Consider the following 144,179-nt stretch of genomic DNA (forward strand, 5'->3'; position numbering starts at 1 on the left):
CAAAATACGCCCTCATTTGCCGAGACGATAGTTTAGCATAGCCTTCAGCTACGTCATTTGCTACGACCTAGCAAGGCGCCATACGACCTAGCAAGGCACCATTATCAGTTACTACTGATATTGAATCATGTAACGTCAAGACCGACGTTCACCATTAACGGATTAAAGTTTCCACCAGCTACGTCCGTTTTTCTAAATTCTAATTTCCTTGTCCTGTTCCAGACCTCACGCCAGCCTGCGTGAGCTAAAACGCGTGCCTTTCGGCCTCCTTCTAGTAACACGGTGTTGGCTCTCCTGCCAACCAAAACACTTTAAACTCTTACTTGCATAATATTACAGGTATTTTGAGAGAATATTGACTGGAAAATTTTTTTTAATGTTGTAATCATTCGCAGTAACAACCTAACCTAACCATTTTTCTAATCAAGGAAAATAGTCTCTTATGAACTCGCTTTCCAACTGGGTGGTTACTTTTTAGTAACACAATCACTAAATCCAAAGGTAAAACCGCTCAATATATTTAAAATAACAAATTATAGGTGTAAATAAGCCACAGATAACAGAACGACAGGGCCATACCAAAATCCAAAACCTGTCGGTACACTTGTCGTAAACTCGGTGGGAGGACCGTTGGGGGACAGGTCTCAAAAGCTTACTGAGTGAGATATTTGGATAAAGAACTAAAAATGACGTCACTACCGAGACTAACCTACTGCACCGATCGGTATGAACGGTATAGAACAAGGCCCCTGATCTCCACAACTGTTTCACCTGGTTTTCAGGAGCATCTTGGTTTACGATGTTAGATCTTAATCAGGTTTATTACCAGATACCCTTTACGGAGGAATCGAAACATCTCACTGTGTTCGCCACAGATTAGAATCTGAGTTCAACCGAGTTCCGTTTGGATTGTCAACAGGTGCAGCAGCTTTACCCAGTTTATTCGATAAAATTTTACGTGATTTAAAGTTTGCGTCTTCAATTATTTGGAAGATGTGGTCATATTTAGTGCCTCCTTTGAAGAGCATTTAGAGCACATCCGGGTGGTACTATCCAGGCCTAGGGATGCAGGGCTGACTGTGAAACCCTCAAAGACAACCGTGGCTAAGTGCCAAGTGTCATTTTTGGCGGCCAGCTTCGGTGGTCTCGCGGTTCTAGGCGCGCAGTCCGGAACCGCGCGACTGCTACGGTCGCAGGTTCGAATCCTGCCTCGGTCATGGATGTGTGTGATGTCCTTAGGTTAGTTAGGTTTAAGTAGTTCTAAGTTCTAGGGGACTGATGACCACAGCTGTTAAGTCCCATAGTGCTCAGAGCCATTTTTTTCATTTTTGGCTCACTCCTTCTCCAGGGACAGAACTACCATTGATCAGAAACGCATTAAGTCGTTGACGAATTTTCCGCAGCCACTAAATAAGAGGGAGGTTGCCTGATTTGTAGGAACGGCTAATTGTTTCCTCAGATTTGTCCCAAACTTCGCGCACTTGCAGCTCTGTTAAATTTGTTATGAAGAAATAATGCGAAATTCGTTTGGGCTGAAATTCTGCAGGCAACCTTTGAAGGAATTAAAACTGCGATTGCCAACCCACCCGTTTTAGCAGTACCTGACTGTAAGAAAAGATGTGTGGTCCAGACTGAAGCTAGCTAAAAAGGTGTGGCCGCAGTTCTTTTACAGGAAGATCAAGATATCAGGCGTCCGTTAGCACTTGCTTCCCGACGTCTGGAGGGGCCAGAGTTCAATTATTCGGTTTGAGTTCGAAGCATTAGCTATGTTATTTGCCCTGAAAAAGTTTCGGTTCTGTCTCGAACATCGTTAATTTGACCTTGAGATGGATAATCAGGCCCTTACTTGAGTCCTAGCTCGTCCTAGGAAGACAGGGCGTATTGCGACTGAAATTAAGATGTTACTTGCTTTGAAAAAGCCTTATCATTGTCATATTGGCTCCTCATCTGTTTAACCTCAAAGCACAGGTGCACATCTTAACCCCATACCTCTCGACATACAGCTTTCAAATTAAAAGTTATGTCATCTGTTTTGAGTAATTGAATGACTCTTGTCATCAATAGTGTTTATATAGTTTTCATGTGTTGCAGAAGGGCACTTAATAAGAGATACTGCATCGAGCAGTAACAGGCGGGCTGCAGGTCTGGTATTATTGTAATATGATTTGCTGTTTTGATTTCTCTTGCAAAAACTTATTTATTTTACAAATTTGTTCATTTTGTAAAAAAACAGTATTTATTGTTACCTATTGTTGAATTAATAGGTCGTGTGAAAAGAAAACTATACTGGTAGGTCCTCCCTTCCACGTTTTCCTTAATTCCAGTGAGTACCACATCTCACCCACCTTCTTCTTCCATGTGACAATTTTGCTGCCATAAGGATATGCAACATCTCATGAACGCTGATTTTCGTCGTGATGTTCTCAGTGAGAAAATATCCAAAGTATGTGAATGCTCAGACTATTGTGAGAGCCTTTAACTCGATCACCGAATAATTTCTTTTGCCTTTGCTTAACAATCAACTGGCAAACGTAATCATCTGCTGAATGACTTGCTCATCTCACTCTTCTTGGAACAGATGCACCTCGAGCCCAGCCCACTAGCTGTCAGAAATGATGCAGAAATCTTTATTTAAATCTGGGTGTGCAAGAATGGGCGCCTCTAAAACCAACATAACTGAGCTGCTTGAACTCTAGTTGAACTTTGTCACTCCATTCCCACACAGTATTCTTTCCTGTGGGGCGATGCAATTGTGATGTCTTCACTTCATTCATATAAAATCGTTTATAGTAGTTCACCACACGGAGATTTGCACATATCTGGTGCTTCATCCTTGGAACAAGATATTCACTTATTGGAGCTAACTTACTGGGTTCCAGTCCAAATCCTAATGAGCTGCTAATGTGTCCTAGAAGTTTTGCCTTGGAGTACCCAAAGTTCGACTGCGACAAATATATTGAAACATCTTTTATTCTAAAGACCTCAAGCGATTGCTGTAGCATTTCACTATGGACGTCCCACGGTTTTTTTTCCAAATAAGTACATTGTCAAAATCGATAGTGATCTTTCCCTTAACATCTGCAAGAATAACCTTGTTCAGCGCCGTAGCTAAAGCTGCACATGATGTGTTGCTCTCAATTTAAAGAACTCTTAACAGTGGCTGGCCAGAGTGGCCAAGCAGTTCTAGGTACTACAGTCTGGTACCGCGCGACCTCTACGGTCGCAGGTTCGAATCCTGCCTCAGGCATAGATGTGTGATGTCCTTAGGTTAGTTAGATGTAAGTAGTTCTAAGTTCTAGGGGACTGATGACCTCAGAATGTAAGTCCCAGAGTGCTCAGAGCCATTTGAACCATTCTTAACAGTGACTGAAGCACAGAGACTGTATACTTCCAGCACTCGGGGTGAAGTTGAATTTGCCAGTAGTTGTCCCTGAGGTCCACTGAAGACAGCATTTTCATGGTATGAAAACTTTGTAGCAGCTTTTCAGTGGTCTCATTTTGTTTCATCTCTATCTCAATCATGTTTTTTATTTTCCACATAATCATAACCAAGTGAACCGACCTCCTTTGCTATACAGTGGATAGTACGTTATATGGGGATGTCACTGGTTTGATGACTCCTTGTTTCAGCATAGACTGGATTTCAACCTCAGCCACTTATCGACTGCAGAATGGGGAATGTATGGCCAGTGAACTTATGTCCTGAGACCCAGAATTGGTACAGGAAGTTAGAAACAGGACCCACTCTTTCAGAAAACACACTTTGAAAACACAGGATGTCCTCACTTGTTTGGTCTGCACAGCAGTTATCATGGCTCATATTTCCTTGTCTGATATGTCAATCTTAAAGTTGTCTATTACCATCTATCACAATCTATAAACCCAATAGTGTCCATCTCTACAGTTCTCATGACGCCAGAGGATCATCAAATCGTAATTCCTTCATGGTGCCTTCGAGTTAGACCCTTACTCAGACTGATAATTGTTGAACAACGACTAAGGAAATCTAGGCCAAGGATCAAATCCACTGTCAATGATTGAACAATTATAAAATTTGTCCTGAATTCCTGAGACTGCCATATGAATGGAATTTCAGGTAGGCTATTAACAATACTTTTCTCCTTAACTGCACCTCTAATCCCTGTGTTCTGTAATATCAACACAGGACAATAACTACTATTTACACACTCATCGAAAACCTTTTCTCCAGTGGTGGATGCATCACTGCCTGTGAAGAATCCCTCGAAAAGTCTTTTCCCAAATCTACACACATAAAAAAGGATAACTGCTATCAATTACTCATCCTTTTCTTCAAATAGGTTTCCTTAATGTCACAAAGTATACATAAAACCGTATAGCAGTCTCTCACTAGGACTGACACCCCTTTCTACTGAAGTCTCTAGTCATCTACTAGCGTACTCTGGTTCCCCATTTCTCAGAACATCATGTGTGGGGCCTACATCTCAAACCATGGACCCACTCTCTCTACAACTTCCTCTACTCGTGCTGGAGTAAAGTGGTCAAAGTGTATTGGTCATTGTACCGATTTCACAGTGGTCTAAAGTCTCATCACCCATTACAGCTTCTTTGCCCATCATTCCATCTAGAATAATAGGGCTGCGGACCACGTTGTGTCACATTTATATGGTGGGAATCGCTGTATCGATTGTTAATATGGGGCATGGTGGATACGGTACATTGCTCTGTTCATACCCCAAACCCTACAGAAGAGCCTGAAAACCACGAATATCATACATATTGTTGTGTGAAATCATAAATTCTTCCTTAGACGATGTGGCAGTTTTGTCAAACAAATCTGAATAACTCAGGAGATATTGGTTACTCCGTACCATGTCCTTAAAATAAAGGATCAGATTCTAATGTCACCAATCACTGTGGGCTTCCGATATCAAAATGCTCAGTTTGACCTGATCCTACATACTCTTTGATCAACAGTGGACAGGAAGGTTCCTCAAAGTTCTGCATGTATCTTGCAGTCCTGCATAAGAATGTGCTTCTATGATGCTGCATCTCTGCATAAATATGCACTTACGGAATTCATCCTTAAGAATGGACTCCAAGATAGGGGAAATTGTCAAACTTTGCAACGAACATAATGGGGGTTCAAACTGTTCATTCGGTCAGGAAATGAACTGTGTTCTTGAACTGTGAGGAGGTGCGTATGATTTTCTTCATTTTCGAATTCACTGACAGAATCGTTCGGAATATCCCTATTAACTGACACTTGATCCCGAATCCTTGTCAGTCTCTCTTTAAATAGCCAGAGTTTATTTGATTCACGGCATCTCCGTCTTTTCGCATCTGAATCATCTGAATGGGCATTTTACCGCAGTTCCTACAATTGTTTATTAAGTATAGTTACCTTGTACAATTCATCTAATATTTTGCGAAGTCTTTTGTTGATCTCTATTTGGTTTCCCTTAAATTGCAGCAAATACTGTACCTCCTCTGTCTACGCTATTCTGGCCGGTCATGTCCTGTTTGTACCAGCATCCTCATGCGCTGATTATTGCTGTACTGTGCCCGTGAGTACTTCTACTTGACTGGACACAGTATCACTTTGATGAATTAAGATTTTTTCGTGTTGAGCGACTTGCTGATAAACTTCTCGCAGCATCTCTGTTTGCTTTTTATTGATCAAGATCACTATCTGCAGCACAAAATACTGATCAACCATCTCCTTTTCAGATTGTGATTCACTGTTACTTTCTAGAATAGGAAGTCACTGTCTGAAGTCTTCGACGAATTTCGCTTAATTTTCCGTTGCCTCTTCGCAATACTTGTTAATATTACACTCCTGGAAATTGAAATAAGAACACCGTGAATTCATTGTCCCAGGAAGGGGAAACTTTATTGACACATTCCTGGGGTCAGACACATCACATGATCACACTGACAGAACCACAGGCACATAGACACAGGCAACAGAGCATGCACAATGTCGGCGCTAGTACAGTGTATATCCACCTTTCGCAGCAATGCAGGCTGCTATTCTCCCATGGAGACGATCGTAGAGATGCTGGATGTAGTCCTGTGGAACGGCTTGCCATGCCATTTCCACCTGGCGCCTGAGTTGGACCAGCGTTCGGGCTGGACGTGCAGACCGCGTGAGACGACGCTTCATCCAGTCCCAAACATGGTCAATGGGGGACAGATCCGGAGATCTTGCTGGCCAGGGTAGTTGACTTACACCTTCTAGAGCACGTTGGGTGGTACGGGATACATGCGGACGTGCATTGTCCTGTTGGAACAGCAAGTTCCCTTGCCGGTCTAGGAATGGTAGAACGATGGGTTCGATGACGGTTTGGATGTACCGTGCACTATTCAGTGTCCCCTCGACGATCACCAGTGGTGTACGGCCAGTGTAGGAGATCGCTCCCCACACCATGATGCCGGGTGTTGGCCCTGTGTGCCTCGGTCGTATGCAGTCCTGATTGTGGCGCTCACCTGCACGGCGCCAAACACGCATACGACCATCATTGGCACCAAGGCAGAAGCGACTCTCATCGCTGAAGACGACACGTCTCCATTCGTCCCTCCATTCACGCCTGTCGCGACACCACTGGAGGCGGGCTGCACGATGTTGGGGCGTGAGCGGAAGACGGCCTAACGGTGTGCGGGACCGTAGCCCAGCTTCATGGAGACGGTTGCGAATGGTCCTCGCCGATTCCCCAGGAGCAACAGTGTCCCTAATTTGCTGGGAAGTGGCGGTGCGGTCCCCTACGGCACTGCGTAGGATCCTACGGTCTTGGCGTGCATCCGTGCGTCGCTGCGGTCCGGTCCCAGGTCGACGGGCACGTGCACCTTCCGCCGACCACTGGCGACAACATCGATGTACTGTGGAGACCTCACGCCCCACGTGTTGAGCAATTCGGCGGTACGTCCACCCGGCCTCCCACAAGCCCACTATACGCCCTCGCTCAAAGTCCGTCAACTGCACATACGGTTCACGTCCACACTGTCGCGGCATGCTACCAGTGTTAAAGACTGCGATGGAGCTCCGTATGCCACGGCAAACTGGCTGACACTGACGGCGGCGGTGCACAAATGCTGCGCAGCTAGCGCCAGTCGACGGCCAACACCGCGGTTCCTGGTGTGTCCGCTGTGCCGTGCGTGTGATCATTGCTTGTACAGCCCTCTCGCAGTGTCCGGAGCAAGTATGGTGGGTCTGACACACCGGTGTCAATGTGTTCTTTTTTCCATTTCCAGGAGTGTATTTTCGCCTTCAACTTTTATTTGCCACAGCGTAGCTTGTAAGCTACTAAAGTCAATGTCAGGGAGGAACTTTTGTTATGCGTCCGAGCGTCCTACACAACGGGTGTTCTGTGACTTGCGTGCTACCTCCCGGATTCCCAGCCCTCACATCCCGTGTTTGGTAGCAGCCACTTCGCCACCGGCGACTAGCGGACTCTGCGAGCTAGCGATCTCGCCTTCTGCATTCCATCAACTTTCACCTGTTATGGCTTCCTGCAAAATCTCGTTTTCAACTGAGCCCGAACAAGCAGAGCTTCTAGCTCACTAGTGCGTTGACACGCTCGTCGCGAAATGAACCCGGACAACACTATGGAATCGTAATTGCCTTAAACAAGTCTGTCTTTGTCTAACCTCCTTCAGATATGCACATACGCTAGAGACAACAAAACAGGATACGAGAATAAAATCAGAAACCAAAATTAAGCAACCACAAACAGCGCCATATGTAAAACAACGCTTTTTTTTACGAAGAGAGCTCAGGAAACAGGCAAGCTAGAATTACCTTGTGAAAGCTAAGGAGAAAAAATTAGTTAAAAACATAAATGCGTTTCACTATCTGAAAATGTGATCAGAAGCGCCACGTAGAAGTATAATCTACAGGGTTATTACAAATGATTGAAGCGATTTCACAGCCCTACAATAACTTTATTATTTGAGATATTTTCAAAATGCTTTGCACACACATACAAAAACTCAAAAAGTTCTTTTAGGCATTCACAAATGTTCGATATGTGCCCCTTTAGTGATTTGGCAGACATCAAGCCGATAATCAAGTTCCTCCCACACTCGGCGCAGCATGTCCCCATCAATGAGTTCGAAAGCACCGTTGATGCGAGCTCGCAGTTCTGGAACGTTTCTTGGTAGAGGAGGTTTAAACACTGAATCTTTCACATAACCCAACATAAAGAAATCGCATGGGGTTAAGTCGGGAGAGCGTGGAGGCCATGACATGAATTGCTGATCATGATCTCCACCACGACCGATCCATCTGTTTTCCAATCTCCTGTTTAAGAAATGCCGAACATCATGATGGAAGTGCGGTGGAGCACCATCCTGTTGAAAGATGAAGTCGGCGCTGTCGGTCTCCAGTTGTGGCATGAGCCAATTTTCCGCGGGCTACGCGTGAAACTTGCTCGCACGCGTTCAACCGTTTCTTCGCTCACTGTAGGCCGACCCGTTGATTTCCCCTTACAAAGGCATCCAGAACCTTTAAACTGCGCATACCATCGCCGAATGGAGCTAGCAGTTGGTGGATCTTTGTTGAACTTCGTCCTGAAGTGTCGTTGCACTGTTATGACTGACTGATGTGAGTGCATTTCAAGCACGACATACGCTTTCTCGGCCCCTGTCGCCATTTTGTCTCACTGCGCTCTCGAGCGCTCTGGCGGCAGAAACCTGAAGTGCGGCTTCAGCCGAACAAAACCTTATGAGTTTTTCTACGTATCTGTAGTGTGTCGTGACCATATGTCAATGAATGGAGCTACAGTGAATTTATGAAATCGCTTCAATAATTTGTAATAGCCCTGTATATATGACCCCGGCTGTATTTTTCTGTGTTATGGTATGGAGCGATCTGCTGGTAAACTGGGGATCTTTGTGTCCATCAAAAATATACAAAAATGAGACGTGAACAATACATTTAATTACTATCCCCTATTGTATTTTCATCACACCTACTGATGAAGTTATCATACCCCATAAGAGCATTGGCCACACTGTGGTTAACTAAAACAGAAGGAATTTCTGCTCTGAAATCAAGTAAAACAATTTCTTTACTCCGGCACAACGGAAACAAGCAGCACAATTTGGCCTTATAAAGAGGAACCCATGGTTGAGGCGTACCTCATTGCCTGATGTATCTGAGAATGACCTGAGAGGCTTGAAGTAAAAGATTGAATTTTAACACGTGTGTTTACGACAGTTAATTCTGAAATGGAAGCTAAATTGCACAACAAATAACGGTCCTGAATTCTGCTGCCAGTTACGTAGTAGACTTGACAATAGCGTAGCAGACAAAGTGTTTACCTTGGGGGGGGGGGGGGGGGAGGGGGGAGTGCCTCTATGGGAACAAGGAAAAAGCCTTTTTAGGTGATCAATCAATAAATTACAGAACTGAGCACTTCTGAAGGTAAAGAAGAAGAGAGAAATTTGATACTATTCATTCACATAAATTCCAGGTGCAGATAAACTTAAAACTTCTTTAACCGATTTGTACCGGACGGTGGTAGGAAAAAATGGAGCCTAATTACTGTCATTGAAACACAAAAACAAACACTCTGCGTAACGTGAAACAGACAGTGTAAAAAATTTAGTTTACGACAGCAAAGGCTTTGACAATTTGGAAAGAGTTTGATACAAAAAATTGTCACTACTAACCACCTCTGATCATGCACTAACGGTATGCCAGTTCCATGACGTATCACGATCAATGTCTCGTGGTAAAGTTGCATAGTGTGTCCCCGCCAGCCAACAGCATCTCCAACATCTCCAGCCTGAAGCTCGTCTCATTCCACCTACGTGCTTACGTGCCCGACGTCACGTACACCATGACAGGAAAGGGGAGGGGCTGGTTTCCTCTGCCACCAGTGCTCCCTTTTAACGATCAACACGGGGTTTCCCGACGTACAAGTCAGATGGAAGGAGATCAGCAGCCGTATTATTCGAGACGGAACAACGGGCGAAGAAACGATACTGGATGCAAAGACTTCACCTCACTGTGAAATCGGTACAATGGTCCTCCACCTGCTACTGTCCAATCCAACGGTTCAGCCGCCTGTTGCCAAGCTTGCAAAACACGTCTTATCCCACATCCAAACTGACAAAATGGATTTAATGCAAGACAAGGAGTGTTCATGAAATAGTTTACTTATCAGGAAAGGAAAGTTATGATTAAACTGAAACAAGCACCCCACGTATCACTGCTCATAGGCATTACTCCTCCGAATAGAAAATGATGAAGGTGGCATACGGAAATGAAAACTACTGTACCTAAGTGATAGGCTATACACTAATGGAATATGGACTCAAATAAACAGATGTCTTTCACTGTGCTCATTTAGACATACTAAATCCAAAATACACTACTGGCCATTAAAATTGCTACACCAAGAAGAAATGCAGGCGATAAACGGGTATTCATTGGACAAATATATTATACTAGAACTGACATGTGATTACATTTTCACGCAATTTTGGTGCATAGATCCTGAGAAATCAGTACCCAGAACGACCACCTCTGGCCTTAATAACGGCCTTGCTACGCCTGGGCATTGAGTCAAACAGAGCTTGGATGGCGTGTACAGGTACAGCTTCCCATGCAGCTTCAACACGATACCACATTTCATCAAGAGTAGTGACTGGCGTATTGTGACGAGCCAGTTGCTCAGCCACCATTGAAAGACGTTTTAAATTCGTGAGAGGTCTGAAGAATGTGCTGGCCAGGGCAGCAGTCGAACATTTTCTGTATCCAGAAACGCCCGTACAGAACCTGCAACATGCCGTCGTGCATTATCCTGCTGAAATGTAGGGTTTCACAGGGATAGAATGAAGGGCAGAGCCACGGGTCGTGAAAAATCTGAAATGTCACGTCCAGTGTTGAAAGTGCCGTCAATGCGAGCAAGAGGTGACCGAGACATTTAAGCAATGGCACCCCAAACTATCACGCCGGGAGGAATGCCAGTATGACGATCATGAATACACGCTTCCAATGTGCGTTCACCGCGATGTCGACAAACACGGATGCGACCATCATGATGCTCTAAAGAGAAGCTGGATTCATCTGAAAAAATGACGTTTTTCCATTCGTGCACCCAGGTTCGTCGTTGAGTATACCATCGCAGGCGTCTGTGATGCAGCGTCAAAGGTAACCGCAGCCATGGTCGCCGAGCTGATAGTCCATGCTGCTGCAAACGTCGTCGTCGAAATGTTCGTGCTGACGGTTGTTGTCTTGCAAACGTCCCCATCTGCTGACTCAGTGATCGAGACGTGGCTGCACGATCCGTTAGAGCAGTCATTTCGACTGCTAGTGATACGAGGCCGTTGGGATCCAGCACGGCGTTCCGTATTATCCTCCTGAACCCACCGATTCCATCTTCTGCTAACAGTCATTGGATCTCGACCAACGCGAGCAGCAATGTCGCGATACGATAAACGGCAATTGCGATAGGCTACAATCCGAACTTTATCAAAGTCGGAAACGTGATGGTACGCATTTCTCCTCCTTACACGAGGCATCACAACAACGTTTCACCAGGCAACGCCGGTCAACTGCTGTTTGTGTATGAGAAATCGGTTAGAAACTTTCCCCTTGTCAGCACGTTGTAGGTGTCACCACCGGCACCAACCTTGTGTGAATTCTCTGAAAAGCTTATCATTTGCATATCAGAGCATCTTCTCCCTGTCGGTTAAATTTTGCATCTGTAGCACGTCATCTTCGTGCTGTAGAAATTTCAATGGCCAGTAGTGTATTTAAAGTTCTAAATTCACTGTTCCTCGCGTGCTAAACCAGGAGTGGTCCACATCATATAACCCTTCGAACAGGAAATGCTTCGTTTAATGTCTTTAGTAAGATGGTAGAATTGTTGTGAAATACACTGAAGATCCAAAGAAACTGGTATAGCCGTGCGTATTCAATTACAGAGGTATGCATACAGGCAGAATACGGCGCTGCGGTCGGTAAGGATTATATAAGACACCAAGGGTCTGGTGCGGTTGTTAGATCGGTTACTGCTGCTGCAATGGCAGATTATCAAGTGACTTTGAACGTGGTGTTACAGTCAGCGCATGGGCGATGGGACACAGCATCTCCGAGGTAGCGATGAAGTGGGAATTTCCACGTACGACCATTTCACAAATGTACCTTGAACATCAGGAATACGGTAAAAAAATCTCCGACATCGCTGCGTCCGGAAAAGGGTCCTGCAACAACGAGACCGATGACGACTGAAGAGAATCGTTCAACGTGATAGGAGTGCAACTCTTCCGTAAATTGCCCCAGATGACAATGCTGGGCCATCAACAAGTGTCAGCGTGCGAACCACTTAATGAAACATCATCGCTATGGGCTTATGGAGGAGCAGGCCCACTCGTATACCCTTGATGACTGCACGACACAGAGCTTTACGCCACGCCTGGGCCATCTCCACATACATTGGACAGTTGATGACTGGAAACTGGCCGGACGAGTCTCGTTTCAAGTTGTATCGAGAGGATGGACGTGTACGGGTATGGAGACAACCTCACGAATCAACTGATCCTGCATGTCAGCAGGGGACCGTTAAAGTTGGTGGAGGCTCTGTAATGGTGTGGGGCGTGTGCAGTTGGAGTGATGTGGGACCTCTGATACGTCTAGATAAGAGTCTGACAGGTAACACGTACGTAAGCATCCTGTCTGATCACCTGCTTCCATTTGTCCATTGTGCATTCCGACGGACTTGGGCAATTCCAGCAGGACAGTGAGACACCCCACACGTCCAGAATTGTTACAGAGTGGCTCCAGGAACACTATACTGAGTTTAAATACTTCCGCTGTCCACCAAATTCCCCAGAGATGAACATTATGGACCATGTCTAGGATGCCTTGCAACGTGCTGTTTAGAAGAAATCTCCACCCTCTCGCAGTTTTACGATTTTATGGACAGCCCTGCAGCATTCATGGTGTCAATTCCCACCAGCATTACGACAGACATTAGTCGAGACCATGCCACGTGGTGTTGCGGCATTTCTGCGTGCTCGCAGGGGCCCTACACGATATTAGGCAGCTGTACCAGTTTATTTAGCTCTTCAGTGTTGTTGTTGTTGTTGTTCATATCTGGTTGATGCTGAAGTTCTTGTACACCAGCTTGTTTACGACTGACAGTGCTGGTAGCTAACTTCAAATTGGCAGAGTGTAACTTTTTGAAACAAAAACTCCGACGCAGCGTAATAGATAACTTTTTTATTTCTTCCTTGCATCACTGAACTACCCTTTAACAAATCTTCACACAATCCCTTGAGTCCTATCCTGAAATATTGACGGCTGCTGCCTACTCTCAAAGTCGCAGCCGCAGTAATGTAAATAACATGATGACTCTACTTGGTACTTACAATAACTTTGTGATAAGTGTTTTATATGGTTCACAACAGAGATATATTGGTACCAAATTATGTTAGTGTAACATCACGTTCACAAACATATTTTCCGTGATTAGTTTGAAGTGTTAAATATTATGGAGAGTAATATTAACAGGCATTATTAACAGTTAATATTACAATAGTACCTAACAATCTCGGATTGCCCGGGTATTTGTTTTGCCAATGTTATATTAGAAACGAAAACAAAAAATGAATTGTGTTAGTAGTGTAATATTGAAAATAATTTCACTATCATCTGCGTGTGGAAACCTCTGAAACTATGAAAAAGTCGAGCGAAGAAATATGTATTACGTACAATAATGTTCAGCTGCTTCGTGTATCTATAATGTGATTTTGTAAAGGTCTGTATAGCAAAAGCTGTTCAAGGTTGTTTAGACGGTCACTGTTGCACTGTTTTCAGCTACAGCCGTCTGCGCTTAACACTTTAAAGCTATCAAGCGCTGCCAGGGATCAGGGGTTTCATTAAGGTGACTCGACTGTAGGAGTGTCTTAATAGTAAAAAATAAATATATTAAAACTTCATGCATGATGCGGTGTTCTTCATGCCTATCATTATGAAGTCATATCTCTTGAAATTTTAGTACCATGGAATAATTCTTTAGGTGCCTTTAGCGGCATATGTGGATACGTTCTGCTTAATTTATTGCGCACAGAGATAACAGCACTGGAGTGATAAACTTAAACGTTATGCATGATGCGGCAGTTTCTCACACATCTAATTGTTTGCGACGTCCTATCTCCTAAGCTATGATAGGTTTACACTTTTTTAGCCCTATGGCGATTGTTGTTGACTTGCACCAATTCTTTTTCAATTTGTGCCTTGGTTTAAGAGGAGATACGGAATGTACGCATGTACACACATACATATTTCCATTTTTGCAACATGTGTGAATGTGTATTTTCACTATAGTTAAATTGATATCCGTCTTGTTAACAATGGAAGTGATATTATCAATAAAACTAATTATTCTCTACATAATGAACTAGAGCATCTTGTATTTGAAACCAGATAGTAATATATCTTTACTTCAAGAATGATTGTTTATCTAATTTTATAAAATCTGAACAAAAATTGCAATAAGTAGTTTTATACTGTCCCAAATGTCGTTAACTCAGGATCAGAGGCAGTGGCAAGGGGGGGGGGGCAGGGGGGATGGAGCTATTGGGCTATAGCCCCCGCCCAATGGAGTAGCATATTACACTGGATAACATGACTTCAGAAATCAGCGAATATATTACTCCAACAGATTCAATCACTTTTTTATAATTATGTGGCAATATAGGCTGAATTGTATTTCAAACATATTTTAACAAAAGAATAAGAGCGGCACATAGCCTACTATCAAAACCAATAAATATCATTTAACTTAAAACGAGCGTCTTATTATTTATTAACACACATTCTTTACCGTGAAATCCAAAACAGTTACCAAAAGCTACCTCCTTTTGGAAAGCGATACTCCATTCCCCCAAAACCTCTCCCCCTCCCATTAGCCCCCTCCCCCCCTGACCGACTTCTAGAAATGCCCTTGTCCGGGATCGCTCGCGCCTATTGTCGCGCTATAACTCCCCTATTAGATTTTTTCTAACAAAGATATGTCTTTACGTTTTTAGCTGTAGGTTCCATACAGCTATACAATTAGCAAGTAAATTACGTCTTTATTATTACTAAAACATCATAATTACATATAAACATTAAATGAAATATATATCTTGCTTTAGTTTCAAAAATGCAATATACAGTGGTTACACACAGTTTGTCAGTACATCACAACACTTCTCCTAACAGCACTTCGAAACAATGATTTTGCTGTATGTTCCTTACAAATGGAACTGGTACTGGAACAAAGATGGCGGCGATGCTGTGTGCATCTGTTCTTTATTTTAGGGTAGTAATGACACTTGTTTTTTCTCTTGATCCACTTGCTTCTAGTTCTTGGTTTGTGTATTTTGAAATGCAGCCAATTGCACTGTCCGGAAATGTTTTCGAATGTTTTCCTCCCTCTTTACACCTGGAAACTGTCACAACATTTGATGAGCAGTTTTTGATGGAGGGGCTTTATGTTTGAACCATTTTGTTTTCTCATCCCTATCTTGATACATATCACGATTTGCAGACGTTGGGGCCAGATTTTATTATTCCATCAACGAGCAGACGCAGCTTTAGAATCACTGTCAGACAGCTCTGTTGCCATGTCAGTCTCTTCATGTTCGAACTGTGCATCGGTATCTTAAGACAGGGTTTCTATATGGATTGCTTTTGAATACATTGTGGGAGTGAACAGTGATCAATGTGTTACAAATATTTACTGTCAGAAACAGTCTTGATCACTATTTATTATGTTGAACGGTTTCGAGCACTACTGTGGTCATCTTCGGACCAATGAGTAAGAACAGCCTTCTGGTGGTAAATCACTACTCAAGTAGTGATTTACCACCAGAAAGAGGTTCTTACTCATTGGTCTGAAAATGACCATAGTAGTGGTCGAAACCAGTCACCGTAATAAATAGTGATCAAGACTGTTTTTGATAGTAAATATTTCTGTATGGATGTTCTCCTCCAGCAGTTCCTCTAGCCACATCAGTACCTGACATGACACCTATCATGTAAAATTTTATGTATTTCCACGTCTGACGGAGCAAGTCGTGTCCTCTGTGTAAGCAGCTGCTTCATTCTATAAAACCAAATAAGTATACATACTTTTTCAAAAACACGTTATATGTGCAGAATACGTCCCGGAGCAAAAATTAACCCAATGTCACCTCCTTAGCACAGGCTAAAAGAGAAGCAAGAGGGTGTTTCACTAATGTACAGGGCATTGTTACGAGGGAATTCCCGTGTGAGAAATAGTGTAACAATGCGCACCACTTCAACCATAGACACCAATAGCAGGCTTTACTTGCAATTAGATCGGCGGAAGCCATATGAAGGTAGGGACAACAAAGAAAGAGAAGCAAGAGGGTGTTTCACTAATGTACAGGGCATTGTTACGAGAGAATTCCCGTGTGAGAAATAGTATAACAATGCGCACCACTTCAAACAAAGCCACTAATAGCAGGCTTTACTTGCAATTAGATCGGCGGAAGCCACGTGGACTAAAGGTAGAGACAACAAAGAAAGAATTCCTAGATCTGCACCATAAGTTGACAATCAAAAGATGACCGCAAACACACGAAGTATGTCGTGACGTTTAGTAATGAGAATTATCATATACCACAATACGTGAATCTCGGTATGTTAAATAAACAGATGTAGAGAGAGGTGTAGCTCCTGACAAGCTCGTATAGAGCCGCCGTCATGTGCGTCGGGAGAGCTCGCGGTTATCCGGTGCGGGCGGCATGACGTGAACACGGCCCCGCCCTTCCTCAGCACTTTGCTCGCCCCGCCCTTGCCGTCCCTTCGCTGGCCCGCGCCCACACCGGCCGCGGGACTTTTCTGGGCGTCGCATCATCCACTCCAGCTGGCCCTTTGGCAGCGATCCGCGGCCCCGGGTCCCTCAACGCATCGGGCGCCCCTCCGCCCGCCCCCGCCTGGATTCCACCCGCGGCAGGCGGCGCCGCTCCACTCGCCCACCTGCCCCACTCGTCCACGTGTGGCCAGTCGCGAGGTGCTCGTGTTGCAGCCCCTCAGCGACGTCCCCCGCCGAAAGCCTCGATTCTATCGTTTATTTACTTCGTCCTGGCCGCATGATACACTGTTTGCCATCGATTCTCACCACTTCGAGCACCCCAGTCACTTCGCGACGATTGACGCCCACGCAGCAGTTGACCAGCTGAAGCTTAAATTATTGGACACTAGTTGAGTATCCGACGTTGCCCAGGTGTCTATTTCAATTCTGTTAGCAAATCTCCTCCTTGCCCCTTCCCTGTGTCCATATCCTTATCTCTTCTCTGCGTGTCCTGCTTGTCCACCCTCGCACTTTCTCCTCCTGTCCGTCTCTGTGTCCATCTGCTGTTCCCACCTCTCTCTATCTGCTACTCACCTCTCTGTAACCATCTGCTCCTGTCCTCTCTATCTGTTCCTTCGCTCTTTCTCTTACACCCCTCATAGTCCACGCCTCCCCACTCCTACCTCCTCCTCACTCCTATCTCCTCTGCCCTCTCGCTCTGCACATCTCCTCCTCCCACCCTCTCTCTCTCCATTTTCTCTTTCTCTGTTTATTTCCTCCACTCCATATACCTACCCATCTCCTCCTCCACCCCCTCTCCCCCCTGCGGGTCTGAGGTAAGAATAGGCCCAAAGTATTCCTGCCTGTCGTAAGAGGCGACAAAAAGGAGTTTCAACCATATTGGCCATCAATGTATGGTCCCCATTGGGGTTTGACCTCCATTTTTCAAAATTCTACAGAAGTACAAGCCTTTTGGGAAAGGACACCTTACGTGGCGTATCACCGGTCCTCAGTGCACTAAGACCTTGGCACTCATCATCAAAACAGCGTCGTAACTGCACCCACTGTTCATCAACTTGAGCCTAAACACCTGATGGGTTGCACAAGTTACGCACATAGTGCGTCCCCATCAGCACCTACGATCATGATGGACTTCCCATGGCATCCGAAATCCAGCGCAGTAGCCAGCCCATTGTAGTGGGGTCGTCATGTACCCTCTAGGTTGTAGCCCCCTGACAACACAGGGATGGTACTGCTGATACCCTCCCCACGTCAGCCAAGGAGTACATGCCCGTCTACCTGGGGCATCAGGACTCCCAGCAACGGTCATTCTGCCAGGTGGCCCTTGCTGAGGCTGGGTGGCGCCCATGGGGAGTTTTGTGTTGGCAGAAGAGCCAAAACCGTGTTGCTAGAGGAGGCCGAAATGCACGTGTTAAGCTCACGCAGGCTGGCGTGAGGTCTGGAACAGTTAAAGGAGTTGAGTCTAATAAATAAAGTACGAAGCTCTTGGAATAACTTTAATCCATAATTGGTGTACATCGCTCTTGACTGTACAGGTTTTACCATCTCAATATTAACTGGTAATGGCGCCTTGCTAGGTCGTAGCAGTTGACGTAGCTGAAGGCTATGCTAACTATCGTCTCGGCAAATGAGAGTGTATTTGTCAGTGTAGCATCGCTAGCAAAGTCGGCTGTACAACTGGGGCGAGTGCTAGGAAGTGTCTCTAGACCTGCCGTGTGGCGGCGCTCGGTCTGCAATCACTGACAGTGGCGACACGCGGGTCCCACGTATACTAACGGACCGCGGCCGATTTAAAGGCTACCACCTAGCAAGTGTGGTGTCTGGCGGTGACACCACATTCCTCCCCCGCCAATCGGCGTACGGTTGTATTATAAGGCTTCCGCCCGCCGTGGGGAGGACCCCATGTTGACGTATGCGACGAGGTGGGGAGCCTAACAACAGGCGAGGCTGTGCCACCCGCACCCGGCCATTCGGTCCGAGGGGAGCTAGGAAACTCTTGGAAACCTAGTCCAGGGTGCACGCCAACATGCGGTGTATGCGCCCATAGATAGTCAGGAGGGGCCGAAGGGTCGACCTCCATCGAGTCGGAGCACCCCACTGGCGAAGACGACTGATGGTCCGGAGCGGGCAACAGTTCCATGGCGGTGGACAACTGGTCACGGGAAGCGATCGACGGCGCGTGATTCAGGGAGGCGCCCGGCGGTTGCAGCGACGCGTCCACCGCGGGCGTCGCCGGCGGGAGAACAGGCGGCGGCGGCGGCGGCGCGTCGCCATGGGGCAAAATGAAAGGCAGCGTCGGTAACACCTGGGGCTGAGGCGAGCCAGTAGATGGGTCCCCAGGGCGCTGACCGGACGGCACCGTCGCTGAAAGCAGACGGGGAGCGGCAGATCCCGTGCGACGACAGAGGCGCAGCTGATTGAGATGCCGACGCACCTCACCAGAGGCCCCCAAAACCAGATACATCGCGCGGCCGAGGCAGCGAAGAATGGGCTCCGCGAGCCAACGCCGTGAACCACGATAGGTGCGAAAGTATACAACGTCGCCTGGGGCAAAAGCAGGTGTCTGCCGCTGCACAGGAACCTGATGCGGCGGATGTAGCAAAGACATCAAGGTGCGATGAGGGCGACCATGAAGCAACTCAGCCGGTGAGCGACCATCGCGGGGCTGAGAGCGATACGAGGACAAAAAGAGCAATAACGCGTCCTCCCGAGAATGCGACTCTTTCAACTTCAACATCTGTGACTTGAAAATCCGGACCAAACGTTCAGCGGCACCATCTGACTGTGGCGAAAACGGCGCGGACGTCATATGTTGAATACCATTGGCCTTTCAGAATGACTGAAATTCTGCGGACATGAATTGTGGGCCATTGTCGGAAACAATAGTCTGTGGTAGACCTTCAACGCAAAAGATAGCGGATAATGCTTGGATGGTGGCAGATGACGTCGTGGAAGACATCCGGACAACAAAAGGAAACTTACTGAAGGAATCGACCAGAACCAACCACCGAGCATTCCAGAAGGCGCCAGCAAAATCGATGTGTAAGCATTGCCAAGGGGAAGTGGCTTTTGGCCATGCAAAGAATTTCCGCGGTGGTGCGGATTGTTGTTCGGCACACGCCACGCAAGAAGAGCACATATTCGTAATCGCAGCATCGATTCCGAACCAAGTACAGTCGTGACGAGCAAGTTGTTTCGTGCGCACTATACCCTAATGTCCTTGGTGGAGAAGGTTTAAGACAGAGGACTGTAACGAACGTGGGACCACGACCCTGGACTGATCATTATCAGAACGCAACAGCAAAACACCACGTCGAACAAAAAGTCTCTCCTTGTGAGCAAAAAATCGGCGAACCAACGGATCCTCGATCCGTGACTTGGACAAGGGCCATTGCGTAGCAACAGAACGCAGAACGGTAGCAAGGACAGGGTCAGCTGCTGTGGCTGTAGCTACACGACGAAAATCAATCGGAAACGATTCGACCACGTCATCGGTTTCCGAGTCAATGAACATGCAAGCAAGTTCGGAAGAATCGAATGCTCTGTCCTCAGCAACAGGCAAACGGGACAACGCATCAGCGTTTCCGTGCTTAGCAGTGGACCGATACATGATATCGTAACGGTACTGCGAGAGGAAAATAAACCAGCGAATGAATTTCTGCGCTGTACGTGGAGGTACAGGCTTGGACGGATGAAAAAGCGATTTCAAAGGTTTGTGGTCCGTGATGATGGTAAAGTGACGACCATATAAGAAATCATGAAACTTTGTAACACCAAATACGAGAGCCAAAGCTTCTTTCTCGATCTGTGAATAATTTCTTTGCGCAGACGAGAGCAATTTGGACGCAAAGGAAATAGGGCGATCATGCGAACCATCTTTGTGTGCAAGCACAGCACCGATCCCGAAATCCGATGCATCCACCATCAACAAAAGGGGTTTCTGGGGATCGAATGGCGTAAGGCAAGTAGTGGAAAGCAACGCCGATTTCAACTGGCGAAAGGCGCGTTCGCATTCCGTCGTCCAGGCGAACGGAACACCTTTACGGCGTAAGCGATGAAGCGGAGCTGAAATGGAAGAGGCGTGCGGCACATATTTATTGTAATAATTGATTTTTCCCAGCACACTCTGCAGCTGCTTCAAATTCTGCGGCGAAGGCAAGTCTTGTATGGCACGGAGGTGCTCTGGACTGGGATGCATGCCGTGGGCATTGAGTACATGTCCCAGATATGGCCAATCACGAGCAAAAAACACACATTTGTCCTTTCGCAAGCGAAGACCATTTTGTCGCAAGACCTGAAATAATGTTCTGAGGTTGGCTAACTGTTGTTCCGTCTTTCCGGAGATCACAATATCGTCCAGATAGTTTGCTGCAGTAGGGACCGACGCACAAACAGTTTGTAAATATTGCTGAAACAATGCAGGGGCGGATGCACACCCGAATGGCAGTCTTTTGAATCGGTACAATCCAAGATGCTTGTTAACCACCAAGACGCGCTGGGATTCTTCGTCCACCGGTATTCGCAAGTACGCATCTGCTAGGTCCAACTTCGAAAAATATTTACCCAGGCACAGTTTGTCAAAAAGATCTTCTGGGCGGGGTAAAGGAAAAGTTGCAGTCACTAGTTGTGGATTCACTGTTGCCTTGAAGTCCACATAAAGTCTCAATTTTCCGGAAGGTTTTTGCAAAATGACTAAGGGTGATGCCCAGAGAGAAGCCTGCACACGTTCAATTACACCTTGTGTTTCCAAATCGTGTAACGTGTTTGCGACCTCATCACGCAATGCGTGGAGAACATTGCGCACTCTGAAGAATTTCGGTTGCGCGTTGACTTTCAGTTCCAAGTGTGCTTTATAGTTCTTAGCGCAACCAAGGCCCGGTGCAAAAATGTCTGCAAATTCTTCACATAGACGAGAAACACTGGCTGAAGGCACAGTCTGGGTCACTGATAGGACCTGATTGACTATAGACAAGTTAAACTACTGAAATAAATCTAAACCAAACAAGTTCACTGCAGAAGAAGAACGAAGGATGTAAAATGACACAAGGTTTGTTTGTCCCTTGTATGTTGCAAGAAGGCTGCACTGTCCTAACACAGGGGTATGCTGTCCTGAATAACGAGTTAGCTTAACATTTGCGGCACACAATGGAGGTTTGCCCAGTTGTATGTACGTGTAATGATTGATTAGTGAAACTGCAGCTCCGGTATCGAGCTGGAATGGTATCACGTTTTCGTCAAAGTCCAAATCTACAAAAAGTTTATTGTCCTGCTGACGACAAGAGCGACTGTCTCGTGCAACGTGAACTGTTTCTGGGACAGAAGCACTTGCGACTTGACGGGATTTCCGTCGATGTCGACGCACACTTTTTGTGGGACGAACATAGTCACTGTCAGAGAGAGAAGCGCTGGGCAGAGTAGCATTAACTACATGAATTTCCATGGTTCACGAGCCCGAGTATTCTTGGTTCGATTCCGGCGCGAAGCAAAGGGCCTGGAACGGTTGTGAGTGTCCAATCGGAGCTTTTTCTGGCAAACACTTTGAACATGGCCTTTTTTATTACAGAAAAAGCAAATAGCTTGGCGTGACGGGCAATTCTCACGCGAATGTCTAGTTGCACACCGCGGGCATGATTTTAGGACTGCATTTGCTTGCTTACGTGGCACACGTGGCTGTGCGGACGGGCGCGAGGGCTGTTTACTGTTCCGTGCAGCTCGCCCGGCGGGCCGGTTAACGTGACACACAGGTGGCGAAGTTTCAAATGATTCCTGAGCAAAGTTAAGTGTGTCTTGCCTATCCAATATGTCCATCACTTGTTGAAGGGAGGGATTGACTAGTTTCAAAATCTGTTCCCATATACGAACATCAGAAACGTTCTGTGCAATTGCATCACGCACCACAGTATCTGAATAAGGGAGGCCACATTCACACTCAAAAGCACAATCCCTTATAAGGCCTTGCAAAGTTGCAACCCACTCCTGTCTGACCGGCCATACGTTTTGTACGAAAGAAGGTATACCTTTTTGCAACTACATTGACTGTTTCTTTGAAATATGCATCTAATGCAGAAAAAAATTTCGTCGTAGGACAGAGTTGCTACGTCACGTCAGGGAAACAATTTCACTATCACACGGTATGTTGACACGCCTACACAAGAAAGCAAAAAATGCTGCCGCTCAATACCTTGAATTCTGTAGGCGGCTAGATGGAATCCAAATTGGCGTGACCACTCCGTCCAGCTTTCCAGTGTCGCATCAAAAGGACGAAAAGGTGGTGCAACTGCTTGTTGTGGCTGCGGTAGCGGTGGAGCGGCGGCGGCCGCATCGTGTTGCATTGCACGTTGAACCTGGACGAGCTGTCCAAGGGCATGCAATAAGGCCTGCGTCTGCTGATTCTGCAAGCGATAAAATTCGGACAGTACATCTAGAGATTGTGGCGAAGCCATGACACAAGTAAATGAGAGCAAACGCAAGACAAACATCCCATCCTCGTCGCCATGTTTTGTGTTGGCAGAAGAGCCAACACTGTGTTGCTAGAGGAGGCCGAAATGCATGCGTTAAGCTCATGCAGGCTGGCGTGAGGTCTGGAACAGTTAAAGGAGTTGAGTCTAATAAACAAAGTACGAAGCTCTTGGAATACTTAACTTTAATCCATAATTGGTGTACATCGCTCTTGACTGTACAGGTTTTACCATCTCAATATTAACTGGTAATGGCGCCTTGCTAGGTCATAGCAATTGACATAGCTGAAGGCTATGCTAACTATCGTCTCGGCAAATGAGAGCGTATTTGTCAGTGTAGCATCGCTAGCAAAGTCGGCTGTACAACTGGGGCGAGTGCTAGGAAGTGTCTCTAGACCTGCCGTGTAACAGCGCTCGGTCTGCAATCAGTGACTGTGGCGACACGCGGGTCCGACGTATACTAACGGACCACGGCCGATTTAAAGGCTACCACCTAGCAAGTGTGGTGTCTCGCGGTGACACCACAGGGAGAGCCCCTGGTCAGAGTGGGTGGTATCGGGGCAGATCTTTCGCAGATGAAATGTCAACATGCATCAGGTCGCTCTGCGGCTGTGTCTTCCAAGAGGAAAGGTTCTGTCTCTGTCTCTGTCTCTGTTTCTGGTACTTCTGCCTTTTCCCCCTTGGCCACTACCTGCGAGGAAGGACAGGCCTGCCAGCTTGGGGCGAAATACTTCCCTCACTGTTCTCGGACCGATGGGGGGATGTTCGCCACCTCCAAGCCCATGTTATTTGTACAGCATATCGAGGATATCTTCGGAGAAATCGAGGCTCCTAGTAAAATGCGTTCAGGGTCCATTCTCATAAAGACCACCTCCACTGCACAGTCGGTGGCGCTCCAGGCATGCGACCGACTAGGGGACATCCCAGTGTCCATTGTCCCACAACTGGCGCTCAATAGGATGCAGGGGATTATTTTCTATTGGGAACTCATGCTGCAATCTGATGAGGAGCTCAGGGCCAACCTGGAGTGCCGTGGCGTGCATTTCATCTGGCGAGTCCAGCGCGGCCCCAAAGACTGTCGCATCGATATTGGGGCCTTTATCCCAGCCTTTAAGGGGGATGATCTCCCAGAGAAGGTATAGGTGCTGTGCTACCGGTGCACCGTGCGACCTTATGTCCCGCCTCCTATGCGATGCTTTCGATGTTTGCGCTTGGGGCACATGTCGTCACGGTGTGAAGCTGAGTCCCTTTGTGGCGATTGTGGGCGTCCTCTGTGTGAGGGACATACATTCACCCCACCAACTCGGTGCATCAATTTTCCTGGCCTCCACTCGCCTAGATCTTTCGACTGCCCCGCATATCAGAAGGAGAAGAAGATACAAGAATTGAAAACCTTGGACCGTCTGTCTTATTCTGAGGCCAGGAAGAAATACAACTGCCTCCATCCTGTGATGTTGACAACGTCATTTGCTTAAATCCTGTCCATTCCTTCCACAGTATCCTCACACCTATCCTGTCCCTCCTCACCCCATCCGGGGTCTATGCCTCCACCTCCCAAATCCCTCCCTTCCTAATCCTCCGCCCTCGCGGCCCCTGCCGCCTCTGCCCCAGGGGCCACCCTTCCTCCTCCTCCTCCTCCTCCTCCGCCACCTGAGAAGCGATCCTCTTCTCAGGCGTCCATCAGGGAAACGTTACAGACCCCGTCTTCTGAGGTCCGGCGTTCAAAAAAGGACTCAGAGCGAGAGGACTTTCTTCGGGTCCAGCCCCCACAGCCCACTCTCCCTGTGACTCATCAGTCTTCCAAGAAGGCCTCAAAGTCTTTATCCACCTCTACACCCTGGCGCGTCTCGTCTGATGCTCCATCCGACAGTCACTACTTCTGGCCGTCCTCAGTTTCGCCGTGATGCTCTGCTGCCAGGCGCTAAGCTGGCCTGTCGTCGGCAGACGATGCTGCCTCTCCTGCGCAACCCAGGAATGTGGCCGCAGCTGGCGACGACTCCATGGAACAGGATAAGTCTCCCAATGGTTGTAGCGATGTTCCCTCGAAACCTGGCCCTCCGCGGCCGTCGAGGTGACCAGCTCTTCACCCGTTTCGTTCCTCCTTTCTCTGATTCGTAATGGCTCTGTTATATTGGAACATAAGAGGTATTCGATCTAATCGGGAGGAATTACAACTGCTCCTCTGCCTGCACTGTCCGCTCGTTATTGGTCTCCAGGAAACGAAGTTATGTCCAACTGACCATCTTGCTTTTACCCACAATACCTCTGAGCGATCTGACCTAACCCCTGTGGACGGAATTACAGCTCATGGTGGGGTCATGTTGCTCGTTCGAGACGATGTCTATTACCATCCCATCCCATTGACCACCCCACTCCAAGCAATAGCTGTCCGTATTACTCTTTTTGCCTTTACTTTTTCTGTTTGTACTGTCTACACTCCATCGTCATCCGCAGTCAGTCAAGCTGACATGATGCACCTCATTGCTCAGCTTCCTCCGCTGTTTTTATTGTTTGGCGACTTCAATGCCCATCATCCCCTTTGGGGTTCTCCTGCATCCTGTCAGAGAGGCTCCCTCTTGGTGGATGTTCTCAACCATCTTGTCTGCCTCAATAATGGCGCCCCGACTTTCCTCCGAGTGGTATGTCCTTTCTGACACCTATTCGAGCGACCATTTCCCCTGTGTCGTTCGTCTCCTGCACCACACCCCATCCCACGTCCCTCGAGCTGCGAGCTGGAACATACCGAAAGCTGACTGGGGACTTTACTCCTCCCTGGCGACCTTTCCAGACCAAGATTTTCTCAGCTGTGACAGTCAGGTCGAATACCTCACGGCTGTTATGATCAATGCTGCCGAATGTTCCATTCCTCGTACTACCTCTTCTTCACGTTGCGTTTCAGTCCCCTGGTGGAATGAGGCTTGCAAAGACGCTATCCGTGCTCGACGACGTGCTTTACGCACCTTTTGCCGCCATCCTACGCTGGCGAATTGTATTGATTACAAACGACTCCGAGCACAATGTCGTCATCAAAGACAGCAAAAAAGCTTGTTAGGCCTCTTTCACAAGCTCCTTTAACAGTTTTACTCTGTCGTCTGGGGTGGCCTGCGCTGGCTGTCGGGCATTAAGGCCCACTCCTCGATACCTGGCCTGACTTCAGGTAATGACCCTGTGGATGTCTCCGACGCCTTCGGCAGCTTTTTCGCGGAGGTCTCAAGCTCCGTCCATTACCACCCTGCCTTTCTTCCCAGAAAAGAGGCAAAAGAGGCTCGGCGACCTTCCTTCCACTCGTTGAATCTGGAAGATTATAATGCCCCCTTTACCATGCAGGAACTCGAACGTGCACTTGCACTGTCCCGGTCCTCTGCTCCGGGCTCAGATGCCATTCACGTTCAGATGCTGACACACCTTTCTCCGGGAGGCAAATCCTTTCTTCTTCGTACCTATAATCGCGTCTGGACCGAAGGTCAGGTCCCCATGCGTTGGCGTGAGGCTGTCGTTGTTCCCATACCCAAACCCAGGAAGCATAGACACCGTCCTTGTAGTTACTGTCCCATTTCTTTTACAAGCTGTGTCTGTAAGGTGATGGAGTGCATGGTTAACGCTCAGTTGGGTTGGATTCTTGAATCTCGATGGCTACTTACCAACGTTCAATGCCACCGCTACCTGCTATCCGGTGACCCCGCCCCGCATTGCCCTTGTGGTCTTGCATTGACAGTGCACCATGTTTTATTGTCGTGTCCCCGTTTTAATCAATCTCGTGTTGTCCTGTCTCTGCCATCTACTTTACAAGAAATTTTAGCTGATGACGCTCGAGCAGCTGCTCGTGTTCTTCGTTTTATTACTTTGACGGACTTGTCCAAAGACATCTAACTCTTTTAATTATTTTATCTGCGTCTTTGTAAGAACTTTCTAGTGTCCCCCCCCCTCCCCTTGAGTTTTACCACATTATATGTGCACTTACATTTGTGACTGGGCGCTAATGACCTCAGTAGTTGAGCGCCCTAAAACCCCACAAAAAAAATCCACCGTCTCTCAGTCCAGCCCCTCCTCGTTCCTCGCTCCTCGCTCCTCCCTGTGATCATCTCCTCCTCTTCCCTTTCTCTGCCCATTCACCTCTCCTTCCCCCACATTGTGTGCATGTCCTCCTCCCTTAAATCTGTGTCCTTGTTCTCCTTCCCCCACTGTCTATCCATCTGTTCATCTCCCCTTTTCACACCACGCTATCGTTCATGGCCCAATGGGAGTTTGCTACTTCTTACCCTCATAGTATTTCTTCTCAGATAGTAGGCTGCCTACCGAATTCAGTGGAAAACGAACCAGTTATTTAGGGGAAGCATACTAGCCCTCGCCTTTGACATAGTACGCGCATGTCACATGCATTTCACATACATTTTTACATATTTCACACAGATTTGTACAAATATTTCACCAGTATCTGCAGTGATTTTTGATCTGCAGGTTGGATTGCACACAGCTCAATCTCTATAATGTCATATCTGCTGAAATGTGTGGCGTACAATGAGATAATTTTGCATGTACATTCAGTGGTACATGTGACTACTGCCTGCAAATATATCATGAATACAATTAGTAGTTAAAAATAATAAATTAAAACGTCATGCCGGATGAAGTTTTACTGCATGAACACCAAAAATGTAGTAACCGATTAACTGTTTTCCTTTCCTCAGTTTGTGGGAGTTTTCAGCAAGAAAAGTTTCGTAAGCGTTTGAAATTATGTGCAAAGTTTGTTGCATGACACTAAGTGCTTTAATTTTCAAATACTGCATGCATGAAGTCTGCGAATTCGTGCGTCGTGAATAACCCTAATTTTTACTCATCCACGCCCCTTAGATAGGTATGTGGTTCTTTCTTACCCCCATATCTATTCTCTTCTGACATTAAGTTATATGTGAGAATTTTGTTGAGATCGGTCCAGTGCTTTAGGAAAGGATGAACTTACACGTATGTTGTTGTTGTTGTGGTCTTCATTCCTGAGACTGGTTTGATGCAGCTCTCCATGCTACTCTATCCTGTGCAAGCTTCTTCATCTCCCAGTACCTACTGCAACCTACATCCTTCTGAATCTGCTTAGTGTATTGATCTCTTGGTCTCCCTCTACGATTTTTACCCTCCACGCTGCCCTCCAATGCTAAATTTGTGATCCCTTGATGCCTCAGAACATGTCCTACCAACCGATCCCTTCTTCTAGTCAAGTTGTGCCACAAACTTCTCTTCTCCTCAATCCTATTCAATACCTCCTCATTAGTTACGTGATCTACCCACCTTATCTTCAGCATTCCTCTGTAGCACCACATTTCGAAAGCTTCTATTCTCTTCTTGTTCAAACTAGTTATCGTCCATGTCTCACTTCCATACATGGCTACACTCCATACAAATACTTTCAGAAACGACTTCCTGACACCTAAATCTATATTCGATGTTAACAAATTTCTCTTCTTGAGAAACGCTTTCCTTGCCATTGCCAGTCTACATTTTATATCCTCTCTACTTCGACCATCATCGGTTATTTTACTCCCTAAATAGCAAAACTCCTTTACTCCTTTAAGTGTCTCATTTCCTAATCTAATTCCCTCAGCATCACCCGACTTAATTCGACTACATTCCATTATCCTCGTTTTGCTTTTGTTGATGTTCATCTTATATCCTCCTTTCAAGACACTGTCCATTCCGTTCAACTGCTCTTCCAAGTCCTTTACTGTCTCTGACAGAATTACAATGTCATCGGCAAACCTCAAAGTTTTTACTTCTTCTCCATGAATTTTAATACCTACTCCGAATTTTTCTTTTGTTTCCTTTACTGCTTGCTCAATATACAGATTGAATAACATCGGGGAGAGGCTACAACCCTGTCTCACTCCTTTCCCAACCACTGCTTCCCTTTCATGCCCCTCGACTCTTATAACTGCCATCTGGTTTCTGTACAAATTGTAAATAGCCTTTCGCTCCCTGTATTTTACCCCTGCCACCTTCAGAATTTGAAAGAGAGTATTCCAGCCAATATTGTAAAAAGCTTTCTCTAAGTCTACAAATGCTAGAAACGTAGGTTTGCCTTTTCTTAATCTTTCTTCCAAGATAAGTCGTAAGGTCAGTATTGCCTCACGTGTTCCAACATTTCTACGGAATCCAAACTGATCTTCCCCGAGGTCGGCTTCTACCAGTTTTTCCATTCGTCTGTAAAGAATTCGCGTTAGTATTTTGCAGCTGTGACTTATTAAACTGATAGTTCGGTAACTTTCACATCTGTCAACACCTGCTTTCTTTGGGATTGGAATTATTATATTCTTCTTAAAGTCTGAGGGTATTTCGCCTGTCTCATACATCGTGCTCACCAGATGGTAGAGTTTTGTCATGACCGGCTCTCCTAAGGCCATCAGTAGTTCTAATGGAATGTTGTCTACTCCCGGGGCCTTGTTTTGACTCAGGTCTTTCAGTGCTCTGTCAAACTCTTCACGCAGTATCTTATCTCCCATTTCATCTTCATCTACATCCTCTTCCATTTCCATAATATTGTCCTCAAGTACATCGCCCTTGTATAAACCCTCTATATACTCCTTCCACCTTTCTGCTTTCCCTTCTTTGCTTAGAACTGGGTTGCCATCTGAGCTCTTGATATTCATACAAGTGGTTCTTTTCTCTCCAAAGGTCTCTTTAATTTTCCTGTAGGCAGTATCTATCTTACCCCTAGTGAGACAAGCCTCTACATCCTTACATTTGTCCTCTAGCCATCCCTGCTTACCCATTTTGCACTTCCTGTCGATTTCATTTTTGAGACGTTTGTATTCTTTTTTGCCTGCTTCATTTACTGCATTTTTATATTTTCTCCTTTCATCAATTAAATTCAATATTTCTTCTGTTACCCAAGGATTTCTATTAGCCTGCGTCTTTTTACCTACTTGATCGTCTGCTGCCTTCACCACTTCATCCCTCAGAGCTACCCATTCTTCTTCTAATGTATTTCTTTCCCCCATTCCTGTCAATTGTTCCCTAATGCTCTCCCTGAAACTCTCTACAACCTCTGGTTCTTTCAGTTTATCCAGGTCCCATCTCCTTAAATTCCCACCTTTTTGCAGTTTCTTCAGTTTCAATCTGCAGTTCATAACCAATAGATTGTGGTCAGAATCTACATCTGCCCCAGGAAATGTCTTACAATTTAAAACCTGGTTCTTAAATCTCTGTCTTACCATTATATAATCTATCTGAAACCTGTCAGTATCTCCAGGCTTCTTCCATGTATACAGCCTCCTTTCATGATTCTTGAACCAAGTGTTAGCTATGATTAAGTTATGCTCTGTGCAAAATTCTACAAGGCGGCTTCCTGTTTCATTCCTTCCCCCCAATCCATATTCACCTACTATGTTTCCTTCTCTCCCTTTTCCTACTGACGAATTCCAGTCACCCATCACTATTAAATTTTCGTCTCCCTTCACTACCTGAATAATTTCTTTTATCTCGTCATACATTTCATCTATTTCTTCATCATCTGCAGAGCTAGTTGGCATATAAACTTGTACTACTGTAGTAGGCATGGGCTTTGTGTCTATCTTGGCCACAATAATGCGTTCACTATGCTGTTTGTAGTAGCTAACGCGCACTCCTATTTTTTTATTCATTATTAAACCTACTCCTGCATTACCCCTATTTGATTTTGTATTTATAACCCTGTAATCACCTGACCAAAAGTCTTGTTCCTCCTGCCACCGAACTTCACTAATTCCCACTATATCTAACTTTAACCTATCCATCTCCCTTTTTAAATTTTCTAACCTACCTGCCCGATTAAGTGATCTGACATTGCACGCTCCGATCCGTAGAACGCCAGTTTTCTTTCTCCTGATAACGACGTCCTCTTGAGTAGTCCCCGCCCGGAGATCCGAATGGGGGACTATTTTACCTGCGGAATATTTTACCCAAGAGGACGCCATCATCATTTAATCATACAGTAGAGCTGCATGTCCTCAGGAAAAATTACGGCTGTAGTTTTCCCTTGCTTTCAGCCGTTCGCAGTACCAGCACAGCAAGGCCGTATTGGTTAATGTTACAAGGCCAGATCAGTCAATCATCCAGACTGTTGCCCCTGCAACTACTGAAAAGGCTGCTGCCCCTCTTCAGGAACCACATGTTTGTCTGGCCTCTCAACAGATACCCCTCCGTTGTGGTTGCACCTACGGTACGGCCATCTGTATCGCTGAGGCACGCAAGCCTCCCCACCAACGGCAAGGTCCATGGTTCTCTAAGAGCACTTGCCCGCGAAAGGCAAAGGTCCCGAGTTCGAGTCTCGGTCGGGCACACAGTTTTAATCTGCCAGGAAGTTTCATATCAGCGCACACTCCGCTGCAGAGTGGAAATCTCATTCTGTCTCACCTATACCTCGTCGGTTATACAATATGTCCACCAGTCCCCGAGCGGAAATCACAGACATGCATTTAGGACAATTTTGTCGTATGGCAGACCTAACTAGCGGTTCTCAGCCACTTGCACCACTTGTGTTGGGTAAGGGCAAAAGAAAAAATCTTTGCTGCTGACAGCAATATCATCTGCACTGAGAAAACTAGAGAACAACAGAAAGAAAATAGATAAAATAAAGGAAACAAATGCCATCAATTTCAGTTTTAAATAGGGGAAAAACTTCACTGTTAAATGAAATGTAGATGATAGTCTGCGGAGTGCGTAACAAAACAAAATTTCTAGAAATGAACATTGATTCAATAGGAATGGTGTAAATACACAAAGATACTTGCGAAGACAATTTCATCAGCGAGCTACACCCTTAGATTCTTGTCGTCAGCATGTAACAGCCACTGTCTTTTGCATAACTACTCATAAACATACTCGATTCCTAATTATAGAGTAGCAGTGTGGTTCTTACCCCCACAGCAATCTTCTCCAGACGGTAAGTGATATGTGCACCAAGTTTGTTGAGATCGGTCCAGTGATTTAGAAGACGTACAAAATTCACACACACACACACACACACACACACACACACACACACACACATATATATATATATTGCAATTTCTCCAATTAGTGCACTTTTTAGTTATAGTTTTTCCTTTTCTATAGATACTCCGTATATTTTTCGGCTTAAAAAGCGTAGTGCTTAGTTGTTGCAAGCGTATCTGAAATTATACACTGTACTCGTATATACAGCGTGAAGAAAAATTCGAGTACTCGGACTTCGCAGTACGATTCCTCATGTACTAGCAATACAAAAATGCCAGTCATAAAGTTTAGTCCTGCGCATATTTCCGGTAGTAAATGGACGTTAAAGACTGGAAATCTGACAACATGGTAATCAAATATACGGTATCTACCTCTGTCAGCGTGTAGCGGTAGCGCTCTACAGTTGATGCAGTGGACTGCGTTCTGGGTTAGCAGGCAGTAGATCGAAGTTTCGATTATGAGTCGAGGATACTTTCTTTTATTTACACAATTTAGTCTTCGTGTTACGTCATCTGGCGTCTTAATCGACATACAGCGATTTCAGTGGGTCTCCTACAAAACATTGGCAGTTACATACTAGGAACACAGAAATGGAATTTCAATGGTTTTCACTGATCAGTTTCTGAAGAAGCCTCACGCACGCGAATTGTTTCCCACCACTGCATCTACTACATTCCAAATCCGTTTTCTGTGTACCCTTCACAAATTACCCCATCGATTAGTTCGAACTATTCTTGGTTGATTGATTATTTGATTTAGGTGAGTGGATCTACCATTAAGGTCAGCGGTCCCGTCGGATGAAGGAAGGATGGGGAAGGAAATCAGCCGTGTCCTTTCAAAGGAACCATCCCGACATTTGCCTGAAGCTATTTAGGGAAATCACCGAAAAATTAAGTCATGATAGCCAGACGCGGGTTTGAACCGTCTTCCTGCCGAATGCGAGTCCAGTGTGCTAACCACAACGCCACCACGCTCGCTAACTATTTTTCGTCCCACGTTCAGGTCCATTACATTTAGTTATGGTCTTACGTCACCGGTAGGGCTAGCAACATGCTTTGCAAATAAATTCCAAACTCGCTTACCGTTAGTCTGTATCATCCAGCATGGAACCACTAATGACGCCTGTCTACACTGAATCTGTGGAAACATCACATCCATTACCACGAGGGAAACAGTGTAATTCGAAAACAAAGTTTTCGCAATTAGCAGTGTCGGGATGAATCATGCACAACAAAAGCTGTAAAAGAGGTGATGCGCGTTGCATGGAACAGTCCGCTGGAATCAGTAACATGTTTAAATTATATGCGCTGTTCGCCAGACAGGGAGTAGTTGCTAGCGGAGTAACGCACTCACGACACACTCCACGTACATTCGTGCAAATACCGTATTTTTTTCTTCTGTTATTTTAATACAGTGTGGCAGACGAACGGCATACAGAAACGATGAACATGTGAATGCTTTTGGTTCCTGGCGTATCTGGTAACAGGGTTGGTGTCGCCGCTCGTGAATACGCTGCTAGATCTCGTGGTCGACGCCATCCAGATAAAAATGTGTTTCTGCGTCTGGAGCTTCCCCTTCAGGAGACATAGATCGTCCATGGACTCTCCATACTCCGCGGATTTTACAAAACATGATTTCGTAAAAAATTTAACACTAGTTAATAATAATAAAGATAATAATAATTAAATATCTCAACAATTTCACATAAAACTTTCACACTACTTTTTCTCTGGAGAGTTACTCCAAAAGCTCTTCAATGTATAATGCTAACACCTTATTTTGTTTCTGAGCTACTGAAATATTGAAAATGATAAGCTTGACATGCAGCCTTGGATTCTGGATGCTTATATTTTATAAAAAAAATTATTGTTAGTGAATGGATGTGAGTTGAAATGCCAGTCAGTTCTTTTGACTGTGGAGAGCAGCTTTGCCTCGATCAGCTTAGTAATGACCAAATTCCTACACATGTGACTATACTGTATCACACCAGAAGACTATGTTCATACTAACAACCTTACAATATTCAATATTACTTAAACTGTAGCTATAACTATACCTTAATGTTAGTTTCTGCCCGCCGCTGTGGCCGAGCTGTTGTAGGCGCTTCAGTCCAGAACCGCGCTGCTGCTTCGGTCGCAGGTTCGAATCCTGCCACGGGCGTGATGTCCTTAGGTTAGTTAGGTTTAAGCAGTTCTAAGTCTAGGGAACCGATGGCCTCAGACGTTAATTCCCATAGTGCTTAGAGCCGTTTGAACCATTCTGTTAGTTGCTTTGGTACTTCAATATAGAAACTTCAGTGGACTGGAAAATAAATAACTTGAGTCCTTCAATAGGCGTGGGCAAGTATGTGGATTCAATTTAGGACATTTTGATAGTGGCTTTGAACAAGAATCTCCGATAGTAATACACTGAGGTGACAAAAGTCATGCGATACCTCCTGATATCGTGTTGAACCTCCTTCTGAAGGGCATATTGCAGAAATTCACGTCACTGGAAGACTCCGCCAGAAAAATTGCGCTCTGCTGCCTCTATAGCCGTCCATAATTGACAAATTGTTTGTCCGTGCCGAATTTTGTGCATGAATTGACGTCCTGGTTAAGTTCCATAAATGTTTGATGGGATTCATGACGTGCGATCAGAGTGACCAAATTATTCGTTTGAACTGTCGAGAATGTTCTTCAAATAAATCGCGAAGAATTGGAGCCCAGTGAATGGCGCATTCAGAATGAAATTTTCACTCTAGAGAGGAGTGTACGCTGATGTGAAACTTCCTGGCAGATTAAAACTGCGTGCTGCACCGAGACTCGAACGTGGGACCTTTATCTTTCACGGGCATGTGCTCTACAAACTGAGCTACTCAGCCACGACTCACGACCCGTCCTCATAGCTTTACTTCTGCCAGTACCTCGTCTCCTACCTTCCAAACTTTACAGAAGCTCTCCTGCGAACCTTGCAGAACATGGCGCATTGTCATCTACTCAAAATTCCATCGTTGTTCAGGAACATGAAGCACGTGAATGGCTGGAATTGGTCTCCAAGTAGCCGAACATAACCGTTTCCAGTCACTGATCGGTTCAACTGGGCCAGAGAACCCAGTCAATTTCATGTAAATACAGCCCATACTATCATGAAGCCACCACCAACTTGCGCAGACCCTATTGGCAACTAGGGCCCCTGGCATCGTTAGGTCTGCACCTCCCTTGAACCCTACTGTCAGCACTCACTAAATGAAAGCAAGACTCATCCAATCAGACCACAGTTTTCCTGTCGTCTAAGGTCCAACCTGCTGTAGCCTTCTCCACCAGACATCACGGCGCCTAGAGAATCAGCAACCAAACTGATAGCCTGCAGCCGCGGGTTGCCCGCTTCGCAGGCACACCGAAGCACTACACAACCGACAGGAAATATTGATGAATGACCACAACAACAACAACAACAAACACACAGTAAAGACACCAGCGGCCAAAAGGGGCCACTACCGGCCCACATAAACATAAGGAAGAGGTCACTGCAGATCCTGGAACTATTTTCACACGTCAAACCACGTTATGGAAAATAGTTCCGAGGTACCCATCCGCCGAAGCGCTGTAAAGGCCGGCGCTCGGCCGCACATCGGCAGTTAATCGACCGCCAGCATACGTGGATAGCTGCCGCCCCGGCAGCCCGGCTTGGGTCTTCTCGCTGATCTCTGGATTAGGTTTGGTATATCGGAGAAGTCTCTGGCGGAGACTAGTAGGAAATTATTTCAGTTGTTTTCTATATTATTCTTGTATGTAGTTGCGATTCGAAGACGGATCACTGTTTTGTGTTGGTGTTATATTTGGAGAATTTGTTTTGGTTAATTGAACAGTGATGTGTTGGCAAATGTGCCAACACCTTGTAGATAGAGGAGGCCGAAATGCACGCTATAATCTAACGCAGACGGGCGTGAGGTCTGGAACAGGATACGTAATGAATGCTATAAAGAAAAGTACGTAGCTGCTGATATACTTAACTTTTAATCCATCATTTGTATACAGCGTTCTTGATGATACAAGTGAGACTCTCTCCAGAAATGGTTAATGGCGCCTTGCTAGGTCGTAGCCATGGACTTAGCTGAAGGCTATTCTAACTATCTCTCGGCAAATGAGAGAAAGGCTTCGTCAGTGTAGTCGCTAGCAAAGTCGTCGTACAACTGGGCGAGTGCTAGTACGTCTCTCAAGACCTCCCGTGTGGTGGCGCTCGGTCTGCGATTACTGACAGTGGCGACACGTGGGTCCGACATGTACTAATGGACCGCGGCCGATTTAAGGCTACCACCTAGCAAGTGTGGTGTCTGGCGGTGACACCACAAACAGTCCAATAAATTGTTTTTCGGACTGTGATCGTTAGTTTCTTCTGCTTACGCAGACATATCACAACCGGTATGCTCACGATCCAAGGAGATGGCGCCACAGGGGAAGTCGTGCTGCTAGCAACGGCACACGTGTCGGTCGTTTGCTGCCATAGGCTATTAGCGCCGAATTTCGCCGCACTGCTCTAACGCACACGTTCGTTGTACGTCAAAAATTGATCTCTGCGGTTATTTCACGCAGTGTCGCTTGTCTGTCAGCATTGACAACTCTACGAAAATTCCGTTGCTTTCGGTCGTTAAGCGACGGCCATCGGCCACTGCGTTGTCTGTGGTGAGAAGTAATGAATGAAATTTGGCATTCTCGATAAACTCTTGACACCTTGGATCTCGGAACATTGAATTCCTTGATTATTTTCGAAATGTAATTTCACCTGCGTCTACCTTAAACTACCATTCTGAGTTCAAAATCTGTGAATTCCCGTCGTGAGGCCATAATCACGTCGGAAGTCCTTTCACATGAATCACCTAGTACAAATGACAGCTCCGCCATTGCACTGCCTCTTTATACTTTGTTACGCTGTACTACCTCCATTTGTATGTGTGGATATCGCTATCTTATTACTCTTTTCACCCCAATGTGAATTCAGCAGGGGTCGAGCCAGCACCCTACAGCATTTGTGTCTGAGTATTATACGGTGTGATTCAGCTGAGATCTATACCTCAGGTATTTTCTGAACCGCTTAAAGTGTCATAATTCTGTTTTGACAATGGGTGGTTTCCTTCATAGCTATATTAATCGAGCCATATCGACGGCAGCTTCACTATTTGTAATTTATGCTATTAGTACCTTAGCCAAGAATCACAGGTGAACTAGGAAAAGGTTGGATGATACGGGCAAATCTCAGATAAACTACATCATGGTCTGACAGAGACTCCGAAATCAGATACTGGATTGTAAGTCGTACCCAGGAGCAGATATAGACTCGGAGCACTGATCACAATGTAGTAGTAATGAAGAGTAGGCTGAAGTTTAAGAGATTAGTTAGGAAGAATCAATACGCAAAGAAGTGGTATACGGAAATACTAAGGAATGACGAGATACGCTTGAACTTTTCTAAGGTTGTAGACACAGCAATGAAGAATAACTCAGTAGGCAGTACAGTTGAAGAGGAATGGACATCTCTAAAAAGGCACTCACCGAAGCTGGAACAAAAAACATAGGCACAAAGAAAGTAACTGCGAAGAAACCATGGGTAAGAGAAGAAATACTTCAGTATATCAAAGAAAGAAGGAAGTACAAAGAAGTCCATGGAAATTCAGGAATACAGAAATAAGAGTCGCTGAAGAATGAAATAAATAGGAAGTGCAAGGAAGCTAAGACGAAATGCCTGCATTAAAAACGTCGAAAATCAAAAAAGAAATGATTGTCGGAAGGACCGAGTCAGCATATAGGAAAGTCAAAACAATCTTTTGTGGCATTAAAGACAAGGGTAGTAAAATTAAGAGTGTAACCGGAATTCCACTGTTAAATGTAGAGGAGGGAGTGGATAGGTGGAAAGAGGACACTGAAGCCCTCCATGAGGTGGGAGATATGTCTGATGTCATACAAGAGGAAACAGATGTCAATTAAGAAGAGATAGGGGATCCAGTGTGGGATTTTTGAGAGCTTTGGAGGACTTAAGATCAAATAAAGCAAGAAGGGATAGATAACATTCCATCACAATTTCTAAAATCATTGGGGGAAGTGGCATTAAAACGACTATTCACGTTGGTGTGTAGAAATGTATAAATCTGGCGACATACCATCTGCCTTTCGGAGAAATATCATCCATACAATATCGAAGACTGCAAGAACTGACAAGTGCGAGAATTACTGCACAGTCAGATTAACAGATCAGGCATCCAAGTTGCTGACAAGAACAATATACGGAACAAGGGAAAAGAAAATTGAGGATATGTTAGATGACGATCAGTTTGGCTTTAGGGAAGGTAAAGGCACCGGACAGGCAATTCTTACGTTGTGGTTGACAGTGGAAGCACGTCTAAAGAAAAATCAAGACGCTTTAGTAGGATTTGACGACCTGGCAAAAGCGTTCGACAGTGTAAAATGCTGCAAGATGGTCAAAATTCTGAGGAAAATAGGGGTAAGCTGCTCCATCCCGATCCCCTTCATGTCCGTTCGCTCCTAGGACACACAACGACCAGGAGACACTGGTTCGGACCAATCATGCAGAGGGAACACCGGTCCATTGGCCACCCGACATCTTTTCACAAGGAAGGAACCTACTAAAGTCCCACAAGATGATCAATTAAATGGGCCCAGAAGTGATTGGAAGACCAACTAGACATCGCCCAATGAGACGACCGACTGAACGACCAACCAACGGTCGTTCCTGCTCGAATCTCCTTCCGTCGACAGTTCATGTGTGCCGCCAGTGGTAGGCGAGTAATGTCTGTCCGGACCTCACTGACGCTCCGTCCCAACTGAAACCCGACACATGACGAGCCGGAAATACTAGCGGCCGCTTCAAACAGAATACGACAGTGATCTTACCGATATGGGCTGCTGCTGCCACTCACGGGTAGGCAAGCCAGCAACTTAGTGACGCCAGTATATCGAATAAGAAACGTAGCGACAGTTCCGTAAATACAAGCTGCCAAGCAAGAAACAGCATGAACACGAGCCGCGCGTGGCTCAACGAGTGTACCATGGATATCAGGAATCCAGTAAAACATCAACTCTCCGACATCGCTGCGGCCAGAAAAAGATACTGCAAGAACGGGACCAACGATGACTCATGAGAATTGTTCAGTGTGACAGAGGTGCAACCCTCCCGCAAAACGCTGCAGATTTCAATGCTGGGCCATTAACAAGTGTTAGCTTGCCAACCATTCAACGAAATATCATCGATATGGGCTTTCGGAGCCGAATGCCTGCTCGTGTACCATTCATCATTGCATGACACAAAGTTGTACTCCTCAGCTGGGCCTGTCAACACCGACATTGGCATGTTGATTACTGGTAACAAGTTGCCTGGTTGGACGAGTCTCATTTCAAATTCTATGGAGTGGATGGACGTGTACGTGTATGGAGACACCCTCATGAATACATGGACACTGCAAGTCAGCAGGGACTGTTCAAGATGGTGGAGGCTCTGTACTGGAATGAACTGTGTGCTGTTGGAGTGATATGGGACCTCCGGTACGTCTGGACAGGACTCTGATAGGTGACACGTACGTAAGCATCCTGTCTGATCACCTGCATCCATTCATGTCCATTGTGCGTTCCGACGGATTTTAGCAATTCCAGCAGGACAATGCGACACCACACACGTTTAGAATTGCTACAGAGTGGCTCCAAGAACACTCTTCTGGGTTTAAACACATCCGATGCCCACCAGACTCCCAACACATGAACATTATTGAGCACATAATGTGCTGTTAGAAGAGGTCTCCACCCCCTCGTACTCTTACGGATTTATGGACAGCCATGGACGATTCATGGAGTCATTTCCCTCCAAAACTACTTCAGACATTAGTTGAGTCCATCCCATCTCTTGCTGCGGCACTTCTGCGTGCTCGCGGGGCCCTACACGATATTAGGCATGTGTACCTGTTTCTTTGCTTCTTCAGTGTGGATATTATATTGGTACATAGTACGGAGATGAGAAAAGATGAAAGGTGAAGATGTTAGCGCGCCCCTAATACACAGGGGTGAACCAGCCAAGCATGCAACGACGGCGGCCAGCGAACTTTTACGAACAAGTCGGCCTGATATGTGTTGTTGGATATGTTGTGTTAGACGTGGGAAAATGAACTCCCATGTAGTTTACGAATAGGGTTATTGACAAGAACATGAAGTTCTATGCTCCTTCTTTGGAGCTTTATTATACCAACACAAGAAATACACTCCTGGAAATTGAAATAAGAACACCGTGAACTCATTGTACCAGGAAGGGGAAACTTTATTGACACATTCCTGGGGTCAGATACGTCACATGATCACACTGACAGAACCACAGGCACATAGACGCAGGCAACAGAGCATGCACAATGTCGGCACTAGTACAGTGTATATCCACCTTTCGCAGCAATGCAGGCTGCTATTCTCCCATGGAGACGATCGTAGAGATGCTGGATGTAGTCCTGTGGAACGGCTTGCCATGCCATTTCCACCTGGCGCCTCAGTTGGACCAGCGTTCGTGCTGGACGTGCAGACCGCGTGAGACGACGCTTCATCCAGTCCCAAACATGCTCAATGGGGGACAGATCCGGAGATCTTGCTGGCCAGGGTAGTTGACTTACACCTTCTAGAGCACGTTGGGTGGCACGGGATACATGCGGACGTGCATTGTCCTGTTGGAACAGCAAGTTCCCTTGCCGGTCTAGGAATGGTAGAACGATGGGTTCGATGACGGTTTGGATGTACCGTGCACTATTCAGTGTCCCCTCGACGATCACCAGTGGTGTACGGCCAGTGTAGGAGATCGCTCCCCACACCATGATGCCGGGTGTTGGCCCTGTGTGCCTCGGTCATATGCAGTCCTGATTGTGGCGCTCACCTGCACGGCGCCAAACACGCATACGACCATCATTGGCACCAAGGCAGAAGCGACTCTCATCGCTGAAGACGACACGTCTCCATTCGTCCCTCCATTCACGCCTGTCGCGACACCACTGGAGGCGGGCTGCACGATGTTGGGGCGTGAGCGGAAGACGGCCTAACGGTGTGCGGGACCGTAGCCCAGCTTCATGGAGACGGTTGCGAATGGTCCTCGCCGATACCCCAGGAGCAACAGTGTCCCTAATTTGCTGGGAAGTGGCGGTGCGGTCCCCTACGGCACTGCGTAGGATCCTACGGTCTTGGCGTGCATCCGTCCGTCGCTGCGGTCCGGTCCCAGGTCGACGGGCACGTGCACCTTCCGCCGACCACTGGCGACAACATCGATGTACTGTGGAGACCTCACGCCCCACGTGTTGAGCAATTCGGCGGTACGTCCACCCGGCCTCCCGCATGCCCACTATACGCCCTTGCTCAAAGTCCGTCAACTGCACATACGGTTCACGTCCACGCTGTCGCGGCATGCTACCAGTGTTAAAGGCTGCGATGGAGCTCCGTATGCCACGGCAAACTGGCTGACACTGACGGCGGCGGTGCATAAATGCTGCGCAGCTAGCGCCATTCGACGGCCAACACCGCGGCTCCTGGTGTGTCCGCTGTGCCGTGCGTGTGATCATTGCTTGTACAGCCCTCTCGCAGTGTCCGGAGCAAGTATGGTGGGTCTGACACACCGGTGTCAATGTGTTCTTTTTTCCATTTCCAGGAGTGTAGTTCTCAATCAGGTCTCTGTCTTGAAGTGGATGAAACCTAGTAAATCCGATACCCTGTCGTCCATTGAATTTCTGAGGTCACAGTTAATGACTGACACGGTGCCCTGATAGCCTCTGACTGCACGTACACTACAACGCACCATAATGCTTAAGTCCTGGATGTCCACTGTAGCAGAGGATATGCCTCGGCGTCGCTTGACAAAGACTGCTGACAGGCCGACATGGCACCGGAGGCGAAAGTCCGAGTTTGGCAGACTGGCTTGCATTTGAGAGCAGATGACTGATGTTTCCTAACAGATGGAATGCGGCAGCGATCGGTGGAAAGCCCAGAGAACTAGTCCGTTGGGAGCTCGATGTGGACTGCCTTCCGTTCTTGTGCGCCGGTATAAATATTGTGGGCCCACGGTACACAGAGATGAAGCAATGCCCACGGTAGCAGCGCCACGGTCTTGTATGTGCGCTCAGCTGTCGGCGAGCCCGGCGCCTCTCGGTGCAGCTGCCAAAGGTTCTGTGGGAGAAAAACAAGCCTGTTGGTATACTAACACGCCAAGAAAGTACTTGTCGGTAATGGGCTTGCAGGCGTGTAAGCTGGTCGCAATGGATGACGCACGATACTTGGCCACACGCAGAACGTAGACATGCGACTGATTACGGCCATGGAGGTAAGAATAGAGGGAGACGCCGTGACGTCACAGCTGTGAAGCTATGTGAAGCCGAGGGTAGCCATCTCAATCCGACCAAAACATTGCTGCTGTAAGCTTGTGTGCATAGGGTTGTCGCTCGCTTTTGGAAGGATTTTGCGCTATTATGGTGACTTGTGTGGTGTTCGGATGTACGAACCGTTCTGATTGTGATGCGAAATCGAAGGGAATAACATTTCGTGTGTAAGTTTTCTCGTTAAGTGTGATTTTACAACTTCATTGTGAATGAACGTGTGCTACATCGATACTTGTACTGTAGCGTGTTTTTTCTCCTGTATCATTTTAGATTTCCTAAAAATGAAAGTCGGAAAGCTCTGTGGGAGAATGCCGTGAGGAGGAAGAATTGCCGTGCGTCTAAATGGAGCGCTATATGTTCTCAGCATTTCCGAGAAGAGGACATAGACCGAACTTCCCTTTCAACAGTAAGGCTCCGAGAAAATGCTGTACCATCAGCTTTCCCTACGCACCCAAAACATTTGCAAAAGGTATGTTAATTCAAAGAATTACATTCTTAGTTTTCAAGTTCACGTTTCAGTATAATACGTACGTATCGTCGATAATCGAAGTGTTGAGTAACTCACTTTGTCTTCATCATGTACCAAATTAAAAGCTAACACTACATTAACTGGCGTAAAGTATAGGCCTAAACAGGACACTGTGTAGATTTGCCATTCTATGTACCGTATTTCAGTATATATTGGTGGTAATGAACAGTGTTTCCCAGTAGTGTAACGTATCTGAAATGTCCCAGTACGTATTACAAACAAGATGTATTTATGGGGCTTTGGAGAGAGGGTATAGCTAACTTAGTTTTCAGTTTCTATTATTTAGTTTGTGATACACGTTTGTTACTGAATTAACAAAATTGTATCGTTTACATTGAAGGCTACCTATTCGTAATATTACATTAAAAACTATTTTTAATCAGAAGAAATGCGGAATTTCGACTTTACGAGATTTTATTTAAACAAAAACTTTGAAACAAGCAATCTGATGACGCTACATGCGTATATGGTGCAATTAGCGACTGTAATACACGCAGCGCTATAGCACACTGGCACTGTTTTGGTCAGAGTGTCATGGAAGCGAGACACGCCCCCATGGCTTCAAAACGTAGTACGGCTGGGATACGTAGCGCCATCTCCCCTTATTCTTACCTCCATGATTACGCCCTTGTAGGCGCATAGCCACAGAGACAGAAGAAAGTGCTCCGCTGATATTACGTGTCAACCCGTTTGGTTTCGTAGGACTATTATTCAACATGGAGAAAAGTAACTTGATGAGAAGTTCGAAGTGACGTGTGAAACGTAGAATCGAACGAAATTTGGCTGATAAGCATCGGTAGAAAATTCACCGTTACCGAGCTGCGACCATAAAACAACTGCCAGTCAGCGGTCGAGCGCACGGGAGTTTAACCGCAAAGCAATGCATCTGCGTGTTTGTAGCAGTGCGGCTCCTTCCACACAGAATGCTGCTCTGCTACGCTTGTTGCATCCGCCGCGTCCCACCGCACATGTTGCCAAGCGCTGCACCGCGTCGGAGTCACCATGACCAGGTGCACAAGCAACAGACTGGCCGACATTCGCACCGCTTAGCGAGCAGCGGAGTGCAGTGCTATGGGTGCGAGATGTGGATATGCTGAACATTTTGCAAACAGGAAGTTACCAGCAGTTATCACTTCTGGGGCCGGGAACCATAGTTTGAGGAAAACGGGCACCTTTTCAACCAAAAAGACGCGTACACAATGGAGGAGAAGAGTCGAAACAATGCCTTCCACCAGCATTACCGCATCAGCTCTCGTACTTTGTCACTCATCGACCTGTTTCGAACGTCACAAAGGAAAACGGTTTGCATCCTTACCGTGCGCAAAAGTGCACGTTGAAAGTAGATTATCCAAGGCGAGGATATATTTGTGTCTGGATATTAAGACAGAGCCACCGTCATTTCAATGTTAACTTTTCGTGCTTGATCCTGTTCACGGACGTGGATTTTTTTACTAGAGAAATAGTTAAAATATTCAAATGTGTGTGAAATCTTATGGGACTTAACTGCTAAGGTCATCAGTCCCTAAGCTTACACACTACTTAACCTAAATTATCCTAAGGACAAACACACACACCCATGCCCGAAGGAAGACTCGAACTTCCGCCGGGACCAGCCGCACAGTCCATGACTGCAGCGCCCTAGACCGCTCGGCTAATCCCGCGCGGCAGAGAAATAGTATTTAACATCCACAAAGTCACCAGTTAGCGCACGAAAATCTCCATTGAATGCAAGAACGTAGTCACCATGAAAGATTTTTCGGCGAATGCGTGGCTAACAACTGTCGGCAATAATTTCCATTTTTCCTACGGAATTTAATGGACACAACTGAAGCCACGGATTTCAGCAACCTTACTCCTGTAAAAAATCAAGTAGTTCCAATGGATATCTTTCAAACTATTTGTTTTTTTATCCTGATTTTATGTGTGCAGTCAGTCAAATTCACTGAATGGTTTAAGTGTGAAAGATGTTAAAAACCTACTTTTTGTGCTGCTTTGTGTTCCAGGTTTGCAACATCACAATAATAGAGCCTATGTTAACAAGACAGAAATGATATTTATTTTGACTTAAACATTTTTACAATAGTGTGTACACTTGTACTTTTAATCTAAGTCCCCGGCATCTTTCTGAATAAACATGTTTCTGCTTTCTCGTTAGATATTTCTGCATCAGTTCTTCAAAGTACCGCTGATGATAGGTAACAACAGATGCTACATATTTCTCAGTTCCTTTGCTCAGGCTATGTTATAGGTATGTCATTTTCAGAAGCACATTTAAACAACAGATGATTAAGAATCGGTTTCTATCGGAAGTAAAATCTGTCGGTGACATGACCTCTCGTTTATGGCAACCAAAGTTCCTATATGTCATCAGTTTCCATTTCCCTTGATTATTTGCGAGACAAACAGGTTCTCTCAAACGCTAGACGAAAGTTTTGTAATCTTTAACCATGGACGGCTCAAAATCAACAACGCATATATTACCAGCACTTTACTGGATTAACTTAACCCACTGACTTGGGTGTAAAGACTATGTTGCTTCCTTTCCCTTACAGCTATACGGACAAAATCACTGTCAAAAAACAGTGGTTGGCTATACTTAGCTAAAACAGTCCAAAATGTCACTCGCCAACAAAGAATGTAAATATTTCACGACAGTGTTGTTGTGATTATCAGCTGTACACTAACCCGCGAAAATGTATAACTTTCTCATTGTTCCACTGACTTGGTTTTCCAGAATGAAGTGCAATAATTAGACAGTTTCATTAGGCTCTCTTCTGCCACTGAGTTCAGTGTAGGGGTACGTAAATGCTTGGTCATCTCATATGCGATGAAAACCTACAGCCACACATGCCTTGGATAAACCATTTTCATCGCTATCTTGTGGAGAAATGGTACGTTTAACACATAATCAACAACTACACATCTGAAGAGTCGTACTCTGTCATACAAGATTCTGCAACTCCCTCATGTCCTAACAGAATTTCATGGCTTTAGATTTGTGAAGCTGAATATCCCTCTTTAAGGTCTCTCTGGCGCGACCATCGTTCGCAGTATGTTGGAAATTTTCGAGAGAGTGTGTCGATTATTATTTCGACCTTGTCTTCTTTGTAGTTGGGGACAGTAATTTCAAGTATTTGCTATAAAAATGTGATATGAGAACAAAGGAGTGTTCAAAATTGAATTTCACCTTTTGCACCATTGTAATTCACACTTATTGTTCTACTGTACTTGTTACGATAAAAGTTATTCATACTATTGCACATTAGCTAAAATTTAGACAAGTGTCATTTAGATTTTATTATTAATAACACTATATTACATAGTGCCCCACGTCGACTATCTTCCTCCACTGCTGCTTCAGCAGAACAGCTTATAATCTTAACAAATTAAGAGCTTTATGAAACCTTTAGCTTCGTTAGTTTAACAGTAAAGCTTTACCCTGTAAACATCACAGAAAGTACAAGTTTAAGGCAACCAGCCACGCACAGGATCTTACAATGTTCGCCTAGCTTTCTCACCTCAGCTGAAATCAGTGTGTTAAGGTAACTTAGCATCCGTGATCTTCAGCACTCCAAGTACTAGCTGGGGCAGGTTGGTTTAAATGGTGAAACTTCCGAATTCTCATCACTTATTGACTGACTTTTACAACTGCGACTCCAGAACGTGAATATTTCCGATGCGAGTTTATTTGTAACATTTTGTTCGATTTAGGTCCTCTTATTTTGTCGTCATGTTGTTTTATCGATTATGTAGTGGTTTTACTAGAAACAAGACCGAAATGTTGGTCTAATGTGCCATTTGCGATCCGTTGTGGGAAAGAGGCTGCGTAGACAAAACGAAAGACATCTTCCGACTGGTCATCTTACTACTTTCCAGCTTAGTTATGTGAGTTCATGCATCAGCTTTTGATGTTATATGCTGACTCTACAGAGTGTAACGGGTAGAAATCCATACAATTTTATAAGTGGCTCCTTTACATGTTGTGTTTTTTTCTCTGTGTAGAACAGTCTTCCCACAGCCGGCCGGTGTGGCCGAGCGGTTCTAGGCGCTTCAGTCTGGAACCGGGCGACCGCTACGGTCGCAGGTTCGAATTCTGCCTTGGCCATGGGTGTGTGTGATGTCCTTGGGTTAGTTAGGTTTAAGTAGTTCTAAGTTATAGGGGATTAATGACCTCAGATGTTAAGTCACATAGCACTCAGAGCCATTTGAACCATTTTTAGTCTTCACACAAACACGCCACAAACTTTACGAACTAATGCTTTCTGCACGGTCGTAGCTGCACCACTAAGTGGACCACAGGTGTCGGTGTACACCAATCATTTTGCGTCTACGCATCCACACTGCAACACCCGACCTACTGATTAGAGGAACATAAGCATTAACAACTTGCTCTTGCCACATGGACTTGGAGGTACTATTCAACGTAAAAAGATACGACTTATAATAGCCATAACTATTAGTCTGGAAATTCTTTTACAGACTAACATGGCAGACAACCATGTTGGTAACCAATAATATAACTCTTTACTGGAGAGAAGTTCAATTTCTTATTTATAGCTTGTGTGGTACCTTGACGACGCCTTAATTTTGAAAAACTCAGCACAATTAGCGTAATGCAACAACTTTTTCTCACTACACGTTTAGCATTACAAGTATTTCCTTATTAGCTTCGAAACATTTGTGCCTACACTAGCACTGTACACTGTCGTCATTTCAGCCACAGATCGCCGCCGATCTAGCTTTACAGACCAGGCAAGCCTCCAACTCAGTAATGAGGCGTGGACTTCCAACACTTTGTCGCCTATTCGTGGTTTCACCGACCCTGAAAAGTTTAGCGGTTATGCTCTCGACAGTTGCACGCCAACGGTCAAACGGCTTCGTTCATAGGATGGGGGTGGGGGCATAAAAGTCTGCCTCTGTCAACATTGCTACTATGTTTGTGGATTTCCCTACGTGCTGCGCGTACCGTCACAAGAATATTCCCCATTTGCCTCTGCTCCACTTATAAACTTTCCTCAGCGCGTCACCTGTCCGCAACGCCAGCAGGCTGTACTCGGTGTTGCGGTGACCAAGGGTCGTAATGTTTTGGTTCTTCTTTACTTGCTACCATCACATAATGAGAACAGATAATAAATTTTTGGCGAGCAGCCCTCTCACACATATGACTCATTACAAATAATTTGCTTCCAGTGTAGTCAGACTCTACATGGCAACTTGTTCATACACTCCTGGAAATTGAAATAAGAACACCGTGAATTCATTGTCCCAGGAAGGGGAAACTTTATTGACACATTCCTGGGGTCAGATACATCACAAGATCACACTGACAGAACCACAGGCACATAGACACAGGCAACAGAGCATGCACGATGTCGGCACTAGTACAGTGTATATCCACCTTTCGCAGCAATGCAGGCTGCTATTCTCCCATGGAGACGATCGTAGAGATGCTGGATGTAGTCCTGTGGAACGGATTGCCATGCCATTTCCACCTGGCGCCTCAGTTGGACCAGCGTTCGTGCTGGACGTGCAGACCGCGTGAGGCGACGCTTCATCCAGTCCCAAACATGCTCAATGGGGGACAGATCCGGAGATCTTGCTGGCCAGGGTAGTTGACTTACACCTTCTAGAGCACGTTGGGTGGCACGGGATACATGCGGACGTGCATTGTCCTGTTGGAACAGCAAGTTCCCTTGCCGGTCTAGGAATGGTAGAACGATGGGTTCGATGACGGTTTGGATGTACCGTGCACTATTCAGTGTCCCCTCGACGATCACCAGTGGTGTACGGCCAGTGTAGGAGATCGCTCCCCACACCATGATGCCGGGTGTTGGCCCTGTGTGCCTCGGTCGTATGCAGTCCTGATTGTGGCGCTCACCTGCACGGCGCCAAACACGCATACGGCCATCATTGGCACCAAGGCAGAAGCGACTCTCATCGCTGAAGACGACACGTCTCCATTCGTCCCTCCATTCACGCCTGTCGCGACACCACCGGAGGCGGGCTGCACGATGTTGGGGCGTGAGCGGAAGACGGCCTAACGGTGTGCGGGACCGTAGCCCAGCTTCATGGAGACGGTTGCGAATGGTCCTCGCCGATACCCCAGGAGCAACAGTGTCCCTAATTTGCTGGGAAGTGGCGGTGCGGTCCCCTACGGCACTGCGTAGGATCCTACGGTCTATACGTGCATCCGTGCGTCGCTGCGGTCCGGTCCCAGGTCGACGGGCACGTGCACCTTCCGCCGACCACTGGCGACAACATCGATGTACTGTGGAGACCTCACGCCCCACGTGTTGAGCAATTCGGCGGTACGTCCACCCGGCCTCCCGCATGCCCACTATACGCCCTCGCTCAAAGTCCGTCAACTGCACATACGGTTCACGTCCACGCTGTCGCGGCATGCTACCAGTGTTAAAGACTGCGATGGAGCTCCGTATGCCACGGCAAACTGGCTGACACTGACGGCGGCGGTGCACAAATGCTGCGCAGCTAGCGCCATTCGACGGCCAACACCGCGGTTCCTGGTGTGTCCGCTGTGCCGTGCGTGTGATCATTGCTTGTACAGCCCTCTCGCAGTGTCCGGAGCAAGTATGGTGGGTCTGACACACCGGTGTCAATGTGTTCTTTTTTCCATTTCCGGGAGTGTATTTCTTGTGTCTCACGAATATCTTCGGATGAGAGGTACGTACAAGTTTTCCTGATCGCTGTGTAGTTCTTTGCAAGCTTCTCCCCCAGCTCCTGTATGACGTCCATGTGTTTCAACTCCTCAAATCGAGCAAGTTGTAAAATGTGTGAACAGGCTAATGTCCGGATGTTGCTTTGCCCGAAACTTTGCGAGTCATTTGGTCAAGCCATTTTCACTCCATATTTAGAACCGTTATAGCTGTCTAGCTTCTTGTGTAAACCAGCCTCAATTTTCACATAACGAAGCTTAGTGCTGAGAATCAGGAGTTCCTGCAGCTCTTTCCCTGGTAAATTGCCAATGTCTAATCATTCTTCTTCAACAACACAGTTCTGTACAACTCGTCTTTTTCCCACCTGACAGAGACTATTATTTCTCTGATTTTTGATACCCACAATACTTGAAGCATTTGCTTTGAAGGTTTCAGAGACACCCAAGGAGGTGAAAATATTGTCGTATGTGACATTTATTGCCTTATTCGTTTATGGTTGGGCCAAGTTGTGAACGTAAGAGTTTCAACCGAAAAGTGTGTCTATTCGGGACATAGATGTTCTATTATAAAGTAATTACATCCCTTCTTCATCATTATTTATCATTTTGTGATGAATAATCTAAAACTACATGTTGTGCCAATTCTTTCTCACATTACGACTCCAGCGGCTCACACTAAGATTCAAGAGCCAAAATCTCATTCATGGCATTTAGAGTGTGCTCTTCTGTTCTTAAACGTTTGGCCATCTTCTTCTTAGTATGTCAATTATAATCATTTAAATGAAGTACAGTGCCTCAGCAGGGTATGTTGCTTTTGGACTTCCTGGTGCCAGATACACTTGCGTCACAATGCCTGAAGAGATGTTGTAAACGTGGCGATTTGCTCAATACTACACGCACAGGGCACATATTGGTTGTCCCGTTTTAACATGGCAGTTTTACTGCAGCCAGGGCCAAAACGAAGACAATTGAGTGATGTCCATGTTGTCCACGACAAGCTGTTTCCTGGGAATAGCTCCTCTTTTGATGGTATCCTAACATCATTGAAGCCTCTCTTCAGCCATTTAACTTCACTTAGGCGGAGGTACTTGGGATGAAGATTTTTCTGCTACGAAGACGTCGAACGCCGGCTGCAGTGGCCGTGCGGTTAAAAGCGCTGCAGTCTGGAACCGCAAGACCGCTACGGTCGCAGGTTCGAATCCTGCCTCGGGCATGGATGTTTGTGATGTCCTTAGGTTAGTTAGGTTTAACTAGTTCTAAGTTCTAGGGGACTAATGACCTCAGCAGTTGAGTCCCATAGTGCTCAGAGCCATTTGAACCATTTTTGAAGACGTCGAACAACAGGTTCATGCTCATGATGTGGGTGTCTTTCGTAAGTGTTGGCTTCGCCCGCTGTTACTGTCCGCCTGATATAGTTTGGAGCTATTTCGGCGAGTACTTGGATCTTCTCGACTGGGGTTGCTGTCAGACATGTCAGACATCCTGTCATCTGGTGGCAAGTTTGGCGAAGAGCAATATCAGCCTGTATCAAGTGACAGAGTTGGTAACACACAGGGGAAACTTACTCTCATGCCGAGCAGCGCAACGCTAGGCCTGCTCCCCCACTTGGGTTTTTGGATTTTTTTAAGATATTGCTTCGTGGTGCGGCCTTCATTTTGACACTGTCACAATGTTCCTTGAATATCAGACTCCGGTCAAAAATAACGCCGACTTATTTAGGACGTTTGGGCGTAATAAATGTGTGTCTTACAAGCACTGTTTAAAAACTATTAACACTGTATTCCATAGAACAAATCACTGGCTGTGCGATACTTGTGTACTCATTGAGACGTGTTTCAACGCGATAACCATTCCATCCATTGGTGGAGAACTGCAACGTCATCAGGTAGTGATAGAAATATAAATACTGAGATTTTTGAACAAACACAGTATAGAAATGAAGATGAAGCGATACGAGACATGAGATTACTATAACAGCTCCAGCAGTGGGGTCAGAACTGACTCGTCTGTGGTTCCAAATGAATCTGAATTTCATTCATTAAAGTTTTCCCAATAAAAATTACAAGTTTGATCGTTAATTAACTTATCTGACACAAACTACTAAATATTCAGCAGTGTAGCTAATAATAAAAGGTAGTAACCAACAAAACAATTAAGGAATGGGTAGCAATTGACCCAGTCGCAGTTGTAGAGCTAACTAACAATTGTGTAGCGTGACGCGCATAAGGGTGCGTGGCCTATGCCGTCACTCCACCCCGCTAGAGAGGTGACGCCTGCGCCCACGTGTCCCCGCCAGCGCCCTAGCGCCCTGCGTGGTCGCGAGCCTCCAGCCGTGGGCCGCGAGATGCAGCCGCACCGCATCGACCGCCCTGCGTGACGTCATGGAGAATCACGCCTGACGTCATACCTGGAGCGCCGCCAGCAGCGACGGTGATCGCCCCCCGCGCTGGACGGCAGCTGGCCCCTCTCGCCCGTTACCACACGAGTGCTGGCTGGGGCCGGACACCCAGCTAGCTGGCCGCGAGGCATCTGCAGGCGCCGGCTAGGCAACCGCGCACAACACCGGCCTCCCGCTCCGCAAACCCTACTCGCGGGCCAATCTGAAACCGGCTGGCAACTTCCTCGAGAGGGACACCACCTAAGCTTATAACCGCAGCAAACTACTGCAGCTCCTTCAGCTCCGCAGACAGAATCCGTTTCGAAGATTGGTGGTGCACATATATAGCAACAGTCTTTTATGCTGGGTAGTTATAATTTAAGTGTAGCTGCTGTTAGCATTTATCGTCTGGCGCGAAACTTGGTAAATATTCTAATGCGTTAATGCGGAATTTTTGCCACCATGTGCATATCTGGGCCTGTGAATGAAAGAAAGTCGTATATAAATGCTTTCATATGTAATGAATTAGGAATGGGTCGTGGACAGGAAAAGTCAGATAGACATAATGTTTTTATTGTCAGCTGCCGCTTACATAGATTTTCAGTATGAGCACCAGTGATACCGAGGAGATTCTATACAGCTGTACATTTGCACCTAATGGCTTAAGTTGGACCAATTTTTTTCCAGTGTAAATGGTTTCCACATTAATGCATTAGCATATATATCAAGTTTCGTTGCCATACGATAATTACAGCGCACGTTGGACCTCCGTAAGAAGCTTCACTGTAAGTATAACCACCAGGATATGTGTCGATCCAAATGGATCTGAGCACTATGAGACTTAACTTCTGAGGTCATCAGTCCCCTACAACTTAGAACGACTTAAACCTAACGAACCTAAGGACATCACACACATCCATGCCCGAGGCAGGATTCTAACCTGCGACCGTAGCGGTAGCGCGGTTCCAGACTGTAGCGCTTAGAACCGCTCGGCCACCCCGGCCGCCTATGTGTCGATCCACAACTGTTGTAAAAATAAACAAATGCTCCAGGAAGACTTGCTCTCGCACTCTATATACTGAAACTGTCTGATGGACAGGGTAAGACGCAATCTGCGACTCGGATGTCACTGTAGTGTTCCGGGAACTGTCACGGTCCCCACAGAGCGCTGTTCCGATTCGCTTCTGCTGTCAACTACAGGCTTTCTACGACAAATCGTTAAATGGGTAAGGGCTTTTTATTTTGTATATAGTTGATGTTGTTACCGCGTGTCGCCAAGCAGCAGTTGCACAACCATAGTCGAACCAGGAAGAAAACGAACTCTCATTGATCTTCGTGCAACTAATTGCCGGCGGCAGTGGCCGAGCGGTTCTAGGCGCTTCAGTCCGGAACCGCGCGACTGCTACGGTCGCAGGTTCGAATCCTGCCTCCGGCATCGATGTCCGTGATGTCTTTAGGCTAGTTAGGTTTAACTAGTTCTAAGTTCTAGGGGACTGATGACCTCAGATGTTAAGTCCCATAGTGCTCAGAGCCATTTGAACTATTTTTTGCAATAATTCTCCTTCTATGAAGTCATGTTCTTCAATAACAGATCCTTTTCGCTAACAAGAAGTAGAATCAGGAATAGTTTGAACGTAGAACATTGAATTCCGTTGGTGGGTAAATGTTATCAACTTTCTGAAACAAAAGGAATCTCGAAAATCAATGTCAGACAATAGGTTAATCTCCATTTGCAGTTTCTTCTTTTTTGTACATTTAAAGTGTACAGAAGCATTTAAATCCGTTAACTTTCACACTAGAGACTCCGTTAACTCTCGCAATACTTTTTCCCCACCTTTCCAAAATATATCTAGCCAAGCACTTTATATTTTAAAATTTCAAAGATGTTCACTATTTTGAATGATTTTTTGCACTACTTCCGTAATTGTTTTCATTTTTCAGTAAAACGTAACTGAAATTCATTTACATTGTACTCACATATGTCAAGTAACATTGTACAATAACGTCGGGCAGGAGTCTGATAATGGAATTTGAAACAGCCAAGCAAAAAGCAGAAGAAAGTGTAGTGTGATCTTTAACACTAACAACTTCGCAAATTATGTGAACAAAGCTTTGGTAGAGAAAAAAATTACTCTGCCCCTGACTTCCAAAAACGCAAGTAGTACAAACACAGTTCAGTGTAAGCTACATAACACTGCGTTAGCACTAGTGACTGTACTATTTCCTGTGAGTAAGCAGTCACTACTATAGCACACAGATTTAATAATAAAATCTGCACAGATTTACTATAAGGTCAGGAGATTGTATACATAGCATTACAGGACTGTTATTTGATTCTGTAAAGTATGAGAGTTTTCTTCGGGAGTTAGGTGACTGAGTGACTTCAACTGTACCATGGAATCACTTCACAGAACTCAAAAAGGAATTCCTTACTCGTGGTGGCACGATTTCAGTGAATTCACATACCACAAGAGGGTGAACCACATCTCATGTGAAGTACTGAGAAACTGAAGGTGCAAAGGTCCCGATACCATTTCATTCATGTAGTCATCAGCAGAATTGAAGAATCGCAGGATGACATGAAAGCCTGAGTTCAGTGCAAGAGAACATTATCTACGATAAAGATGAAACTGTCTGTAGGTGATTTTCTGGCTTGACGATTTCTTAATTCCCTCTTCACGGCCAATGAACGACGTGTGCAATCTTACTTTTGTGTAGCCAACTTTCACTTGGACATTGATTTTTCTGTGTTTTTTACTCACTTCATGAAGTTTGTTGTTTACACTACGTTGTCTCAAAATAGAGGAAGCACATACTGTCCAGTCACATTAATATGATCTCTCTTCAAAAGTCTGAATAAGAACATTTTGCAGCGTGAGATGTGCAGTAAGAGAGTCAATGAGGTTCTGAAAGGCACCGACAGGGAAGCTATGCCGGCTTAAGGCCAGCTGTGGTACGTTTCTTGGTTGAGGATCCAACAGTGGCGGTCGACAGTGTCCGATTGATTCTCTATTGGGTTTATATCTGGGTAGTTTGGTCGCCAGGGGAATACTACGGGCATATATTGCGAGCTAAACGACACATTACATTGTACTGCTAGTAGACGTCGTCGTACTTAGGAAAAACAGACTGCAGTCGTGGTGGACATGGTCCTTAAGGATAGATCATACTTGTACTTATCAATTGTGCTTTCCATAAAGACGAAATCATCCAGGAAATGCCACGAAAGCAGTCTCAAGATGCTTGCTCCTGGTTGGGTGGTGTTTGCTTTCTGTCATTTCACTTAAGCCAACGGTCATCTCTGCAATGCGGTGACTCGTCTGAAAAGCCAAGCAGTCGCCACTTAGTGGACGTCATGTTGCGCTACTGGCTTGCCAATTCCAGTCTTCGTCGCCGATGAGCATGAGTTCAAAATTTTGAAATGCGTGTGAGATCTTATGGGACTTAACTGCTAAGGTCATCAGTCCCTAAGCTTCCACACTATTTAACCTAAATTATCCTAAGGACAAACACACACACCCACGCCCAAGGGAGGACTCGAACCTCCGCCGGGACCAGCCGCACAGTCCATAACTGCATGAGCAGCAGTCAGCATGGGTGCACGAACCAGGCACCTGCCACAGAGGGCCATACGCAGCAACATTCGCCTAAGGGTCGTGGAGGAGACACTGTTGGTAGCACCTTCGTTCGTCTGGGATGGCAGTTACTCAACAGTTGCGTGTCTATTCGTCCGCACACATCTCCACAGCCGTCGTTCACCCCTGTTATCTACAGCCCATGGTGCACCGCAGTTGCCCCGGCACTGGTTTTGTATAGCGCCATTTTGCCACATGTTGTTGTTGTTATGGTCTTCAGTCCTGAGACTGGTTTGATGCAGCTCTCCATGCTACTCTATCCTGTGCAAGCTTCTTCATCTCCCAGTACCTACTGCAACCTACATCCTTCTGAATCTGAGTGTATTCATCTCTTGGTCTCCCCCTACGATTTTTACCCTCCACGCTGCCCTCCAATACTAAATTGGTGATCCCTTGATGCCTCAGAACATGTCCTACCAACCGATCCCTTCTTCTGGTCAAGTTGTGCCACAAACTTCTCTTCTCCCCAATCCTATTCAATACTTCCTCATTAGTTATGTGATCTACCCATCTAATCTTCAGCATTCTTCTGTAGCACCACATTTCGAAAGCGTCTATTCTCTTCTTGTCCAAACTATTTACCGTCCATGTTTCACTTCCATACATGGCTACACTCCATACAAATACTTTCAGAAATGACTTCCAGACACTTAGATCTATACTCGATGTTAACAAATTTCTCTTCTTCAGAAACGCTTTCCTTGCCATTGCCAGTCTACATTTTATATCCTCTCCACTTCGACCATTATCAGTTATTTTGCTCCCCAAATAGCAAAACTCCTTTACTACTTTAAGTGTCTCATTTCCTAATCTAATACCCTCAACATCACCCAACTTAATTCGACTACATTCCATTATCCTCGTTTTGCTTTTGTTGATGTTCATCTTACATCCTCCCTTCAAGACACCATCCAATTCATTGAACTGCTCTTCCAAGTCCTTTGCTGTCTCTGACAGAATTACAATGTCATCGGCGAACCTCAACGTTTTTATTTCTTCTCCATGGATTTTAATACCTACTCCGAATTTTTCTTTTGTTTCCTTTACTGCTTGCTCAATATACAGATTGAATAACATCGGGGAGAGGCTACAACCCCGTCTTACTCTCTTCTTAACCACTGCTTCCCTTTCACTCCCCTCGACTCTTATAACTGCCATCTGGTTTCTGTACAAATTGAAAATAGCCTTTCGCTCCCTGTATTTTACCCCTGCCACCTTCAGAATTTGAAAGAGAGTATTCCAGTCAACATTGTCAAAAGCTTTCTCTAAGTCTACAAATGCTAGAAACGTAGGTTTGCCTTTCCTTAATCTTTCTTCTAAGATAAGTCGTAAGGTCAGTATTGCCTCACGTGTTCCAACATTTCTACGGAATCCAAACTGATCTTCCCCGAGGTCGGCTTCTACCATTTTTTCCATTCGTCTGTAAAGAATTCGTGTTAGTATTTTGCAGCTGTGGCTTATTAAACTGATTGTTCGGTAATTTTCACATCTGTCAACATCTGCTTTCTTCGGGATTGGAATTATTATATTCTTCTTGAAGTCTGAGGATATTTCGCCTGTTTCATACATCTTGCTCACCAGATGGTAGAGTTTTGTCAGGACTGGCTCTGCCAAGGCCGTCAGTAGGTCCAATGGAATGTTGTCTACTCCGGGGGCCTTGTTTCGACTCAGGTCTTTCAGTGCTCTGTCAAACTCTTCACGCAGTATCGTATCTCCCATTTCATCTTCATCTACATCCTCTTCCATTTCCATAATATTGTCCTCAAGTTCATCGCCCATGTATAGACCCTCATTTGCCACATACGGTTACGTTAAACACGGAAGCACGAGAACAGTATACAAAATGAGCTGTTGCGGAAGTGCTTCCACCATTGGCCCTAAAGCCAAAGGTCACGCTCTCTTGGACGTCAGATAAATAGCTGCATTTCCGCATTACGACAACGACTGCACTGTGTTCCCCGCCCCCCTCCCCCCCCCCCCCCCCGCCGAGACGCTGTATATACCCTCCACTGCTAGAGCTGCCACCTGCTGTCTGTGACTCGTTACCGCACGTTGACGTCAAACATAGGCGGTGATCAAATTTACGTGCCTGGACCGTGTATTTCACACTAGTTTTTCTTTTGTCACCCTCTACGAATGACACTACATACCTTCATTTCACAAATTGCAACACATTAAATGGTAAATAATACTAAAGAAAGAGACATCTTGTCATATAAATAACCCAGCGTGTGTATTATGTAACCCTAACGGAAAATGTCACCCAGTATGAATTCCTGTAGCTGATCCAATGTTTGGGACGCAGTGGTGCACATCGGCATCAACCTCTCATTTGTGTGTAAACAGGGCACACATTCATATAAGGAGGCGGTACGACGATCTGAAGAACTTTACAGAGGGTCTTAGCATGCGACAGAACGGCAAACATGGATTATCTTATAATACTCCTGTATGCTACTGTTATACCATAACCTCAAAACTGGAGGCAATTTGCAAAACAGAATTATTTTGTTGTATTAATAATGGTATAAAGCAACAGAACAGTGTTACGCTCTGAGAGGAATTTTGCTAGTTTGATCGTGTTGTTCCTAACGGAGGTGGCTTATCGGAAATGAAAGTCAGAATTACGTATATATTTGAATAGTAACAAACAAAATTTTGCCTAGCTATACTGTTTATAGAATAAGGGAAATGGTCGCCAGCTTAATTAGGCAAGAGAAAGATTAACATTCTCGTTTAAGAAAGTAGGTATAAGTAACTATAGTGGACAAACACAACCTAGACTTAACCACACGCGAGTGCAATGAACTCTGACACACACATACGTTTTAACATTGAAGCTAACAGTTAAAGCAGCACAAACTATTTGCAAAATTATAACATATACCGAAACACACTATTACTTTCAGGGCTTACACAAAGTGAATGGTCTTTATAACATTACTCTTAATATGCACTTCTAATACACAAGAGAGACAAACACTTAGCAATCATGAACATATAGTTTTCTACTATTGCAGTTTCACACTTTTACTACAGCGAAACACAATGTTAACAAAATTGCAAGAAACTGACTCACCTATTAGAATTTACTACAGGCAACAATGTGATCATTTACTTTATAAGCCTCAGTCTTAAGAACTTTTAATTTTGAAGTTGGCAACAGCACTTTAATAAGCAGTTTTAATAGGAATATTTTCAGCAAACAACATTTACTTTAACTCACTCTATTGCCACATTAACTTTAACTTTCTTGTTACTAAGTTCAAGCGGCATTAATTAGCAAAACTCTAGGCTTTAATTTCTTTTAGTAAGGACACTCGGATATCACTTTAGCTCAAACGGAGAGGAACCTGAGAGGTGTTATGATGAGGAGAAAAATCAAGGTAGGTACACAAATTCAGATACAAATTACCTTATATTTCAGCACATTAGCACGTCCATTAAGCTGATCCTTCACTGTACTTCATTATAGTATTACGTTGCAATGATTGCGCAATGTGGTGGCAACTGCATGTTGGTAGGTGGAATTGTAGGCAGAATTGCTGGACTCTGTCATTTCTTGGTGGCGATGATAGATACAAACTCCAGAATAGTTCCAGCTATTTATCCATCCATCCGAGGCCTTGGAAAGAAGCAGGAAAAGCCTCTCTCGGAATCAGCACAATATGCATCTTTTACATGGCAGTGCACGGACTCGTAGCTCGTCCCCGACTGCTGGCTCGTCCCCGACTGGTGGCTCATCGCTGACTATCAGTTCCACCTTTTCTACCTAGGCTAACCACAATTTGTGCGCGCTACACAGTTCCGTTCCCGAGGGGAACCACTACACCTTTTACATACAGAATAACTAAGAGCCCTAAGTGAGGATCAGCAGTTTACATAACAGCAAACAAATATACTAAATAAAGCAGAACATTTACACATATCGACACTTCTACAAAAAATTATTCACACAAAATTACAATCATATACAGTAAGTTTTGTTCCCTCCAAATGGGACAAAGAATTTAAATTACAGATACACTACTTTGCATAGAATCAAATCACGACATCAAAGGTTTGACAAAGAAAAGAGTACACAATTTTATGTTATCGATTCAAACACATTTACAGAAGATCAACAATGTGACATTAAATAAAGCAAAAGCAAAAAAAAAAAAATCCATACAGCATAAGAGCTGTGGTGTTACAACCTGTACAAGGTTGTCGGTAATTCTCACATATTCGTTATAAAAGTGTCTCACACTCGCCCTTTTAGTGAGCCCCAGAAGCAGTTTGCGTATTAAAAACCATAATCGTAGTATACCAACTCCCCTCTAAAAGCCCTGCCCCGGTGGCTGGAAGTAACAACCTGGTCACACATTTGACGGCTATCGTTAGATGCGTGTAAGCACCAGATACACGTCATGGCGTCCTGTAGCTCATCTTGAGTCATCTACAGTTAAACGTCCATCTTGCTTCGGCCTCGGTCCTGTAAATGTAGAGACGCTGCAAACTTCATGATCAGGGCAAAAACCGAGTCTGCTTTTCAGTAAATACCAAGTTAGTTTTAAGAGATGCATATCATTTATTTATTGTTGCAGTTCTTGCCACAACAAGTACGAAAGTCGTTCAATAAATAATGCCCCACATTTTTTAACCCATTAATATACATAGACAAACGTCCTTGCTGGCGCTTCGCATTTGATGATTGTTCTGTGCGCCGATGAAGTTTCGAATAGTTCTGGCAGATGGCAGATCAGTAGTACAGCTTCAAAATGGCGTCTACATACGAATCACGTTACAAGAAGCGTGTTATTGAATTCTTATGTGCAGAAAAAGAAACCATGTTGAACATCCATAAACGTTTATGCGCAGTATATGGCTGTGCTGCTGTTGATAGCAGTACAGTTGGGCGATGGGTAAAGAGAGTTACAGGCCCAGCAAATGCAGAAACAGAACTCTATGATCAGCCATGCTCCGGACGTCCCGTCACAGCCACTGCTCCAGACATGCTAAATCGTGCGGATGGCATTATTCGAGCCGACCGGTGCATGACAACTCGACAATTGGCTCCACAGTTGACGGTCAGCATTGGAAGTGCGTTGGTTGGTTGGTTGGTTTAAAGATTAAAGGGACCAAACTGCAAAGGTCATCGGTCCTTTGCTTCATAAAAACACAGAGCACAGTGAAACCATCCACCAGTCAGGCGAAGCACTAAAATAAAAATTCCGGGGGAAGAAAAGCCCCATGGTGAATGGTAAGACAACACGGAAAACAGAGCACAGCAACAAAAACTACATAGAGAACAAAGGCAGAAGGAATTAAAACTGCACAGCAGAGGACTGTGGCTGGCTGATCACGAAAATAATAGGATGAGCCAGCCACTCTGCAACACGTTAAAACCTCCAGCCTAAAAGATTAGGGTGGAGTCGAATTACAACACAAAACAAAGTAAAAGATACAGCACAAAAGAGGGTGATGTAATAAAATTAAATGGAGCTATAAAAGCCGCTTGCGCGAATAAAACTTAAAACCCGATCTGCCAGAGAGACATTGTCATCTAAAAGAGATGATAAATCACCCTGGAGATTAAATGCACGCCTGAGAGCGGTTAAAAGAGGGCATTCCAACAACAGATGGGCCACCGTCATGGTTGCACCACAGCGACAATGAGGGGGGTCCTCTCGACGCAGCAGATGACCTGCTTTTCAGGTCCACCCATATACATCACCTTGGTGTATTCGTCGGCCGCAGCTTCGGCTGGACCTCTCACAATGGCAAAAGGATTCAGTTCCTCCTGCAGTCTTGCGCCGCCAATTTCTTGCTCTCCTCGACGCATCCCGCGACTCGGAGGTTATCTATACAGATGGCTCGATGATTGATGGCCGTGTGGGGTACGCTTACGCTCATGCGGACTATGTAGACCAGCGCTCCTTGCCGGACGGCTGCAGTGTTTACACCGCAGAGCTAACAGCCATTTTTCGTGCCCTTGAGCGTATTCGTACCAGCGCTGGCGAGTCTTTTGTCATTTGCAGTGACTCTCTCAGTGGTCTACAGGCTCTTGACCAGTGCTACCCACGCCATCCCATTGTTGTTGCCATCCAGGAGTCCGTTCACGCTCTTGCACAGCGTGGACGTTCAGTGGTGTTCATATGGACCCCGGGACACGTTGGGATAGCGGGAAACGAACACGCCGACAAGTTAGCTAAAGAAGCAACCCGCAAACTGCTGTTGGAGATCGGCCTCCCGGCAACTGATCTCCGATCGGTGTTACGCCGTCGGGTCTTTGGGATGTGGGCAGACGAATGGCGCACTCTGTCTGTACCCAACAAGCTGCGGCGTGTAAAGGAGACCACGACCGTGTGGGGTTCCTCCATGCGGGCCTCTCGCAGGGATTCTGTTATTCTCTGTAGGCTCCGCATTTGGAAGTGCGTCTGCAGTGCAAGAGAGGTGCTCACGAATGCTCACAGCGGACCACATGATTCAGAGAAAGGCCATTTCATCTGAATTTTGAGACCGATAGAGAGGCCTTTCTGTCACGGATCGTTATCCGGGACGAAAGCCGGGTGCACCACTTTGCGCCAGAAACAAAAAGACAGTCCATGGAGTGGCATCATCCTCATTCACCACAAAAGAAGAAATGCAGCACAATCGAAAAAATCATGGCGACAGTCTTCTGGGACTGTGATGGCTTCATTCTCGTGGAGGTGATGCCAAGAGGGTCAACAATCAATTCAGACGCATACGTGAAGGCTCTGAATAAAGTCAAGAACCGTTCCCGACGTGTTCAAAAATGGTTCAAATGGCACTGAGCACTATGCGACTTAACTGCTGAGGTCATCAGTCGCCTAGAACTTAGAACTAATTAAACCGAACTAACCTAAGGACATCACACACATCCATGCCCGAGGCAGGATTCTAACCTGCGACCGTAGCGGTCGCTCGGCTCCAGACTGCAGCGCCTAGAACCGCACGGCCACTCCGGCCGACCCGACGTGTTCGGTCGGACAAGAATCCAGCAGGAATCTTGCCCCAACATGATAATGTACGTCCACACACAAGACTGAGAACCCGGAAACATATCGCCAAATTGGGTTGGACATCATTGTCTCATCAACCTTACAGTCCAGGCTTCGCACCCTCGGACTTCCATCTCTTTGGGCCGCTTAAAGGTTCTATACAGGGAACACACTTTGAAGATGACGAGAGTGTCAGTCATGCAGTGAAAACATGGCTACGCCTACAGGACAAGAGTTTTTACCAGCAGGGAATACATGCTCTTCCACAACGTTGATGTATGGCTATAAAAAGTGGTGGAGGCTACGTAGAAAAATAGGACATAGACGAGACATGTTGATGTATATTGTCACCAAATTCCGACTTTTAACAATAAATATGCTATGAAAAGAATGTGGGGCATTTCTTATTGAACGACCCTCGTATCATTTAGATACTGCTTACATCGTAAATAACTGCTTGACATTTGTTAATTATAGCGCTGATCATACGCTTACGATCATAGTCCCAACGATCAGCACAGATATTTTTGACTTTTAACACGCTTCATTTCAGAGTAATAACAATCATCATCCGTGGCTTCACATACACGACCACACTCGACTAAGGCCGCCATCCAACTGTCAGTGCGACCTCATAGTGTGATACTTAACGAACAGATCTCTGAGTGATTATCAAACCTGAAAAACTTCCTATACAGTGACCTTTCATTTGCGATCGCTCGCGTCGGCTATTACCACCCAGCTCTGCCAACAACAGTGGAGATTCTGGTTGGTACTTTGACCAGTCAGCGTCGAGGAAAAGCAACGCCGCCATATATGGCGCTGCTCTGAAAAGCCAATGAGAGTAACAGACGTTGTTTCCAGAGGGATGCCATGCCTTAGCTCCCCACCAAGACGTCACAGCATTAGAAAATTCTGTCCACATACTAGGGCTTTTGACATATTGCACAACACTACGATTTGCTCGTTGCCTTTTCACTAAAAACGCTACAGTGTCTCTCCGGGCAGCATGGTGAAAATTACAGCGACACGTTGATACTAGACAGTTCCCTAAATTTACGAACCATTTCTGAATTTGCAGCAGAGAATATAACGAAAAAGATGAGCAATTTTCTACCTCAAGTCGGAATTCCTACCATCCTGACAGCAGCACCCTACATTATAGACGTAGGAGTTCGTATTCATTTAGACATAAGTCAAACAAGGCAAAAGAAATATTGCTATTTCACCCTTCTACGTAAAGTATCTACAACCGTGTAGAACAAATAAAACATTTTAATTAATTATATTTGCGGTTGACTTTGGACGTAGATAAACTTACCATTTACATGTAGTTAACAAATTATGGCACAAAGTAATCAATATGAATGACCAGTTTGGCAGGAATCAATAGATTTTATATAACTCTTAACTCTAAACAAGATTTGTATTGACATGTCTTTGGAAACAAGCATTTATCTCTGCCTATATACCGTTAGATTTCGCCGCAACAGTGGAAAATTAACAATCGAAAGAAAAGTCATGAAATAAGATTTCATTTCGTTAAAAGTATTTGCGGCAGCCCAGGCACGTTGTTCGATTTCTAAATCGGCAAAAATAGGAAGAAATAATTATTTTGTGGTCGAAGCTCTTTCCTTGTCGGCGTTTGCTTCCTAACATTTGGTAAGGAAATATGGTTATGACTTGAGCAAGCATAACTTTTTATGTTTTACTGCTCATACATGTTTCGAAGAAGTTGGTCCATCTTCAGTGGATTCTATTTATTATCTTATTAAACACATTGGTGTTCAAACACATTGGTGTTTGCTATTCTTCGCCTTTATGCTTGTTTCTTTTGCTGTACAAGCATTCGTTGTCTTCACCTCTCGTAAATATAAAATCTAGCAAATTCGATCTATTATTCCATTACTGATCTGTATTATTTTCTTTTGGATGTATTGGTTGTATACTGTTTAGATTATTATAATTGATTATTAAGTCCACTTCCAATCTTTTATGATCTCCATTCATTGTTGATATTCATCAGCACTGAAATAGAAATAGTAACAATAGGAAAACAATGCCTAAATCAGCAAAACGGAGGTTGTTCATGCGTGTTACAAGAGCGAGCACTCTTTCTACGTTTCCCCAGTTTGAGGATCTGAAACGTTCTTCTACAAGAATCGTAGTCAGTTTCACTGACGTGGATTCTTCTTGTATGACACTAATTTCAATTTCGGCAGATTGTTAATCAGCATAATGACGTAAACTAAGATGCTTTAAGCCGATCGAGCAACGGAGAATGAAGAAGAGCCTCAGAATAATGGTACCTGAATAGATATGGTTAAAGCTGGAGCGAAGCTAATACTAAACGAACTACCAAAACCTGTTAAATAATATTTGTAGGAGAAGAAAATCTTCCCAACCGGCAACAAAACTGTGATTCTGCTACCTCACAAGAAAGGGGACCGAGAAGACTCACAAAGATTATTGATCCATCTGCCTCCTTGCACCGATTGCACAGAAAAGTTAGATTTTAATCTGACAGAGAACAAGCAGGCTCCCGAAATGTGTTTATCCGTACTGGCGGTTTGCAAGTCGTTACCGAAACTATAGAACACAGCAATTCATATGGATGACTGGCTGGGATTCACAGAGTTTAGAGAAATCTTTCGGGTCTGTTTCAACGCAGTCCACATTAATAGCCCTTGAGAAAAGGAGATTGACTGAATGTTGCCAGTATGTTGAAGAATATATACAACAATGCTTCAGCATAAGTTATAGTACATCAAGGCAGAGAGAAATGTATGTCTTTTAGTAACTTGTAAATTATAGATTGCAGCGATCAGTCGTCCTTTTTAAATTTTATTGTGCAGATCTAGATTTCGGCTAGAAGCTAGCCATTCTCAGTGCACTAGTATTTCCGCTTAATGCATGTAATGCCTGTTGGTCGGTCTTGATCCACAGTATTCAATGAACGGTGGATGAAGTCCGACCAACAGGCATTACATGAATTGAGCGAAAATAATAGTGCATTGAGAATGGCTAGCTTCTAGCCGAAATCTAGATCTGCACAATAAAATTTAAAAAGGACGAATGATCGCTGCAATCTACAATTTACAAGTCAATATGACAGTCGCTGAGGGCAACAGCTTCGTGAATGGAAGGTAACCTGATGATTTTTAGTGTTCAGGAAGTTTTCTAATTGCATAGTTTGGACACTGGAATTGTGCGAAGTTCGTAGTGGAGTTATTCCTTGTAGTGTATCCCATTTGACACTCTCTCCACGAAATATTCATTGATTACTGGATGACACATTTCGAGCAATTATTGTACTCAGGACAGCGGCTTACACTCGAGAGATGTGAGCCGTATACGGCATCACACATCGAGACGTAGAAGAGGCGTCGTGGAATAACAGCCAAGAGGTAGCAAGTGTACTACTCACTGGTCAAAAAGCTTCAACGTTTAACGTCAAGTGTCAGCAGCAGAAATGTTCACAGCAGCTGCGGTTGCAATGTTTCCCACGCACAGCTTTCCAGTCGTTTCACACTTTTTCTCGCTGTAGGTGTATTTATCAGACGTGCTGTTTTCATTTGTCGAAAATGCTGTTTTTGAGAGTTCGTAATCTTCATACAATTTAGTTCCAAGAATAACAACAAACTATCGTATCTTCTTGCTGCAATCAGCCATGCAGATAGCTTCTTCCGCAGAACTTTGTGCCTCTCCTTCCTATCTTTCTTGTTTTTGCCTTTTCTTCGTGTATGTGTGAGAATATTTTCTGTAATTTAGAATTCGTTTAAGTCCTTAAACCAATTACTTGGTACGGTTTTTTTTTATTTTTGTTGCAGAAGTAGATAAAATCTTTTTTGGTTAGCCTCTTCTTAGGTTCGTTGTGAGGACGTGCCTATAAAAATCAATTCTTCTTTTCCTCACCGCGTCTGAGAGTTTTTCGGGTCTTTGACAAAGGTTTTAATTTCTGATGTGGATTAGATTGTTATTGTGGATTTTTGTTAATATCTTCCTTTCTTTGATATTCAGAATTTCAGCAGGACCACAGTTAGTGATGGATAGTGTTTTGGCTGCACATAAGGCTTCCAGTCTGATTACCGTTTCAGAGTGTCTTATTTTTTAAAACCATATGATAAACTTATTGTAACGTGTTTTTTCCTGATGAGTCAGAAGTTCTCATACTTGAAAATATTGTGGTGTTTTTTTATTGCTGTTATTATTTAAGCCATTTTGAAGGAGATTCCGACGAAGTGTCTGTATGTCTTTCCTCTTGTAATTTGTTACCAAGATCTGGTAAGTGCTGACGACTGTCTTCAGTGGCACAAGTTTATCACATCACCAGATTCAGTATTCACTGGGTTGATGACCGCTGACTGTTACGCCTGAAGTAGCACCACATCATCTATAGCAATGATGATTTTATAGTGAAATAAACGAATAATGTGTGTACTGAATGTGTTTAATATGATATGCAGTCTTTTCTTCGCCACGCTAGACTGAAGGTGAATTTTTACTACTTGAATTACGACTTTTAATACGTTGAGATTTGGCAGTGGTAAATCACTTCACTGCCCTTGCTCATTACAGAACCACTAAGTTAACGAATTAAGATAAAGATTCAGATAAGGAGTAAGGTGTAAACCTACAGGTCTGGAAGTGATATTACAGGGAGATTGGTGAAAATCGCATCATGATCGGAGCTTGAGGTTACGAAATGTTTGAATTTTGATGGAGTGCAATAATGATAATTGACTTTTGGGGGCTGTGGCTGCAAGAAGCCATTGTCAAGTCATTGTGGCAGTACACAAAAAATTGCAGGTCTACATGGCGATCGTCCTGAGTACGGCGCTGGTAAGTCTGGTGTAAGAATTTTAACAGCGTCAGAAATAAAAAGACGGCATAGTTGCAGGGATGGATACCCTTCAGGAACAGTCCAGGGCAGTGCACCACAGAAAGGAAAAATAGTCCATCATAAAATTACGTTTTGTCAGAGCGAGAAGGCACTCTGAAAGAGTCTCCACTGGCGCAGTGAAGTTAGACTGTTTCACTATGAGAACGGTTAACAGTCCTAAAATGAACTGCGCAACCCAGAAAGGTGAGCAGTGAGAGCGACAAGTCATTGTCTGTAGAGAACACGTTGGGTGTTGGAACAGGTCGGACGTACGATGAACGCCATAATAAGCTTTGTTTTCCCTCATGTAGAGTTTGACAACGTCTAATGAAGTACAGTCACATGAGCAGTGATTGTGACTAGCGGTCATAAAGAATATTTTGACTGTGACAATCTCTGCAGGCTTAGACAGTGACAGATAATGAGCAAAGTTTATAAAGTACAATACGCAATCCCTCCAGCATATGTCGGTAAGTGGGTTGATGTGCCCTATATAGCTGCTTATTGCCTTAATGTTGTAACTACATCATCGCTGATGACCTCTTGGCCACGATAGTAGGTTTAGATAACTTTTTTGTCTTGGAGTATATCGTGTTACTTATTGTCAGGAGATCCAGAACCATCCTGGCGTCCGCGGGACTGCTACTGTCGCAGGTTCGAATCCTGCCTCGGGCATGGGTGTGTGTGACGTCCTAAGGTTAGTTAGGTTTAAGTAGTTCTAAGTTCTAGGGGACTTATGACCTAAGATGTTGAGTCCCATAGTGCTCAGAGCCATCCTGGCGTGGTCTTCAGTACAGTGTGGCACAGAGTGTAAATTATACACTGCACAGTATAGCAGTGTTATGACAGCTTAGGGGTGTAAGTTCATATGCGAGGACGTGTTTCGTTCGTGGCGAAACTGCTCATTTGATCATAAGTAACTGCGGTGTCGGAAATTCTTTGTATTCTGATAAACTCACTTGCAACCTTGCAACCTGCAATGAATGTACACCTATCAAACTGAAGGACACTGGGCCTCATCTTCATATTAAGATTCTACCCGACTTGTCTGATCTTCATTTCTTGGTGTACTAATCTATACCACAGCGTTGTTGCGTTCAAAGTAGTTCTTCATGAGGTTTCATATGTAGGAGCATAGAAAACGAATGACTGTACTACAAGTAAAAGAAGGTATCCAGAATGAGATTTTCACTCCGCAGCGGAGTGTGCGCTGATATGAAACTTCCTGGCAGATTAAAACTGTGTGCCCGACCGAGACTCGAACTCGGGACCTTTGCCTTTCGCGGGCAAGTGCTCTACCATCTGAGTTACCGAGGCACGACTCACGCCCGGTCCTCACAGCTCGAGGCTCGGTCGGGCACACAGTTTTAATCTGCCAGGAAGTTTCACATCAGCGCACACTCCGCTGCAGAGTGAAAATCTCATTCTGGAAACATACCCCAGGCTGTGGCTAAGCCATGTCTCCGCAATATCCTTTCTTTCAGGAGTGCTAGTTCTGCAAGGTTCGCAGGACAGCTTCTGTAAAGTTTGGAAGGTAGGAGACGAGATACTGGCAGAAGTAGAGCTGTGAGGACCGGGCGTGAGTCGTGCTTCGGTAGCTCAGATGGTAGAGCACTTGCCCGCGAAAGGCAAAGGTCCCGAGTTCGAGTCTCGGTCGGGCACACAGTTTTAATCTGCCAGGAAGTTTCAAAGGAAGGTATGTTTACCAGGTCAAGCATGTGCAGATGGTCTTTTAAGACGCAGTACCAACAAATCAGTCTCCTTTGCATCCACTTCCTGATACAATCTGTTTGTTCCACAGTCCGTTGTTTGTTATGGTCTGACAGTTACTTTCGCTTGATAAAAAACGATTCAGTTTTTCCCGATTAGCATAAAAAGTGGCTCAGTTCAATCAACTTCTAACATGAGATTATTTAACAATATTCTAACTTAGCATTATACTATAAATCTATGTTGAAAACTCTGCCAGAGCTGGTCGTATGCTCGCTTGAAAAAGGATGGGGAGGAGTAACACCTCGTTAAAAAGCTTGGTTCGCCTGACCCAGGTGATAATACCTTCTAAGGAACCTCTACCAGGATGACGGTAAAGACTTCAGTGTCAGTGAAGGCGGAGATGAAAATGACCAGAACGTCAGAACTGGCGGAAGAAGTAGGCTACTATATAAAAGCACAAGACTGTAGCGTCTGATCCGACAATGGGCGGCTACAAAAGGCGTCTGTTTCACATGTTAGAGGCAGCCTCATTTATAATTCTAGGCTAAATACTTTAATTTTAATCATGGAAAGGTTGAACTATCTTTCCCCAAACTACCGTAACCAAAGGTGCAACTAGGCCTTCGGCTTCTGGAGAGCCTAGAACATAAGGAAGAGCCGGAGCTTCCTATAACGTCTTCAAAGATGAGACCCCAGAAGAAACACACATGGAGCACTCTGAACATCAACAAACGTATGGAAGTTGGAAAGATCAAACGCCTAAATGACACCCTCTATAAACGCAACCTATTTATATTAGCCCTTCAAGAAACAAGTTATCTGGACGAAAATGCCGTTGAGCCATGTAAATACAGAATCTACAACGGAAAATTAGAAATTCCAATAATATGGCTGTGTTAGGGAGAGCATTTACGTTCAGATAACAAATTACTGAATCAATAGCTAATTTTAACTCCACGTCAGAACAAATTTCATTTATGATCTTTAAGTCAGGAAATAAACATTACATCATAACAAATGCACATGCATCTATTAACCAACATAACAGAACAAACGTTGAAAAAGCGGAAGATTTTTGGGAAATGTTAGAACGCGAAACATCGAAACTACCAAAAGAACATATCAAAATTCAGTGGGAGGCTTTAATGCACAAGTTGGTAAAGAAACAAAATTTAAATCAGTGGTTTGGGACTATCCAACACATGAAAGAACAAACAGAAATGTGGGAAGGCTCATAAACTTTTGTAAACAATTTAACCTAAAATTAATGACAATATTTCCATGACACTTGCAAGAAGGGAAAAAATTGCTAATCAAGGTGAATGGAAACCAAGTTTCAACCGAACAAACATAAACCGAAACCAAAAAGGTTTCCAAGAATGAACACTAAATTTCTCACACAAAATCGGAATAAATTTTGTGACATACTAAACACAAGGAAAATGGGACACTAGGAAGAAATTAAAGAAACAGCGACAGAGTAAGTTAAAGAATTGGGACAACCACGAAGAATACCAGCACAGAGATAGTGGAATGAGTTATGTTTTGAAGCAACTGACAATCGACTAAAGGCATGTGAAAAATGTAACAGTAATAAGAAACGTGAATATTGGGAAGAGTTTAAAGAAAAAAGGGAAAAAATCGGCAAACATCATAAGATCAGTGAAACGAAAATATGACAAAGACAGACTAGAAGAAATGAATCCAGATTTTAAAAGGAACAACCCAAGGGACTTCTATAAGCGTTTTAAAGAAGTTTTAAGAGGATTCCAGTCACGAAGTTTAAATTTTAAGTTAAAAATGGAAACATGGTTTTGAGAAATAAATAGAGCTGCCAGTTATTAGCTGAATGCTTTGAAAATCTATTAAATTTTGAAGAGACTGTTGACAAATTACAATTTCACAAACCAAACGTAAACATCCACCATCGGAACAGAGTACAACAGAAGAAATGGAAAATTATCAAGTCGCCGAAGAATAACAAGACACCAGGAGAGGATGGGATGGTACTGTAGCAGAAATGTGTAAACTATGGCGCTTATCGTCGTGGCGGAAAATTCACCAGGTAATTAAAGAAATTTGGACAAAAGGAATCATACCCAACCGCGGAATGTCCGCGATTCTCTTTAAGATGGATTTAGATAAAGTAGTAAAAACATGGGAAAACACTTTAGGAACAGAGGCATAAGAGGTGTAAACATTGGACAAGGAAAGAACAAATTTGAAATAAAATGTTTCGCCTTTGCAGATGATATAGCACTGATAACTGAAAACCGAAGAGACGCAACTTTTATCCTTAATATGTTACACGAGATTGCTGTAAACACTGGGCTACAAATATCTTGTGAAAAAACTGATTATGTAGAACATAAGCGCAATAGAGAAAAATGTATGAGAAGAAAATGTGAAATAATTAAAATAGTTGATAAATTTTATCATCTCGGTTAATGTATCCACACCAACGGAATTGATAACATAACAAATAAAGGAAGAGTAAAGAAGTTAGAATTTGCATACAAATTAACACAAAAGTACTACAAAAATTTATCAGTATACATCCATGCGAAGATTAGACATTATGATTCAGTTATTAGGTTACAAGCAACATTTGGATCAGAGTGCCTAACATGGAATAAGAAAGACGAGCTAAGGAAACTAGAAAAAAAGAGTGGAAAGTACTAATAAAAGTTCTAAGTCCTGAGAAAAACGATGAAAATATACGAATTAAAAGGAGAAATTAAGATTTATATAAAGACATAAAAAATTAAAGATGCAATGACGAAGACATGCCTAAAACTGTATGGACATTTAAAAGGAATGGAAGAAACACGGATTACAAAGAAAAATTTTAATTACCTTAATAAACTGAAGAAAACTGTAGAATGGATAGAAGCAGTGAAGAAAGATGCAAAAAAAAAAAAAAAGTATGGCAGACGAAATAATGAGTGACAGGAATCGCTTCGGGCCACTGATAGAAAACGCAACCTACATAGATGATAAGCCAAAACCTTGATCAAAGAGAATGTGAACAGATGATCAGAGATGAGCCACTGGATAGAAAATGAATAAGTACTGAGAAGAAAGGAAGAAACAGAAACACCGTAAGCCGTAAGTTGTGTGCGATACATAGCTGGCTAATTTCATAAATAAAAAAAAGTATCTGCGGTTAAAATATAACCATTTGACGCGTTTATGAAAATAATTATTAATCAATGAGTTATCAACATTTCCCAATGGGTCAAAGAAAAAGTTTATCATCAGCTGTAACTATTGTGGTAGTTTTGATCAATTGATTACATTTACAGAAAAAAAGTCTTTAAATTATGAGAAGCGCTACAAATGAGAAATGATATGTTTGGTTATAAAATACTATGCCGAAATGCACATGAAAAACAACCTGTTAGTGTCTGAAAGACCAAGACAGATAAACTGCAGCATATGGTTGAATGATAATGATACCGATTACTTGAAAGTAATTAATTAAGTATTAATGTGAAAAGTAGAGAGACCTATCTAGTGCAGTAACCAGTAATTAGAGATTTTGGTTGAATGACAGATTAAATATCATTCTTTGGTTATCTGGGCAAGGAATAGAGTCAACAACTGGATTACAACTACTTCCGGTAGACTCTTTAGAAAAAGAATGTTCCTTCCTCACTACAGTCTTCCTCAAATGAGGCTGGCCTGCAAATCCTTGCATCATTAAAGATACAGAACAAAAAAAGTTAAATATTGGAAGAAGTTGTGTTGAAAACGGAGAGCTCAGGTCAATGCATAAACTACCTATTAGAGAGACCAGTTCTATCACATAAGTTCGGCTTTTATTCGGCGATATTCGAGAGAATTGTCCTCTCCTTCCTGTGCTCATCTGTCTCACCAATAGAAACACAGCGGTCTAGCAGTCTATTCCAAGTGACCTCGCTAACAACGTAGACCGAACAGTCCTTTTAGCAGGCAGGATGCCAAATTGCGTCGCAGAGAAATCCTTTCCAATTAGGACGACTCGGTTACCCTTCGCGGTCGCCCACCTAGCAATGTCATAAGGCTTGGCTTTCTGCCAAGTCTTTTCTAATGTGTTCTGCAGATAATCTCGATTATATTCAGCGAAGACTGATTTATGTATGTAGCCCCATTGAACCATACAGTCACATCAACTCTCCTCGTTGGAATAGATAAACCGTTTAGTAAACAAAATAATGCTGCTCGAACATTTTGTACAGTATATATGGCGGTCCGCATCCGTCATCTTTAATTTTCCCCCTGACAAAAGTAATGCCGGTGATGGACAGTTCCGGACGTCTATAAAACATATAACGCTGAAAATTTACTGTAAATGCTTTTTCTTTATGTTCTGGCCAGAACAGAACATGTTTTACACTCACCAGGGCTTCATAAGTGAATATGTGCTTTACTCTTACCGTTTGTGTCTATTGAACCATAGACTCCTTAAAGCCAGTAGTAAGAGAACCACAGAGGATTCCAAAGTAGTACAGGGTTATTACAAATGATTGAAGCGATTTCACAGCTCTACAATAACTTTATTATTTGAGATATTTTCACAATGCTTTGTACACACATACAAAACTCAAAAAGTTTTTTTAGGCATTCACAAATGTTCGATATGTGCCCCTTTAATGATTCGGCAGACATCAAGTCGATAATCAAGTTCCTCCCACACTCGGCGCAGCATGTCCCCATCAATGAGGTCGAAAGCATCGTTGATGCGAGCTCGCCAGTTCTGGCACGTTTCTTGGTAGAGGAGCTTTAAACACTGAATCTTTCACAAAACCTCACAGAAAGAAATCGCATGGGTTTAAGCTGGGAGAGCGTGGAGGCCATGACATGAATTGCTGATCATGATCTCCACCACGACCGATCCATCGGTTTTCCAATCTCCTGTTTAAGAAATGCCGAACATCATGATGGAAGTGCGGTGGAGCACCATCCTGTTGAAAGATGAAGTCGGCGCTGTCCATCTCCAGTTGTGGCATGAGCCAATTTTCCAGCATGCCCAGATACATGTGTCCTGTAACGTTTTTTTCGCAGAAGAAAAAGGGGCCGTAAACTTTAAATCGTGAGATTGCACAAAACACGCTAACTTTTGGTGAATTGCGAATTTGCTGCACGAAAACGTGAGGATTCTCTACCGCCCAGATTCGCACATTGTGTCTGTTCACTTCACCATTAAGAAAAAATGTTGCTTCATACTGAAAACAAGTTTCGCACTGAACGCATCCTCTTCCATGAGCTGTTGCAACCGCGCCGAAAATTCAAAGCGTTTGAGTTTCTCATCGGGTGTCAGGGCTTGTAGCAATTGTAAACGGTAAGGCTTCTGCTTTAGCCTTTTCCGTAAGATTTTCTAAACCGTCAGCTGTGGTACGTTTAGCTCCTTGCTTGCTTTATTCGTCGACTTCCGCGGGCTACGCGTGAAACTTGCCCCGCACGCGTTCAACCGTTTCTTCGCTCACTGCAGGCCGACCCGTTGATTTCCCCTTACAGAGGCATCCAGAAGCTTTAAACTGCGCATACCATCGCCGAATGGAGTTAGCAGTTGGTGGATCTTTGTTGAACTTCGTCCTGAAGTGTCGTTGCACTGTTATGACTGACTGATGTGAGTGCATTTCAAGCACGACATACGCTATCTCGGCTCCTCTCGCCATTTTGTCTCACTGCGCTCTCGAGCGCTCTGGCGGCAGAAACCTGAAGTGCGGCTTCAGCCGAACAAAACTTTGAGTTTTTCTACGTATCTGTAGCGTGTCGTGACCATATGTCAGTGAATAGAGCTACCGTGAATTTATGAAATCGCTTCAATCATTTGTAATAGCACTGTATATGTTAAAGACATTTCTGCAACATTCGGAGATCGACTCAGAGATAAATAGCTCGAGCCTTCCCCCTTGCTAACTTTGGTTAACCTAGTCCAAATTTGAAGGACTGTATACTAGTAGCGCTAGTAGCATATATGACGATGACATTCTCGGTACCTAAAGTTATGGCAAATTAAAATAGAAACTCAAGCTTTCAGTGATCATCACTGCTGTTTTCATGTTTAGGAGTTTGGAATACGACTGCCAGCTTACGTCCCGTAGATAGCCATCTACTTACGTCCGTACTCGCTTCCGTCAGTTTTCTCCAGTAGCCAAGTTTTCGTAAGACGTCTGAACCGCGGCCAATCAGCGGCGATTAGTCTCCGCGTCGCCATTCACGGAGTGATCAGTCACGGGCACCACAAGTGAGACAATCTCCACCAGCATGACTACACTACTCACGAGTCCATCTCTGTGCGTCTTCCGCCGCTGCACCATTTAAAACTGTTGCAGGCTGATATGTTTCGACTGCCTTATTTCAACGAAGTAGTGGGAACCACGTGACACCATATTAGCTGCACAGGTATCGCTCGTTGCATGCATAACTGACATATTTTATTTCATGACCGCATTTTCAATGATAAATAACTTGTTAATGATGTTTTCTTAGTAGTGTTTCCGGTGAATAGTTGTCGTATGAGACACTTGGCATAAGGGGCGATCAAAAGGTTTTGGTTCAAAGGCCGTACAGTCCAGGATCGGGGTGCCAATCGAGAAAAATAAAATCAAAGCGAGCTTTGAGGTAGTTATCCAACCGACTCACCAAGATGAAGATACCCGTTTGTTACGAGGGTTGTTTTTTAAGTAAGGGCCGTTCGCGCGTATAGTCCCGTAGTTCGCGCGGACGCCGCAACAAGCCACCGCGTCACTTGCCGGCATCCTTCCCGTTCACACTGATGCAAGTTGCAGCTCTGTAGCTGACGTGTACGCATCGATGTGCTACTTTATAATGTTTACGATTATTGAATCGCCCGCCGCTTGTGAGATACGGTCAGTGATACGTTTTTCGACCGCGAGAAGCCTATCAGCTGCAGAAATTCATCGTCAGTTAACAGAAGTCTATGGCTTGAATCAATGAGTGAAGGTAAAGTGCGTCAATGGGTTAGAGAGTTTAAAAATGGCCGTCAAAACGTCCATGACGAAGAACGCTCAGGCCGGTCCTCTGTGATCACTGATGATTTGGTGGCTGCAGTCGAAACAAAGATTCGTGAGGACAGAAGATTCACAATTACCACTCTTTCTTTGGAATTTCCACAAGTTTCAAGATCGGTTTTGTACAAAATTGTGTCTGAAAACCTAAACTTTAAGAAACTGTGTTCTCGGTGGGTACCCAGACTCCTCACAGAGGACCACAAAGGGAAGAGATTTGCCACTTGATTGGACTTTTTGATTCGTTACTAGGAAGAAGGGGATGACATGTTGAGTCAAATTGTCACTGGAGATGAAACATGGGTATCCCATATCACTCCCGACATCAAGCGACAATCGATGGAATGGCGACACACAACCTCACCCGTCAAGGTCAAAGCCAAACAGACGCTGTCAAAGCGCAAAATTATGGCAACTGTGTTCTGGGACCGGCGCGGTGTTTTGCTAGTGGACTTTATGCCACGAGGAACGACAATCAACTCAGATGCCTACTGTGCAACTCTAAAGAAGCTCCGCAGAGCAATTCAAAACAAAAGGCGCGGCATGATGACAAAAGGAGTTTTGCTCCTGCACGATAACGCTAGGCCTGACACCTCTCAAAAGACTCGGGATTTGATTGATTCTTTCGGCTGGGAAGTTTTGGACCATGCACCATACAGCCCCGACCTTGCTCCTAGCGAGTTTCACCTTTTCCGGTACCCGAAACACCGCCTTGACGGGCAGCGCTTCAATGAGATGAAGTGAAAGCGGCCGTGAACTCTTGGTTGTCGGAGCAGACGGCCGAATTCTTTGAAGAGGGAATTAAAAACATAGTTGTGCGGTATGAGAAGTGCTTAAATAAACAAGGCAACTATGTAGAAAAATAGGTAAAAGTGTGTAGAATCAGAAAATAAAAGTTTTTTTACAAAAGTATTTGTATCTTTCTTTAAAAATATAAACGGCCCTTACTTAAAAAACAAACCTCGTAAAACACCGTGTCTTGCTGCGTGAAGAAGTCCATGTGCCTGCTGCACATCCTCGTCCGGAAGGAATCGTCGACCCTTCAAGCCGAATGCGTGAGAACTGCATAGTGAGAGACGAGGACTACAGGGCGGGTACTAGGCTGTCTTCCACTTCAGTTGGCGTAACCCCTAATTTTTGTGATGTGGGGATGTGGGTTTTAATGAGACGACAAGCTCGGACTTTGGTACACCACTCCACAGCGGTGGGTTTCGACAGCGTGCTGCACCACACACATTCTCCATTCTCCCATGGATATCTCTCTTCCCAACCGAGAAAACAATAACAGCATGTTGGTCCTGTTCGGATGCATTTGGTGATAATGTCACCATAGATCACGTTTCTGCATTTGCCGCCCGCACATGGCAAAGACACGAATGCCACACTAACTCCTACGATCGCGTTGATATAAATTCTTCTCATATATAAGTCCATATTATCATTAGAAGCATTTAGGTTTATTGTTACTTTATTCCGACATAATGCAAAAGTATGGAAGCTAAGACTCTCTTTATGAATAACATCCAACTTGTTTGCCAGGGCTATGGCTAAACAGAGGGTATGTCAAATTATTCAAGCTTAACAAAAATTCGCTTACTCCGACCCCAAAGCGCAATTCCTCGCATACTAGCAATTCAGAAAGGGCTCTTATAAAATTTCGCACTGTGCAGGTTTTCGGCACGAAATATACGTCACGAAACGGTAATTTGGAAAAACCTATAATCACACATCTGATAAGAGCCTTTATTCAATATACACAGCCACAACAGGAAGTTAGGGCTGTGGGTAGAGTTGTACGTTGGAATACTTGTGTTGAACACCAGTAATAAGTCGTAGTATACTGTTTTATTAATGATACGTAAAACACAAATACATTTTTTTTAATACTGAACGTAACAGTCATTAATCAGACTTAAAACAATATGGAGATGTTTAACATATTTGTTACATCCAGGAAGCGCGGCCAGTTGTAATATTTGTAATTAATTATCGGTGACAGCTTATCTATCACACAACATACAAAGCCGTCAGAGCAGATACTCATATCGACCTCCATGCATTTCCAAACATCTGGTTCACGTTTCTCTGAACTTTTCGCTTATAAGCGTAGTAATTAAAAGAATCATACTCTAATGTTTGGGTTAGTACCAAAGAACTGCACGTGCTCTGTATAAGACCTGCTGTAACTGTTGTACAACGACTAAAAAGCCGATACCCTATCATGCAGTCTAAAACCAGCCAATTAAAAAAAAAAAGAAAAAAAATAAACCTATATATCCGAAACGCTAGGTCCTGTAATCGAGTAGTAAAACGCTATAACTCTGCCTATTGCACTATCTTAGAAACAGAGTTATATACCACTGACCGCAGACACTTGTCGTGCCTGTGTTTACCGTACTGCAATATTGTCCTTCTTTTACATCTATTTTCTACCAAAAAATGCACATGAAGAAATTTTGTTGGGGATATTTTTGTACTCTCAGTACACAAGGAATCACGCTGTAGTGTCTGAGTGTATGAACTTTGATTTACTTTGTATATAGATTCCGTGTCTTTGTCCCATTATCTAAAACGTTAAGAGTTAAGGAATCTTTATGACAGATGTTTAACATTACGTCATCGAGAAGTGTCCGTCGTTGTTTGTATCCTCCAAACCGTAATGCAGCTGGGGTACCGGCCAGCGCAGTTTAAGGGGTACGACTACAGGAAAAGACTGAGATTCTTCGGAAGAACCCAAGGAAGAGTAATTTAGCCTGGAAAAGGGAAGCGTCGCCAGCATTCTGTTCGACCGATTATTGAGTATTACTCGTCAGTTATGAGCCCTTACTACTTTGGATTAACGGAGAAGACAAAGAAAATTTCATGTGCTCTTCATCAAATTTCTTCATTTTCTTCATTCGTTTCGACGAGCTCTCGACAACGTTGTATCAGTTAGTTCTCTCTTTGAGCTTTAATTTGGCTCCAGTACTCTGTCATTCGTTTTCTGTGAGATGCCATCCATTCTTCAGTCCATGACTTGACAGTTTTCTGCTGGGGCCTTTCTTGTGAATGTCGGATAGTTTCAACCCTTTTATGTAATAGGTCCTAGTCCAAAATGTCTTCATTTGTTTTTCCCACTTCTTGAACCTCTCCCTCAATCTCAGCAAACGTGACCTCTTGGTTAATTTGTCCATAACATAGGCAGAAATGTACTTGGTGGTTCTAATCGATTACACTCGTTTTTTACACACATTGAAGGCAATCTTTCATTTTAGAATGGTGTCTTATCACCTTTCAGCACGCCAGCACAGTTCGTTGTTATGCCGACTTTTAAAGTCGCCGTTGTTATGGGACGGCGACTTCTGATTTCAGTGCTGCTTGTGGGTAAGATTCTCCTGTAACCTGGTGGTCGTGGAATTAAGAAGGGAAGATGAGTTTGTACTTCATTTATCGGTCGATGACTCCAAACATCAGTACAGTTACAGTCACCGCTGCTGTGGTTCATCTGCAGTCGTTGTACCACAGGCAGTGCGAGATAGGGATGGCGAATATCCTTGAAACACCCAGTTTTCGATTACACCGGTTCTTTTCGTCCTCGGTTAAGCCATACTGTTAAAACCGCTCAGAAATAACCTGTTTCTGAAAGAAACCTTCTGCGGTTCTTTATTACTATTACTTTCAGTAATAAAGGTAGACTTCGAAGAAAGATTCTAGTGAATGCGAAGGAGCAGGAGATCACGTTCGATACGGGAATGAACCTGCTGCAGGAAGAAGACGGGCGCGGCGACAGCGGGAGCGAAAGGTCATAAGTCGCTAAGTTCCCTGCGTAGTCGCTTTTACATGGTAACAATTTTTCACGCTGGAACAACCACAAAATTAAGGGTTCAGTTATTACGCCAAGTTTACTGCACACCAATAAACTTACAGGTACGTAAATCAAGTTTGCCTTCGGTTCCGAGGAACATTGTGCCTGTTTTCTCCTCGCATGATGACGCAAGTCTGTTGTGACTCCTCACGTTTTTAGCCTTTTAAAGCAAATAAAACGTTGTACTTTATTGCTACTGAACTTCGTAAAATACTTCCAAACTAGGAACGATACCATTCTGCAATACGACTAACGTCCGAGGATGACAGTTCAACTCACCGTAATTAGAGCTGGGAGAGTTAAATTGACGAAAGGTCTACAGATTTAAAATTTGCAAGAGACAAAATGCTTTTTCTCGGAATAACGCATTGGCTTCGTATTTTCGCGACCGTGAAGATTTGGAATATCTCAAGAGCGCTAAATTGATTCGCAGTGGACGATGAGGCCTTTGCTTTTTTATATGAAGACCAAGCAGCTCTCTAGAATGAAATGATAATTGAATCAAGACACTAAGCTGTCGACAGGTACACATCAACGGGGACAGTCAAAAATGTATGCCACGAGCGGGACTCGAACCCGGAATCTCATGCTTACATGGCAGACGCTCTATCCAGCTGAGCCGCCTAGGGCACAGAGGGTAGCGCGACTGCAGAGATTTATCCCTTGCACGCTCCCCGTGAGACCCACATTCCCAACTCAATGTCCACACACTACATTCGTAGTGCCCCTGCCCACTACACTCATTACTCGCGGCAATCAGTCTTACCGAGCCCTGTAAGAGTTCGGGCAATGCGTGTACATCCGCACAGGAGAAGGTCAGTGGCAGGTTAGCCTTAACTATATGAAGATGGTATCTGTTCTTTCGAACACTGAGTAAAGGATCAACAATCAACTTGAACGGATGTCATGTGGCGTCGGCCCAGACCAAACGCAACGAGCAACACGGAACAAAATAAAAAAAAGATGGATAGAGCCATGTAAGCAGGATATCCCGGGCTCGAGTCCCAGTCGAGGCACACATTTTCAACTGTCCCCATTGATGTATATTAAAGCCTGTCGACAGCTTAGGGTCTTGATTTAAGTATCATTTCTTTTCTTTTTTATATCTTTTTCCAAATTATATGCAGTTCTAAGCAATTACTATAATTCGTAGTTATCTCTGTGACATATCCGTAACAGCGGCTATGCATACTTCGCCCAAGCCGGTCATTTCCATTCATACAGCAAGACTCAGACGCATTCCGTTACAAAACCTGTTAATAACATGTAAAGGATATCATTAGTATGAACTAAAGACCATAAAATAATGTTTGAACAAGAAATGAGTGAAGGTAAACAACGTAGTGACAGAAGAAGAAACACATACGAAAGGTAGAGGTCACGTCATAAAGATAGTGTAACTTATACTCCTTTGTCCAGATTTTGAAACGCTGTGAATTCATATTTTATAAACAAGACTCCTTTCCTTGCCCTTTTATGGTTCAGTGTACAATTAATTCATTATACAATGATTCGAGAAAGAAACGTACAGGCATGGGTATTTACATGCAGGCAGAATACGGCGCTGCGGTCGGGAACTACTATACCGGGTATGGAGGTATGATACCGGAATTTGGTTGCAATATTACACCTCTGTTGTTTGAAAATGATAAATAATATTTTATTCAAAGTAATATCCATTGCTAATTATACATTTCTCCCACCTCTTCAGCAAGCTATGAATGTCACGGCAAAAAAACAGTTCTTCTTTTGAAGCGAACCAGTCAGCGAGCCATTTTCGTACATTTTCATACGAACTGAAGCGTTGTTCAGTGAGAGCGTGTCCCAGTGATGCAAACAGATGATAATCGGACGGAGCCAAGCCTGGAGAATAAGCCTCATGCCCTAGTATCTCCCAGCTGAACACCTCGATCGTTTGCCTCACCCGTTTCTGTGTGTGATGGAGCATTATCATGGAGCAATATGACTTTATGTTGCCTTTTCCATATTCAGATCGATTTTCACGTAATGCTCGATCTTAATCGATCATTTGCTGTTGGTAGCGATCAGTGTTAATGGTTTCACCAGGTTTTAGTAGCTCATAATAGATGACACCCTCCTGATTCCACCAAACAGAGCATTGTCTTCTTTCCAAAGCGATTTGGTCTTGCAATGGATGTCGCTGGTTTGCCCGGATTCGCCCATGATTTACGACGCTTAGGATTCTCAAAATATATCCAGTTTTCATCACCTGTCACTATTCGATAGAGAAACGGTTTTCTTTTGTATTTCGCGAGCAGGATTTCACAAGTGGTTTCTCGATTTGCTTGTTGTCTTTCATTCAGCTCGTGCGGAACCCATTTTCCCACTTTCTGCACCTTTCCTATAGATTTCAACGGAAGAGAACGCCTTTCTGCGTTACATTCAATTGTTCCGCGAGTTTCTGTTGAGTTTGGGTATGATCTTCATCCAATAATGCCTGCAATTAGCTTTCTTCATAATGTTTCGGTGGTTTTGCGCGCTCGTCGATTCTCACATCAAAATCATCAGTTTTGAATTATTAGAACCACTCGAAACACTGTGTTTTCCCAAGAGCATGTTCGCCGAAAGCTTCGAAAAGCATTCGTTTCGATTCCACAGCAATTTTTCTTCAAATTATAACAGAAAACCGATGCTGTTCACAAATCATAGTTCGTAGGCACAAAACTAGAAATTTTTGTTAGTTTGAAACAGCCACCGATATATGGAACTTGTGTTACTGTGTGGTGACATTCGTCGTTAACCGTTACAGGAAGCAGACATGGTCTACACTAGCGCCTAGCACCATCTATAGGAAAATTCCGGTTACATACTTCTGCACCTGGTATGTCAACAAGTTCAAAAATGGTTCAAATGGCTCTGAGCACTATGGGACTTAACATCTGAGGTCATCAGTCCCCTAGAACTTAGAACTACTTAAACCTAACTAACCTGCCCGAGGCAGTATTCAAACCTGCGACCGCAGCATTCGCGCGGTTCCGTATTGATGCGCCTAGAACCGCTCGGCCACCATGGCCGGCAGACAAGTATCTGGCGCAGTTGTTAGATCGGTTACTGCTGCTACCATGACCGATTATCAAGATTTAAGTGAGTCTGTACCTGGTGTTATAGTCGGTGCTCGAGCTATGGGACATAGAATCTACGAGGTAGCGCTTATAAGCAGATTTTTCCCGAACGACCATTTCACGAGTGTACCGTGAATATCAGGATCCGGTGAAACATCAAATCTCCGACATCGCTGCGGCCGGAAAAAGATCCTGCAAGAACGGGACCAATGACGACTGAAGACAATTGTTCAATGTGACAGAAGTGCACCCTTCCGCAAATTGCTGCAGATTTCAGCGCTGGACTATCAACAAGTGTCAGCGAACCATTCAACGAAACATAATCGATATGGGCTTTCGGGGCCGAAGGCCCATTCATTTACCATTGATGACTGCACGACACAAAGCTTTACGCCTCGCTTGGGCCCGTCAACACCGACATTGGACTACCGAAGGCCCATTCATTTACCATTGATGACTGCACGACACAAAGCTTTACGCCTCGCTTGGGCCCGTCAACACCGACATTGGACTGTTGATTACTGGAAACTTGTGTCTGGACAGACGAGTCTCGTTTCAAATTGTGTCGAGCGGATGGACGTGTACGGGTATGGAGACAACCTCATGAATCCATGGGCCCTGCATGTCAGCAGAAGACTGTTCAAGCTTGTGGAGGCTCTGTAATGGTGTGGGGCGTGTACAGTTGGAGTGTATGGGAACCCCGAACTTAATATTTTGTGATATTCTATAATTAAAAACACTAATAATTTAATGTCAAAAGGAAATGGGGTGCCATTGACGCTCTTTATTTTTTACTTTACACATCCTTTTGAGTAGGACCAAACTGAGGAGCAAAGCTCATAGAACGTGCTAGTGCATGAAATTACCACAGAAAAGTAATACCAGATAAAATAAAATGTTTGTGAATTTCGAAAAGACGTCAATCTACACTCCTGGAAATTGAAATAAGAACACAGTGAATTCATTGTCCCAGGAAGGGAAAACTTTATTGACACATTCCTGGGGTCAGATACATCACATGATCACACTGACAGAACCACAGGCACATAGACACAGGCAACAGAACATGCACAATGTCGGCACTAGTACAGTGTATATCCACCTTTCGCAGCAATGCAGGCTGCTATTCTCCCATGGAGACGATCGTAGAGATGCTGGATGTAGTCCTGTGGAACGGCTTGCCATGCCATTTCCACCTGGCGCCTCAGTTGGACCAGCGTTCGTGCTGGACGTGCAGACCGCGTGAGACGACGCTTCATCCAGTCCCAAACATGCTCAATGGGGGACAGATCCGGAGATCTTGCTGGCCAGGGTAGTTGACTTACACCTTCTAGAGCACGTTGGGTGGCACGGGATACATGCGGACGTGCATTGTCCTGTTGGAACAGCAAGTTCCCTTGCCGGTCTAGGAATGGTACAACGATGGGTTCGATGACGGTTTGGATGTACCGTGCACTATTCAGTGTTCCCTCGACGATCACCAGTGGTGTACGGCCAGTGTAGGAGATCGCTCCCCACACCATGATGCCGGGTGTTGGCCCTGTGTGCCTCGATCGTATGCAGTCCTGATTGTGGCGCTCACCTGCACGGCGCCAAACACGCATACGACCATCATTGGCACCAAGGCAGAAGCGACTCTCATCGCTGAAGACGACACGTCTCCATTCGTCCCTCCATTCACGCTTGTCGCGACACCACTGGAGGCGGGCTGCACGATGTCGGGGCGTGAGCGGAAGACGGCCTAACGGTGTGTGGGACCGTAGCCCAGCTTCATGGAGACGGTTGCGAATGATCCTCGCCGATACCCCAGGAGCAACAGTGTCCCTAATTTGCTGGGAAGTGGCGGTGCGGTCCCCTACGGCACTGCGTAGGATCCTACGGTCTTGGCGTGCATCCGTGCGTCGCTGTGGTCCGGTCCCAGTTCGACGGGCACGTGCACCTTCCGCCGACCACTGGCGACAACATCGATGTACTGTGGAGACCTCACGCCCCACATGTTGAGCAATTCGGCGGTACGTCCACCCGGCCTCCCGCATGCCCACTATACGCCCTCGCTCAAAGTCCGTCAACTGCACATACGGTTCACGTCCACGCTGTCGCGGCATGCTACCAGTGTTAAAGACTGCGATGGAGCTCCGTATGCCACGGCAAACTGGCTGACACTGACGGCGGCGGTGCACAAATGCTGCGCAGCTAGCGCCATTCGACGGCCAACACCGCGGTTCCTGGTGTGTCCGCTGTGCCGTGCGTGTGATCATTGCTTGTACAGCCCTCTCGCAGTGTCCGGAGCAAGTATGGTGGGTCTGACACACCGGTGTCAATGTGTTCTTTTTTCCATTTCCAGGAGTGTATAAGTTCATGTAAATGCAGTCAACAATATGACAGAGGAATCAGCTAAATTTTTCAAGCAACTCCTCAACAACATAGGAGTGACCCATGAAGAAACTCTTCAGTTTAGATTAGAAGGCGCGTGGATTACTGCTAAGATATTTGAATTTTTGTGGTAGCTCACTAAAAATGGATGCAGGAGTATGCTGCACACCTTCCTGCACAAGAATCAAGGAAGTGCGATCCAAATGCAGATTGGATTTCAGCCTAGTATTAATTTAGTGAAAGCTGCTAATTTTTGGGAATAAGCTGATATTGTATACATTGAGAGGCCAATGACTGACTAATGAACAGTGGTCAACATTACGTTTGCGAACTTAACACCACTTATAGCCCAAACCGTCCGTTTCTGAGCCAAAAATACTCTTTGAGAATGGGAAGAGGTATCCCAAAATATAATACCATACGTCATAGGCGAATGAAAATAAGTGAAAATTGACTACTTTTCATGTCGTACTATGGCTTACTCCTGATACAGCTCTAGTAGTAACAATGGCAGCACTAAGACTTTGAACAAGATCCTGAACATTGGCTTTCCACGACAGTTTACTGTCTATCTGAACACGTAGAAATTTGATCTGTTCAGTCTCGCTAATCATATGCCCATTCTGTGCCACCAAAATTCCAGGTTTGGATGAATTGTGTATTAGAAACTGTAAAAACTGAGTCTTACTCTAGCGTTACTTTATTTTCTACAAGCAATGAACTTTTCTTTTGAACTGCGCTATTTGAAACAGTGCCAATGTTGCACACAACATTCTTTACTGCCGAGCTAGGGTCATCAGCAAACAGAAATATTTTAGAATGACCTGTCATACTAGAACGCGTCCATTTATATGAATTATGAATAAATAACAAGAGTGGCCCCAGCACTGATCCCTAGAGCACCCCTCCTCTCCCCCCATTTAGTCGGACCCCCACATTATAGTCATTCTCAGTACAGTGGAGAATGACCTTTTGCTGTCTGTTCTTAAAGTAAGAGGCGAACCAATTGTGAGGTACTCCGCATATTCCATGATGGTCAACTTCTGGAGCAATATTTTGTAATCAATGCAGTCAAACCCCTTAGTTAAATAAAAAAGATGCCTAGCGTTCGAAACCTTTTGTTTAATCCATCCAGTACCTCACAGGGAAAAGAGAATATAGAATTTTCAGTTGTTTAACCACTTCTAAAACCGAACTGTATGTTTGACAAATTATGTGAAATGAAATGATCGATTATCCTTATATTCACAGCCTTTTCAATGATTTTAGGAAAAATTGATGGCTTAAGATAGGTCTAAAACTGTACACTTTATCCCTTTCACCCTGTTTGTAAAGTGGCTTTAATAATGAGTACTTTAATCGTTCAGGAAACTGACCGTTCCTAAAGGAATAATTACGAATATGGAAAAGTAGAGGATTAACATGTCCAGCACAGTATCTTACTATTCTGCTAGATAATCCATCATATCCATGAGAGTTCTTAGTTTGCCGTGATTTTATTATTGACTCTGTCTCCTCCCGTTTAGTATCACACATGTGCATTTCAGATATACACTCCTGGAAATTGAAATAAGAACACCGTGAATTCATTGTCCCAGGAAGGGGAAACTTTATTGACACATTCCTGGGGTCAGATACATCACATGATCACACTGACAGAACCACAGGCACATAGACACAGGCAGCAGAGCATGCACAATGTCGGCACTAGTACAGTGTATATCCACCTTTCGCAGCAATGCAGGCTGCTATTCTCCCATGGAGACGATCGTAGAGATGCTGGATGTAGTCCTGTGGAACGGCTTGCCATGCCATTTCCACCTGGCGCCTCAGTTGGACCAGCGTTCGTGCTGGACGTGCAGACCGCGTGAGACGACGCTTCATCCAGTCCCAAACATGTTCAATGGGGGACAGATCCGGAGATCTTGCTGGCCAGGGTAGTTGACTTACACCTTCTAGAGCACGTTGGGTGGCACGGGATACATGCGGACGTGCATTGTCCTGTTGGAACAGCAAGTTCCCTTGCCGGTCTAGGAATGGTAGAACGATGGGTTCGATGACGGTTTGGATGTACCGTGCACTATTCAGTGTCCCCGCGACGATCACCAGTGGTGTACGGCCAGTGTAGGAGATCGCTCCCCACACCATGATGCCGGGTGTTGGCCCTGTGTGCCTCGGTCGTATGCAGTCCTGATTGTGGCGCTCACCTGCACGGCGCCAAACAAGCATACGACCATCATTGGCACCAAGGCAGAAGCGACTCTCATCGCTGAAGACGACACGTCTCCATTCGTCCCTCCATTCACGCCTGTCGCGACACCACTGGAGGCGGGCTGCACGATGTTGGGGCGTGAGCGGAAGACGGCCTAACGGTGTGCGGGACCGTAGCCCAGCTTCATGGAGACGGTTGCGAATGGTACTCGCCGATACCCCAGGAGCAACAGTGTCCCTAATTTGCTGGGAAGTGGCGGTGCGGTCCCCTACGGCACTGCGTAGGATCCTACGGTCTTGGCGTGCATCCGTGCGTCGCTGCGGTCCGGTCCCAGGTCGACGGGCACGTGCACCTTCCGCCGGCCACTGGCGACAACATCGATGTACTGTGGAGACCTCACGCCCCACGTGTTGAGCAATTCGGCGGTACGTCCACCCGGCCTCCCGCATGCCCACTATGCGCCCTCGCTCAAAGTCCGTCAACTGCACATACGGTTCACGTCCACGCTGTCGCGGCATGCTACCAGTGTTAAAGACTGCGATGGAGCTCCGTATGCCACGGCAAACTGGCTGACACTGACGGCGGCGGTGCACAAATGCTGCGCAGCTAGCGCCATTCGACGGCCAACACCGCGGTTCCTGGTGTGTCCGCTGTGCCGTGCGTGTGATCATTGCTTGTACAGCCCTCTCGCAGTGTCCGGAGCAAGTATGGTGGGTCTGACACACCGGTGTCAATGTGTTCTTTTTTCCATTTCCAGGAGTGTACATCATGGGAAGGCATTTTCTAAGAGAGTTATGTGATTCCCTGTAGAAGCTAAATGTTTATCTAATTCATCAGCTATATTCAGAAACTGACTGTTAAATACTTTACATATATCTGACTTACCAGTAACGGAAACATTTTTACTACTATTGACTTTATAACCTCGATTTTGTGCTACTGAAATCACTTCTTTTACGCTTAACACTATGGTTTTAATTTTATCCCTCTTCCTAATAACACTTTTATGCACGTTACACTACTGTTTGTAATGGACTATTGTAGTTCGATTGTGACTACCTCTAACTTTTTGATATAAAACTTAATAACTGTGATATAAAATTTAAGTTACTCTGCAAGGCCGACCGAAGGTGGCCGAGCGGTTCTAGGCGCTACAGTCTGAAACCGCGCGACCGCTACGGTCGCAGGTTCGAATCCTGCCTCGGGCATGGATGTGTGTGATGTCCTTAGGTTAGTTAGGTTTAAGTAGTTCTAAGTTCTAGGGGACTGATGGCCTTAGAAGTTAAGTCCCATAGTGCTCAGAGCCATTTTTTTACTCTGTGAAGCCTTGTCGTGTCGATTCTGAGCAGTAGTGTGTGTGAAACATTTTCCTTTGAGATTCATAAGAAAACAACGTAAATTTCAACGTTGTACTTCACGGTTCTGACCTCCAGCGCAGAGGCGTGAAGTGAAGGGATGAAATGTCGGTGGGATGGACTGTGAAGACCTCCAATCGTATGACACATCGACGTTGGCGTTGGACTGTTTTACGGTGATATTTGGTGCCAATGTGACGTCAGTAACTCACTTTGCACATCACCCAAGGTTCTGAGCTCAGGCTTGTTTCCGCGTGGGCCGACATCTTGATGTTTGGAGCATCGTCAATCCCGAAGATGACGTCACAGTGTGACAAGCTTTTGCACCAATACAGAAGAAGGTTGTAGGCACTGTTCAGCCAAATTTCAAACTTATGCGTCGGATTGGGAGACAACTAGGGAATTTCGCAAAAGTAATACTTTAATTCTGTTGCATAGTTTGTTTGATATTATGAACAACAGTCACGAATAAAAGTTATTGTTATTTCGTATAAATTCTTTGAGAGTTACAGAGTTTACAACTCATATTTAATGCCATACAGATGTAATAATCACAACAAACTTATCTAATGTGAAGGCATATTTCACACCGTTTCATTGTTAGTGAAACCGTTAGAAACAGTTTCTTCCGTGTGAATCCTGACATGGTCAGGAGGAGAGACCGCGGGTTTAATGTGGTTTATTAAATAAAAGAATTAAAATTAAAAAAAATTTAATGCCTGGACCTTAAAAATTTTCCTATCACAGTTAAAGTTCGATAACTAGTTTCGGTTGCTGTTTTTAACCATTTTCAGATCTGTAACACATGTACAGTTTTTTTAACTACGTGCAGGTATTGTTTTGGTACTTCTAAATGCATGTTGTCGGTGGTAAGGCCTGCTATGATATACGGGGCAGAGACAGGGCCAATCACAGTAGCCCAGGAAAGGAAGATGGAAGTGGCGGAAATGAGGATGCTGAGGTGGATGCGTGGGGTAACAAGGAAGGACAGGATTAGAAATTAATTTGTTAGAGGAACTGTGAAAGTGGGACCCATGGGGAAAAAGATACAAGAGAGCAGACTAAGGTGGTACGGACACTTACAGAGAAAAGAGGAAGAGTATATCGGAAACATATTTGAAGATATATTGAAGGAGTGAGAAGGAGAGGAAGACCGAAGATGAGGTGGAAGGATAAGATATCCAGATATCCGGGGACCTAAGGGAGAAAGGATGGAAGAAGGAAGAGGCAATGGATAGAGTACTATGGAGGAGAAGGATCCAGAAGAGCAACGCCCACCCTACGTGACGCGAGACAAGGCGACGATAAAGAAGAAGAAGAAGAAGAAGAAGAAATGCATGTCGTTGCATGACTGCAGCTAACGATGCTTCCCAATGCTTAGTCACCGGCTTTTCATATTGTGAATGGTAGGTTACCTGATAAGCTTCAACATAGTTTATATTCCATTGTTAAATAACTTTGTCAAATGTCCACTTTTAGAACTAGAATTGCTCAGGTGTTGTACAATGTTTTTGTATTCTAGCTGATTGTACGTAATTTTTATTAGGCTATGTTTATTACATATGTTACAGATCTGAAGATAGTTGCAGATAGCAACCGTGACTTCGAACTTTAACTGTGATAGGAAAATTTCGGCCTAGGCTTTAAAAGTTTTTACATTAAAATTTTCTTATTTAATAAATTCTTTCCCTTTGCGAGATAATGATACTGGTTGCACTTTATTAACTTCATTTCAGGTCTGCTATTGAAGTGCCCATATCTACATGTTCCTGGCAACAAAGTGTCGTCCACTATCAACCAGTGATCGTACTCATAGTATAGCTTGTCCACATGTGGTTTTGGATGAGGTTTGTTTCTTGGGATGTCTAACTCATCTTGTAACAATGCCATACGCTCTTCCGCCTTTTAATTTCTGTCTGGATGAGTCAGAAGAGTCTCTACCGGAGTAATCCTAAATTTAAGAAGATCCGTGTTGCCCTTTTCGCAATCTGGTTTTCAAGGCAGTGCCGCCTGTACAGAAACCAGCAGCTGACAACTGAAAGATCTACGAAGTGCAGCAAACATTAACGAAACGCCACTCAAATCGGAATCCTCTAACAGGGAACGAATCTGATCTTGCAGAGCAGCGTATGACAAAGTTGACGTTCATCAAATCTTTCCTGTAACCAGAGTATAAAATGCAGTTGTAGAACGAGCACACACTCGTGTCCATTCAAGGCTTAAGTTTTGCATTAACCAACAAATTTACACAATTGTGCTAATGGAAAATGAACTCAAAATTACCATGGATAGACACAACCTTTCTAATAACTGTCGATGAGACAGCAGTATATCCTCCTTTCAAAACAACCATACTCAGCAAATCGCCGAAACAACACATTTCAACATAACTGCGAGCTAATGACCTGGCGACGGCATAGTGCTTTCGTCCTGAAAGAACTCAATTACATGTGCCACGATCAGGTGGCATCGAGCGGCAGCATAAGCAAGAGAAATACGTATCACAGAACATGCAAAATCGTTCCACATCGGTTGGAAGGAGTGGATTGTTGTTCAGACTTTTACTGTTCACTGTCTGGCATTCTGCTTCGAACAATGCCTCTGAGCGAATGGCCGGTAGTCGGGTAGTGACTCTTCCGTTTTGTTGATCGTAGGTCTGAAAGATCTTTCCTGAGCAATGTTCGGTTCTGTCTACTTTCTAGGTACTTGAACTTTTGTACCTGTCTGATTTTTCCATGGTCCACATCTGTGGTGTCTATGGATGCCATTTTCTGAAAGCAGACCTGAAGGCCAGCCTGGTCGCTGGGGTTTTGACTTCATTTGTTCTGTAGATGTGACTAGAAAATTAGAAAATATCTCAAAATCACTTTCAAAAACAAAGTAGATTATTATCGGGAGAAAGATCCTGTACGTAATTTCGTTTCCGTTTTTTACTCTTTTGCGTCACTTCTAAATGTTTTTCCAGCACACAGTTGAAAAGTAAAGAAGACCCATATTTTGATCCATATTTCTCGTCTGAATGTCAGTTGATGGATTCTGTAAGTCAATAATCGCTATTGTTTTGTTGGCTAAGGCCATTTCTTTTCGGATTTTGAGTAATATGTTTTGATCAGTGCAGTGCAGGTTATTTCGAAATCTACAAAGGTCACAATGAACGTCTTGACTAGTTTATGAAAGACATGTTTAAGGTTGGTTACGTAGTAGACAGTAGTGTCCTTTTCTAAACCTCCTCGATGTTCTCCCAGTTCGGAGTCTAGTTGGTCCTCCAACAAAATCTGAAAGGCTTTCGAAACAGTGTTGTGAAGACGAGTACGAGGCATTGGCAGATGTTCACGTCAGCTTTGTAGCCGGTTTTCTGGAGAGGAGGAATTCTTGCTAATTTAAAGTCACTTCACCACTTTCGCGTTTCCTAAATCCCGTGTATAATCTCTTTTACTTTATCGATAACCTTTCAGCTTGACTGCTGCCCGAGTTCGACAGTTCTTCTCTTGGCGATATGTTGTTATTTAGGGACTGGATGTCCTACCTGATTTTCTCTTTTGTAGGTGGACTGAGTCTGCCTTGTGAGGTTCCTTTCAAAATAAAAATTTTACTGAGGTTCTTCACTATTAAGAAGAGAAGGGCACTTTTTCTTTGGGATTTCCGAAGTGTAGACCCTGAATAAATTCCGAGTGTTATACTACCCGATCCGTGCTTGTCGACGTTTGTCACAACTACGTTTACGTCTACGAATGTTATTTCTTGCGTGATTTCTCGCACTAAGCAGCACGTTCCGCGTATCTCGTCCTTCTGTGAGTTCCACGTTTGCCAGCCGTCTTTTCGTTATCTCACCATCGCAGTCATGAGTCCATCAGGGATGTCTCTCTGATTACGTAATTGATGCCAATAATGTCCTCTTACTTTTTATGGTGTTGGCTTCTTCGAGTTGTTCTCTGTGTCTAGAGAGCGCAGTCTCTGAGTGAGATCTCTAGCAGTTTTCTCCGTCGAATCTACAAACCTTTGAAATTTGGTGCTCCTTTAGATTTTGGGAAGAAGCTGAAATTTGATCTTTGAGAAATAGTCATCCCAGTCAAGACGGCCACTTGTCATAAATTTCACAATCTGAGTGGTTGATTTTGCCATTTTCACAATATTCGTATGAAATTTACCGAGTATGGAACTTGAAAATGTCCAGGTCTATTGTTTCCTCGGCAGGCGTTTAAAAGCGGTTTACTTCAGAACAAGTTTCTGCGAGTCACTGTGGCTGATTCGTCATTGAGGTGAGTAGTTTCCAACGATTTCTTGTTATATCGTTTCTTTAGAAGACTAATAGTGTATTTTTTCAGATGACACTTTCCAGGTTTTCGCAGAATCTATCTTGTTTGATTAGCGCATACACGCTCAAAATCGAGTAAACGTCGTTCGTGCCTCGGAAGCAAAGTGCTGTTAGGGTAGGTGAAGTCGGTGATCGACTCTAAGGCATTCCAGCTAGTAGTAAATGCTGTGTCAAGGCGAGGGCTTGTTTTCACGACACATATGTCACGATTCCCCTTAAAGGTCCTATAACCTTTTGATTCAATGTCATGTTCGTCTGCAAACCTGGCCTCTTGCTTAGTGGAGATAACAATGTTAGGTTAGAGAGCCTGTATAGGTGCTAAAGCCTCCCGACCTTCAGCAGGTAGTTCCCAATGGAGGCTGCAAATAAGCTTAACGTTAGTGGTTGGTCTTATTCCCAGGAGTCTGTGATAATACCCCCCACCACGGTGGGGCAGGCTACCCAAAATCCGACCACCTTCGTGTGTCACTCTGGGATACGTTACCATCTGTGATACGAGCTCATGTTGAATTACCCTCATTGTTTTAGACGGTTCAAAACCTATAATTTTTAATTTTGGGCTCTTTCACAGTAGACACTTTTCTGACATGTTTGAGATCCTAGCTGAATGACTAGTGTTCACATCTCTGTAAGCAGAATCGATCTTATTTCAGTGTTGGATATTAAGTTTACAACATCAAGAAGGAATTAAATTGTTAAATTCTACTTATTGTATTTTAAACAGTTGGAGAGGTAGTTGTAAATTTGAACAATTTTCAGATTTTTGTCTGTGGTCACTCCTGTAACAGAAGTTTAAAACACTTTCTTATTCTATTTTGAAATGATAGCATCCCCTTTTTTGTGCGCCGTAGTCCTGATGTGAAACTCCAAACATTACTCCGGAAAAGTAAGGTTTTTCTAATTGCGAAAAGCTGTTGCAAGGTCTTGTGCGTACGAATAAATATGCTGTTGAAATCCAGAAGTGTTGTAATCGAAAAAGCTTGTCACTATTGTATTTAATAGTGTATGCGTTACATTATTACTATACTACATGCCTATAGTCAGTAAGTGAAACCAAATTCATAAGTTGTATTGTCAAGAACCAGCTATAAGTTAAAAGCATTTTGAAATAGAAGCTATTGGCAAGTAACAGAAATTTACATTTTCGAGTCAGAGAGAGTTGTTAACTCACTAAAGAAACGCAGTTCATTTACAAATATCACGTGTTCCATGATGAAGAGACGTTCCGTTTCAAGATGCAAGATGGTAACTTCTGGCTAAGTATGTCTAAAAAGCCCACAGATTATGTAACTTGTTTTAAAAACATACGGAATTTTAATCATAAAATTCTGTAACTGAAGAGTCGACAATAAGTTCTAAATAGACTTAATATACGCTGCTAAAAAGAATTAGGGTAATACAGGTATCAACATCCGGTATGTTAAATCTATTTTGCTACAGATAGTATCTATAGTTTTGTTGCAAAATTTGAGATCTTCGCTTTGAATGTATGTAACAGCTATAGTCGCTAATCATCTGTCGACTGTGTAATGCATTACAATTCCAGGTGACCCCTCCGAAGGATTGGAGTTACGATGCCCCAGCGTCCTCTAGTGAAGTACACAGACTTCAGTTGTCATTTGTGGACATTTTATTTAACCAAGCACATGCAATCCGACAATGCCGCGGAAGTTGTAAGGGTAATCCGTTTGATACAAGAAGGATGGTAGTTCCGTCACGTTGCTACAGATGTCAGTGCCTCTTCATGGGTCACGCACAGGTTGTGGACACGTTACAGGGATACGAGTCAGTACACAAGTCGAGTTGGGCAAGGTCGCCGAAGCACTGCAACCTCACGTGAACACCGATGTAAGCTATCTCTACGCTGTGGCGTCGTACGGATATCGCCAAGGCACTGTAAGACGGTCTCTAAAGGGCCACTGGAGCCACTTTGTCCGGCCCGACTGCAAGTAACAGATCACAAGAAAGGACTTTAGGACCTAGATTTCGTTTCGAGTACACCTTGAGCTTGACACACATCTCTTAGATTCCCCCACTTCGGCCATTCCCATGTTGAATGGCAACTTCGTCACTGGTGGTGATCCCAGATTTCGTCTGACGCAAGATGATAACCGCGTTCCTGTATGGATACGACGTGGTGAGTGGTATCTTACCAATGTTTTCCAGTAAATCAATGGATTCTGCGATGGTTCTGTGATGATGAGGGGAGGCATCGTTTTTGACAGCCGTAAGGATCTTGTCGTCACCCAAGGTCGCATTACCGCCAGGCTGAGCATCGATCAGATCCTGTTGAAAAATGTTGTATCTGTTGCATACTGTGGTCACCATTCCTTCTGATGCATAAGAATGCCAGGGCTCATGTCAATAGGGATGTCTTCGGAAGCCTGGACATTGAAGTAACGGAACGTCAAGCGATGAGTCCTCGCGTAAAAACTATCGAGTATGTGTGTGACACAGATGTGTTCGTGGTCGTCCAGTTCCAACAACGACTCTTCAAGATTTCTTGTGGCCTCTCATTAAAGAACGGGAACGGGTAGCACAGGGTGACCTCCAGAGACATACGTAGGTGTCATGTGGTGGTAAACGATCACGGTGGACATACACACTTTGAAGGTCCCAAAGGCCAACGAAAAGCACCTACGATGACGGTACGAATGATTGATTTCAGTTTGTCTTCGACACCTGTCGGACAATGCACTTCTTGTTATGGAAGTAAACTAAAAAGTAATGATATTTTGTTGTGTACTTAATTTGTGAAAGGTGATGGTATAATTACAGGGTGTTTCAAAAATGACCGGTATATTTGAAACGGCAATAAAAACTAAACGAGCAGCGATAGAAATACACCGTTTGTTGCAATATGCTTGGGACAACAGTACATTTTCAGGCAGACAAACTTTCGAAATTACAGTAGTTACAATTTTCAACAACAGATGGCGCTGCGGTCTGGGAAACTCTATAGTACGATATTTTCCACATATCCACCATGCGTAGCAATAATATGGCGTAGTCTCTGAATGAAATTACCCGAAACCTTTGACAACGTGTCTGGCGGAATGGCTTCACATGCAGATGAGATGTACTGCTTCAGCTGTTCAACTGTTTCTGGATTCTGGCGGTACACCTGGTCTTTCAAGTGTCCCCACAGAAAGAAGTCACAGGGGTTCATGTCTGGCGAATAGGGAGGCCAATCCACGCCGCCTCCTGTATGTTTCGGATAGCCCAAAGCAATCACACGATCATCGAAATATTCATTCAGGAAATTAAAGACGTCGGCCGTGCGATGTGGCCGGGCACCATCTTGCATAAACCACGAGGTGTTCGCAGTGTCGTCTAAGGCAGTTTGTACCGCCACAAATTCACGAAGAATGTCCAGATAGCGTGATGCAGTAATCGTTTCGGATCTGAAAAATGCGCCAATGATTCCTTTGGAAGAAATGGCGGCCCAGACCCGTACTTTTGAGGATGCAGGGACGATGGGACTGCAACATGGGGCTTATCGGTTCCCCATATGCGCTAGTTCTGTTTGTTGACGAAGCCGTCCAGGTCAAAATAAGCTTCGTCAGTAAACCAAATGCTGCCCACATGCATATCGCCGTCATCAATCCTGTGCACTATATCGTTAGCGAATGTCTCTCGTGCAGCAATGGTAGCGGCGCTGAGGGGTTGCCGCGTTTGAATTTTGTATGGATAGAGGTGTAAACTCTGGCGCATGAGACGATACGTGGACGTTGGCGTCATTTGGACCGCAGCTGCAACACGGCGAGCGGAAATCCGAGGCCGCTGTCGGATCACCTGCTGGACTAGCTGCGCGTTGCCCTCTGTGGTTGCCGTACGCGATCGCCCTACCTTTCCAGCACGTTCATCCGTCACGTTCCCAGTCCGTTGAAATTTTTCAAACAGATCCTTTATTGTATCGCTTTTCGGTCCTTTGGTTTCATTAAACCTCCGTTGAAAACTTCGTCTTGTTGCAACAACACTGTGTTCTAGGCGGTGGAATTCCAACACCAGAAAAATCCTCTGTTCTAAGGAATACACCATGTTGTCTACAGCACACTTGCACGTTGTGAACAGCACACGCTTACAGCAGAAAGACGACGTACAGAATGGCGCACACACAGACTGCGTTGTCTTCTATATCTTTCACGTCACTTGCAGCGCCATCTGTTGTTGAAAATTGTAACTACTGTAATTTCGAAAGTTTGTCCGCCTGAAAATGTACTGTTGTCCCAAGCATATTGCAACAAACGGTGTATTTCTATCGCTGCTCGTTTAGTTTTTATTGCCGTTTCAAATATACCGGTCATTTTTGAATCACCCTGTAGGTAACATACCCAGTCCTTAATGAAATACAGCAGACGCTCAAAGTCATTTTCCCGTAATTCTTTTGAGCAGTGTATTATAGGGCACTTAAGTGTATACAACTCGTAACATTTAAAACGCTGCAAAAAGCGCAACCTCAAATCTCACAACACTAAAACAGTAGAAGACGCCGGAAAATGCTTATGGTGGTCTCTAGTGCCCGTTCCATCGTGTGATTCCAAAATAGGCCACTAGATTGCAACACCGACCAGGAAACATAATGTATCCCTAAGCACACTATCCTCCGGGTACAACACTCTCTGCTTCAATAGCAATAATACATTGATACATTTGTAGGTGATTTGGGGCTATGGAGTGGACGGTATTTGGTCTATAGAGCTGGCAGCAGCGATGGCTCTTACCTTGCTGGGTTTCGAGCGGTAGAAGGAGAACATATTGTTCCCCGTTGGCTTCTGCCTTGGGCTCTTCGGTCCACGGTTTTTTAACGATTTTCCTGGCATTTCGCCAACACGAGTGGCTGGCATTGACAAAAGCTTCGCCCTCCAGCGCTAGTGGTCGACTGGGTAAGGAGCGGCACTGTACGTGGCGAAATACTCGTACTGGAGCTCCATTATTCTGAGTTTAAAAGAGAGAAGCATGATTAAACACTCAGTCGCTACAATATGTTTTATCCATATCTTTATTTTGAATCCACCTCGCTTATTTCTACAGATTTCAGTGCGAAAATTCTTGACAGCTACGTGTTCGGTAATACTGTGAACTCGTGAAGCGTTATAAGTCAATCTAATGGGGAAGATGCTGATTACAAGGGCTAAAGATGTATTGTGCCGACTGAAGAGTGAGGTGCTACAACAAGGTTGGTACCTTACAAAGCAACCACAAGGAAAGGCAGTCGCTGCTAGCCGCATACACGACTCAGGGACACCGGCGTGGACGCGCCCACAAACGTTTCGCTACACCGCCGCAGCGGCTCTTCTACTTATGGCCGAGCACAGCAGCGCTCTGCCCAGGTCGCGATCATGAAACAAGACGACAGTACCGTCCTCTAGTAGGCCAGCTGCGTGATCAGTGTCTTAGGCAGAACTATAACTACAGCGCTATTACAAATGATTGAAGCGATTTCATAAATTCACTGTAGCTCCATTCATTGACATATGGTCACGACACACTACAGATACGTAGAAAAACTCATAAAGTTTTGTTAGGCTGAAGCCGCACTTCAGGTTTCTGCCGCCAGAGCGCTCGAGAGCGCAGTGAGAAAATGGCGACAGGAGCCGAGAAAGAGTATGCTGTGCTTGAAATGCACTCACATCAGTCAGTCATAACAGTGCTACGACACTTCAGGACGAAGTTCAACAAAGATCCACCAACTGCTAACTCCATTCGGCGATGGTATGCGCAGTTTAAAGCTTCTGGATGCCCCTGTAAGGGGAAATCAATGGGTCGGCCTGCAGTGAGCGAAGAAACGGTTGAACGCGTGCGGGCAAGTTTCACGCGTAGCCCGCGGAAGTCGACGAATAAAGCAACCAGGGAGCTAAACGTAAACGGTTTGCAAAATCTTACGGAAAAGGCTAAAACAGAACCCTTACCGTTTACAATTGCTGCTAGCCCTGACACCCGATGACAAAGTCAAACGCTTTGAATTTTCGGCGCGGTTGCAACAGCTCATGGAAGAGGATGCGTTCAGTGCGAAACTTGTTTTCAGTGATGAAGCAACATTTTTTCTTAATGGTGAAGTGAACAGACACAATGTGCAAATCTGGGCGGTAGAGAATCCTCACGCATTCGTGCAGCAAATTCGCAATTCACCAAAAGTTAACGTGTTTTGTGCAATCTCACGGTTTAAAGTTTACGGCCTCTTTTTCTTCTGCGAAAAAAACGTTACAGGACACGTGTATCTGGACATGCTGGAAAATTGGCTCGTGCCACAACTGGAGACCGACAGCGCCGACTTCATCTTTCAACAGGATGGTGCTCCACCGCACTTCCATCATGATGTTCGGCATTTCTTAAACAGGAGATTGGAAAACCGATGGATCGGTCGTGGTGGAGATCATGATCAGCAATTCATGTCATGGCCTCCACGCTCTCCCGACTTAACCCCATGCGATTTCTATCTGTGGGGTTATGTGAAAGATTCAGTGTTTAAACCTCCTCTACCAAGAAACGTGCCAGAACTGCGAGCTCGCATCAACGATGCTTTCGAACTCATTGATGGGGACATGCTGCGCCGAGTGTGGGAGGAACTTGATTATCGGCTTGATGTCTGCCGAATCACTAAAGGGGCACATATCGAACATTTGTGAATGCCTAAAAAAACTTTTTGAGTTTTTGTATGTGTGTGCAAAGCATTGTGAAAATACCTCAAATAATAAAGTTACTGTAGAGCTGTGAAATCGCTTCAATCATTTGTAATAACCCTTTATGTCAAATGTACTCTAAGTGAGAGACTTGCAATTTTTCTAGGCCAAGTGACACGTTAATGTTCAGAGACACCTGTAAATATTCATGACATTCCTGTGGAATTTGATTGTACACAGTTAAGTGATTCCTCCTACCCATGTTGCAATAAAGTAAACTAACGTTTCGTGTGTTGTAGTATCCACTCGGTTTCCTCCCAGAACAAACCAAAGAACCCACCGCTGTGCCGGAGGGTGTATTTTCGTTCGTGACAACACGAGCAATGTTCACTTACGAAATTCGGCATTTCAGAGAGGCGTGTGAAACTTTGTAATACGTTGCAGCTACGCACGCGCAGAAACAGCTATAGTGTACGTCACTACAAGACACGCTACGTATTACTGTCGAGACAACTATCTGGCACGGAGGCCGGAAATTCGAATTTCTGCTATCTCGAGGTTGCTGTAGAAGTAATGTGGACTGTGGTAATGCGGTTCCTGTACAAGTACATCCACAGGACATGTAGCGAAGTTCTCCAGGTCTGGGTCGCCTCAGGAATCGGTCATCGAGATCTGCTAATTTTGCGTATTTTACTTCTGAAACCTAAAAAGATGGGAAGTGTACAACCAGTGAGGTAGCTTGGGGACAACTAGTAATACAGCGAAGTGCTACGGAGAGAGGAAGGGTGGCCTCAGATACCTGGCCCAGTACCAGGTGAGTACTCCCGCTTGTGGCTGCCTCACAGTTCCGTGCAGCAGTGCACCAACGCCCACTGACTGCAGGCATACTGTCAGCCTGGTCGGTGCTCGGACTCCTAGATCTACAGCAGAACCATCAATTGATCAACGCCCACTGACTGTAAGGACACTTTCTCTCAGGTCAGTGCTTGGACTTCTAGATGTACAGCAGAAACATCAATGGATCAACACCTACTGGTTGTAAGGACACAGTCACCCTGCTCGATTCTCAAACTCCTAGATGTACAGCAGAACCATCAATGGATCAACGCCCACTGACTGTAAGGACACTTTCACCCAGGTCAGTGCTGGGACTTCTAGATGTACAGCAGAAACATCAATGGGTCAACACCTACTGGCTGTCACGACACAATCACCCTGCTCGATTCTCAAACTCCTAGATCTACAGCAGAACCATCAATGGATCAATGCCCACTGACTGTAAGGACACTTTCACCCAGGTCAGTGCTGGGACTTCTAGATGTACAGCAGAGACATCAATGGATCAACGCCTACTGGCTGTCAGGACACAGTCACCCTGCTCGATTCTCAAACTCCTAGATCTACAGCAGAACCATTAATGGATCAACGCCCACTGACTGTAAGGACACTTTCACCCAGGTCAGTGCTGGGTACAGCAGAAACATCAATGGATCAACGCCTACTGGCTGTCACGACACAGTCACCCTGCTCGATTCTCAAACTCCTAGATGTACAGCAGAACCATCAATGGATCAACGCCCACTGACTGTAAGGACACTTTCACCCAGGTCAATGCTGGGACTTCTAAATGTACAGCAGAAACATCAATCGATCAACGCCTACTGGCTGCCAGGACACAGTCACCTTGCTCGATTCTCAAACTCCTAGATGTACAGCAGAACCATCAATGGATCAACGCCCACCGACTGTAAGGACACTTTTACCGAGGTCACTGCTGGGACTTCTAGATGTACAGCAGAAACATCACTGGATCAACGCCTGCTGGCTGTCAGGACACAGTCACCTTGCTCGATTCTCAAACTCCTAGATGTACAGCAGAACCATCAATGGATCAACGCCCACCGACTGTAAGGACACTTTTACCGAGGTCACTGCTGGGACTTCTAGATGTACAGCAGAAACATCACTGAATCAACGCCTGCTGGCTGTCAGGACACAGTCACCTTGCTCGATTCTCAAACTCCTAGATGTACAGCAGAACCATCAATGGATCAACGCCCACCGACTGTAAGGACACTTTTACCGAGGTCACTGCTGGGACTTCTAGATGTACAGCAGAATCATCAATGGATCAACGACCACTGACTGTAAGGTCACTTTCACCCACGTCAGTGTTCGGACTCCTAGATGTACAGCTGCAACATCAATGGATCAACGCCTACTGGCTGTCGGGGCACAGTCACCCACGTCGGTTCTCGAACTCCTAGATGAAGTGCTGTATACATCTGCATATCTTCACGTGCCTCTCTTACAGTAGTAACTTCCTAATGTTACACTATTTATTTAAAGTTTATGGTCAGATACAGCACAGGCAGTTATCTCATGGCTGTCAACTGCCATTGATGTAACATAACAGAAAGAACGTTATTGACATATATTATGAAGGACCAGCAGAAAGTAGTTTGAATGACGGACTGTGGTGGTGTCCAGACGCAAAGGAGAAGTTGGTACACCAGCAGCCTCATGAAGAAGTTCACTGCACAGCAGTAAGACGTATAGGATGATCCAAAAGGCCGTTCACAATTTAAAAAGTAGTAATTCATGGGATAACGAAGGTAGAGAGGTAAAAATTGAAATGACACGGTATTTTATTGAAATCAAATACAAGTGCAAAAATTGGCCAAAAAATTACGTTGGACAGCAATACGTCAGTGACACAGCATAAGAATCGCGTAAAAAATCAGCTGTAGTGAGAAATCAGTCAGGACGTCCCTATCCTAGCTGATTAACACTTGCTAGAAGGCACGACTTTTATGCCAGATGGCGCTCCACCCCATATTGCTACACGTTACACGTTACCAGGCACATCGTTTAGTGAGGATCGCGTGCTGATCCGCCACTTCCGTCATGTTTGGCCTCCAGGGCCCACAGGCCTCAGTCTGTGTGACTGTAGGTTGGGTTACCTGCAGTTGTAAGTTTTCCGCTGTCATCTGATCTTATTAAGGATGCTAACACACAACATCCGATGGCAGTTTCACACGATACCTACTGATATGCTATACAGTGCTGTTCACAACATTGTCCCTCGAATACAGAAATGAACGATAGCCCACATTTTGAGCACTTGTTACAGAGAACATCGTCTTTGATAAAAATCAATTGTTTTGCTAATTATTGCTTTTTTTATTATATGAAGCGCCGTCTGTTGGTAATTACGTGCATTTTTTTGTCTTTTCAAATACTTGTGCCAATTTTTACCTCTCTAAATCGATTACTACGTGAGGTATTGAATTTTCAAGTGTTAACGGATTTTTGAACCCTCCTGTACATTCATAATAGAAGACGGGTCAGCGGATGAAACACGAACATGCTAACGACACATGCATTTCAAAATCACTTCAACTGGAGTTGGAAGTTTCCATAAATTAGAAAAGCAGTGAGGGAAACTTCAAGTCGTGTGACAAGACACATTGCGAACTTGGAAGTAATAGATGGTGGCATGCTAAAAATTAGGGGCCAGCACAAGTACGAACAGCAGTATGGTGACCGATACAATTTAAACCTAGTTCCACCTTCGGTGTCACAGACTAAGAAGCCATTACTTTAAAAATATTCAGATTACCGGAATAATGTTGTAACACCAGCGCCACCGACATAATTTATAGTTCCATCCAAATGTTCTGAAGTATGTTTTATTTCTACAGACGTGAATAATGACCAGCTACGCTGCTATCTGGAAAAGACACTCGTTCTTGGCCCCACGTATGTGTAATATCGTCGAAATTAAATGCACCCTCTTTCACAACCACTACATTAAGTATGCGTCTTTCATAAAACAGTAGCTTCGGAACTGTTCTACCAGAAAACACCGGTTCATTTCTGTGGTTTCCCAGCTTTAAGAAACATTATCATTAAGAACTGTAAATGAAATTTTTCGAACTAGCAGGCTAAAATCTGAACAATAGCACTTTTCAGTAGTATTTGTTATGTACCAGTATAGAACAAATAACATGGCACATCCTCTTAAAAACCACAGAAATTGCATAAACATTAATTAGTTACAGAGAACGTGAATTATGCTTTAACTTTTCCTCCAGCAATTCTGACGAAAAAGAGAACTTTTTTCGCTGCCAAACAAAGATTAAATGGTAGTATAGATAAAGACACATTTTTACAAAGTCGCCGATGTCGCATAATTAAACCATCGCTCTATCTCTTCTCTGTCTCAAGTTCACATCGCTGAGGGTCAGATGGCACTCTCGTAATTCCCTTGTATCGTCTCTCTCTCTCACTCTCTCTCTCTCTCTCTCTCTCTCTCTCTCTCTCTCTCTCTCTCTCTCCTTCTCAATAGCAAATAGCAGTAGGTTTTTTTTAGCTGCATGAAAAAAGCTGTAACTTTCATCCGCTGAGTTTCTAACTGGCATATAGAATAAAACATGTAAACCTAAGTTATAATTTCTTTTGTGTGCTGCGAACATATTTGCATATCTCAAGGGAAATACGCACAGTTTACGATTTAAACTCTTCAGTCCACACCAGGAAAAAGTCCACACACAAAAGTTTTATATAACAATGATACACTTGTATATAGAGTTTTATAAAACATAGGACTACAGCCCACAACAATAGCGCTTTTGGGACATCTTATAGATGACAAGAGGCAACCGTTACGTTTAAGAGCATGAACAGACACCTTAGTGGAGTTTAATCATCTGGAAGGACACGGCCTTCCACAGGTCATCCGGTGACATATTGTCACAATCAAGATTTTGTGTAGACCTCTTTTTAGCACAAGGACATGGATACATAACATCAGCCAATTGTTACTTATGTTAATACTGGACGTGCCACATGCATATTCGATGCAAACTAATAATATTTATCGCTGTCATGAAGGGAGAGAGAAAGAGTCAGTCTCCATCAGATGGCAGACAATAGCACTTAGAGTACCTTTACGAATTATTTCTCCTTGAATCGCTGGTCCAGCAGTGAGGTTTGTGGATATACTCTTTCAGGCCGGCCAGACTAGAAAAGCTTTACAGACAGACAGCTGACATTGTGCTACGAAAGATGCTGGGCAGGGTTGAGCGAATCACCACTATTGTTTAACCTCTAACGTCGATAGGCAATTAAGTCAGTGAAAGGCTACCTCGGAAGGAAGCGCAACACAGCAGTATTGTATACGCAGGTGGTTTGTTGCGTGGAAGGAGCAGCGAATGTAGCTCGGAATATTAGAGATAAGCAGAGCTAAAACGAATATTTGAAGGAGTAATAGAAATAGAACACGGGTTTGTTTGATATCGAAACGGTGCAAGGCACCGTTGTAGAAAAAGCGAAGGAATAGTGAGAACGTTGCCTGAAAACGGAGAGGTCCCGTGTTCACGTCCAGGTCCGGCGCACAGTTTTAGTGCGTCAAGAAGTTTCAAAGGAAGGAATCATACTCTCGGGGGATAGGTGCTCGAAGCAAGGACGGCGACCACGGAAAGCAACTTTCTCGATAAAAGAGCAGCATACACATAAAATATTTTAAGGAGATGAGCGAGAATGTCCAAAAATGTACGTCTGGAGTGTATGGAAGTAAAGCATGGATCATGGGCAAACCGAAAGAAAGGAAAGTATTAAAAATGTTAACATGTAATTCAGTTACAAAGCCCGTGGAAAAGCAGTATCGGGAAAAGGCATAGGTTAGGGGGATATCTGCTACGGCACACGGCATGAATTTTGTGCTGGAAGGAACAACAGAAGGAAAAACTATGGATATTTAATATTTAATATGCAAAGTACATTATAGGTGATGACGGGCAAACCACATACGTAGAGAAGTAACTTAGCAGAAATTTCACTAATGAAGGGAAGAAGAAACTTTCAGTTGGTAGAGCACTTGCCCGCGAAAGGCAAAGGTCCCGAGTTCGAGTCTCGGTCCGGCATCTCATTCTGGAAACATCCCCCAGGCTGTGGCTAAGCCATGTCTCGGCAATATCCTTTCTTTCAGGAGTGCTAGTTCTGCAAGGTTCGCAGAAGAGCTTCTGTAAAGTTTGGAAGGTAGGAGACGAGATACTGTGTGGACGGGGCGTGAGTCGTGCTTGGGTAGCTCAGTTGGTAGAGCACTTGCCCGCGGGTCGCAGGCTATAATCCTGCCTCGGGGATGTGTGTGTGTGATGTCCTTAGGTTAGTTAGGTTTAAGTAGTAGTAAGTTCTAGGGGACTGATGCCCTCAGAAGTTAAGTCCCACAGTGCTCAGAGCCATTTGAACCATTTGGTACTGTTGACAATCGGCGGCTACGAGTAACGTTTACGTCTGTAACTTGTAACGGTGCAAAGTCTAACTGCTTGCAGCAGCAGAACATGTCCCGTGTTGTGTGGTAGAGAAAGGCTACAGGGCTACCGCTAGGAGGCGGGACGGCTGCACCGCGACCCGCGGAAGCTGGAAACTCCTCCGCCGATATTGATCCCCAGCGGAAGCACCATGTGCGAGGCCGTGTCTTATTCATGCCTCTCCTGAGAGCTGCCGGTTACAGGTTGGAAACCGCAAACAAGTCCAGACGGAAATGCCCAGCGGAACAGATAAAAGATGAGGAGGAATGCCGCATAATAGTGTCGTGTCAACGTCGAGGTTGTTGGGGATTGTCAACAAGTTATAATGAACAGAAACGGTGCTGGGATTCAGCTGTATCTTTAAGGCTGTGCATTAAGTACAGTCGGAACAATCGGGCGAGCAATGGAAACCCACTTCTCGTGATAAGTGCACCATTTTATTGGTTAGAACGTAAAGTGTATGTGGAACTAGATGACAGGAGAGGAGCATTACTGTTGTCTGTCGACTATTGTCCCCCAAGGCAACTGATTTTTGTAGTGGGAAAAAAATTTTAATTTTCAGCGATCTTACGTAGACAGATGAAGTCCTTATTTTCTGATCGCCAAATACACCCAGCAGAGGAGACGAAGTGAAACTTCAGGGGTTGAAACGGTTGTTGTTGTTGTGGTCTTCAGTCCTGAGACTGATTTGATGCAGCTCTCCATGCTACTCTATCCTGCGCAAGCTTCTTCATCTCCCAGTACCTACTGCAACATACATCCTTCTGTATCTGTTTAGTGTATTTATCTCTTGGTCTCCCTCTACAATTTTTACCCTCCACGCTGCCCTCCAATACCAAATTTGTGATCCTTTGATGCCTCAGAACATGTCCTACCAACCGGTTCCTTCTTCTAGTTAAGTTGTGCCACAAACTTCTCTTCTCCCCAATCCTATTCAATACCTGGTCATTAGTTACATGATCTACCCATCTAATCTTCAGCATTTTTCTGTAGCACCACATTTCGAAAGCTTCTATTCTTTTCTTGTCCAAACTAGTTATCGTCCATGTTTCACTTCCATACATGGCTACACTCCATACAAATACTTTCAGAAACGACTTCCTGACACTTAAATCAATATTCGATGTTAACAAATTTCTCTTCTTCAGAAACGCTTTCCTTGCCATTGCCAGTCTACATTTTATATTCTCTCTACTTCGACCATCATCAGTTATTTTGCTCCCCAAATAGCAAAACTCCTCTACTACTTTAAGTGTCTCATTTCCTAATCTAATTCCCTCAGCATCACCCGACTTAATTCGACTACATTCCATTATCCTCGTTTTGCTGATGATGTTCATCTTACATCCTCCTTTCAAGACACTATCCATTCCGTTCAACTGCTCTTCCAAGTCCTTTGCTGTCTCTGACAGAATTACAATGTCATCGGCGAACCTCAAAATTTTTATATCTTCTCCGTGTATTTTAATACCTACTCCGAATTTTTCTTTTGTTTCCTTCACTGCTTGCTCAATATACAGATTGAATAACATCGGGGAGAGGCTACAACCCTGTCTCACTCCCTTCCCAACCACCGCTTCCCTTTCATGTCCCTCGACTCTTATAACTGCCATCTGGTTTCTGTTCAAATTGTAAATAGCCTTTCGCTCCCTGTATTTTACCCCTGCCACCTTCAGAATTTGAAAGAGTGTATTCCAGTCAACATTGTCAAAAGCTTTCTCTAAGTCTACAAATGCTAGAAACGTAGGTTTGCCTTTCCTTAATCTAGCTTCTAAGATAAGTCGTAGGTTGAAAAGGTATCTCGATGTTATGTCGGTAGCTACGAAATCGAGACATTATGAGTTCACTTGTTAGTTTCATATTCCACCCTTTCTGGCCTGGTTACACGCATTGATTCAGTTGACAAGAGTGTCACAAAATGTTTGTATCCTCTCCAGGGTCAAGCTGGACACAATTGTTGTAATTCGTCCTTTATATCAGAGACACTGGCACTGGGTCGGGTCGATAGCCGACCAGGTCGCACACATATTCTGCAGGGGACGGATCTGGGGATCTTGCTGAGCACGGGAGTACCTCAACATCACGCAGACAGTTCGTAGCGACGCGTGCCGTGTGCTGACGACCACTGTCCTCTTGAAAAATGTCACAACAGTGCAGTCGCATGGGAAGTAACACATGAGGAGGCAGGAGGTCTGTGACGTACCGTTGGGCCGTCAGATACCTTCAATCACAACCAGCCGTAACTTGAAGCCTTACGCAGTATCTGTTCACGGCGTGGCTCCAGCAATGACGTCATTATGCTTCTGCAGGTGCCTGGAAGAATGGGACCCCTGCCCGGGTTCCCACCGTACTCGCCGTCCACGGTTATCTGGGGCAGCACAGAGACACGGTTAATACCTGAGCACAACCCGACGCCATCCATCAGCAGTCATGCTTCCCGATCACGACACCGTTCCAAACGCAGTACTTTGTGTTGCTGTATTATCGGCAGCTCACACATAGAACTCAAATACCCTAGTTCGACCAGTGGTGTGGGCTGAAACAGAATTTGGTAGGTGTCCACTACTTGTTCTCCGATGGCAGGCGCTGCTGTTACGGCATTACGATGTTGTAGATGGACAATACGACAAACCCTGTTTGTGATGGTCAGACGTGGTCGAACAGGACTCTGACAATGAATATGCGCGCCCTGACGCTTCCATGCAGTCCAACAACGGGTCATTAACGTCCCAAAAATCTCAATACTACACGATTAGACCAGAGTCGGCCTCAGGGAGACCCCACAGTAAGTTCTTTTTCAAACACTGCCAGGTGCTGACGCTGTCTCATACGAGAGTGAGACATCTAGCAGTCATTCTTCCTGTCATAGAAAATTGCAACTCTAATCATGTACGTACACACCGACAGCGCGTACGTGTTTGATATTACACTGAGATCCGACGAAGTCTTCCGCGTGCTTCACTTGTTGTCAGGCAGCGCTAATGTATCAAATTCCACACAATATTGCAAATTCTTACGGGGACAGAAAATAATACACAGCTTATGATGAACCGTTCGTCGAATAGACACGTACTCCGCGATGGATGTTTCGCTTCAAGCAGAGGTAAACATACGTTAATGATAAGATCAGACGATTACGCAGCTTAAAATGTTATGGAATGAGGTGGTCACTCAACAGTGAAGATCTGTAGCCCTTAATGGCTTAACGTGTTGCGCAATACGTGTATTAAAATTGGGGAAGAGCCATGTTACCAGAGGCGTTCGGTAAACTTTTCTCGGTTAGTTTTGGTTTAAAAAAAAGTGTAATTTTGTCTGAGACCTCTTTAAACATTCCCACGTCATCTCACATTTTTGCAGAATTACCGGGAAGATAGCAGTGCTATAACGAAGCTTCAGAATGTCGTCTGCAACTGAGGTGCTTTCGAAGCAAAAAGCAGTTATTGAACTTTATTGGCGCAAAAGAAGACCATCACAAGTATTCACAGGCGTTTACGGAATGTCTACAGAGACTGGGCAGTGGATAAAAGCACGGTAAGTTGCTGGGCGAAGCGTCTGCGTGAACGGAACTAGGAGAACTAAATCGGTCTCATATGCCACACTCAGCCCGACAGCACACAGCTGTGACGCCTGCAGTGTTGCAACGTGCGGATCCTCTTACTCCAAGTGATCGACTAATAACAATCGATGCACTTAGTGCTCAACTTGACATTTCTGTTGGTAGTTCTGGCACACTTGTCCACCAGTTAGCGTATGTCAAGAGAGGACGCACCACGAAGGAATTATCCGAATGGGATAGAAATCGGTTGATGTGATATCCATGCACAGAAAAATAAATGATTGCCATTTCAAAATCTTTTATGATTTATTCAAGAGAAAGAACTTCACAAACTGAGCAAATCAATAACGCGTTGGTCAGTCTCCGGCCATTAAGCAGCACGTTATTCTGTTTGGCATTTATTGACAAAAAATGGTGCAAATGGCTCTGAGCACTATGGGACTTAACAGCTGTGGTCATCAGTCCCCTAGAACTTTGAACTACTGACCACAGCTCTGTTAAGTCCCATAGTGCTCAGAGCCATTTGGACCTTTTTTTTTTTATTGACAGAGTTGTTGGATGTCCTCCTGAGGGATATCGTGTCAAATTCTGTCCAGTTGGCGCGTTACATCGTCAGAATCCAGAGCTGGATGGAAGGCCCTGCCCATAATGCTCCAAACGTTCTCAGTTGCGGAGAGATTCGATTGTCCTTCTGGGCATGGTAGGGATAGGCCCCCAGGCGGGCATTATCTTGCTGAAATGTTCGCCTAGGATGGTTTACCATGAAGGACAACAGAACGGTGCGTCGAATATCGTCGCCATACCACTCTGCTGTAGGGATGCCGCGGATGACAACCAAAGGGGTCCTGCTATGAAAATAAATGTTGCCTCAGACCGTCATTTACGGTTGCCGCGCTGTATACGGGTGACAGTTAGGTTGGTACCCACTGCTGTCTTCATTGGTCACCACGAATGAGTTCGAAGCGAGGCCCATCACAGGAGACAATTCTGCTCCAGTCAATGAGTCTGGAGACGATATGGAGAGTGATGGGGTACCATCCTGACTGTCGCCCACCATTCGGCCCTACAACCAGGAGTGGTGATCTGGGGGCGAGATTTCTTTTCAAAGGACTCCTTTGGTTGTCATCCGCGATACGATTACAGCACAGTAACAGGACTACAGAAAATTAGAGGCTTTTGGAGAAATGAGAAATAGCTGTTGTGCGCGGCGTGGGGATGCTATTCTGTCATTCTGCGCAACGGATTAATCTGTGATGTACCCTTTACCCTGTGGCTCCTGCAAGATGCAATTTCCACCCCCACACAACTACAGAAGTCAGACAGACACTCCTAACGTTCTAAAGAGAAATGCCTGAAAAACGTTTAGCAGTAAATATCTTCTGGAGTGGTCTCCTGTTAGGAAATGACACAAAAATTCACAAAATTTCTTACGTAACTACTGGGATACTTGGGTACTGGAGTAGTGCTAGTTAGTGTAAGAAAAACATGAAACTAACGAAAATTATTATTTATTTTGCTAAAATTCTGAAAAATCACAATGAAATGAACAAATTATTTCCGGGTTCTTTTCGGAATGTGAAGTTCTCACTAAAGGGTAGGATTCGCTAATGGAATTTCTATACTAAGTTTAAGATTGTTATTGACTTGGCAGAATGGCTGAGAGCCATGCCTACTCAACTTGAATGATTATCTGTTAGAATATTGCTAGGTACGGTCGAGGCTGTCGTGTGTGAAATGCAGTGAAGTGTACTGTTGTGGAGGAAATATGGGGCTCGCAAGAGCTGTAGCGCACAATACCGTAAGCTGCGATGACTGCTGTCTGTGCCACTGGCTGCTCACAAATAAGGTAACTCTCGTTCTATCTAGATTGACCTTCGCCACTCAAACTCACTCTATGCCTAGATGAAGTCAAGGACTCCTATTCGCTCCCAGTCTAACTATTGGCGTGGTACACTGGTCAGATAACCAGTCCACTGCAATGCCACTCAAAAATTTGCTCGCAGGCGTTTAACTATAACTCTGTCCAGTCACATCGTACAATAAGTGTGGCGGCCAACACAGTGAACAACACTTAATCACAACGACTCAATATAAAGTCGCACTCCGATTCGCTCTCGCCAGAGGTGCTCTCCCAGTGAAGTACTGAGGAGAGGCTTGTTCCTCGCTCTTTGAGTACACGTACGAACGCGCACGCTCTCGTTACGTGTTCTCGCTCCAAGAGTGACAACAGAACGGCCCCTTTCCACGCCAGAAGTGAAGGGGTATATCTTTCGGTCTCTTCCATTATTCCTTCAGCTGAAGGCCTCAGGAATATCGTCTGCCAATCAGCATTGCTCTTTTAAAACGGGAGAATGACGTTTCGTTTCAGGTGACCAATCCGGAAATCTGCAGCATCAGCGTTTGGCGTTTGCTGTCTCCCTGTGAAAATCTCTGAAACAGCGTGCAATATTTGTAAAGAATGCGTTGACTGGGCGCTCCCACACAATGTAGCGGAATTTGCTTTTAGCCGAACACGGGGTCGTCCTTTCACTCGAGCAAACGCTGTCTGCTCTACGGGCGGTCACTGGCCATCGTAGATAGGTTGCGACCTGCCTCCTGGCGTGCGGTTGCTCTCCAGAACTAAAAACTCCTGTGACCGTTGTGTGTGGAATGTGTGTGTGAACGCCAGCCTCGAGTATTTCAACCACAGTGCGCTTACTTGTTATTTGCGTATCGTTTACACGAATTCATACAACACTGACTTTATCTTATCGAGTTTGGGTTCGAATGAAGCGTCTTGATGTGTGGAATATGATTGTGAGGGCGGAATATGTAAGCAATGAAGGTCAGGAGACCACGACGTCTTACACTGTACGAATATCAAGAGCTCAGATGGAAAACCAGTAACAAGCGAATAAAGGAAAACTGAAAGGAGGAAGGAGTATATGGAGGGTCCATACAAAAGATGAACTAAAATGCAATATTATAGAAATGGAAGAGCTGGTAGATGATGACGAGATGGGAGACATGATAATGGGGAAAGCATATGACAGAGCACTGAAAGACCTAAATCCAAACAAGACCCCGGGAGTAGACGACATTCTGTCAGAACTATTTACAGCCTTCGGAAAGCTAGCCACGAGAAAACGCTTCAATCTAGTGTGCAATATATATAAGACAGGCAAGATAATCTCAGACTTCAAGAAGAATTTAGTAGTGCCATTTCCAAAGAAAGCAGTTCCTGACAGTCGTGAAAATTACCGAAGTATCAGTCTAATAAGTCATGGTTGCAAAATACTGACACGGATGCTTTATAGAAGAATGGAAAACTGCTAGAAGCCGACCTAGAGGTAGATCAGTTTGGATTCTGGAGAAATGTAGGAACACGTGAGGCAATTCTGCACTACTATTTATCTTAGAAGATACGTTAATGAAATTTATATAAATTGTAGACTTGGAGAAAACTTTTGATAATGTTGGCTGGAATACTCTCTTTTAAATTCTGAAGGTATCAGGAATAAAATACAGGGTTTGAAAGGCTATTTACTACTTGTACTGAAACGAGACAGTATTTGTAAGAGTCGATGGGCGTGAAAGGGAACTAGTGGTTGAGAACTGAGCGAGACAGGGCTGTAGCCTATCCCTGATGTTATTCAGTCTTTAAATTGAGGAAACAGTAAAGGAAACCAAAGAAAAATTTGAAGTAGCATTTAAAGTTCAGGTACAAGGAATAAAAACCTGGAAGTTTTCTGGCGACATTGTATTTCTGACAGAGGTAGTAAAAGACTTGGAAGAGCATTTGAACGGAATGGAGTATGTCTTGAAAGAATGATACAAGACGAACATCCACAAAAAGGAGACACGCATAATGGAATGCAGTCGAATTAAATCAAGTGAGCTGAGGGAATTAGACTAGGAAGCGAGAGGCTTAAGTAGTAGATAGTTTTGCTATTTGGACGGCTGAATTAAAGAGGATGTAGACTGGAAATGTCAAGAAAAGCGTTTCTCAAGAAGAGATATTTGTTAATATCAGATATAGATTTTAGTGCTAGCAAGTCTTTTCTGAGGTATTTGTCTTGAGAGCAACTCTTTATGGAAGTGGAACATGGAGGATAAACAGTTTGGACAAAAACAAAATAGAATCTTTTGAAACGTGGTGCTACAGAATAATGGTGAAGATTAGATGAGTAGATCATACACCTAATCAGCAGATACTGTATAGAACTGGGGAGACAAGAAATATGTGACACAAGTTGACCAAAAGATATCACGCAATCTGAAACTTCAAGGGTTCACCAATTTAGTGTTGGAGGAAGTAAGGGGGGATAAAAATCTTAGAGGGAGAACAAGAGATGAGTACAGTGAGCTGATTCAGGAGCATGTAGACGACTGCAGTAATTCGGAGGTGAAGAGGATTGCACAGGATAGAGTAGGATGGAGAGCTGCATCAAACAAGTCTTTAGACTGAAGACGACAACAGCAACAACAACAATAAATTTGTCTGGATGCGGATACAGGTCGTTTTGGGTAATTTCTCAACACAACGGTATCTTGAATTTCATAATAGACTCAGTGTCTTAGAAACTGTGGCTTTTTGTTATGTGTGTTCAAATGTGTGTGAAATCTTATGGGACTTAACTGCTAAGGTCATCAGTCCCTAAGCTTACACACTACTTAACCTAAATTATCCTAAGGACAAACACACACGCCCATGCCCGAGGGAGGACTCGAACCTGCGCCGGGACCAACCGCTCAGTCCAAGACTGTAGCCCCCCAGACCGCTCGGCTAATCCCGCGCGGCGCTTTTTGTTATAATAAAGAAGCAAACATCTTCCGTATCACAACTTTTTATTATTTTATCTGAGTTTTACATCATCTTCAGGTTTAGGTTTGGAAAAGCCAAATAACAAATTTTACAGAAGGCGTTTATTACAAATACTTGTCTCATGGGTAGTAGAAATAACAGCAAACTATTATGATTGCGCAGATACCTGGCATCAACATTTGTGTCAAATTAAGTCGGGTGATGCTGAGGGAATTAGATTAGGAAATGAGACACTTAAAGTAGTAAAGGAGTTTTGCTATTTGGGGAGCAAAATAACTGACGATGGTCGAAGTAGAGAGGATATAAAATGTAGACTGGCAATGGGAAGGAAAGCGTTTCTGAAGAAGAGATATTTGTTAACATCGAGTATAGATTTAAGTGTCAGGAAGTCATTTCTGAAAGTATTTGTATGGAGTGTAGCCATGTATGGAAGCGAAACATGGCCGGTAAATAGTTTGGACAAGAAGAGAATAGAAGCTTTTGAAATGTGGTGCTACAGAAGAATGCCGAAGATTAGATGGGTAGATCACATAACTAATGAGGAAGTATTGAATAGGATTGGGGAGAAGAGAAGTTTGTGGCACAACTTGACCAGAAGAAGGGATCGGTTAGTAGGACATGTTCTGAGGCATCAAGGGATCACCAATTTAGTATTGGAGGGCAGCGTGGAGGGTAAAAATCGTAGGGGGAGACCAAGAGATGAATACACTAAGCAGATTCAGAAGGATGTAGGTTGCAGTAGGTACTGGGAGATGAAGAAGCTTGCACAGGATAGAGTAGCATGGAGAGCTGCATCAAACCAGTCTCAGGACTGAAGACCACAACAACAACAACGTCACAGCTATTGATGAGGTACATGAGAAAAAATTTGTACCGTCAGTGATCTGTGCTACAGTCGTAGTTGCGCACAAGAAAACAGTGTAAAAATATTTCTCCATATATGATTAAATACAACATTTAATAAAAATTAAAATGTTAATGTAATACATTTCAGCATGAATGATGCCTTACAGAATACAAGATATATAACAAACGTTATAAATAAGCTGTCAGCGGGCTGTGGGTCGTACATTTAGATTTTCTTCACATAGCTTAAGAGAAAGTGGAAAATTACGAAACGTATCTGAAAATTTAAGAATTTTCCTCCATTTTAGCAAATAAAAATAGAGATACACTGAGAACTCTTAATGTAAGTAAAATGTGGAGGGGGAGGAGACAAAGGTATCTATTTACAAAAATGGCCATAGCCTTTAGCAAACAATTAATACAAATTAACGAAGGATTTGTGTGATAACAGTATGGGTAGAGGTGGCCTCTAGAGTCCGCCAACGACCAAATGTAAACCAAACGTAAAAGTCTGGTTAGTGTTCTTTAAATGCAAGGATCCTGCTATCCTCCTTACAATTTAAGCATGTTTGGAATGTTATTGAACAAAACGTAGATCAAGAACAAAGTATTATCACGAACAGACAGAAGACAAAAAATTTAGGAAGCTTAGTATAACTTCTCACTTTAATTATGGCACGCGGTCTTTTAGTAAAAATAGACACGATTTTTATGAAAGACTAGTAAACCTGTCCACAGCAAATTTAACAAAGGAAGATGAATATTGACAATATGGTGCCTAGTTATGACAGAAAGAGAAAGATACGGTTCGAAAAGATCCTATTCCCTATATTTATTTTCTAGTCTTTTCAAAGCCGGTGACGCAGCTGACACGTGACGCAGCTCTCTCGCTACAGTGCGGGAAGTAAGGGATGCGTGGCGCTTTCGATTATTGGCAGCTCCGAGCGAGAACAGAATGTGCTCGCTGTTGCAATTCGCGCTAATTGTCACCGAAAGATGCTTTTGATGGTAGCGGTACTGTACAGTGCTTCCTATACTCGTTGTATCATACCGCTAGCGAAAGACTTATTATTACCAACGACTAAAGATGCACTACAGGTACTTTCGAAAAAAGATACAACTATCAACTCAGATTTCATGAAACCATAGTATGCAGAACACTCGAGAACTTGTGCTGAAGATAATGATTTTCAGATTGTCTCCAATAATTGATACTGATCGTGATAACATTTGAACCACAGAGCGTACCAAATTAAAGTAAAGCACAGAGAGCACGTGGACGGTACCAATGTACACTACTGGCCATTAAAATTGCTACACCACAAAGACGACGTGCTACAGAAGCGAAATTTAACCGACAGGAAGAAGATGCTGTCATATGCAAATGATTAGCTTTTCAGAGCATTCACACAAGGTTGGCGCTGGTGCGACACCTACAACGTGCTGACATGAGGAAAGTTTCCAACCGATTTCTCATACACAAACAGCAGTTGACTAGGGTTGCCTGGTGAAACCTTGTTGTGGTGCCTCGTGTAAGGAGGGGAAATGCGTACCACCACGTTTCCGACTTTGATAAAGGTCGGGTTCTAGCCTATCGAGATTGCGGTTTATCCTATCGCGACATTGCTGCTAGCTTTGGTCGAGATCCAATGACTGCCAGCAGAATATGGAATCGGTGGGTTCAGGAGGGCAATACGGAACGCCGTGCTGGATCCCAACGGCCTCGTATCACTAGCAGTCGAGATGACAGACATCTTATTCGCATGGCTGTAACGGATCGTGCAGCCACGTCTCGATCCCTGAGTCAACAGATGGGGACGTTTGCAAGACAACAACCATCTGCACGAACAGTTCGACGACGTTTGCAGCAGCATGGACTATCAGCTCGGAGACCATGGCTGCGATTACCCTTGACGCTGCATCACAGACAGGAGCACCTGCGATGGTGTACTCGACGACGAACCTGGGTGCACGAATGACAAAACGTCATTTTTCGGATGAATCCAGGTTCTGTTGACAGCATCATGATGGTCGCATCCGTGTTTGGCGACATCGCGGTGAACGCACATTGGAAGCGTGTATTCGTCATCGCCTTACTGGCGTATCACCCGGCGGGATGGTATGGGGTGCCATTGGTTACACGTCTCGGTCACCTCTTGTTCACATTGACGGCACTTTGAACAGTGGACGTTACATTTCATATGTGTTACGACCCATGGCTCTACCCTTCATTCGATCCCTGCGAAACCCTACATTTCAGCAAAGTAATGCACGACCGCATGTAGCAGGTCCTGTACGGGCCTTTCTGGGTACAGAAAATGTTCGACCGCTGCCGTGGCCAGCACATTCTTCAGATGTCTCACCAATTGAAAATGTCTGGTCAATGGTGGCCGAGAACTGGCTCGTCACAATACGCCAGTCACTACTATTGATGAATTGTGGTATCGTGAGGAAGCTGCATGGGCAGCTGTACATTGACACGCCATGCAAGCTCTGTTTGGCTCAATGCCCAGGCGTATCAAGGTCGTTACTATGGCCAGAGGTGGTTGTTCTGGGTACTGATTTCTCAGGATCTATGCACCCAAATTGCGTGAAAATGTAATCACATGTCAGTTCTAGTATAGTATATTTGTCCAATGAATATGTGTGTATCAACTGCATTTCTTCATGGTGTAGCAATTTTAATTGCCAGTAGTGTAACTTCGTTCTCAAACGCATTGGCGGGCATGTAAATATTAAGAGTTGCATCTCCCTGTGACAGGTAGAAAGTGGTGTTTGGTGTTGTTGAAAGGCCTGAGAGGGTGCATAATGTTCACGAACAGCGTCAGATGTTGAGTGGTCACTCTGAAAGAGACGGACATACCGCGTAAACGTGTGAGACAGTGTTATCACCATCTGACAGAAGTAAAAAGGGGCTCGTTTTCGGCCTCCATTTCACCGGAGGGTCGAATCGTGCTGCATTCAGATCGTGGGGCATTTGAGTCTGACAGTGGCCCGATATTGGACTGCGTGCGAACATGAGAGAACGTAAACTTGTCTTTGAAGTTCAGATCGACCACGGCTGACCACCACAAGGGAGAGTCAGCGTATTGTGTACTAACCACTTGGTAACTCCTTTATATCTGCGCCAGACATCAGAAAAGATCTGATGAACTCCCTCCGACAGCACCACTGGTCGGAGATTAGCAGCGGCCGGTTTAGGAAATTACCATCCCGTGTGTGGGATGTCATTAACACAACGGATATGACTGCTTTTGGAATGAAATTGTGACTGAGAAACATAGACTGTTAATGAAGTGTGCAGTATTATGTTCACCGATGTGTAAAGAATGCGTAGGCTGGCCGCTCCCACACAATGTAGCGGAATTCGCTTTTAAGCTGAACAAGGGGTCGTTCCTTCTTTTCACTCGGGCCCACGCTGTCCGCTACACACGCGGTCGCCAGCTGACATAGGCTGGGTCGTCCTCTGAAGGGACCGGCGTCCCGTTGTGCGGTTTCTCTCCCAAACTAAAAGCTCCTGTGACCGTCGTGTCTGGAATGTATGTGTCTACGCCGGCCTGGAGTATTTAAACCACAGTGCGCTTACTTGCTAATTGCATATCGTTTACATGAATTCATACAACATTGACTTTATCTTATGGAGTTTGGGTTCGAATGAAGCGTCTTGATGTGCAGAATATGATTGTGAGGGCGGAATATGTAAGCAATGAAGGTCAGGAGACCACGACGTCTTACATGGTCGACAAAATCTACTACCTGTCTAACGAGATTGGTACGACTGAAACAAAAGGCGCACTGGGATTACTGAAGCCGACCACATATAACGCGGATGCGAGATGCAGGAGCAGCAGAGTGGCGCGCTCAGGCGGCCGGCTGCCGGGCCCACTCGTGCCTGGAGCTGGAGCTGGAGGTGGAGCTGGAGAGCGCGCGGCGGCGGACAATGCGGGCCGCTTTGTGGACGGCGCTCCGGCGGGGCCGCCACAATGACCTCCTCAGTCGCCGTCGGCGGGCGCGCATTCACGCCGGCCCTCACGCGGCCGGCCAAAAGGCCAGCCCGCCGGCCCCCGCTGGCTGGCTGGTTAGCTGGCTGCTGGCCGCCCCCGCCGCTGCCGCCGCCACGCTTACGTCACTGCTGTGCCGTGGACGGCCGTGACGCAGCGTGGGCGCCGCCGTGGCACGCGAAAGCCGTTCGCCGCTGACGGACCGACCGTCTGGTATTCACTCCGCCACCCACACTGGTACACCGAGAGACGAGACTGGGGCGAAGGTCAGGGGTTGACGTTTAGCCCACGAGTGGCTTATTACTAGCGCCAGAATGGACAGACGCGAGAAGCGTGATGTAAATGAGCAGGCTGACTTGTGGACAACAAACAACATAGCTACCTAAGCTCGATTCGGATGTGGAAGCATTGCGCCCACAAACACAGAGGCAGTACAATAATCACACGCATTTATTTAAACAATAGTTACAATAATCAGAAAGTTGTAGCAACACACAGCATATCCTGTACTTCACAATTAAAAACAAAACCGTATTTCAGTAAGTATCTCCCCGATGTTATTCAATCAGTATATTGAGCAAGCAGTGAAGGAAACAAAAGAAAAATTCGGAGTAGGTATTAAAATCCATGGAGAAGAAATAAAAACTTCGATGTTCGCCGATGACATTGTAATTCTGTCAGAGACAGCAAAGGACTTGGAAGAGCAGTTGAACGGAATGGATAGTGCCTTGAAAGGAGGATATAAGATGAACATCAACAAAAGCAAAACGAGGATAATGGAATGTAGTCGAATTAAGTCGGGTGATGCTGAGGGAATTACATTACATTACATTACACTTAAAGTAGTAAAGTAATTTTGCTATTTGGGGAGCAAAATAACTGATGATGGTCGAAGTAGAGAGGATATAAAATGTAGACTGGCAATGGCAAGGAAAGTGTTTCTGAAGAAGAGAAATTTGTTAACATCAAGTATAGATTTAAGTGTCAAGAAGTCGTTTCTGAAAGTATTTGTCTGGAGTGTAGCCATGTATGGAAGTGAATCATGGACGATAACTAGTATGGACAAGAAGAGAATAGAAGCTTTCGAAATGTGGTGCTACAGAAGAATGCTGAAGATAAGGTGGGTAGATCACGTAACTAATGAGGAGGTATTGAATAGGATTGGGGAGAAGAGAAGTTTGTGGCACAACTTGACTAGAAGAAGGGATCGGTTGGTAGGACAGGTTATGAGGCATCGAGGGATCATCAGTTTAGTATTGGAGGGCAGCGTGGTGGGTAAAAATCGTAGAGGGAGACCAAGAGATGAATACACTAAACAGATTCAGAAGGATTCAGGTTGCAGTAGGTACTGAGAGATGAAGAAGCTTGCATAGGATAGAGTAGCATGGAGAGCTGCATCAAACCAGTTTCAGGACTGCAGACCACAACGGCAACAACAACAACAACAACAGCCAACACAATGGTGCGGCTTTCACACCTGAATGGTTCTTGTGGCCTTCCTGTCAGCTACCTTCATAGATTGACAAACAAGACTCAGCAAAAATCTAAATTAAGAAATCATTATTCACGTAGCGCTAACAAGCAAATCGTGGGAAACGCTCCAGTATTAAAAAGCTGTAACAGTTAGTAAAAATCAAGTTACTCAGTGAGTGTTGCCATAATTAAAAACTTAGATTAATAATTTAATAATGACGCACCGGAAAGGGTCTGGATGAGCCCATCTGCTAAGGAAAGTTAAAATATTTAATTTGCAAAACTTTAAACAACTACGTTACTTAGCGAATTTTGCCGTATTTTAAACATTTAGTGACCGTGCGCTCAGCAACCGTGAATTCAAATATATAAAATGCAGCAGTCAGCCAGCACAGTTACTACAGAACAATACAATCACAATTGCAACAAACTTAGTGTAATGCCTCTTACGCTGTGTATGTGCAGGTCTTAGCCGGCTACAGCAGTCCACTTGTGCCGCCGCTTGCATCTACGATTGTTGACTGGCGATTCCATGGAGTGCTGTGTGCACAACGACCATATATGTTAAATTAAAAGGAAGGTCAGCGTTGATGGCAGAATCGATTTTCGATCACACAATTATTGTGATCGCTTCTCAGTTTTGGTTATTGATAACTTGATACCAGTGTCTGAGTTTAATTTGTACAGCACTCAAGATGATCAACATGTGATCGAAAATCAATTCTGCTATCAATAAAACATCAATATTACGGCCAACGCTGACCTTCCTTGTAATTTAACTGCTACTGTGTTATTGTATGATAACTGTCTCTTATGACTTATATTCTTGACTCATGGAAGAAACTGTTGTGGTTGGCAGGACAGCCAACACCGTGTTACTAGAGGAGGCCGAACGGCACGCGTTGTAGCTCACGCAGGCTGGCGTGAGGTCTGGAACAGGACAAGGAAATTAGAATTTAGAAAAACGGACGTAGCTGGTGGAATACTTAACTTTAATCCATTAATGATGAACGTCGCTCTTGACGGCACACGATTCACAATATCAATAGTAACTGAATATGGCGCCTTGCTAGGTCGTAGCAAATGACGTAGCTGAAGGCTATGCTAACTATCGTCTCTGCAAATGAGAGCGTATGCAGACAGTGAACCATCGCTAGCAAAGTCGGTTGTACAACTGGGGCGAGTGCTAGGAAGTCTCTCTAGACCTGCCATGTGGTGGCGCTCGGTCTGCAATCACTGATAGTGGCGACACGCGGGTCCGACGTATACTAACGGACCGCGGCCGATTTATAGGCTACCACCTAGCAAGTGTGGTGTCGGGCGGTAACACCACACTTGCAAATTCATGTCATTGTACGGCACATATTTCTGGAGATTTGACGCCATAAAACCCTGAGAATGGAAAGTAAAGTTGGCCGTATCATAAAATTGTTTATGACGCTATGTACTATTTGTGAAAAATGTGTTACGTGGATTGAGTGGTATTCATTACCACATCGGCACTTATCGAAGCACATGGTCTGACAATTCTCTCTCGCTTATCGTGCAAATAGTAAATATTCACCGAATACGGTGTATCCATCTAACGTGCCATTGACAAGTAAACACCATTCGACGGTTTCGCAATACAACACTAATGGGAACGGTAAGACTAGTATCGTCGAATCAAGCGAATGTGAATTATGTATTCCTTCGAAGAACACGTAGGTATGCGTCTCATTTACGGAGATTGCCAACGAAATTCAGTGGGAGCTTATATGCTTATACGCTGAAAGATATACTCAATCCGCTCACCCTTCAAATCGTGCATTTAAATATGTGTATGATACATTGAGAACAACTGGATCTTTAACGCATCGGAAACATATCCGGTAAAGGAAAGTTACTAACGAGGATACGGAAATTGGCACTCTTGCCACTGTGTTTCGAGATCCTGGTGTTAGTTCGCGACAAATCGCGAGGAAATCTGGCATGAGCCAGAGTAGTGTTCTGCATAGCCATAAATATCATCCTTACCTAGAATTAACTGGTAGGGATTGTACGCGGGAAACTGAATTCTGACGATCGGCTCAACTTCAGATTCAGAGGGAGGACACATTTACTAATTTGATTTTATTTATTGGCGAGGCTACATTCATTAACCATGGAAATGTTAATCTGAACGACATGCATTATTGGGCAACTGATACTCCATGTAGGCTGCGGCAAGTTGCAGTCCAAAACCGTGGTCAGTGAATGTATGGTGTGGGATTGTGTGGGGTGGAATTACAGGCCCCTGTTTCATCGAAGGAAATCTTAATGGTAGGAAGAATCATTAGGTCTTTTATTGGAAGAACTACTTTTAGGAACAAGGATCAGAATGTGGTATCAACACAATGGGTGTCCGGCACATGTTTCGCTGATGGCTAGAAATGAGTTGCAGACACAATTCCCAAATCGTTGGATTGGACACGGAGCAGATGTGTCGTGACCGGCTCGTTCGCGAGACTTGACGCCTCTAGATTGTTTTCCTTGTGGAGATTCGTAAAAGACATTATTTATATCTCGCTTCCCACGCCCGGGTTCCCGGGTTCGATTCCCGGCGGGGTCAGGGATTTTCTCTGCCTCGTGGTGACTGGGTGCTGTGTGATGTCCTTAGGTTAGTTAGGTTTAAGTAGTTCTAAGTTCTAGGGGACTGATGACCATAGATGTTAAGTCCCATAGTGCTCAGAGCCATTTGAACCATTATTTATAAAGACGTTCCAACTACACCTGAAGATATGCGAGGGAGAATTGTCAGAGCATGTGCTTCGATAAGTGCCGATGTGACAAGGAATACCACTCATTCCATGAAAAGAAGCTTCTGTAAATGGACGTCCATGCCACCTTAGTGACCTTCGTTGATCTACAAAGACCTTCTTCTTACAGATCATTGGATTCGTCTCGATAGCCTCTATCAGAACATAAGAACCAAACTACAGAATCCCATTTAGAAAAGCAAAGTTGACCTTCATATCTCTGAAGCGACGCCACCTAACAACAATAAATTCACGTCATATTATGGCCCCCGTTGTCCCATGCAACATCTGTCCCACAAACTTATCAGCTGCTATCATATTTTCGGAGTTATTCTTGGTGGCAATAGTTAGTAACTCACCCTGTGTAAGAGACATGAACAGCGTCTGATGTTCAGCGATTACAGTGTCGGAGAGCGTTACCAACACATGATAGACTCTGAAAGCCGCCTTATTCTGGTTCTCCATTTAGCCGGCTGGTCGAATCGTGCAACGTCCACAACTGTGGCGCATTCAACCACGACAGTGGTCCGATTTTCGATTGCTCGGGAACATGAGGGTTGGCGTACACGTCGTCAAGCTTCTTGTCGACCACCACAGGGGAGGGTCACCTTGTCGTGCATGAAGAACATCTTCATCCCTTCTCATATGTGCCTGCCGTCCGAGAACACGTAACGGTTTCCCTACAACATTCTGCGTCACCCGCCAACATTGGTGGGAGATTAACAGCAGCCAGACTAGGGGATTACCGCCCCATGCTTGGGCTGCCGTTAACACCACAACACGAACGGCAGCTTCAGGCGAGGTGCCGTAAATGGCAAGCAAAGACTGCTGAATAATGACGTCACATTTTCTTCCGCGAGGACTGCGGTTCAGCACAGTTTCAGATGACCATCGATGAGTATGGCCGTGAAATCCCGTTTTCAATGCTTTGGGTGGGAAAAACTGCGTTACTCGAGGCATCGTGGTGTGGGGAGCTATTGGCTGTATGTTCAGCTCACGATTGTTAGAGTTTGAGGGAACTCTGGTAGCATAGCTGTACGTCACGGATATCTTGCCTCGTCATATACACTCCTGGAAATGGAAAAAAGAACACATTGACACCGGTGTGTCAGACCCACCATACTTGCTCCGGACACTGCGAGAGGGCTGTACAAGCAATGATCACACGCACGGCACAGCGGACACACCAGGAACCGCGGTGTTGGCCGTCGAATGGCGTTAGCTGCGCAGCATTTGTGCACCGCCGCCGTCAGTGTCAGCCAGTTTGCCGTGGCATACGGAGCTCCATCGCAGTCTAACACTGGTAGCATGCCGCGACAGCGTGGACGTGAACCGTATGTGCAGTTGACGGACTTTGAGCGAGGGCGTATAGTGGGCATGCGGGAGGCCGGGTGGACGTACCGCCGAATTGCTCAACACGTGGGGCGTGAGGTCTCCACAGTACATCGATGTTGTCGCCAGTGGTCGGCGGAAGGTGCACGTGCCCGTCGACCTGGGACCGGACCGCAGCGACGCACGGATGCACGCCAAGACCGTAGGATCCTACGCAGTGCCGTAGGGGACCGCACCGCCACTTCCCAGCAAATTAGGGACACTGTTGCTCCTGGGGTATCGGCGAGGACCATTCGTAACCGTCTCCATGAAGCTGGGCTACGGTCCCGCACACCGTTAGGCCGTCTTCCGCTCACGCCCCAACATCGTGCAGCCCGCCTCCAGTGGTGTCGCGACAGGCGTGAATGGAGGGACGAATGGAGACGTGTCGTCTTCAGCGATGAGAGTCGCTTCTGCCTTGGTGCCAATGATGGTCGTATGCGTGTTTGGCGCCGTGCAGGTGAGCGCCACAATCAGGACTGCATACGACCGAGGCACACAGGGCCAACACCCGGCATCATGGTGTGGGGAGCGATCTCCTACACTGGCCGTACACCACTGGTGATCGTCGAGGGGACACTGAATAGTGCACGGTACATCCAAACCGTCATCGAACCCATCATTCTACCATTCCTAGACCGGCAAGGGAACTTGCTGTTCCAACAGGACAATGCACGTCCGCATGTATCCCGTGCCACCCAACGTGCTCTAGAAGGTGTAAGTCAACTACCCTGGCCAGCAAGATCTCCGGATCTGTCCCCCATTGAGCATGAAGCGTCGTCTCACGCGGTCTGCACGTCCAGCACGAACGCTGGTCCAACTGAGGCGCCAGGTGGAAATGGCATGGCAAGCCGTTCCACAGGACTACATCCAGCATCTCTACGATCGTCTCCATGGGAGAATAGCAGCCTGCATTGCTGCGAAAGGTGGATATACACTGTACTAGTGCCGACATTGTGCATGCTCTGTTGCCTGTGTCTATGTGCCTGTGGTTCTGTCAGTGTGATCATGTGAGGTATCTGACCCCAGGAATGTGTCAATAAAGTTTCTCCTTCCTGGGACAATGAATTCACGGTGTTCTTATTTCATTTTCCAGGAGTGTAGTATCGGGTTGGCATTTTTCAACAGGACTACGCCCGTCCACACAGGGCATGTGTTTAATTATACTCTCTGGGTGATGTAGGGCTACATTGTATATAAACAGAGGAGGAGTTCGGTGGGGGGGGGCAGGGGGAATGGTGGAAATCAAAGGGATTACTGATGGGTGCTGCATCGGGACATTACGCGGAATCAGGGACGACGAGTGAAAATATGTACCGGAATGGGACTCGAAACAGAGATCTCCTGCTTACTACGGTAACCAGAGCGCCATCCAGGACTCTGTGTTTATTGCAGCTGCGCGGACCATTTCGGTACACCTTACGGCCCACCCACACTCCCACCGATCGCCACCTACCTGCAGTCCTTGTCCGTTTCCTCCATGCTCACCACTCTGAGATTCCCACAGGATGTCAAACGTACTTATGCATCCACACTGAAGAAGGTGCATCCATTGCCCGTCTAGGTGGATCAGCACTGATAGGTGTTACAAATAGGAAGGACCAGGCCCCTTTGTATTTTTTTCTTTTATCACACGTTTATTACATCAGAGAAATACACATTTTAAGACAAAACTTAACTACATGAAATATTGCTCCCAATAAAGGTGAACATAAGCAGTGACAAAACTTCGTTCTCTTAAGGGTTTCTGCTGGCAACAAATTTTGAAGAGGCAATATAAGGTTTATGTCAATTTTGCTCAAACATGTAGGTAGTGATTGAATCACGACACACACACTTTAACAATTTCGGCAACAAATAAATTACGTGAATTTGTACTCACAGCAACCAACTAATCAACAGCGTTGCCATTGAATAAGTAGTAGGCCATCTGGAACGAGTTAGCAACACCCAGCAACTAGGGGAGTTAATACCAACAGTCTTTAAATGTCTTGCTCCCCATTAAATAAACAACTTACAGTAATTAAATGAATAACAAATCAAACATACTACGCTCCACTCAAACTCTTCAGTGGAAGCCCAGCCAAAATGAAGATTCCATTAACTGATTAGCACTGAAGTCACACTAAAGCTCATCTCTGTGTTCCCAGACACACATGGGGCAAAATTATACAAGACAAGATTTTGAAGGGAGCACATCAGTAAAACCGGTGGTGGAGCTAACTCGTGCCACTGAAAATTAAGGTACTAGACCGGGGCACAAAGTGGTACACAATGAGGTTGCCTTGTGCTATACTGCACTCCAAAATATTAATTCAAATGGCCAATTCAAAATTAAGTCAAAATTAAGTGCACATAAACCAGCGTTAATTAACGAGGAGTGACACCAGGTCGCCGGAAGGGATGACAACTCTTAATTGAAAAGACGAATTCCGGGCCGGCCGGAGTGGTCGAGCTGTTCTAGGCGCTTCAGTCTGGAGCCGCGCGACCGCTACGGTCGCATGTTAGAATCCTGCCTCGGGCATGGATGTGTGTGATGTCCTTAGGTTAGTTAGCTTTAAGTAGTTCTAAGTTCATTTGAACCATCTGAACGAATGCCGGAGGCGGCAGTAACATCAAACACCTTCTCCGAGTTTTAACCAGGAGTCACTTGCCGCTATACAAGCAAACATTTAACCAAGCACAAGGTAGTAACCCCAAAGAGAAAATTCAAATAAAACCCCCAAAAGATTATAAAGGACAGGGAACCCCAACTATTTAAATTTAAAAGAATTAGCTCTCCCCAAAGGCAGTGTAGACGGTAAGGCCACACTTAAGAGGCCACCAAAATTGGTTACAAAAAGTCTTATACATTTGCTCCTTTTCTTTAAAAGAAACACAAGGCTGCTTAACTTCTGCTGGACGGCCGGTATGGCTCGTGTACGATACACCAGGCAGCAACCCAAGCTAGGCGGTCGCAAGCTACGGCGAGCAAAATCAGGAGAGCAGACATGCAGGCAGCCAACACATATCCTCCATCCTGAAAAGGCAGACCGCGTACAACCAACTCCACATATACGTGGATGCTTCCCACCTCGTACCTCGCGGCGTCTCAGCAGGTAGCCCGAGAAAACGTCAACTGCCACTCGACCCGCGAATGCGGAAAACAACAAGGCAAGCAAAGATAAGAAACATCGAAGGATCGATAATGCACATCCAAGAGACTGGCGCGCCAGTAACGAGCGCCACGGCTCAAATTCATGAATGCGTGGTGTCTGTTCTTTTGGACATGTGCGAAAGAACAGACACCACGCATTCATATAATGTAGAGGTACTCGTCCCAGACTGACGCCGACAGAACATGTGTGGGACATACTCGGAAGTCAACTTCGTTCCGGTCCTAGTATCAAGGATATGGAGGACCTGTTACAAAAATTCCAGGGTGGTTTGCCTCAGAAGAGGATACAGTAGCTTTCTAACACCTGTATGCATCGAGGCCAGACAGTGTGCAACGTCATACTGCTAAAAGCGCACACACTAAATGTCTTTTTGTAAAGCTGTTTCACAGAGGAAGACTGCACTGTACTTCCTCCTGTAGACACACAGATGACAAAATGGTAGATATCGAAATAGACGACTGAGGGATAGAGAAACAATTAAAATCGCTCAAAAGAGGAAAGGCCGCTGCACCTGAGGGGACACCAGTTCGATTTTACACAGAGTACGCGAACGAACTTGACCCCCATCTTGCAGTGGTGTACCGTAAGTCTCTAGAAGAGCGTAGCGTTCCAAAGGGTTGGAAAAGGGCACAGGTCATCCCCGTTTTCAAGAAGGGACGTCGAACAGATGTGCTGAACTATAGACCTATATTTCTAACGTCGATCTGTTTTAGAATTTTTGAACACGTATTATGTTCGAGTATAATGACTTTTCTGGAGACCAGAAATCTACTCTGTAGGATTCAGCATGGGTTTCGAAAAAGACGGTCGTGTGAAACCCAGCTCGCGCTATTCGTCCGCGAGACTCAGGGGGCCATAGACACGGGTTCCCAGGTAGATGCCGTGTTTCTTGACTTCCGCAAGGCGTTCGATACAGTTCCCCACAGTCGTTTAATGAACAAAGTAAGAGCATATAGACTATCAGACTAATTGTGTGATTGGATTGAAGAGTTCCTAGATAACAGAACGCAGCATGTCATTCTCAATGGAGAGAAGTCTTCCGAAATAAGAGTGATTTCAGGTGTGCCGCAGGGGGGTGTCGTAGCACCGTTGCTATTCACAATATACATAAATGACCTTGTGGATGACATCGGAAGTTCACTGAGGCTTTTTCCGGATGATTCTGTGGTATATCGAGAGGTGGTAACAACGGAAAATTGTACTGAAATGCAGGAGGATCTGCAACGAATTGACGCATGGTGCAGGGAATGGTAATTGAATCTCAATGTAGACAAGTGTAATGTACTGCGAATACATAGAAAGAAATATCCCTTATCATTTAGCTACAATATAGCAGGTCAGCAACTGGAAGCAGTTAATCCCATAAATTATCTGGCAGTACGCATTAGCAGTGATTTAAAAGGGAATGATTATATAAAGTTGTTCGTCGGTAAAGCAGATGCCAGACTGAGATTCATTGGAAGAATCCTAAGGAAATGCAATCCAAAAACGAAGGAAGTAGGTTACAGTACACTTGTTCGCCCACTGCTTGAATATTGCTCAGCAGTGTGGGATTCATACCAGATAGGGTTGATAGAAGAGATAGAGAAGATCCAACGGAGAGCAGCGCGCTTCGTTACAGGATCATTTAGTAATAGCGAAAGCGTTACGGAGATGATAGATAAACTCCAGTGGAAGACTCTGCAGGAGAGACGCTCAGTAGCTCGGTACGGGCTTTTGTCAAAGTTTCGAGAACATACCTTCACTGAAGAGTCAAGCAGTATATTGCTCCCTCCTACGTATATCTCGCGAAGAGACCATGAGGATAAAATCAGAGAGATTAGAGCCCACACGGAGGCCTACCGACAATCCTTCTTTCCACGAACAATACGAGACTGGAATAGAATGGAGAACCGATAGAGGTACTCAAAGTACCCCCCACCACACACCGTCGGGTGGCTTGCGGAGTATGGATGTAGATGTAGAAGTAGAAATACTGCGAAGCTCTTTATAAATTTGCGTCAATTTTGTAATCACTGGAATAACATCACATATGCGCTCAACCTCAGTTTCGCTTGCTCTTCCACATCAGAATGCTTTAGTGTTTTTGATGAGAAAGTGTGTACACCTGGTGCGGTATACTTAATTCACTTTATGAGCGAAATTATTACGGGTTGTCACCTAGCATTGAAAACATCGCTTGCCGTGGAGCCGGGAGGAGAGGAGGCGTTGGTTCTTTCGCTCGCACAGCTGACGCCGCATACTGGACCGGGCGAGCGGTGTACTTGACTAATGCTGTGTGCAATACGTCACACTTACGCTCTAAGAATCTGAAGAAGTACTAGTAAATACGCTACTGGCCATTAAAATTGCTACATCACGAAGATTACGTGCTACAGACGCGATATTTAACCAACAGGAAGAAGATGCTGTGATATGCAAATGATTAGCTTTTCAGAGCATTCACACAAGGTTGGCGCCGATGGCGACACCTACAACGTGCTGACATGAGGGAAGTTACCAACCGATTTCTCATACACAAAGAGCAGTTGACCGGCGTTGCCTGGTGAAACGTTGTTGTGATGCCTCGTGTAAGGAGGAGAAATGCGTACCATCACGTTTCCGACTTTGATAAAGGTCGGATTGTAGCCCATCGCGATTCTGGTTTATCGTATCGCGACTTTGCTGATCGCGTTGGTCGAGATCAAATGACTGTTAGCAGAATATGGAATCGGTGGGTTCAGGAGGGTAATACGGAACGCCGTGCTGGATCCCAACGGCCTCGTATCACTAGCAGTCGAGATGACAGGCATCTTATCCTCATGTAACGGATCGTGCAGCCACGTCTCGATCCCTGAGTCAACAGATGGGGACGTTTGCAAGGCAACAACCATTTGCACGACCGGTTCGACGACGTTTGCAGCAGCATGGACTATCAGCTCGGAAACCATGGCTGCGGTTACCCTTGACGCTGCATCACAGACAATAGCTCCTGCGATGGTGTACTCAATGACGAACCTGGGTGCACTAATGGCAAAACGTCATTTTTTCGGATGAATCCAGGTTCTGTTTACAGCATCATGTTGGTGGCATGCGTGTTTGGCGACATCGCGTTGAACGCACATTGGAAGCGTGTATTCGTCATCGCCATACTGCCTTATCACCCGGCGTGTTGGTATGGTGTGCCGTTGGTTACACATCTTGGTCACCTCTTGTTGGCATTGACGGCACTTCGAGCAGTGGACGTTACATTTCAGATGTGCTACAACCCGTGGCTCTACCCTCCATCGATCCCTGCGAAACCCTACATTTCAGCAAAATAATGCACGACCACATGTTGCAGGTTCCGTACGGGCCTTTCTGGATACAGAAAATGTTCGACTGCTGCCCTGGTCAGCACATTCTCCAGATCTCTCACCAATTGAAAACGGCTGGTCAACGGTGGCCGAGCAACTAGCTCGTCACAATACGCCCATCACTACTGTTGATGAACTGTGGTATCGTGTTGAAGCTACACGGGCAGCCGTACCTGCACACACCATCCAAGCTCCGTTTGACTCAATTCCCAGGCGTATCAAGGCCGTAATTACGGCCAGAGGTGGTTGCTCTGGGTACTGATTTTTCAGGATCTATGAACCCAAATTGCGTGAAAATGTAATCACATGTCGGTTCTACTATAATATATTTGTTCAATGAATACCCGTTTATCATTTGCATTTCTTCTTGGCGTAGCAATTTTAATGGACAGTATATTAATTGATCCTTTCATTACCTCGTGTACCAAATTCTATTGATGACAGAACAACACTGCTAAAATTTCAAATCAATAATTTCTGTACTTTCGATGACACAAATTTTTACCTAAAACACGTACTACATTCGCGGGTATGGTGAAACCGATGTAGTGATAGTAATTTATTCAATTGTAATATTAACTGAAACTACAATCGAGAAGATAGGTTCATATAATCTAATTTCCTGGAATTATCTTTCGTTTCATTACCACAGATTTCTGACGTAATTAAAAGTACATTGGAAAATTAGTACTTCATTGTGATTTGTTTTTGTGAATGTTTTGCAGACAGAGTATGGAGGACACACGTAATGTGAGAATGTGACATTTTATTAAAATTATGTAAATCTAAACGTGAGAAAGTTGTTATGCAGAAGGTGAGTTTGTGATGCATCTCCGAGTGAGCAACCAGACGGGGTGTTGAGTATAAAATTTATTAGTAATTTATTTTATGGAAAGGAATCGTATTTCGTTTTCATTACATTTTATTTAGTTTCGGAATTACGAGATTTCTAGTCTAAATTATTTGCAGTGATTTGATTGGCTGACATTAGAAATACCGCGGGCATAGAAGTGCTCGAGGTGATGTGATTGGCTGCTTAACATACTAGCCAATATGTATTCAACATTTCCCCCTTGTTTGAGTAGCGCTTTGTGCCTCAAATCTAGGAGTCGAGATAGTCGCTCGGGAGCGATGTCCTGGTAAACATACGTTAAATCGCGCTAATCAGATTTGTGCGACAATGAAGACATCCGCGCGTTTGATCGGTTCTCATGTCGTTCGCGAAAAGCGACTACAGTATTGAGTATTTTGTGAAAGTTTGAACGTCGTGAATGATTCATTTTACGAAATTTCGCGAGTGAACATTTGAAGTCGTGTATAAACTCTGCGCGGAGCGTTCCGTACAAATTACGAGACACCATGGCGAGGACTTCTGTACAAGAAGCCTACTGAACGACTGACTGTGTTAACTCGCAAGTGGTCGTGGGTGAGTGACTGTTCAGGATGTTTAAAATATCGGGTCAGACCAACTTCTGGCTGCTTTTAGGTGTGAGCGTGTTACAGAGCCAGTCAGTAACACTGTACAATCACTGTCGAGGTATTAAATACAGACAGATTTCGCGGGCAAGTTCTCTACAGACTGAGCTACCCAAGAACCCTGAGCCGTGCTTTGGTAACTCAGCCGGTTGCCGACACGGTAGCTCAGCGTGTTCGGTCAAAGGGTTACCTGCCCTATGTAATTAAAAAAAAACTGAGTTAATGTATCAACGATGAACTTCAACAAGTGTCATAGGACGTCCGCCCGAAACAGATACAACGATCAATTACGAACAAAATGAGATGAACGAAAAGAAAAAGTCAAAGGTTCTATGTTGGAGTCTCGGGCCGGCACACAGTTTTAATCTGCCAGGAAGTTTCATATCAGCGCACACTCCGCCGCGGAGTGAAAATCTCGTTCTGAATTATATTGGCACTAACTTTACATTGTATTAGACTTTCACTGTTATATCTTTTCTTTAATTCCTGGCTTATAAACATAATAGTTTCTCACGTGTGTTCAGTAACAGTTGTGCCTGAAACTTATGCCGCGGTGGCCGAGCGGTTCTAGGCGCTTCAGTCCGGAACCGCGCTGCTGCTACGGTCGCAGGTTCGAATCCTGCCTCGGGCATGGATGTGTGTGACGTTCTTAGGTTAGTTAGGTTTAAGTAGTACAAAGTTCTAGGGACTTATGGCGTCAGATGTTAAGTCCCATAGTGCTCAGAGCCACTTGAACCAATTTGTAATTATCGCACTACCTGACAGTAAGCTTATTCTGCTATATCATATCTGTTCTTGGGTGCTTGATGTAACTTGAAAGGGGCCTTGTATGAGACCGAAACCGTTCTTGTTTTTCTAGAAAACTACAAGATGCTTGAGATAATGTGTTTTCTTGTATAACTCACAGAACTGTAAGTGAATGGAATATTTTTTAAAATAGGTAGGGCCTATACGTAAGAAACGTTGCTGTTTCTGTGGAATTTTGAAAATAGTTTATTTCGTTATTTTTCAGAGTGTGATATCAATGACTTATATATTTTTTTTTTAAATCAAACATTCTCTTATATCGTGTACCTTTCGGATTTAAATCAGTTGTGTAGAAATTAGTTTAAATCATATTGCTATTAATTTTGATTACAGAGCTAGAAAAAATTTATAGCTCCAGGGGTGGTGGAATATTCATTTAATGAGGTATTGATCCAGTGTCCATTTTCCTGAAGCACAACTCAGCGAGTCTGCTAAACTAATCGGGAAGAGATGTAAAGTTTCTGATGTCACAGAGCGACAAGTTTCTTCAGTGAGCTCAGCAGAAAAAGTAATTTTCCTACTTTTACTTATATAAATAAATATTCCTATCACATATTATTTTGTCCATTACAGAGAAAAACACCTTGCGTGACACACCCTGTAATTCGCAATTGGAGCTTCTAATTGTACCTACATTTCTGTAATTTCCTGTAGTATTTTCAAGAAACGATTGAACGGTGAATTTACTTTCAAACCTTTTCTTAAGAATTTACTTTATTTACTACCGATTCATCAAGAACATTAACACATTTAATCACACTATGTGAGCGTGGAAGTAGTTGCCAGTGGGTAACTGATGAAAACAAATCAAATTTCTTTCAACAAATGGAAATTTTATTCTTTTTTTTTTTTAGAAACAGATTTAAAATTATAATCAGAAAGCACCTTTTAAATATGAAGTTACAATTTATTCAGAGGCAGAAGGAACAAATTTTTTACAGTATGAGCTTTCGGGCTGAGAACCTTGTCACTCCCTTTTGACACGGCCGTAGTCACGACCGCTCACAACAACCTCTGAAAGACTACACTGGTGCAAACCTGCAACACACCAGATATTACTTTAAACTAAAAATTTTAACAACTCACACAAGCACATAAACTATGAACCCCATAGGAGGGATGGAAATGGTACAAAACACTAACATTAAAAGATTAACTTGCCACCGAAGGTGCAACATTATAATAAAAAACTCCTACGGTGGAAGGGTGGCAACATTATATACTAAAACAACCATTTAAATAAAAACCCATGAAATGCAGTCTTACATAAAATATACAGGGTTAGCCAACCATGCTCTACCTAACAAATGGTTCAAATGGTTCTGGGCTCTATGGGACTTAACATCTGAGATCATCAGTCGCCTAGAACTTAGAACTACTTAAACCTAACTAACCTAATGACATCACACACATCCATGCACGAGGCAGGATTCGAACCTGCGACCATAGCAGTCACGCAGTTCCCGACTGAAGCGCCTAGAACCGCGCGGCCACCGCGGCCGGCGCTCTACATAACACATATACTACCTCTCAAGATGATAGGCATGATAAAAACGTATTTCAGGAATTCGACCGTTACACTTCAAGCAATAATTTCGTTAACACCGTATCCGACAAACATGACAGAGGCAGCTATTAACGTATGGCAATTGACAGGGAGATTACTGAACAACCCGAACCACAGGTTGCTCTAACCCGCCCCTACTCCACAAGGGAAAAATGGATTTCCCAATTCATAAATAACCACCTTCCCGCGGGTGGGCAAAGGGAGAAAAATGGTGGGACTACCCCAAAACAAAACGGCTGGTGACCTCACCAAGAAAACAAGTAGAATTTAACAAGTAAATGAAACGACATATCTCCAATCACTGAACTTCTAATAAACTGCGATTTCTGACGAAGACCTGGCGCAGCACCCCCAACGCTCTCCCGAACCTTCCGCTGCCAGCCTCTTTAACGGACATAGGAAGGCGCGCCGATCTCCCGTCTCACGGCGTCGCAGCTCGTACCGGCCAGACCGATGTCGTGGGTTGACTCCTGTTGCTCTCGTTTGGGCCGCGAAGCCACTACCCCTCGCTATACGGCGCGGCCCACTGGACTCCCGTGGCGACCTCACATGCGCCGACGCTTAAGGCGGACAAGTCATCTTGTGTCTCAGTGCGCGTCCGACCAACCGATCGATCCAACCGCCAATGACCGTTGCCCGAGCAACTCGAGCAGACTGACTGCCTAACACATACTTGCACTCCGGACGAGCGACAAGCAATGACTGCCTTACACTGACCCTGCTGACCAACTGACCAGACTCGCCGAGACTAGCAGCCTCCCTTGCCCAGCTCATAGCGCCCCTTAAATGCACGTGAACAGGCAACGTTTCCCCTTTCTCACCAGACGGAGACACCAAAGTTGCCATTGCCACAGCGGCGCCACCGCCAGATGCGGAAGGCGACTGCTTCACACAACGCGCTGCGGCGCGCTCTTCAAAACAGCAATTTTTTACCACGGCCCAACAGGGTTGTCGTACCTAGCGAGACTGAATATCGTAACTCCCAATCCTCCAAAAATAAACGGAAAATAAGCAGATAAGTATTCGCTTTACGCCTTCCTGAGAGACCATCTCCACTATTTTGAAATTAATGATGCAACTATAGACCAGATGTGGCCTTAATTCAAAGAAATAGTATCGACAGAAATTGAGAGATTTGTACCAAATAAATTAACAAAGAGCAGAGCTGTCCCCCATGGGTACACAAAACGGGTCAGAACACTATTGCAGAAACAACGAAAACAGAACGCCAAATTTAAAAAACGCAAAACCACAAGATCGGCTGTCTCTCACAGAAGCTTGAAATATTGCGCGAACTTCAATGGAAGATGTTTATATTAGCTTCCATAACGAATCTTTGTCTCGAAACCGGGCACAAAGTCCAAAGAGATTTTGGTCGAAAGTAAAGTATGCTAGCGGCAAGACGTAATGTGTGCGCGATAGCAATGGAAGTACTATTGTTGACAGTGCTGCTACAGCACCGTTACTAAACACGGCCTCCCAAAATACCTCCACCAAAGAAGACGAAGTAAATATTCTACAATTCGAGTTAAGAACAGCTGTCTACATGCGTAACTTAGAAGTGGGTACCCTCAAGCAACTCAAATCGCTTAATACACTGAAGTGCCAAAGATACTGGTATACGCATGCGTATTCAAACACAGACATATGTAAATAGGCAGAACACAACGCTGAGGTCGGCAACGCCTATATAACACAAGTGCCTGGCACAGTTGTTAGATCGGTTACTACTGCTACGGTGGCAGGTTATCAAGATTTAAGTGAGTCTGAACCTGGTGTTATAGTCGGCGCACAGCATTTCCGAGGTACCGATCAAGTGGGGATTTTCCAGTACGATCATTTCACAACTGCACCGTGAATATCAGCAATCCGGTAAAACATAAAATATCCGACATCGCTGTGGCAGGAGAAAGACGCTTCAAGAATGGACCCAACGACGACTAAAGGAAATCGTTCAACGTGACAGAAGTGCAACCCTTCCGTAATTTGCTGCATATTTCAGTGCTGGGCCATCAGCAAACGTCAGCGTGCGAACCACTCAACGAAACATCATCGATATGGGCTTTCGGAGCCGAAGGCCCAATCGTGTACTCTTTATGACTGCACGACACAAAATTTTACGCCTCACTTGGGTTCGTCATCAGCGGCATTGGACTATTGATGACTGGAAACATGTTGCCAGGTCGGACGAGTCTCGTTTCAAATTGTATCGAGCGGGTGGACGTGTACGGGTATGGAGACAACCTAATGAATCCATGGACCCTGCCTGCCAGCAGGCGACTGTCCAAGCTGGTGGAGGGTCTGTAATGGTGTGGAGCGTGTGCAGTTGGAGTTGTATGGGACCCTTGATACGTCTAGAGGTGACACGTACGTACGTATAGTGTCTGATCACTTGCATCCATTCATGTCCATTGTGGATTCCGACGGACATGGGCAATTCCGGCAGGACAGTGCGACACCCCACACCTCCAAAATTGCTACAGAGTGGCTCCGGGAACACTCTTCTGAGATTAAACACCTCCGCTTCCCACCAAACACCCCAGAAATGGACATTATTGACCATATCTGGGATGTCTTGCATCTTACTGTTCAGAAGAAATCTCCACCCCTCGTATTCATGATACGGACAGGATTCATGGTGTCAGTTCCCTCCAGCACCACTTCAGACGTTAGTCGAGTCCACGCCACGTCGTGTTGCGGCACTTCTGCGTGCTCGCGGGATCCCTACACGATATTAGGCAGGTGTACCAGTTTCCTTGGCTCTTCTGTGTAAAAGCAAGCCGGCCGAAGTGGCCGTGCGGTTAAAGGCGCTGCAGTCTGGAACAGCAAGACCGCTACGGTCGCAGGTTCGAATCCTGCCTCGGGCATGGCTGTTTGTGCTGTCCTTAGGTTAGTTAGGTTTAACTAGTTCTAAGTTCTAGGGGACTAATGACCTCAGCAGTTGAGTCCCATAGTGCTCAGAGCCATTTTTTTGTAAAAGCAAGTCTTCTGGCCCAGACTGTACACCAATTAGGTTCGCTTCAGATCATGCCGATGCAATACGTCAGTACTCAACAATCATATACAGCTGCTCGCTCTGCGAAAGAAACTTACCCAAAGACATTTAAGTTGCAGAGGTCACACCAAACAAAGCTAGTAGGAGTAATCCACTAAATTGCAGGCCCATGTGATTAGCGCTGATGTGCAGCTGGATTTTGAAAATATGTTGTGTTCGCACATTATGAGTTACGTCGAAGAGAACGGTCTACTGACACACAGTCAATACGGATTTAGAAAACATCGTTCTCCTGAAACACACCTATCTCTTTACTCATACGAAGTGTCGAGTGCTACTGACAAGGGATTTCTGATTGATTCCGCATTTCTATATTTCCAGAAGGCTTGCAATCAGATTGCGTGCTTATGGAATTTCGTCTCAGTTATGCAACTAATTTCATGTCAGGTCACAGTTTGTAACTGACGGAAAGTCAGCGAGTAAGACAGAAAACAGAAGTGATTTCTGATGTTTTCCAAAGTAGTTTTATAGGCTTTTAGTTGTTCAGTATCTACATAAACTGTTTCAAAGAACACATACAAAATTTTCTCCGGAAAGTGGACCAAAGAGTGCGATTTATTGTCAGAACACTTAGACCATGCTACAGATCTATTAAAGAGACTGCCTACACTATGTTTGTCCTCTTTTGGATTACTGCTGCGCAGTGTGGAATCGTTACCATTTGCATCGAGAAAGTTCAAAGAAGGGCAGCACGTTTTGTATTACCCAGTAATAGAGAAGAGACTGTCGGGATGATGATACATGATTTTGGGTAGATATCTTTAAAACAAGGGCGTTTCTCGTTGCGGCTGAATCTTCTCAGGAAATTTCAGTCACCACCTTACTCTTCCGAGTGTGAAAATATTTTGTTGACGCCGACCTACGAAGGAGAAACGATCATCATAACAAAGTAAGGGGAATCAGAGCTCTAACGGAAAGATATAGATGTTCGTTCTTTCCTGCGCGCTCTTCGAGAGTGGAATAACAGAAAATTATTGTGAAGGTGGTTCATGAACCCTCTGCCAGGCACTTAAGTTTGATTTGCAGAGTATTCATGTACATGTAGATTACTTGTAGAATCATCAACATACGTTCACAGCATTTGTAGATCTAGAAAAAGCGTTGGACAACGGAAAATACTAAAAGATGTTCGAAATTATTAGGAAAATCGGTGTAAGCTGTCGGAAAAGGCCGATAATGCACACAATATGCACGAGAACGATGAGGGACTAATGGGAATGGAAGATCAAGAACAAAGCGCTCACTTTATAAATGCTGTTATAAGACAGAGAAGATGTCGTTCGCCTCTACTATTCAATCTATACGTTGGAAAAGGAATCACAAAGACAAAAGAAATATTTAGGAAAGAGATTACTATTCGGGTTGAAGGGGTATCAGTGATAAGAATCGAAGATGACGTTGCTATTCTCAGTAAAAGTGCGGGAGAATTGCAGAATGTGTTCAGTGGAATGAACCGTCTAAAGAGCACGCAGTATGGGTTGAGAGTAAGTAAAAGGAAAACGGAAATATTGAGGAGTGCCAAGAAATGAGATTAACGATAAACTTGACATAAAAAATTGGGACCACAAATTAGGGGAAGTGATGCAATTCCGCTGCCTTGGAAGCAAAATGACACGTGACGGACGAAGCATGGAGGACATGGAAAGTAAAGTATCACGGGTAGTGAGGACAGAGGACATCCAGGCCAAAGGAAGTCTATCAGTATCGAATATCGGGTCTAATGCGAGAAATAAGTTTTTGAACGTACGTACGTTTGGAGTACAGTATTGTATGGTTGTGGATCACGGACTATGGGGAAAACACGAAACATGAGAACAGAACCGTTTGAGATATGGTACTACACAAAGATGCTGAGTTAGGCGGGTTGGGAAGATAAGAAATAAGGAGGTACGTCACAGACTAGGCGAGGAAACACAGTGTGGGATAGATTTACAAGAAAAAGGGAGAGGATGATAGGACACCAGTGAATAAATTCCACGGTACTATTGGGGTCTTTAGAGAGTAAAAATTGAAGGAAAAGACAAAGATTAGAATATATTCAACAATTATTGAAATCTCCTGAATGAAATTTTCACTCTACAACAGAGTGTGCGCTGACATAAAACTTCCTGGCAGATTAAAACGGTGTGCCTTACCGAGACTCGAACTCGGGACCTTTGCCTTTCGCGGGCAAGTGCTCTAACGATTGAGCTTCCCAAGCACGTGTCACGCTCGGTCCTCACAGTTTACTTCCACCGTTACCTCGTCTCCTTTCTTCAAAACATCACAGAATCTCACCTGCGAAACAGGAGAGCATCTGTGAAGTTTGGAGGGTAGGAGACGAGGCACTAGCGGAAGTACAGTTGCGAGGAGGGGTTGACAGTCTTGTTTGAGTAGCTCAGTCCTTAAAGCACTTGCTCGCGGAAGGCAAAGGCCCCGACTTCGTGTTTCGGTGAGGCACACAGTTTTAATCTACCGGAAAGTTTCAAATGTTGAAGTAGTTGCGTGTTAGATTGCGTGTTAGATAGCGAGATTTGAACAGTGGTCAGAATACTATTGGCCAAAAGGACTGTGCATGCATGTATACACACATAACAGATAAATTTGAGCAGCTAGGAGAAGCGATTCAGCCTAACGAAATCAGAACGAAACCACTCAAGGAAAGATGCTTATGATAAAAATTCATTCTGTATAAATGAAAAATTCTTTTCTACAAGACAATAATGTGTCCAGAATGTACATACGCATCAGATACGACAATGTTAATATGAATAGAAGAAGCGACGAAAAAATGGGAAAAAGGAAGAAAGAAAATAAGATATTAAGAAGTAAAACAGCAGTAGAGCATTTAAATTAAGAAGTAAACACACGGCATACAATCTCAATTACTGATGAAATTAAGCAATGAACCGCTAATATTCTGTTACTACATCGTTAGGAGGAGTCCTAGCAGAACGATATGAAACACTGTAGAGCATTTTGAAAAATTAAAAGGAAGACCCTTCAGGCTTAGGAGAGTGTATCAAGACCTAGAAGAAATTGGCCTAAGTAAACAAGGAATTAAAGACAAACAAAAAATAGAAATAATATTTAGAGGTTCGAAGATTTTGAAAATGAAATTATTTATTTATTAACATTACAAAGTGACCGACCTCCTTGGTAACTATAGTGCGTCATTTGCTGCTAAAAAGTAGACAATTTTCAGAATTTCAGTACTTTTCTTGTTTTTATACAGGATGAAAAGTAATTAAACCGACAAACTCTGGGAGGTTGTAGAGGACATCAAAACAAATATTTTTCCCTAATGTCATTTTTTTCCTATTTCTCTGGCGGCAAATTAATTAACCAACAAACACTTTTCCATTTGTTATGGCAGAGAGACACACAACAACCCAATTCAACTACAGTGGATTTTCAAAAATGCCTCAATTGGCACGTAAACAAATGTTACACCGTCGGATCATGTTCTTTCTGGCACGGGCAAAATCCGCAGGAGTATCCTGAATTGTTCCTGCTGCTCTACTATCCGGGCAACCAGATGTTCTTCTGATGCAACAGGAGTTTCGTAAACAAGGTTACGCATCTCTCCCCATACAAAAAAGTCCAGAGGAGACTGGGGATCAAGCAAGCCATGGTACAGAACCACCACTGCCAATTCACGTTTTTGGGAACCGTAGTCCAAGAATCGACGCAGACGACAGCTGAAATGTGCCGGCGCCCCGTCATGTTGGAACCAAATGCGTTGTCTTGTAGGGAGCGGGACGTCTTATAGCAATTCTGGCAATGCTCTGGCGAGAAAATTGTAATAATGCCGGCCATTTAATGGCCTAGGTAGCAGATACGGCCCAATTAAACAGTCCCCAACAACACCGAGCCACACATTAACGAAGAACCGCACTTGATGAGCTCTAGTAACTGTGGCATGTGGGTTGTCCTCACTCAAAACATGCGAAATGTGCATGTTGAAGACTCCATCACTCCCGAACGTTGCTTCATCGGTAAACAACACAGAGGATGGAAATGGAGGATGCATTTCACACTGTTTCAGGAACCACTGCGAAAACTGTGTTCTGGATGGATAATCAACTAGTTCCAGGTTGTGGGCACGCTGTAAGTGAAATGGACGTAACAGTTGCTCTCGAAGGACTGTTCTTACATTCGTCTGATTTGACCCCATGTTAGTGCAATTGCACGAATGCTGATTGAAGGATCCCGCTCCACATGCTGCAAGACAGCTTCCTCAAATTGCAACGTTCTTACCGTGCGACGGCGTCCCTGTCCAGGTAATTTGCTAAATGACCCGGTCTCACGCAGACGTTGGTACACAGCGGCAAAGGTCGTATGATGCGGGATACGGCGATTAGGATATTGCTGTTGATAAGCCCGCTGTGCAGCTCGTCTGTTGTGGTGCGCTACGTAGTACGCACGAACCATATCAGTGTAGTCACTCCAGGGGTATCGCTCCATTAGTAAACACAGACAATGCACTACTACACTGGTGGACAGCAGTTGCCTACAACTGAACAGCGTAATACGCCCTCTAACAACTGAAGAGCGTAATACGGCGTCCACCGGTTTAAATAATCCTCATAGGAAAAAATGACATTAGGGAAAAATATTTGTTTTGATGTCCCCGTCAACCTCCCAGAGTTTGTCAGTTTAAATACTTTTCACCCTGTATAATTATATTGTTAATTAAAAAACGAAAAACACAAGATACATAAAGTGAAGTTTGGGAAAGGAAGGGAAGAAAAACAAAGTTTACTATATTCTAAAGGAAAATATGATATACGAAAGAAAAACATGTATATAGCGAAAGAGGTCCGTTACCTAACTATTTCATATGGGAACACTTCGATAAATACTCTACAGGCCATTAAAATTGCTACAAAAATAAGAAATGCAGGTGATAAACAGGTATGCATTGGACAAATATACAGGGTTATTACAAATGATTGAAGCGATTTCACAGCTCTACAATAACTTTATTATTTGAGATATTTTCACAATGCTTTGCACACATACTAAAACTCAAAAAGTTTTTTTAGGCATTCACAAATGTTCGATATGTACCCATTTAGTGATTCGGCAGACATCAAGCCGATAATCAAGTTCCTCCCACACTCGGCGCAGCATGTCCCCATCAATGAGTTCGAAAGCATCGGTGATGCGAGCTCGCGGTTCTGGCACGTTTCTTGGTAGAGGAGGTTTAAACACTGAATATTTCACATAACCCCACAGAAAGAAATCGCATGGGGTTAAGTCGGGAGAGCGTGGAGGCCATGACATGAATATGATCTCCACCACGACCGATCCATCGGTTTTCCAATCTCCTGTTTAAGAACTGCCGAACATCATGATGGAAGTGCGGTGGAGCACCATCCTGTTGAAAGATGAGGTCGGCGC

The sequence above is a fragment of the Schistocerca cancellata genome, chromosome 8 (genome assembly GCF_023864275.1).
Source record: "Schistocerca cancellata isolate TAMUIC-IGC-003103 chromosome 8, iqSchCanc2.1, whole genome shotgun sequence".
Lineage (NCBI taxonomy): Eukaryota > Metazoa > Arthropoda > Insecta > Orthoptera > Acrididae > Schistocerca > Schistocerca cancellata.